The 144,179-nt window shown below is 34.1% G+C and overlaps 5 protein-coding genes and 1 non-coding gene across 12 annotated transcripts in view; 4 read left to right on the forward strand and 2 right to left on the reverse strand.

Moving 5' to 3' along the window:
* Nucleotides 1-7,382: 7,382 nt before the first annotated feature.
* LOC125074314 (homeobox protein Hox-C4) lies at nt 7,383-28,250 on the forward strand. Its single transcript, XM_047685609.1, has 4 exons — nt 7,383-7,899; nt 8,521-8,709; nt 26,832-26,989; nt 27,894-28,250. The coding sequence occupies exons 1-4, from the start codon at nt 7,383-7,385 to the stop codon at nt 28,248-28,250; spliced, it is 1,221 nt and encodes a 406-aa protein (XP_047541565.1).
* Nucleotides 19,379-19,497, forward strand: LOC125074456. Its single transcript, XR_007120104.1, has one exon. It is a non-coding gene; the product is annotated as a 5S ribosomal RNA (ribosomal RNA).
* A 16,267-nt stretch (nt 28,251-44,517) lies between the features above and the next one.
* Nucleotides 44,518-69,444, forward strand: LOC125074402 (ras-related protein Rab-31). The gene is made up of 6 exons (XM_047685730.1): nt 44,518-44,715; nt 61,075-61,202; nt 63,953-64,095; nt 64,498-64,642; nt 65,290-65,407; nt 66,435-69,444. Exons 1-6 carry the CDS (start codon nt 44,673-44,675, stop codon nt 66,536-66,538), a joined length of 681 nt encoding a protein of 226 aa, XP_047541686.1. The 5' UTR covers nt 44,518-44,672; the 3' UTR covers nt 66,539-69,444.
* A 3,555-nt stretch (nt 69,445-72,999) lies between these two features.
* Nucleotides 73,000-84,694, reverse strand: LOC125074383 (protein seele). Of its 2 annotated transcripts, none has more exons than XM_047685699.1 (7): nt 84,559-84,694; nt 83,068-83,135; nt 81,869-81,968; nt 78,887-79,041; nt 77,738-77,830; nt 77,077-77,172; nt 73,000-73,293 (listed from the first exon to the last, which is right to left on the reverse strand). In XM_047685699.1, the coding sequence occupies exons 1-7, from the start codon at nt 84,677-84,679 to the stop codon at nt 73,138-73,140; spliced, it is 789 nt and encodes a 262-aa protein (XP_047541655.1). In that variant the 5' UTR covers nt 84,680-84,694; the 3' UTR covers nt 73,000-73,137. The 2 variants fall into 2 exon arrangements, with proteins under 2 accessions (XP_047541655.1, XP_047541656.1); XM_047685700.1 differs by lacking the exon at nt 84,559-84,694 and adding an exon at nt 83,209-83,406.
* LOC125074382 (paired amphipathic helix protein Sin3b) lies at nt 83,996-119,109 on the forward strand. 6 transcript variants are annotated; one of them, XM_047685695.1, is made up of 31 exons: nt 83,996-84,176; nt 92,703-92,800; nt 100,317-100,380; nt 104,159-104,301; nt 104,476-104,684; nt 105,079-105,214; nt 105,473-105,648; nt 106,106-106,224; nt 107,160-107,251; nt 107,763-107,891; nt 107,971-108,093; nt 108,377-108,517; nt 108,680-108,770; nt 109,027-109,195; nt 109,539-109,693; nt 109,835-109,981; nt 110,697-110,794; nt 111,331-111,447; nt 111,552-111,728; nt 112,121-112,225; nt 112,447-112,645; nt 113,345-113,512; nt 115,021-115,112; nt 115,587-115,683; nt 116,550-116,662; nt 116,875-117,049; nt 117,305-117,486; nt 117,663-117,800; nt 117,904-118,008; nt 118,402-118,673; nt 118,784-119,109. In XM_047685695.1, exons 2-31 carry the CDS (start codon nt 92,732-92,734, stop codon nt 118,920-118,922), a joined length of 4,140 nt encoding a protein of 1,379 aa, XP_047541651.1. In that variant the 5' UTR covers nt 83,996-84,176; nt 92,703-92,731; the 3' UTR covers nt 118,923-119,109. The 6 variants fall into 6 exon arrangements, with proteins under 6 accessions (XP_047541651.1, XP_047541648.1, XP_047541652.1 ...); XM_047685692.1 differs by lacking the exon at nt 83,996-84,176 and adding an exon at nt 85,041-85,378; XM_047685696.1 differs by lacking the exon at nt 83,996-84,176 and adding an exon at nt 85,042-85,378 and having other exon boundaries at nt 111,552-111,725; nt 115,024-115,112.
* Nucleotides 119,110-126,325: 7,216 nt separating this feature from the next.
* Nucleotides 126,326-144,179, reverse strand: part of LOC125074182 (3-hydroxy-3-methylglutaryl-coenzyme A reductase) — a 22,997-nt gene continuing 5,143 nt past the window's right edge. The window contains exon 2 of the mRNA XM_047685427.1: nt 126,326-130,957. Coding sequence (XP_047541383.1) covers nt 128,418-130,925 — 2,508 coding nt within the window. The 5' untranslated portion in view covers nt 130,926-130,957 and the 3' untranslated portion in view covers nt 126,326-128,417. The remainder of the gene's footprint in view (nt 130,958-144,179) is intronic.

Raw genomic sequence — 144,179 nt, forward strand, 5'->3', positions numbered from 1 at the left:
TTTTATTTATATAATAATCATTACATTAAAGCCTTATGCATATACAAATTAAAAAAAAAAAATTGCTACAGTACATATCATAACATAAATAGAAAAGGAAAAAAAATTGATCCCTGAGGGACCCCAATCGGTGAAGCCATAAAATCACTTAAATTTTACATCGAACCACTCAATCCAATTGCTCAAGTACGAAATTAGAAGAATAAGTACAGCTAGAACTGTTTCAACGAATATTTTCGACTAAATGCTCATGTTAGACGCAATCGAAAGCCTTAGGAAAGTCAATAATTACTGATGTATCATGTACTTCCTCCCAGACCACGAATACTTAATAAATAATGCCATACCCATTTAGTTATATATAATATTTAGACACAGGATCGGCTGGAGTGTTTTTAGTAATATATAACAAATTTTGGAAGTTGCATTAGAAAAGGTTCTAATTAGTAACTACTAAGTTTCTCGCCGGTTTACTGGGTAGAATCTAGTTTCCGAATCTGTAGTAGCTTTACATTTAATTCAACCCAGTAATATTACGATTCAAAAGTGCTTTAAAGAGCCTACTTGAATAAATTATATTTTGATTTTGAAAAAAATACGATATTATATTCTAAAAATATATTTAATAAAGTAACAAAAATGCTAAGCAAAATCAGTTAAAAAAGTTAACAATGAAACATTTAATGAATTCATTCACATTACTATACCATAGACACGAGCAACACCTGTTACTATAATTCCAAAAATACCTCTTGAACAATTTAGAATTCGGTTCAGTCTTAAACACAACAAGCTCTCTGCTAGAAGTGTTCTCACGATCTGCTCTCTACTCAAAAAAAATAATTTAAGATCTTTCGTAATTCATCAGTAATGATCAAGACTTGACCACCATAACCCAAACGCGTGACTCCCGTATTTTTTGCAGCCTCACCGCTCTCAGTTAAGGCGGGTGGGTCGATTAAAATTAATATAATTCTTTACCAATCACATGACACATCAACAGTTATATATACTTATAATATATATAACAGTTAGAAGCACATTTAAATCGTCATCTTATGAGGATAAATTAAATGTAAATAACCCGGAATGTAGATTCCATCAACAAGAAGAGATTCTACTTACCCTTTACTCATAGAAAACTGCGTATAGTCCGCCGCGGTTTCGTACGTGTGCAATTTTGAATGTACGAATGCATACGCTTCTTAGGAAAATTATAGTTTTCAACAAACAAAGTTTACATCTTTAAAATGCAGTATCAGAGTTTATTTGTTGTATGTATATAATATAAAATTCAAAAAGTTGCCCAAAAATCGTCAAATTATCAGCGTCTACGTCGCGAATGAAGAAACCATTTCAAGTTAATCGGATCCTTAGTTTAGGAGATCTCTTGATTTATGTTACTGCTTCGCCCTTGTGGGCTTAACGTGTTGTTGTATATCCTGTGTAAACTTCTCTACTATAGTATCAGTCTTAGGCACAAAAAGCACCCGGATACAAGAACAGTCTATTCGATCGCCATCCAAAAGTAATAAATCCAAGATACCTTCTGGAGCGTCTCACCAATGGTTCAAAAAATTACCATCATCAACAAGGCGTTACCCCGGTTTATTTGCACTTTCTTCCTCAGTTAAGACGTCCTTTCTTTCTTAATAAACGGGCTCTCTAACTCAAAACGAACTTATATATATATATTTTTTTTTTATGTCATAAGGTGGCAAACGAGCAGGAGGCTCACCTGATGGAAAGTGACTACCACCGCCCATGGACATCTGCAACACCGGGGGGCTTGCAGGTGCGTTGCCGGCCTTTCAGGAAAGACTACGCTCTTTTCTTGAAGGTTCCCAAGTCGTATCGGTTCGAAAAAACCGCCGGCGAAAGCTGGTTCCACAGAGTGGTTGTGCGAGGCAGAAAATGTCTTAAAAATCGCGCTGTTGTGGATTTTCGGACAAATATATATATATATCTTAAGATCAAGTCTTATGATAAATTTATCATTCAAATCATTGCTTTTTGCCATTTCATTTGTATTCTTACTTGCTAGAAACCCACAATTTTAAATCAAAACCGCCCAAATCCGGATATTATTGCATAACAAACTATTAACTTCAACTCTTCGCTTTTAAAGAGTTCTACTAGATAGGAAAACGTGACAAAATTCGAGAAATTCGTCCTTTGTAAAACGACGCTGATTTGTTAAACTTTGATCTGTTTATACGCTTTATAATAAAATAAATCTTTATTCGTAAATAAAATCTTCAAGCGTTTTTGGGTCAACATTTTATTGGAAAAATTGAACTCTATTACGGTCCAGAGTGTAGATTCCATCGAGATTAACTGACAAGAAATTAAGTAGTTACTTTTTTATTTCAATCATATACAGGTAATAATTACATATATACACACACATTTATTTATGTATTTTATATGAATGCTCGTTTATTATATATATAATCTTGTGCAGGATGATATCCTTTAAAGATTCAAACCAAATCAAATGTAAAAGCATTACACTTACTTATTGATTGTGAAATTAAACACTACTTACTCTTCGGAAAAGAAAATACCCTGACCTGAAAGAAATACCTAGGAGGAGCATTTCATTTCCAAAGTGTCCTATAAACCATGAACCACTAATTGTTTAATAACCTTTTACATACGAGAATTCCTTTATATATTTTTTAAATTTGGCAACAACGACATTTTAACGGTATCTGGGATCCTGTTGTAAAACCGTATAAGTTGCCCCACAAAAGAATTACTGACTATGTAGTTGATATAACAAGTAATATTAGATTATCATATTTTTTTTAAGTTTCATATTCAAATCAAATTGTATTTTACTCAAGTAAACTTAAGAAGGAAGCGTTTTTGAATCGTCAATATTTTAACACTACCACCGTTTCGGTAAGCAGCCTCCAACGAGAAACGGCAAGAAACTCACATAGTTGCTCTTTTCAAATAAATAGATTTACAATGCTGATTTTCACAATTTGAGTTCAATCAGTCCTGTGATGGAAACGGAGCCTAAAGCCAAGCAGGTTTTTTTTCTAAAATGTAATTTTTTATTGAATAATAAGATTTATTGGTTAATTTACTATTAATAAACTTTTAAAATTTGTTAAATGCTAATTTGATTATATTTATCTTGTAATTTTGGTTTTTCTTAGTTGAATTGAAACACGTACATTTACCCTATGGAGTTTAAATTTGCACGGCGGTTTAGTTTCGATGACAATACATTATACTGATAAACATGATCTGACTCTATCCTAAGGATTGTCTCCAGGTGAGAGCCGAGATGGCCCAGTGGTTAGAACGCGTGCATCTTAACCGATGATTTCGGGTTGAAATCCAGGCAAGCACCACTGAATTTTCATGTGTTTAATTTGTGTTTATAATTCATCTCGTGCTCGGCGGTGAAGGAAAACATCGTGAGGAAACCTGCATGTGTCTAATTTCAACGAGATTCTGCCACATGTGTATTCCACCAAACCGCATTGGGGCAGCGTAGTCGAATATGCTCCAAACCTTCTCCCCAAAGGGAGAGGAGGCCTTAGCCCAGCAGTGGGAAATTTGCAGGCTGTTGATGTAAAAATAAATGACATCAGACAGTTACTGAAAATCTTTCGATAGAAAAACCCTCACCGCAGATCCTCGGGATCTGTGCCCTTATTGCCACTACACGAACGAGGCAGTCGAGTGAGATGAATACAAGTTCAATGAACCGAGTATTTTATCTCAAACTTATCCGGTTCTCGATGTCCACGTAAAAGACTAATGCACAATTATTTCCTTCAATAACCAATAAAAATTAAACAGTTAAAAGTTCTGGCTTAAAAATCCGACGCAAAAATAATAATTGTAAGCTCCGTCGAGAATTTTCAGTAGATACCAATAGTTCGGAAAGTTCGCGTGGGTTGTTAAGCGCGTTAAGCCGTTGTTACTGCGTTTCAACTGTCTTCAGTTACGTTCTCGTAAAAGAGTTCACGTATAATAATAATTTCTTCTACTGCTGTTTTTAAATCCACTATCTTCAAGGCGTTGGCACTGTTAGGAATATTAACAATTCCTGATCTCCAGTGCACCCCCAATCTCGAGAACTAAGATGTAAAATCCCTTGTTAAACTGGCTCAGTGGATAATTGCTGCTGACCGGAGTTAAGGTTACTATATGTATTCCAAATAACCATTCGTCGGATCGTGTTAAAACTTTGCACAATTGTAATTGTTTAAAATAAAATTAAGAATCACTGCGACACATTAAAAACACATATTATAAAGTATGTGAGTAAGTATTTTATGGAAAAAACTAATCTCTTGTAAATAGTATATAGTTTACTTGGTGGTAGTTTACTTTGTGCAAGCTCGTCTGGGTAGGTACCACCCACTCATCAGATATTCTACCGCCAAATAACAGTACATTGTATTGTTGTGTTCCGGTTAGTAGGGTGAGTGAGCCAGTTTAATCACAGGCACAAGGGACATAAAATCTTAGTTCCCAAAGTTGGTGTGGTGGTTGGTGATGTAAGGAATGGTTAATATTTCTTACAGCGCCTTTGTCTATCGGCGGTGGTGACCACTTACCACCAGGTGGCCCATATGCTCGTCCGCCAACCAATGCCATAAAAAAAAATGTTAAACAATGTAAAGAGCCGGTGCCGGAGCAAAAAACAGATCTAAATATTCGTGTCTTATGTCAAATTACTTTTTTGTCCCATTTGCTGTCGAAACACTTGGCCCTTGGAGTAATGGTGCAAAAATCTTCATCAAAAGTATAACACCTCGCCTTATTGCCTCCAATGGTGACAGGAGGGCTGGTTCGTTTTTAGCCCAGAGGATCGGAATTGCTAGCATTCTTGCCACCATTCCACGCATTTATACAGTAACTATTTTTAATTAATATTCGTATACATTTAAGCACTTAATGTTATCAATTCTTATGTTAATAAATTTATTTTACATTTAAATGTAAATAGTATTTTATATATCTTTTACTATAAAATAATTAACACTCACCACTAACACTTTACTTCAGTGGTTTTTCATTTTTATGTTTTCTGCAAGTCCCTTAAAATTCGGTGAAATAAATTAAAATTGAATCGAGTTCTCTACTTAATTTTACCCTAACATCCTACCTTTATTGAATATACAAAGGGGCAGGTCTACTAACTTATAAAGGTAACGATATGTTCCTGATTGCGATGAAGTGTGTATGTGTCATGTCATTTAAATAATGAATGATTAAAGACGGCCAATGGGATTAGTGGCCGAAATGTCAAAGTGGCTTAAATACCAATGATTGCGAGTTAAAAATAAGCAAGCACCAATTAATTTTCGTGTGCTTAATTTGTGTTTAGAGTTCATTTCGTGTTCTGTGGTAAAGGATAATATCGTTAGGAAACCGGCATGTGTTTTATTTCAAAGAAATTCTGCCGTAAATTAAACTTAAGCTTATATGAAAATTATAGTCGAAAAAGGCCCGAAAAACATTGTGAAGTTGTTAAAAATATAAACCATTCCAACCAACCATATGTATACAGCCAATATTAAAATCATAAAGTTTTTTTTTTTTTAATAGTATGATAAAGATCCAATTTTAATAACTCTGTACTCGAATAAAAATGGACTATCGTTGAGTATAACATTATGATATCGTATTATAACAATTTCCGTTAATACCAATAATATATATTTTAATTAAGTCACTATTGAAGCTGAAATCTGATAATAAGTCTATTATCGCCATATTAATATAATGAATTATCTGTTACGTTTCGCGGCATGCGTCGCGCACGCGCACAGATAAAAAATATTTGCTGAAAGCTTCAGTTGAAATAGAATAAAGTATTATTTATCTGTGATTTAATTTACGTATTAAACGTGCACTTTAGAACTATATATACATATAATATAAAATTAAATGAGGTTATTTTTTTTTATTTCATTTTATGGTCGTAGGTCTACAAAACAAAATGACAAACAAAAAATACGTAATACATTTCGCTTATTGTTAAGTTTAAATTAACGTCTAGACAGCGACAGTTGCTGAGCTTACAATTTAATTTATATTTAGGTTAACAAACAATTGAAACAGTTTTTTTTTTAATATATATAATAAATATAAAGAGTTTTATGAATACACATTGAAGAGTTCCATTATATTTACGGTTGGAGTTTCTCTCGTTGGTTGTTTTTAAGTCTGAGCTTATTGTTTCGGTGGTAAAGTTTTGACTTTAATTGCAATATAAGTATGTTCCATTATCAAATCAACTGATTGTAATATTTCATTATTCGAATTCAATATGTTTGCCAACTTTGAATTCGACACAATTATTAGAATTTGATTTAGGTAAATTAGTAAGTGGTCACCAGCGCCCATAGACAGTAGCGCTGTAAGAAATATTAATCATCCATCGCCAATGCGCCACCAACCAACTGAAAGTTATGATATTATGTCCCTGGTGCCTGTAGTTACACTGGCTCACTCGAGAAACCGGAACACAACAATACTGAGTACTGTTTGGCGATAGAATATCTGATCAGTGGGTGGTACCTAACCAAACGGGCTTGCACAAAGCCCTACCCAGTAAATGTTATTTAAAAGGGATGTTACTGGTATTTACATATTTTTAACTCATCGCCCACAAAATACCGTCTCAGTTTATTAGATAGAGTGTCGTACTACAAAACTAAAACAAACGATTCAATATTATTATCTCGGTGTGCGTAACTGCTACGCTTGACACTCGCCAAACGTCAAACGTTACTAGTGTTTGTGGTCATCTGTTGGATATTTTTATCGATATTTTCTCAGCTTTGACAGTCTATCAGATATATAAATAATCAAATGTTACCGTCAAACAAAGCGTCAATCAAGACATATCCGCCATCTTGAATGTGATGGCGTCACATAGTCTATGAAACCGGATATTACCTTATTAAACCTCTACAATTAGTAATTGATAGTGAAAGCACAAAATACTAGTAACTGTAACTGTTCGAAAAAGATGCCAAGCGAGTTTACTCTTGTCAAATAGACGGATTAAATTTTTATAAAAGTAACTGAAAATTAATCTAATCGTAAATCTATCTTTTCTAATAATATAAATGCGAGAGTAACTTTGTCTATCTGTTGCTCATTCACTGCCAAACCACTGAATCGAAGCAAGCTTGGACTCCAAGGAAAGACATAAGACTTTGTTTGACTAACACCTGGCGACCATCTTTAAAACGCGAGTAAGGCCGCGGCCGATAACTAGTTTTTAATAAATATGTAAAGTGAAACATGACCTTGTTAAGACTTTATCACAAATATGAACAAATTCTTATATAAAATATAATTCCAGGTTGATCATGTAACCGGATTAAAACACCGCAGAGATGTCCACAATACTGTCCCAAGCGATGTACCGACGAGACAGCGACAGCCCAGACAAACCTCTCGAAATCGACCAGGAATCGAATCCAGACCCGAGCCGCTCAAATAGTCCAAAAAACATGAAATTCTACAAACAGCTAGACGAAGATAAAACACTCTTGAACCATGGAAAGAAATCTTTCTGCATCGACGCGCTACTATCAAAACATATGGAACCAGATCAGACTATACAAGAGAGAATGGCGCAGCAAAAATATTTGGCGTTAATACAAAACAAGTCCTACATTACAAGATATCAAAATGACAATTACGACACCCAAATTGAACAGAACACGATCAGCAAATGTCAGAACCGGCCGCCGAGTCAGAACTTTGGACCGGAAAGCCCTAGGTCAGGTCAGAGCAGTCCTAGAAGCGGTTCCCCTGGGTCAGATGATGGGAACAGATCAGAGAGTTACAGCCCTCCTATTTCTCCAGGTGTGGAAGGAGGGAACGAGGAATATGATAGCTATAGACCAGGTACGTTTTTGTAATCATTTAACGGTAAATATCGTTGTGAGATTTGGACTGGTCATATTTTAAGCTCTCCGTTTATATTTATCAGAAATAGTTTCAATCCTAGGTTTTATCCGTGTAGATGTTTGTTACATAGTTTTGCCATTTGCAATTTCATTGGTCTGGAGTTTCTTTGCACAACATTGGTTGGCGCAATTGGACCTTATGTTAAGAGGTCACAAACAGCTGACATAAGCGCCGCAAGAAATATTAAACATTCCTTACACCACCAATGTGCCACTACACTGGTGTATTTGGATTTACAAACTAAGTTACATTTAGACAATTTTTATGAAGTTTTATATGAATCCAATGATATGCTTTTTTATACAATTAGGAGTAGACCCTACATCGACTATTAAAAGTTACTGGGTTGTGTGTCAAGGAAATTATTATCAGCAGCTAAGAATTTTAAAATTGACAGCATTAGTGATAATTGGGTAGGTAGGTACTAACCTACCCAGACAGGCTTGTACAAAACCAACTCAATAAGGAGTTTTTAGTAACCCCCAACGAACACACAAATTACGTACGCAAAGTCCACCAAAATCAAATCTCCAGAAATAAACCTCATCCTCGTTCCAGGTATCATACCAAAACCTGGTCTACTCCAACCGCCGATCCAAGCGCCGCTCTTCAACTACCCACCCCCAGGATTGAGCCTACCGCAGGCCTCTGCGTTCCATCACCCCGGCGACCGAGTGTTACACCAGATGCAGCTCGAATGGCTGGCTAGAACTGGGATGTTCTACCACCGAATACCGGAATTGGGAGGTAAATATTTTGAATTATATTTTTTAACACGAGAAGTCTGAACCGTGTCATTAAATTCATAGTAAGTTGAATATACTCATAAGTAACATGTCTTCTTTCATGATAAGTTAGATATACTTTAATTATACTATGTTTTGGATGGCGTGCCTTTCCTAGAATTAAAATCACGTCTGTATAACTGATATTAGTTTTTACTATTATTGGAATTAAGTTATTTTATACGGCTTACAGTAGAGCGAACTGGTAGAATTTATCACGTAAGTAAAAAGCCTCATGCGCCCTAGGGAACCTTTCCCTATCTATCTCTTTCTTATACAATTTATTTAAACATTATTTCTTGTTATTATTATAATTCACATGCCTTTTTTATATCGTATCCATGAAAACCGGTGTACACACTACTCGACCACGGAGATCGCCACTCGACGTCGACTCGGATATCGTCATTTGTACAAAACCTATTGAACTGGCTTATTAATTACACTAACTCTTAATTGTTATTTATAAAGAAACAACTATGAATTACTTTATTTAGTCATGAGAAGTATGGAACAAATTATAGTATAATTAAATAATTAATTTCTTAACTTATATTATTTAATTTTATTAAAAGAGATTAATTCCTTGTTAGTATTTTCGTTAGAACCGACATTTCGAACTGTAGTTTATATTTTTACTATATTGTGCACCATAAAGAGAAAAAAAATACAGAACAAGGATATATCCTAAATATAAGAAGCAAATTTTAGCGACTTTAGCGTTCCATAGCGATCTCTTCCAGGCAACCAACGAAGGTGATAACTCATAGTATATGAGATATGTATTCAAGTACCTATATATTAAATAAAATGTCTACTTAAGTTAGCAAAAGTATTTATTAAATATAAAAGCATTATACTTTCTTATTAATTGTCAAACATGTCAAACATACCACAGATTCGTAAATAAACTTGGACTAAACGAAATTCACTGGGTTATTTTTAACTAAATTGACAATAACTATTTATTTTAAAAAAACGATCTCAAACTGAACGGAATTATACATTAGGCACACATACTAAGTGATAAGTCATTTACGAATAGCAAACCTTAGATCATTCATTCATTCAAAAGTCATTCATTCATCTGTTACTATTTATACACACATGCAAATATGCGCTTAAACACACTTTCAGTCCACGATCGGGCAACCCCAGAGGTGTTATTTACTCAACACCCTGTATTTACACACCACACATGTCCACGTCAACGTGTACCGAACTGTATAAAAGAGGGTCGTGTATTTGACGTACATTTTAATCTACAAACAAAGATTAGTCAAGATTCATGAAATAAATTATTTTATTAATATTTAAACGTAGCCGCGTTAAGTTGAACTGATTATCTCGTTCTGCCACGATAGATTTCGCATTCGAAAGAAGAGCACAGCACTGTTTTTTTAAGCACTCTTAAAGATCATTGTCAGGTGAAACTGTTATTAGTTGTATCGTGTTATTAAAAAAATCCAAATTCAAATTGACTGTTCGTGAGACGTATATAATAGACGTAGATAAGAGTAGAAATAGCAACAAAAAAAATTAGATTTGTTTATTATTAACGAGGTCTTATATCTTAAAATATCTATACCAACAAATGATTTAAAGGCAATTGCAGTTCACTGCTCAGGGAATTTTCTAGAGTTTTTTACTAATTACGGAGATTTCTACTAATTTGTAACGGTGACAATAATTCTAATCCGATCCGACTTCGAGTAAAATAGAAATGATTACGCTTCGATTCGACTGCTATAAAGTGACACTAGTTGTTAACAGAATTGCCTTCCAGTACGGACTACTTAGGTTAGTTCTCAATTTAAAGAAATTGTTGAGTTAATTTCATATCTCACTTGAAAATATTGACAAATGACTTACGATGACGCCATTTTGTTTCGTGTATCCTGATACATTTTACAATGATTATTGTTATAATCGAATATAATTTTTTTACGTTTCACCCACGTGTTCCGAGATGAATTTCGAGTTCCTTTTTAAAGAAAAGCACTATGTCTTATGAACGAACGAGTATACTAAACACAGCCACCGTTTTGGTTTATTAAAATCAGTATATAAAAAAGACGATTTGTTATATTATATCTGAGTTAGATGAATTTACTGAAAATAACTTTGTAATTTAATTTGTACACCGAAAATAGTAACAAATGTTTTTTCTTATTATGTTCTCGGTGTAACATAGACTTCTAATGGTAATTTACACACTAAATAAGTACAATCTTGGAATATTGTGTGTGCATCGAGCATTTTTTTGAACGTCATTTTATTGAATGAACTTAAAAAATGCTACAATCTTAAAGATAACATTATTTTATTTGATTCATTTATTAGATATTAAATGTATTATTTATTAAATTTTACAGTTATAAACACAGAAAATGTAACTCTTACTGTCTAAGTTTCTTAACTGTTTATTCGTATATAAAATAGTGTCTTAAATTATAATAATTGCTAACTGCTTATAATCAGGTTTATTTTATTATAAACTGGCAATTCTACGTCGGTTTTAATCTATTTTTACTATTATTATAAATACAAAACTAACTCTGTCTCTCTGTGTGTGTCACGGTCAAACTCTGACCTAAAGTTGATCGAAGTAAACTTGAACTCCAAGGAAGAAAATAGTCGAGAGCGAAACCAGGGCCGACAACTAGTCACCCATACGAGCGATAATGTAAAACCTTCTTAGTGTATCAAATAGAAGAAAATTATATCCTTACTTATATTTATATGTAACTCAATAAAAAATAATATTTACACTTTCTTGAAATACTTTGTAAAACAAAATGTCTACCGACGGCATTTCTTACAAGAGATTCGAATCCAATGACATTATTGTCGAAATAGTAATTAAAAAAAAAATAACATTTGTATAAATACAATATTTATTCGTCATAACAACCTGTTGGTACCGTTTTTTAATATTTTAACACCCACCCCTTTAAGGGTGTAAAAGTAATACAAAAATGACCCCATTAAGGGACAACCGAAAAACCTGTTACAGATCTATTAAGTAATAGAGCTAATAAGAACATGTGCGGACGATTAGCACTTAAACACCCCAATAAATTACACCCCCTCGCGAACGAATAAAATTATACCCCCAATAAATAAGTTTGTAACAATGTGGGGACAATAATGTCGAACGTTGAAATCAAGCGACCTGCTACGGAAATGGACTTTACAAATTATATTTTGTGACATACAAAATAGTTTATTTATATTAATTTTCGACCTTGGTTTCATAACTAACGTGAAATTAAAAAAAAAGTATTGACAAGTCTTGTTTGAATCTTAGGGATTTCGTTTTTAAACCAATAAGTGCTTACAAATCATACCAACTGTGTGGAATGTTGGCAAGAATGCTAGCAGCAGTTACTCGACACACGCGTGTACCTATCACAAGATGACGCTTGCTGTCATATCGGTTACCTTTTTTTAGTGATAGATTATTTAATTTTATTTGATCTTGCTTCTAATTATTTAATGATATTTACTTAGATTATTTAAATGTCTAGTTAGAGTGTCGCACTAGGAACGAACTAAAACATGAACATTCTTTTTTATCATAGTGTGATTGACAGCTACGTTTCACTCTCGCCAAACGTCTTTCTGCTTTACCAGTGCGCGTGTAATTAGTGGCAAAAAGTTCGCTACTTTTTTTTTCGACGTGATCGCAGCTTTTACAGCCTATTAGGATATAAAATTATGTAAACATCTAGAAGGTAAACAAATATCAATAGACAATACCTTTTTTTGCTTCGTTATTTTTTGAATGAATAAATTTTTATTTTTATCATTTGAGTTCCAAGCTGTCATGTAATGTTGAAAAATATTATTTTAAGTAGTTTTACTCTGGGAAATATTTCTGATAAGATAAAATTGAGATAAATCAATCTTCTCTGTGTTATTTTTTTCTATATCACAATATATGTAGTCAATAACCTCAAAGATGAAGCAGATAGATGATTCATTTTGAATATTTCATTCATTTCCACAGATTAATAATGAATTGATTTCAAATATAAATAAGAAAGAAATATTTAAAATTATTTAATGTACTTACTCATATTATTATTTACAAAATAATCATATCAGACTCGGATATTTAAAATAAAACCGATTCTACCATAACTTTCAGTATATAAAATTAAAACTATTTAATTAGAACGCAACCTTTAGTCGATGGTAGGGCTTAATGCAACCCCGCCTGGGTAGGTACCCAATCATCATTTAATATATTCGACCGCAAATCACCAATAATATTGATGTGTTCAGGTTTAAAATGTTAGTAAGCCAATATAACCACAGGCACAAGATCATAACATAACAGTTCCCAAGTTTTACCGGGTGGCCTATTTGGCAATCGTCCTGCCGATTTTAAATAAAGAAAGAGATAATAAAAAAAAAAAATAATATTAATACTCTTTTAATGACGTATAATTGGTCTGTAAAACGAATTCGTTCCATCTGGTACATTACACTGATCACGTATCAACGTTTCATTTATCTTTTATAGATAAACTTTAAGCTACAAATTAGATAAAGATGATCTCAGCCACGTTCGGGAAAATAATAATATGATCGATTATGTTTCTATTTACACGGTGTTGACAGATTCAATCGTGGTAATCTTATTTTTCGTAATAAATAGAGCATTCCGAATGACAGCTTCCACAGATTAATCTCAATAAATCATACACAGCCTAATTTGAAATAGGTCATATGTCATATTTCAATTAAATTGTATAAACACTTTGTTTTATTGGTGATGAATTAAAAAAATACATTAATAAATAAAATCATATTATTCAATACAAGATTATGTCGATGATACAAAAGCGTGGAGCTAAAACTTCTTGACTTCCAGACAGGATGTATTATATACATAATATAAATTTGTATTTTAAATGGTGGAAAAGAGTAACTACTGAGTTTCTTGTCGGTTCTTCTCGGTGGAAACTAACATTCCGAACCGTTGGTAGCTTCACTTAATATAGTTTGTAAAATGACAATTTAAGAGTGCTTCTAAAGTATATTTTGATATTGAATTTGGCTGGGATACTATGATTTAACTACATGCACGAGGGACATAACATCTTAGTTCCCAAGGTTGGTGGCGCTCAAATAGAATGGTTAATATTTCTTAAAGTGTCCATGTCTATGGGCGGTGATGATCTTATCACCAGAATGCCCATTTGCCCGTTCAGATAGACATTGTTAATTAATAAAATAAAACTAACTATTCTTTTAATTTCATTATTCAAAATTGGACCTTGAATTGAAAAAGTGTAATTACTTTTTTTCAAGTTATTTTGTCATTAATATCTTCCGGATCTAACATATAACTTCTTCATACACCCCTTCAATTGCAAGTGGAGAGGCTGATACCCTCTAAAAAGCAGGAATACCTTCTTTCACGAAGCGCACTCTAAATAAAAGTGTGATACATAACCGAACCTCGTAAACACATGAGTCCCGACGGAACTCAATCTCGGTAAATCAGTGATAAGCACTATCAGACCTAGTCACCTCCTTTGTTTTTACAATACTATATTATTTTGTATACAGAAAATATAATACATAATATATATTTATATGATAAGATGTTTTTTTTATGTTTTTTTTAATTTACTATCATTGGAATGGTCTTGACCTGAATTTGTGCCTTTTCAAGATTTTATATGGTACCCAGTGATAGATGATTTACTTTTCACAATATACTCACCGACAAGTGTTACCAGTCTTCTGAATGATTTAAATAAATAAATAAATCTAATTGCGCAATAAATAATAACCATATAAAAAAGTCCCTCTCCATATAATTATAGCTTGTCATTCCAAAGTGCACTGTTTAACCTAATCGATGGATTTAACGCGAGCCCATCTGTCCCCAACTAAATAATGCGTTTAACTTATTTGCGTATAAATGTCATATCTGCATTTATTACGATTGACAGCGGATTGTTTTTTTATTTTGCTTGCGATTCGGGAAATGATGTTATATTATACAGCCTAGTTATTCGAAATTTATTTTTCAAACGTGATGAGTTTTTCAAGGTAATATTTAAATGCACGTTTTTATTATTAAATTAATGTACGGTTGTCAATTATCAAAATAACTATTTTCAACTCAACAAAAATATATTTATAATGTTTAATAATTATTGGTTTTATTTTTAAATAATATTTTTTGTCCTAAAATCGTTAAATACGAATTGTTATAAAATTGTTTTTTTTTTTTTAATTGTACCTTAGTCAAAGGACTATAAGTTTATGTTCTATGAATATTGTTTTTCAAATAATGTGTCGTTTATATGTCAGTAGTGTCCTGAGGCATTGATGGGTTCGGTTGGAGGGTTCCGATTATTGCTGGTCCATATGTTACACCTGTTCGGATATTGCTGGGGTGGTGGAACGCTTGTCAAACGATTTGCGAATATAAAGAACTAAAAAAAAATATATATAGCGAAATTATTCTTATAGAAAAAAAATATTAGTCACAGGACACATTGATTTGGCGGAGTTTTAATACTAATAATAGAATAGAATAATATAGAGTTTAAATTGATGGTAAGGGGTTACCATAACCAGTAGACATTGCCACTGTTAAATATATTAACTAATCATATTTAAGATAACTATATAACCAGATAACTTCTTCGTTTCTTAAGATAATAAAAATTTCAGCGTCCGTTTTACAAACAAGTTTGAACACAATTTCTCATATTTAAATTTTTCTGAAAGCTATTATTTTAATCAGTAATAAGATTTATTGAACAATTTAGAATTATTATTTATATTAAATTGTAAATTAGTTATATTTACCAGTATTTTATTACATGTACTTGTATATCACCGAAGAATCTATAACGCGAGATTGTAAACTGTCGGAAGAATGTGATCGGTGATTCAACTACAAGAAAACGTATATATTTTCCATAGTTTATCATCTATCAGTTAGATTAGGTTAGAGTTTATAATTTAACTTCGGTAGATAGTAATCTACCGAAAAGTAATGCGTTAAATTGTAAGGCAGTTTTACGGTTCACAATCTTTTGAAAGTTTACAATTTCACGAGATAGATTGTAATCTAACGGTTATTCTAATTATACGCATAATCGTCTTTACCCTAGTACCAGAGCATGTGCCCAGGGCCCCCATCCGAAGAACCAACAATTTCCGACATGTGCTAACATTGACTGCTAGGAAGAAACAACTGACATATTTATCAAAAAAGGCTATTGACGATAGTCGATGTTACAAGTAGAAAGAATTGCTCTCCTTGATAGACATAGGTAGATATACTATAAAATAACCATAAGATTGTCCAACTAATCAGATTCCTACGAATTTACGAAAATTACCGCACCGTTTGTTTGAAACTATACTCAAGGTCTGGCTATAAGCAAATCATTTGTACATGGTAGTAAATATCTATCAAAAGGACCCCAAATTCATGGGTGCCCAAGGGCCCCGACATACCTTGAGACTGTGATTATACGGTGACACATATATCTTTGCCGAATAGTATAAACAAAAATATAACCCAGTTGCGGTCGAAGTTTAATCGGAATCAATTATTCAAGTCGACCTTTACGTGCATTTTGGAAAACCGGTTACAAATAGAACCGGGATCAGATTATAAATAACTCGAATTCATCACCGACTTTAAAATTTACTAATTATATAATTATTGACCAATCCATGGACACTGAAAGGCTTTTCAATTTAATTATTCGTGTAATAAAATAATTAGTAGGTACATTAAAAGGTTCTCGAAATTAGATTTGATGATTAGCGAAACGAAATTTCGTTCCGCAAACGTTGAGTGACTTGTTTATGAACGAGTGAACCGCGTCTCCACAAACATACGACGTGGCAGCGAAGTAGGTATATATTTAAACCGAATGTCGTTCGTTCAATTCAAAATCTAGATCTGTGTGTGTGACGTCACGTCCAAGGCTGTCAATACGAAAATAATAATTGAAAATGGGGGGGAGTCGTGGAACACTTGGTCGGAACTGTTATATCGGCCCTCTTCAATCAGTTAAAAAAAAGAAATGGAATAGAATTAAACAGTTTTACATTACATTTACATTAGCAGCCTGTAAATTTCCCACTGCTGGGCTAAGGCCTCCTCTCCCTTCGGGGAGAAGGTATGGAGCATATTCCACCACGCTGCTCCAATGCGGATTTGTGATGACATTAGACACATGCAGGTTTCCTCACGATGTTTTCCTTCACCGCCGAGCACGAGATGAATTATAAACACAAATTAAGCACATGAAAGTTCAGTGGTGTTTGCCTGGATTTGAACCTGAAATCATCGGTTAAGATGCACGCGTTCTAACCACTGGGCCATATCGGCACATTATTATTAAAATAAGGTATATAATGATCTTTAGGCAGCCGTCGCGGATGTAAGTTGGAATGGAACTGAACTGACGCTGAGCCCTACTTCTGTTTCTCCTGCCTATACTGCTGACATTGCAGCTGTAAGCCAGTTACTCAGCGTTACCACTTTCTAAGTAGGGGTATAACAGAACGAAGCTGCTTTTGCTATATGTCATATATCAAATAACATACAAAATGAAAAAAAAATCATCGCTTGTGCTTATTAAATGTTAAAAAATATTTATGTCGTGTTAAACCGTAGACCATAGAAAGAGGGGGTGCTTTTTCCCATACGTAAAGATCTCTGCTATTTCACCTTACCGTAAGTCGCGTTAAAGAACTTCATTGCAAAAAGTAGTACCAATAATAATAGTTCAGTATATATACGTGTAATGTATTAGTAAATTCGTTGATAAACGATTTGAACAAAACGTGATAAGTGGGCCGTCGTAATATATATAGCAAAGAAGTACATGCGTCACTGTCTACTGAGTTTCTTATTTATTTATTTATTTATACTTTATTGTACACCACAAGATACAGATTAAAATATGTTACAAGAAAAAATTAGATATTATTGTAGAGTCGGGCGGCCTTATGGCTAAGTAGCCATTTCTTCCAGACAACCCAAGCCGTTTCTTGCCGGTTCTTCTCGGTAGAATCTACATACCGAACCGGTGGTAGCTTCACTTAATATAGTTTGATAAATAATGATTCAAATGTGCTTGTAAAAAAAACTACTTGAATAAAGTAGTATATTTTTAATTGATTCGATTCAATTTGACACTCCTATACGAGGACGCACGGCATATAATTTTAGCTAACTCTCGAATCACGAAAAAAAGATGCTACACGTAAAACAAAACACGATCACAAGAATATATCAACATTAGTAATAAAATAAATAGAATATGTACGTACATATATCGCTTGAATTTCAAAGGTAAACATCGTGAGAAACGACATGCGTGAGATTGAATTAACCTAACCTAACCTTACAAATAAACTTTTAGCATCATAAGAAGAATAGTATTTCACTAATGAGCGGAATTAAAGTCTGTATTTTACTTTTTTTTAATCTTTATTAAAACGACAAACAAACAGACACAAATAATCACATCATCACTCCATAATACAAGCATAAATAAACACACACAAAACGCCCCACACATTTAACTATAGTAATTAAATTAAACAAAAATTCCGCTAAAACTGCGACCGTCCCTAAAGGCCCTTAAGCCAATTACTAGGCAGCAATTTATTCGCACAAACAAAGGGGCTCTTGACAAATTAGATCCGAGCTCAGGGTTGTGACGTGTCGATGAATATTATCGATAAACGTTTTATTTAATTTGAATAATTTAAAACTTAAAACAATTTAAATTTGAAAATAACTTACATATCGCGTACATTATTATTTTACTGTCAAATTGCTGCTGGCATGTACGCCGTGAATCCTACTTTGGCTTGTTCTGATGGGTACATTTCATTTGGCTGTGCCAGAGGTTGATATGTGGTAGCTCTTTTCAACTCTACCGAAAAACCCACTATATTCGATATATTTAAAATTCGGTACAAAACTACAGAATCAAATTTTAGAGACATAAAAGTATAATATATTTTTTTTAATTTGGAATAATAACTAGAACTCATCACAATAATTACAAAATAGAAAATGATATATCGATTTGAATACGACATTAATTTTAAAATGAACAAACTAAATATTAACTATCGATATCAAGTCCAACACTATTCAAAGTAAGTTGTTCGAAAAAGGGTCGATTTTCAGTGGATTTTCAGTAAAGAATCTATTTATACAGGCGTCGGCAGTCGTTACAGATAACATATCACCTAAGTTTAACATCCCTACTTCGTAAAGTAATACGTTAAAACTTAAACAAAAAAAACTCTTAAAGAACTTTGCTCTACCTACATACATAAATGTTCTTTTAACTTGGTAGGGCTTTGTGTTACATCTGGGTAGTTAATACTTAGTATTTTTTACTACGGTTTGAAGGGTGAGTGAGATCGCATATGATAGACAAGGACGCGACATCTTATTTCCCAAGGTTGGTGAGACATTGGTGAGTTATAACTAATTCTTACAAGATTAAATATTTCTTACAGCGAAAATATCTGATTGATAATCAGTTAAAATAAGGTAAATTTAAGTATTAATGCTATTCAGAAAATAGAATATGATTTTTGATTATACTGTTGCCAACGTCCATACCATGTTGAATACACCGGTTCTCGTCCGATCACCGAAGTTAAGCAACATCGGGCGCGTTCAGTACTTGGATGGGTGACCGCCTGGGAACACCGCGTGTCGTTGGCCTTTTTACTTATCAATTTTATTGTTTTATGTATTCCTATTTTTTGGCTGTTGTAACTCCATACGCTAAGAAAGTAACATCTTAGTTCACAGGTTAAGTGACTCATTAACGATATAAGTTATGATTAATTATATTTAATTGCAATTTAAAAAAAAATCAATTTAGATTAATCATTATGACCATTTCACTATTTGCCAACATTTATGGTTAATGCTGAACTCCTTTCCTTGGGGTACCTAAGTGCTCGTAGGAGTTTACTTGAATTTCATACATTTTAATTAAACTTTATTTGGCTGTGAATGAATTTGAATTTCGAATTTGAGTGACGTTTCGAAAGTGTTTTATCGTAAAAATGTTTTTATTTAAAAAATAACTATTATTTTAAATGTAGTAATATTATTCAAACGAAGGCTATAATTACACTAAATCTTGATCGAAATATATACATATTTATTTTTACATTATTCTTACAATACTAAATGACATAGAAGGTAAAGAATTTTTTTTTTTTTTAGTTTTTATTGCAAGTGATTTTTACAATCAGCCAAATAATCACTAAACCGAAATATGAAAACATAGCACTAATAAAAATCAAAAATTATAATACCACCCCCAAAATTAATCCACTCACCCGTGAAATTAGCGAAACCATCCCCTATCTAATAAAATTACTACAAGCAGTATGTCTGTCGTCCTTAACAACAATACAAATTATTATAGACCTTATATTTATAAATATAAAAGCTAATATCGTAACAAATTATTTTGTAAAGTGATTATTTCTATGGGGGAGCAAATGAGGGATAATTTATATGTATTTATTGTTCGCTAATTTGTTTGTTTGTAAATGTATTGATCTTATAAAGGGTCGTTTAATTTTGAACATTTAAAAGCTAAGGGTAGCAATTTAATTTCAAACTAACTAATTTTCCTTAGCATTAGCAGCCCGTAAATGTCCCACTGCTGGGATAAAGGCCTCCTCTCCCTTTGAGGAGAAGGTTTGGAGCATATTCCACCACGCTGCTCCAATGCGGGTTGGCGGAATACACATGTGGCAGAATTTCGTTGAAATTAGACACATGCAGGTTACCTCACGATGTTTTCCTTCACCGCCGAGCACGAGATGAATTATAAACACAAATTAAGCACATGAAAATTCAGTGGTGCCTGCCTGGGTTTGAACCCGAAATCATCGGTTAAGATGCACGCGTTCTAACCACTGGGCCATCTCGGCTCATCCTTTTCCTTAACCGTTCACTAAACAATATTGTTTAAAAATACATTAAAATATGTCGCAAAGTGACATACATGTACCACATATTTAAAAAAAAAAAACATTCAATAAGATTCAAATTACATGGATGTTAAAGTCGTTGATATTATATTATTCACGTAATTACAAGCACTAATTTTAACTAATTAATAAATAACTGATTATTTCGATAGCGTAACATTTTATTAAATACTAGAGCTGTTCTAGAAGAACAAAGAATAAACTCGAAACTGACCACAGATCACGAACGAGAAATGTTAGAATATGACATATGACATTAACTACAATAATGACATTTAAATGTCACACGTATCAAAATAGCGTATCATAAATGCTATTTGACTGGTTTTCAAAATGCATTTTATATTATTTAGTAGAGGTTAAGGTACAAGTTAATTATTCTAGTACATTTTTCTGAAAAATATCAAAAAACGAAAACGCCACTTTGACAAAATGGCGCTGCAATGGGCGTTTTTTTGTTAAATGGTTTGAATTTATTCCGATTCAACAGTGACCGAACTGTAACTGGATCGTTGTGTTAATAGAATAGGTAAACGGCTGAACGGCAACCGATTATGTTTGGCAATATAATTGAGGCCCAGCTTTAAAGCCTTCATGTGATCCTCTGTATTGTGTTCACATCTTAATCCTTAAGAATTTTACGTCAAAAATATATCTTAATTTTGAATATTGGTTAATATTGGAGGGGAGAAGGGTACACGCCTCTTTGAATCAACGCCGACCGGATGAAATTACGTTATCAATTTCAATCAACTGATAACAGATGCTATAGAAATATGACATTTATTATTTAGAACTTTAAATCGATATTCCCATGTAGTTATTATGTAATATTTCTTTATTCAATTCTAAGAAATTTCAAGGATTGTGTATTTTATATTCAGTAGCCCTCAATCAGTATCTGTAATGTATGTTTGTGTGTTATCGAAAATCTCAAGAATTATTAATGTAAATTTATTAACATAAGAATTGTGCTAAAATATGAATTAAAAATAATTACTGTATAAATCTTGACCGCGTGGAATGGTGGCAAGAATGCTAGCAGCATTTCCCCGTTGAATCGCAATTCCGATCCTCTGGGCTGAAAACGAACCAGCCGTCCAGTCACCAGTGGAGGCAATAAGACGAGGTGTTATACGTTTGATATGTAAATTGGTCAGTGGATAATGAATACGACGAGTAACGCCACTTGCAAAATACCGTTTCAATAAATATATATATTTATGTACCTAATAGGTAGGCGGAGGGGCATATGAGCCTGACGTTTAATGGCTCTGCCTATAAACATTAGCGCTATTAGAAATACTAACCATTCCTCACATCACCAATTCGCCATCAACCCTGGGAACTAAGATGATATGTCCCTTGCGCCTGTAATCTCTTACCCTTCAAACCGGAACACAACAATAATAGTATTTGACGGTAGAAAACTTGATTAGTGTGTGGTATATACCAGAAAGCCCTAATGAATCCAGATGAATGATTTCATCAATGACATTATAAAGAATAGAATAATGTTGCCATATACAAAAAAAACACGTCAATTATTTGTACCGTTACTTATAACACATAAACCAATAATTAAGTCTTTACAGAATAAAAAGTAAAGAAAATTACATAACATAGTATTTATTATACGTATTAAATTTGAATTCAGACAAAGGAACAAATTATACGTACCTAAATAATATATGATGGCAACAAAAAGACATTTTGCTACGAGAAAATCAAATCACGCTGATTGGACGTTTCGCTCAACGGAGCAAGTTAATAATATTATTGCCAGTCAACCTTGAAATATAATAAACTAGCGATCTGATGCCACTTCGTAATGTTTCTATAAAGGCGGGTACACACTTGGAGCGTTACAGTTCCTATAGTCTATTCCAATGGCAGGAGTACCTAAATAAACCCAAAACCATTTTTTTTTATATTCATGTAGAATCGTGAAAGCACTTTTGAATCGTCATGTTACAATGTTTAAATTAATGTAAATCTAACAATTTGGAAAGTAGATTTTATGGAGAACTCAGTTACTGATTTCAACCATTTTAATTACAGTGTATGTCAATTAAATACAATTAAATATAAATATATGTCCTGCTTAGAAGATAACAAATACTAAGTCCACGCTTATTTATCATTAATATATTATTTTTACCTACGTAAGTTGCCTGGAATTGTTATGACATCATCGGTTGAGATATAAATAATTTAAAATTGTATGGTATATGAATTTAAAAAAAAAAGTCTGTGAAATTGTTATCTTTCGAAGTTAAATTAAAGTAATTAATAATAATAGTAATAGTTACGTGGATGTTGTATTAGAAATATTCATATGATATAAGTCTTCTGTTGTGTGTATGAAGCCAAACTATCCCTACCTCCTACACTATTATCTAACAACTAACCCCTACTAACGGATGCACTGTTTTCGATTTTTTTTAGTGCTTCGTTGAGTTTTTCTATAGTATAGGACCATATACCATGTTGTCTTAGACAAGTCGGGGCCACCTGATGGTATATGGTCACAACCACCCACATAAATTAACTCAGTAAGAAATATAAGCTAAGAAGTCCCTTGTGCCTGTATTTACACTGGCTCACTCACCCTTCAAACCAGAACATAACAATAGTTAGTATTTGTCTCTGGATGGCTTATATTACCCGGTAGTTGCTCCGTTCGGGACGGACATCTAGTAACTATAGACTTATCAAGAACTATTTAAAGTGTATAACAGAGGTACGCTGTTATTAAATCGCATACAATATATAAATCTAAGGTTTATTTATTGTTACTCCTTCTGCCATTGAAATGGACTAAATACTACTTAAGTTAAGTGCTATGTCTAAGCTAAGCGCTAGGTAAGGCATAATCCATAGGCACCGATGTATTTTGAATGACAAACAGTTACAGTCGTGACTTTACAAGGGGTGCGTTTAAAGTAGATATCAAAGCCTAACGGTTAATCCCTATCCCCATTTTTGATATTGGGTATTGCGTAGGATTTGCTTACGTGAGCTTACGTTTAGGCTAAGGCATCATAAAGCTGGAGCCATCAACCTCCTCCATGTTGCCAGCTTAAAATATTTTTAATAATAAAAATAATAATATTATTTCTGTTACTTCAATTAATATTTTACTCCTATAACAACAGTTACAATTAAGGTATTGTAGAAAAACTCTTCAATTTTGATGATAAACAATCCTTGTTTTTTTTTTTTTTAATGATAATTATTACTAAGCCAAAGTTCATTCAGCCAACATCGTCGGACATTTTGCAATACGTAACTATACGTTGTCTATTGATTTATTTAAAGAAAAATATTAAATAACAAACACTATTATCAAGAATGACAATTTAGAAGTATTTTTGTATTCAATTTTAAAATCATGGCGGTCTCACAGATTAAACATTCGAAAGATATTTAAAAGTAAATTAAACATGGCGTACAAAAATAAACAGAGAATCGTGCTTAAGGGTCGGTATGATGCATTGGTTACCTATTTAAATTATTGACAGTACGTGACCGCGCCGTGACTTAATGGGTGTTTAAAATGTACTGTTTATATCCACAAAGGACAAGTTTGAGATAATATATCGAACTAGGTGCCCGTCCCGACTTCGTACGGGTAACATTCATACAGTGTCCTCCATTAGAACCCCACTTAAAGTTGAAAATTTCCAAACTTTATTTATAAATATTACGTTTTAAAATAAAACTATATTCAAAATTTCAGTTTTCTAGACGGACTAGTTTTAGCTATGCCTTGGTTGTCATTGAGTACAATTTTTTTTTTATGTCATAGTTAGGTGAAGGTGCATATATATAAGTATATAATGGTAAGTGACCACCACTCACAGACATTGTCGCTTTAAGAAATTGCTTACAACGCCAATGCACTTCAACCTACAACGAAGATGTTAAGTCCCTTATGCCTGTAGTTTATAAGTATAGATTTAAACATATGCTGACAACACGGATGAAAGGACGAAACTATATGAAATAATAATCGTTTTTCGTTCAACGTTCAATATTTACTTACACCTAGCAATATCAATTGAATACAAATAAAACAAATTTATCACATACGCCGCTAATCCTATAGAAATGATAATTATCAATTAGTGTAACAGGATTGGTTCTATATGCGACATTTGGCACTGTTTGCGCGCCGATAACGACGACTGACGCATCTGTCAACCTGACAAGCGCGGGAGAAGTTACGTCAAAAATGGGTTCTTTATAGTATACACGGCAACTTTATTTAATAATTCGATTTTTTTTCTGTTTAAATTTATAAGCCTGAATTCTTTATTGATAATATAAGAAATAAAGTATTAATTATATTTAGAAGTGAATATTGCTTTAATATACATTTATATATATTAGACGATAAATATTGCGATTGCTTAGTATATTCATTATTCAATAAAAAGACGGTGTCGATCTAACTATAAACCTTAAAACTTAAACGCGCGACATAAGAAAACATTTACGACGCGTCATAAATAAACATCGCCATAAAGGTTAATATTGTGATTACAGAAAATAAGGACTGACGACTCAAATTTGACTTTCACGTTATGAAATGACAACTGACATAAAGCCACCGACATCGATAACTATTTACTACCCACTAGTGAAGTTCTCAGCTTCTGGCACGAGCTACTTTGTGTTTACCATGAAATTTTTAATGTCACGCACAATGAACACTCACAAACGTACCAAATGCGGACACAGGGCCAGAGATTAATAAACAAACACAGCTGTCAACACAAAGATCATCAAACTTCCACGAGTCCAAGAAGTTAAACAAAATTATACACAAATAAGAATTGAATAGGTTGCGGGATAATTTTATTCGAAAGACCGTTAGTTTTAATAAGCCAGGCAATTAATAACCAAATTGTAGTAACTGTCAAAAATTTTGAACGGCTTTTAAAAAAACACTTACTTATGTGTATTAATGAAGTGGCCTAAGGATTACGTATTGTTAAACCCGTGATATTATAAATTGTATTTACATTTTTTGTTTATTACAATGTAACGCAATTCTGATTCTTGAAGGGATAAATTAACCAGTCCTCCTCTCACTAGTGGACTAAAATGTTGTATTTATATATGATTTAGAATATTCCAAATATTAAAAAAAAATAAATAAACACATTGAATGAAGTAAATAGGAAAAATAAAAGGATAAAACAATCTTATATAAAATATACTTTTGTTTTCCTTTAAAAGAAATAAAATTGGCTATTTGTAACCAGAAAGTGAAGATAAATAAAAGATTGTGAAATATTATTTGTTCCACATGAGCGATAATTTTTTTATCTCATCATATATATATATGAAATCAATATGTTTAAATGTTAAAGAAATGTAGCTCATTCATAATATATAAACTTAATCTATATACCTTATATTTATGTATGTTTTTGGCGTCAAATCGTCTGATTCAATATACTTATCATTCGAAATTAACATTAGGCAATGTAGGTGTAACAATTAGAGAGATAATCAAAGATCAACAGTTTTTATCGACAATAATTAAAACACTTTCGTTATCATTCCAACTAGAATTCTCGCTAATTTGTATTTATCAACACTGATTGTGTTTCTACAATTGATAGGCATATGTTAATATCGATAAACTTAATTGTTTTATTTCATTTAAAATAGTAGAGAATCTATACTAAAATTATAAAGAGGTGTTATTTATTTGTGTGTATGTATTCATTTGGTAATCTCCTGAACTATGAGTTCTATGAGTATAATATCTTCGACAAGTAGAAAGCTACATTATTACCAGGAGCTAAAGGGTATATATTTATACTTATGTTATCTCGTTTCGATTACGATCTGAATAAATGCTGGAAGTATAAATGAGAGCAAATAAAGTCTTAAGAACTGGGAAAAAATTGACAAAATATTCACTAATCACCTTAAATAAACTTTTATAATTTTATAAAGCTACATCATAAGCCGTTAATTACAGCACCACAATGCATCATATTAACCGCATATCTTTCTTAACAGGAGCACCTCACGCTCTCCTCGGCAAGACAAGGCGTCCACGGACAGCCTTCACCTCGCAGCAGCTCCTGGAACTTGAGAAGCAATTTCGTATGAACAAATACTTGTCAAGACCAAAACGATTTGAAGTCGCTACCAGCCTGATGCTCACCGAGACTCAGGTACTTTAGCATACTAATCATGATGCTGTCCTTCATAATCTATATTATAGCTTTAATAGCTTCCTCAGATCATTCTTTCTACTATTCATAACAGTGCGTACACTGATGTCATTGTATATGATCACCACACCACACAAGAGATATATAAGAAATACTCATCATTCCAATCAACAGTATGCAGTAAATCATGGAAAATAAGATGTTTTGTATCTTGTACCTCTAATTACACTAGCTCACTCATACATATATATATATATACAACGAATAAACTATGACTTTATATTATGATACATAATATTTAAATGTTGCTAAATAAATAAGTTCAAAAACCTGAAAACGGAACTAAAAGGCTTTTACAACCAATCGAAGGATAGTTAATGTCATAGGTAGAATATCAGTTTAAATTGAATTGCGAATCTTTTTATGGCACTCAAAAGCCGACATCAAAAACAACCCTATTTTGACATTTACGAAATGGTGCGAGGCGGCTGTCAACTTGAACGATGCCCGGATTTGAGCTTACAAATGCTCTGAACAAGATTATGGGGGCGGTGAAACGTACGCCATAAACGTTATTGCTTGGGGCGTTTTATGTGGGTTTAAAGATTAATCTCTGCGCCCATGTCAGGTTATGATATATTATTGTTGTTCTTGAATGTGTAGAAAGTTTGGATTAAAAAATCGTGTTAAAAAAACTGTTTTTGTAAATTTTTATTCAGAGTAAAATATATATATATTAAATATCCTGTATATTCATTTGTTATTTAACAAGAGTTTTTTTGTGATAGCATTATACTTTTTCATTAATTGTAAAAATTGCAGGCTCACGATTCCTAACATCTTAGAAATTAAAAGACGAATGTTTTAAAAATAAAAAGTAAATTAGTTTTTTACTTGTCAACAGGTAAAAATATGGTTCCAAAACCGAAGAATGAAGTGGAAGCGTTCAAAAAAGGCACAACAGGACACTAAAAGTAAGGAACCGCACGTCAGCCACCCAAACGACGACAAAAACAAACAGAAAGATCTTCCCTCGTCCGAACACGAAAAACAACCTTCACAACAAATGGCCGCCGATTTGACATCTGTCAAACCGCCCCCGATGTTAGACAGGGACAGAATCATCGCTCTGGAGCGAGAGAGAGCTATGGCGGCAGCAAACTTCAATTCTAATTTGGAAAACAATAGACGTGGGTTGGTCGTTATGAACCAAGATGGCGGCAGGCCCGGTATGGACATGTTTAGGCCGTATGTAGTATGAAAATAAATAACTTTTTGTTTCTTTATCAAATTAGGTTTTTTACTTAGTAAAGATACTGAGATAGCTTAATAATTGTCCTGTTTAATTTAGGCTGTCCGTTTATAAAAGTTAATCTAGTCTTTACAAACATTTAACGTAAGTATTACTTTATGTTTTATACACTTGTAAGTAAAAGTACTTAAAGTTTGTTTTCTTTTTCAATTTTATTTAATGTTTTTTTTTATTTAATCACGTATTACATTTAACAATATTTAATTAAATAATATATGTACCTCTATTTCTTTAACATGTAAACTTGTTTAAAATAGAACGAGAAGTAACATAAATTCGTAAATCTTATCGATATAGAACGTTTTTTTTAAACAGTACATCTATTCTGTAAGACTAAAGTGGATGCTCACAGTAGAACACGATTATTATAACATTTAATTCAGCTTTCAAAATTTCACAAGTGAGACACGAGAGTTCTTACAGAGTAATACTGCTAAAACGTAATAGAAAATCTTGACTACAGATCTTAATAATAATATTATTTATATAATAATTTAAATAAATTTTATTTTGAAGCAGTTTTAAATTGTAAAAAATGTTTAGTCTCTAATTTTAAAACTGCAATTCATAATAAAATAAACAGGTTTATTTAAAACCTAAGGCTGTTTACATAAACCACCGCAAAGAAGTCGCGCGGTCCGTCGCGGTGTAACAATTCGTTATGTATATGAAAACGCATGAAAAAATACACCGCAAAGGCATTAAAACACAGCATAATTTGCGGCTACGTATGTAAACAGACTTACTTTGAAACATTTTCACTGGTAATTATTCAGATGTAAACTGCTTTTTCATAAATATAATTTTTATTTATATATAAACAGTCTAGCATCATAAAGAACCTAAAATTACAAAATGGCGTTACTGATGAAACAACAAATTTAGTTTTTGTAAAAAAATAATTATGACATGCATTTATAATATTTTTAAATAGAATTTGTACAAGGTCTTAAGTTTTAAATTAAACAGATTAAAAATAAATATTTAAGCTGTATTATATTAATATTAAAAAAAAAACAGTCAACTAATTGTAAATTATTATTTTGCGATTAAATTTTGAGTTTATGGTTTCAAATCTTTGATTATTATATTAAGATAGTGTTGCACTACAAAAGAACTAAAACGAACGAGATAACTTAAATATCTTGATATGCTTGACAGCTACGATTGACACTCGTAAAAACGTCATACTTCTTGACTAGTGACTTGGCGCCAATATTTTTGACACGTTCACAACTTTGACAATCTATTTAAAAGTATAAATAATCAAAGGTTCAAATATTATTTAACTATGACAAGTATGTATATCTATTCATAAATCTAGACGAAAACTATGTTAACTACCTAAACATTAAGTACATAATTTGAACTGATACAGGCCAAAAATAATATAATATAATAAGTATAAATGTAATTTAATAAATAAAAATTATATATTAATAAGTAAACAATATAAGATTTTGTAAAAAAAAATAATAATATTGACATCTTTATTCAGTATTAAAATTAGTTTTAAAAATAATTTTATATACGAATCATCAAAAAAGGTTTAATTGTTTAACTTTTTTTTTATTCACACAACCCACCGATGATTTCAGTCAAACCGCTTAAAAAGTATTTATTATTAGACATAGATAATAAATATTGTAAATATTAGTTATAATATTTTTTTGTTTCGTCCTACAATTGGTCAAAGGTATAAATTAAAAAACCATATTATATTAATAAATAATAATAATAATACTATAACGAATATTTGTAAAATATAAATAAAATAAATTAAGCGAGTGTATTTTATAATATGCTTCGTATGTAAAGAAAATATTGAATATATAGTGAATATGTTTAATTTGTTGTTTTTTTTTTAAATTTAAACCATCATTAACAGCCAATTGAGATCCACTGTAACACGTACATATATACGTACGTAGATATTTCGTTCGTTCGGGTTTGAAGGGTGAGTGAGCTAGTGTAACTACAGGCATAAGGGACATAAGATCTTAGTTCCCAAGGTTGATCACCAATGTCTAGAGACGGTGGTGACCACTTAACATACGGTGGCCCATATGCCGGTCCTTCTACATATAAAAAAAAAAACGTAAATTTACCAAACGTCCTGGGGAAATTCATTAATGTCATTAATGATATAAGAACGCTACTATTTTTAACGTTAAAACTACGATAATAGTTTCTTTCGGGATTTCTGTTGAGTCAAATCTTCTTTTATATCGTCAAAGACAATTTTTTGAAGCTCATCACAAATAACTCAGTCGTTATTGTAACCTTGTTGTTCGCAATCCTTTTTTTTCCAGGCCAAACCCGGCCAACTTAACTTAAAGTTTCAAACGAACAGTGCTAGAGTAATTTTCGTAAATTCTTAGGAATCTGATTGGTTGTTCAATCTTATTTACATACTTAGCATAACTATTTGAACTGAAGAGTCGTTCTAAATAGCTTTACTAGCTTACTTAGCTTACTTAGCTGACTTAATGCGTTCTCTGCCAGACCACCTCAAAACGTACTCGTTAATTTTAAGTATATGTATAAAAAATAATAGCACACCAACCACATATAAGTATATGTATGTACTAACGACCCGCCCCGGCTTCGCACGAGTGCAATGCTGATACTTAATATACTACAGAATGTCTTACAACGTTCACAGTTTCTCAGTCATTAAACAATACAAACCGCTATGTCCCTGCGTTTTAAATCTGTAATATCTTAGAAAATATTCATTTAAATTACATGCTGTAATGGACCATATTGATCTATATTAAATTCACAATATATTTAAGGCACTTAATAAGATAAGGATTAATGCTCTATTGCTTAAAATCGCTTCGAAAATAAGCCATTATTTTTCGTAAAAAGTAAAGAAAAAAAAATGTTTATTTTGGGTTATCCCTAAGAGAAAGGATATTGACCATCGCGGACTTTAATTTGACTTTTTTTAAGGGGTACAATATTGTATTACATTATTTTGGTCTATCTCGTAGAGTTTAGATAACGTTTACAATAAAAAAAAGCGCAAAAAATGTGTTAATTTACAACATCACTTTAGAAACCTCTAAAATTATCAGTGTTTCTCTATAATACTGAGCATGTATTATACATATAAACCTTCCTCTTGAATCAATCTATCGATTAAAACAAACCGCAACAAAATCCGTTGTTTAATTTTAAAGATCTAAGCATACACAGGGACAGACAGCGGTAAGCGACTTTGTTTTATACTATGTAATGATATACATATGACTTGTACATAGTATTTCCCAAGTAAAATAGAATAAAAGCCTAATAAATAACATTTGACAGCAAATTGACGCGATATCATTGGTCGAGAGTTCGAAATTAACGTTAATTGACGTTTTATTAATTATTAATTGACGTTTAAAACGTCATTTATTCGAATTAATGACGTTTTAAAATGTCAACGAATCTATTATCAGAAATTTGGAAGTTAAACTGGATATAAGTGATTAAGTGCAATGGTGTTGTATTATAAGTAAAGATATATTAATCATAAACTCTTAGTAGTGTAAAATATAGCTGAGTTATAAGCGAATCGCATGGAATACGTAAATCTATTTATGGTTTGTTATCTGTATTCCTTCCTCGATTGAAATAGGTATTATAAATAATTTGATTTATAATAAATTAATATTGATTGTAGTTATAATATTAATAGTATAATAATTGTTATTGAATACCTACGAATAGATATATATTATGGAGATCTCTTGAGATATATTAGAATCTCTGAAATACAATTACTTATATCGTTAGACACAAAGGACGTTAAGGAATTAATTGATGGAAAAAGAAAAAGATACACTAATACAAAATATAAATTAGAACAAACTATATAATTATGTATTTAATTTTTAGCTGAAATAGATCGGTGGACTGGTGAATGGGCCACTTGATGGCCCATAGACAATTTTAAACTCCAGTTAATTTATACTAATATTATAACAGCGGGAGTGACTCTGCTTGTCTGTCTCTCTGTTTGTTTCAAGGTCAAACCTCAACTCCAAGGAAGGAGAAAGGTTAGTATTTATAACTAAAACCTGTCAATCTACCCCTATAATACCGCAGGCGACAACTAGCTGAATATATAAAAAGAAATTTACACTATAAATATTAACGATCCTAACACCGCCAATGCTTTAAACCTAAGATATTTTTTAAAGAACATTACGATATCAAGTATTCCTATTTGACGGTTACATATGATGTGATGGTCACCCAGGCTTGCATAGAACCCGAGTGAATACAATAAACTACAATAGTCGGAAGAAATATGTCCAATTAGTACAGAGTATATTTAAACATAAATATAATCACTGATCCTCAAACCGTCGGCAAGCGATCGCTTACAAGAGAAAATTAAGGGTGGGAGCTACCGGCGGATTGTAGGGTGTACATGAAAAAGTTACTTAAACAAAAAAAATAAAAATTATTAATGTTTAATCAAATCAAATCGAATCTAAATATACTTTATTCAAGTAGGCTTTTACAAGCACTTTTGAATCGTCATTTAACAAGCTATTTAAAGTAAAGTTACCACCGGTTCGGAATGTAGATTCTACCGAGAAGAACCGACAAGAAATTCAGTAGTTACTCTTTTTCAACGTCTAAAAATACAGTCATGTTAGTTAAATACAATTATGTGTATGTTATGTCTCCTGCCTGGAAGTCAACAAGCATTAACTCGACGCTTTTTCATCATCAATATAATCTTGTATCGAATAATATGCCTTCTTTACTAATGAATTTTTTTAAAATGTCTGCAGAATTTGTTTATTGAATATTTCATGCCATTTGATAATAACTCAGCTATAATTTGCACTACTAAGAGTTTATGATTGATATATCTTTATTTATAACACAACACTTTTGCACTTAACTATTTATTTTCGCTTTAATTTTATTTCCAAAATTCCGATAACAGTTTCGTCTCTGTTCAATAAGTCATTTTTTCGCAAATCCATAGTGAATATCATAGATTAATCAAGCTCTCGACCAATCATATCGCGTCAATTTGCTGTCAAATGTTGTTTATTTGGCTTCTTTACTGTTATGGTTGGAAGAGTATATGTATGTAAGAGAAACTATTGATCCATTCAAGGAAATGCCTAGCTACTTTACTGGCTGTTTAAAAGCAGCCAAGCTACGGGGCTGACAGGAACGACATACATATTTCGTTCATAAATAGAGTCGTATACTTAGACTCTCTTTAGTTTTTTTTTAAATAGTTGAAAAACAAATATAATTGTTGTACCCCTTCCAAAATTAGTTTTACAACCAGTCCTTTGCCCAAAGGTTGCCTGGAAGAGATCGCTGTTTTAGCGATAAGGCCGCCTGTTGCATTCATGCAACATTTAATGTGAATCCTTAGGTACAATGTAAAAAAGTGCAATAAAGCATATATAAGTAAAAAATACATAAACAACGACTCTATTATCTCTATAATTCTATGTGATCTTGTTCAGTCGAACCTCTGGCGTGTATGTGACTGTTCACACAAGCAACACATCCCGTAATTCCAAATTTGTTATAATCAACGTAATTCAAATGTTACAAAAATATCTCATTCAAAATGTGTATTTTAAAAAAAGTTTATGCGCCATCTTTATTAGTGATATTTCGACATCAAAACAAAAAGAAACAGCTTCGATATAGGTGGTTGCGTGATGCCAAATATTTGTCATTAAACCAAATAATTATGTTCTAACCTAACCAGTTTTATTTCCCGAAGAGTCTATTTGGTATCAACGGTGAATTTATTGTCTGATATCATTCATACCGGTCGAATGGCGCCGTTTAGTAAATTGTCTCGGCAATTAGTTTAAAAGGCAAATCGAACTAGTTGCTATGATGTATAAATGAAGAATATTAAAGATTTATGCCAAATAGGCTTTACGAAGACTCTTTCATGAAGGTGATCAACATTCCTTCTGCGTTTGGGTTGTAAAATGATCTTCCATTGTTACGGAATGTTGTTAAAGCTTGTAGTAAATAGATTCCGTCCTCCGTTTCTATAAAATATATACACGTACCTATTATATTTTGACGCCGAAAACAAAGGGTTGGTGGTGCATTGGCGATGAAAGGAATGGTTAATATTATTTAAAGCGCCATTGTCTATGGGCGGTGGTGACCACTTACCAACAGGTGTCCCATATGGTCGTCAGCCAACCTATGCCATAAAAATCCATAGACAATACAATGACAACATTAATAAGTATACTTATTCATTCATAGACACATACTCTAGCGCTGTTCCTTTCTTAATTTACACAACAAATAGTCCACAGATTATCAAACTTATGTCAACCCTACACGTTCGCGTATAAATTACGTAGAAAAACTTCTCCGTTCAACATTCGCGGCGCGTCCGCGAGTCTGATCTCCTGTCTCGCTCTGCATTTTGTTACTTGCGGGGCGGTATTCATAGCATGGTTATCAAAATAATATTTTCATATCTTATAATTTGTAATAAGCGGTGTTACATGAAATTTATTATGACGTATATATATATCCGTGAGCCCTAATATATATAAGTGACAGTTTTTTGACCTGGTAGGCCATTTTGTATTAATAAATTTGAAATTCATCGCTGAACACAAGCTTGAAATCTCAGAATGTTGTGTACGACATTGACTTTGATCAAAATTATAACATTTATAGCATACATGTATGAAAATGGCGTATATATCTCATCATCATTTCATCTCTCAGCCGACGTCCAATGCTGGACATAGGCCTCAACGCCAAAGATCGCCACAACGACGGCGGCGGCCAGCGGCTTCCTGCGACCTCCACCAGGTCTTCAGGCTACCTTGTGGGGGCCTACTCTCGGTGTGTCTTCCGGTCCGTGGTCGACACTCGTGGCGTATATAAAAACTCTATATTGTGATAGTGATTTCATACTGAATCGCACTGCTGAACAGGATTTTGTGTTGATTTACTTATTTTTTTTATACATCTCATTATTCGATTCCAACGCGTGTCTCCGAAGAAGTACTTACTCTGTTGAAGAGCCGAATGAATATAATTTGGTACCTGTATATTATATGTGATTAGACCTCGTATAACCACTAGCACATAAATCTACTTTTTGATGTACAAATAATTGGTTCTATAAAATCACCCTGGCTTCCATTCAACAGCCATTTCTCTAAAAGTATCTAAATAAGCAACGGCGGATATGATCTTCACATACTACGCCACAAATCAATATTATTCGTATTTTTGAAAGACATAAATCGTAGCCTTGTCTATAGATACTGCTATGGGCGGGGCTGGTGATTGATGCCCTTTGTTTAAACAACACGCTACGTTGAGACGCTCCGACTTACAGAACACGACGCCGATTATAAATTTATAATAATATTTTATTTCGTATTCATGATTTTTTTTTTTATTTTACTTGATTACTTTAGTTCACGATCTTATTGTCATCATCCTTATAATTTGTATTGTATTTTTTTACCATTTAATAATAATTTTCGGTGTATAATTCTACATTATTTAATTAGGTAAAATGTAGATAATGAGTTTAATTGAATTACTCATTGTTTTTGTAATAAAAATTTGGGGGTAGATGACACCTCGCAGTACCTTTATAACTGTTAAGTGTAGACGAGCGATATTGTTTTATAATAAATAGTATGTGTCTAAAATAACGTTATAGTATATAACTGTAAGGAAATCATAAAAAAATAAAAGTACAAATTTACGTTTAAGCTAGATACAATTTCCTCAATTAAAAAAAAAGAAATGTCAAAGTCAAAAAGCGCGGGAACAACATGGCAGACGGGCTTTCGTTACAAAATCAAATATCAAATATTGATATTCTCGAATCTGTATTCTGTTTGAGGTGCCGGATACTATTTGCAATTTCGCGTTTCGATTTTCATCCGACAATGTTATTCTTGTGAATAAACTATTTGCATATAAAATTGACACGGCTCTAGTTGTCGCCGAACATCATAGAGTTGGGAAGTTATTTTATTCTTATTTTAGTATCGGTTAAGAGAAAAAATAATATGACAAAAACATTTAAATTTTCGAATATATATATTTTTTTTATATTCTATAATCAAAATATTTTACGACTGTTATACAAATACCTAGTTATTTCGAAAGATTATTAAAAATATAATTATCTTTTATTTTGAAAACATTATTTATCTATGTATTTCACATTTCGTGAAAAAAATATATACATAATGTTTATTTGCCCCAATTTGTTAAAGAATACCGGCCGTAAAATAAAAACACAAAACACGGGCACAATTTAAAAAGTATAAAAGCGTAATTTAAAAAGCGAACGCCATCCACGTCCGTTGGCACAGCAGAAGGCGGGAAGACGGCCGTTGATTGGTGCAAATTGAATTTGGAAGCGCGGGGAGGGGGAGGGTATTGTCGTGTTGGCGATCGCTGGCTGATTGCTCGTTTGCGGTACGACGATATTGTATGGATGTGACTGTATTTTAAATTTGTACTTTATTTCGAAACTACATGAAAATTAACTTGTCGTCTACAAATACATTAATACAATAAACTTTCATACAAGGATATGACATTAATTTAGCATTTAATAAATTTAAAATGTATATTTCATTGTAACAAAATAAAAAGTAACTTTTCCTCATGCCCTTATCCCAATTTAAATTCAATTAATTTGAATAAAAAAAAACAATTAAGTCCCTTTGTCTAATCAATAATCGATTTAATTGTTTTAAAGTTAGATAAAATCGTCTGGTAACCTTTAAAATAGGTTACAATAAAGTCACGTTACGACTTTTTAGGATTAAGAGTATTGTAAAAAGTATATTAACCGCCTGTAATTATCCCACTGAAGGGCTAGAACTGATTTTCCTCTGACTCAGTTTCCTAACAAGCTTCCTATAAGAATTCATAGAGAGACATATTTCTATTTTGGGAAAAAAAAAATCGGCTCATAATTATAACTAAGTATATTTATTATTATTTAATTAATATTAAATAAAGAGGTAATAATTGTTTGTTTTTGTATATAGTGGAATCTTATAATCTCCGGAACTAACAATCCAATTCTCAACGATGGAAAACTACGTTATCCTTGAGGTAGGTATAAATTATGTGTCACCCGTGCGAAACCAGGGCGGATCGCTATAGTCTATTATGTATTATGTAATGATAAAGTTATTTACTATAGAAATTAATTCATAACTTTATTCGACTAGGACTTTATTTGTATTTTTGTATCGTAAACAAGTCTTCTGCTGACTAAAGATCTGATAACCATATATAAAACTTTTAAAGGTATTCCTTTAAACAACACTGGTAAAATATATTTATTAAACTAAACTAAAACCACTCACTTTATAATGCTAGAAAAATAATTTGCATTATACTAACACACCACACCACACATATTTTTTTTTCTTCAGAAATACTGTCTTATTTGACGGCGTTTAAATTTTGTTACGTGTTATTTATACAATTTTTATTTTCAATACAAATAAATGAACAAGAATGTTTAAAGTGACTAAATCCCTTTACCAAACCAGTTAATTAGAAGTCATATCAATAGTAACGCTCCAAACACCAGAAACAAAATAAATAATAATTTTCCCGCCATATCCATATTATTCTTGTGAAGTGTTGCCAGTTCACATGATTGTCCGTTTGACGAGGTAGCAACACCACATTGTTCAACGGCTCAAACAATGCCCGAATCAACTTTCCTTGAATACTAAGACGATTATTCCACCCTCGTGGAAATACATAGCTTGTTTAGTGTTTTACATTATCTGTGGACGAGCACAGACTAAATAATATAAGGTTTCTGTATCTGTATTCGGTTATTATATAAAACAGTGTTTGTTTGGGTATTTGCATTTTAAACTATTGTATAATTTATATTGAATTAAATAGTAAACATTATTTAATTTTAAGATAACATTTTAAGTATAGGCATTTAAAGTTATGTAATAAATGCTTAAAGTTCATTTTATTTTATAAATAGTGCCTTAGTTAGAGCTCGATGTGGCGACGGCCCAGGTCGTTTAATTTGAGGGGACGCCAAGGTCTAGAGTCGCCTGCCTTCCGTTCTGCATACCCTCAAAAAACTGTGTACGAAAAAGAAGACTGTTCTGGAACCAATCAGGCCCTAGTCTTTGGTTGAATATAAAGGGCGCCCAATGCAGTTAAAGCCAGCCTTGGAAACAAGTATGTCTTAGATAATAATCAAAAAGGCGTGTCATTAGTATACTTTGAGTTACAAAATGATTATATAATATTTTATGGTACATTATCAATTTCGAGCCGAGATGGCCCAGTGGAGAGCCGAGATGGCCCAGTGGTTAGAACGCGTGCATCTTAACCGATGATTTCGGGTTCAAACCCAGGCAGGCACCACTGAAATTTCATGTGCTTAATTTGTGTTTATAATTCATCTCGTGCTCGGCGGTGAAGGAAAACATCCTGAGGAAACCTGCATGTGTCTAATTTCAACGAAATTCAGCCACATGTGTATTCCGCCAACCCGCATTGGAGCAGCGTGGTGGAAAATGCTCCAAACCTTCTCCTCAAAGGGAGAGGAGGCCTTTATCCCAGCAGTGGGACATTTACGGGCTGCTTATGTATGTATGTATCAATTTCAGTACATACTATATAAATTTTACGACTGGTCTTAGTGTTTAAGTATTTGCACATAATGAGTACCATATAAATGATAATAATAACCCGAGACCATTTATTTTTCCTTAGCGTAAGCATTGGTGGAACATGGCAATTGGTTTGTGTACAAAGGCACAAATATAACATATTAGTTAATACGATCATAAATAAGTATTTATATATTTTTGTGAAACTGTTTCTTGCCGATTGAACTCAATGAAACCTTCCAATATTAGCTTTAAATTTAATACAACACTGTAAGATAACGATTCAAAGGTGTTTATAATTTTTTGTTTACCTTTACTTTCCCCCACATAAGGCAGGTGGTATGTGGCAGTCACTTGTGCCGAGTGCGCCGGAATGCCCACTAAAAAACCAGCGGTATCAACTTCGTCATCGCTTGTGCATGCCACCGTGACGCCCTAACGGTTGCTATATTCCATAGGGGGAGATTGAGTAAAGGAAACCTCCCTAGCTCCCTGCGAAGCTGATGGTGGGAGGTCCCTTCTTCTTCGGCGAAGCGGATCGCGTCGTGGCCTCTATCTGTTCCATGACAATTCCTTCCTCTTACTCCCGAGCATGGCATCTATCACGCTCAGCATCGAGAGGTCTACGCCAAATATCGCAGGCCAATATGGGCCTCAGCGCCAGTGACATTCATTTCGGCTGGTGGCCAGTACACATTGGCGTGCTTGTAAAAGCCTACTTAAATTTGATTTAAATTAATTTGACAATTATTGTTGATGTAAAGATGGCTAAATTATAGCCTATATCTACTTGTAATATATATTTTTCTTGTGTAATTGATGAAATACCTTAATTACTTTCTAAGTAATAAATATTCACCTACTTTTATTCAATATCTATAATTGATTCAATATTCTATAGCGTTTCTCTAAATTAATATGCCATAAAACATAATACTATGAAATCAATAACAGTTAGTTGTCTAAACACGTTTTTAAACCACATGTGCCGTGGAACCGAGTGCTCCTGCTGCCTCAGTCTGTCAGTCAGTCAATTCAAGTCAAATTCAAAACAATTTATAAATAATTTGATTAATATTCTAAATATACAATACAAGGAAAAGAGGAATCATCAAAAGACGCATCGAAGATTTGTTTCTCTAGAACATTCCAGAAAGTCTCTTTTTTTAATATCGAACAATCATCTATAGTAACCAACCACAAGGACAAAAGCAAAACAACATTTAACATCCATATGACGCGATATCATTGGTCGAGAGCTTGGATAACCATGGATTTTCGAAAAGAAATTCGTTTTGAAACTCGATGAATCTGTTATCTAAGTCTATGTTTTGGGGATAAAATTAAAGAAGATAATATAAATAATTAGGTACAGTAGTGTTATATTATAAATAAATACATATTAATCAAGAAGTGTTCGTAGTGTACAATATAGCTGAGCTTAGCATTAGCAATGCGCATGAAATACGTTAATCTAAGGTGTGTTAGTGTTACTTGAGTAAAAACGGCTAAATAGAGAAATCAAAAGCAAAACATACTTTATTCGAGTAGGCTTTAACAAATACTTTTGAATCGTCAATTAACAAACTATTTAAAGTAAAGCTACCACCGGTTCGGAATGTAGATTCTACCGAGAAGAACCAGCAAGTAAATCAGTAGTTACTCTATTTCATGTTAGTTAAATATAATTATATATGTATGTTATGTCTCCTGCCTGGATGTCAACAAGCATCAACTCCACGCTTTTTTATCACCAATATAATCTTGTATCGAATAATATGCCTTCTTTACCAATGTATTTTTTACAAATGACTTGAATCTATGAAACGGCAAAGTTAAAAATGTCTGCGGAATTTTATTATAGAAGCGGATACCTTGAAGATATATATAAAAGTAATTTAATGAATTGCGAGGAAAAAAAACACGTCTGCCGATTTTTGCTAATTTTATTACCATTTAAGGAATACATTTCAAAGAACGTAAAAACTCCATAAATACTGACGTCAGTGGCTTCCAATCTGTTGTAATGTAATTCGGAATTAAATCACACTAACGCCACCTATTAGCAAACTATTGAATTATTCAAAACTCGTCGTATAGATGGCGCTGGAAATTTATTGCCGCCTTTATTGTTACTGCCTTTTCACAGGCTTTTATCTAAATTACACAATTTTGTACCTTTAACGTATTCGATGGGATTACATTTCGTGTAATTTGCTTAATGTATCATAAAGTTGGCTGAGGGAGCTGAGTGGACAAATTATTTATTATTTCTATTGATTGATACTTATTTGCTGTAAGTATTTATATTTAAAGAAAGAGTCGTAAATAATTATTGGTTTCTTGTGTTGGGTTAGGTTTTTTTTATGTATTATCTGTATTATTGAGAATAAAACAGCTTTAAAAAATAATTCAGTTTTCAGACAAAAGAATGACAGGACTGTAAGGAGGCACACCTTTGCCAAATAAACACGGAAATATTATTTTATGACTTATGTCTCTGATTCACTATTCGAAAAGCGAAGCAATATACATAATAGGTACGTTAATTGCCGATATAATAAGTAGGGAGTAAAATATTATTTGAATTTCACTAAATTCGTACCACCAACTGATTTAACTAACCAACTATCAAGTATTTGAAAGAATAAATTAAAAGTGTATACGTTTTTTTTAAATTAAATAGAGATACCTGTTAATTATTAAAGTCATGTAAACGCGTCTATTCAAATAAAAAATAAAAAAAAAACAAATCCACAGTCCGTGTAAGTGAAGAATAAATCTATCGAATGAAATCAGGATGATGCCCAAATGGTTAATTTACGGTGAACAGCCATTTCCAGTCAGTAACTACGATATATGTTTAGCACAATTGCTTTTTTATGTAAACGAGACACATTAATTCAAACGTGTGCGTGTGTGAATGTACAAATGTGTGTATTAGTGAATGTTAAGAATTGCTTGTAGATGTTGTTACCACGTTTATTTATATAGAGCAGATTTAAAATAAAATCAATTTCACTTTATTCCGTCTTTCAGCTTGGCCATTTTATATTTATTTAAAAATAAATATAAAAAACATACACACATTGACATTAAATGATGTTTATGACTGAAAGTCGATCTTAAACCTATACCATTATAATTGAATACCAGTTAATTGTAATCAAATCAAAAACGTTTCATTATTGAAGCATTTTTATGTAGCTTATAAAAGAGTAAGTTCGTATTCGATGATTTCCATTCACTTCGACTTTGTGCTTCTTACGAATATCTGTATGTGTCTCATCAACGGCCATGTCTATTACCAACCCACTTATATTCTACTTATATCAACGCCCGAGCAAAGCTACTAAGTCTATTTTGAAATTTGACACTTAATAACTTTATTTCATAAAATGTCGTACATTAAGAATGGATTATTGGTCATTATAACTTAAGGGCGAAACGAAATCGATAATTTTATATAAGAGTCTCTGTTCTATGAATTTCGATTAATTGAATTTTCAATCCCTTTTTTTCTCAAACGAAATCAGGATATTGTATTATATAAATGGTTTTAAATACAGATAAAATATTTTCTACAGCTCCTTGTCATTCCTTGAAATTTAATCTGTATAATGTTTTCCGATTTGCAACTTGACTTGCGGCTGGGTAGCTTTACATTAACCATTTTCTATTCACGAAAAAATAAAAACGAAAACCAGTCTTATGCCAATGATGATAAAGATTTAAATAGAAGAGTCCGCCATTTTGTAAATCTGAATCCTCAAATATTGTAATGGCGCCCAAAATCCCCGCCAAAGCGAGCAAAAATCGGCCATTTGGATTACTTTTTTGCTGTTTATCGTATTGATCTAAAGTAAAGTAAAGTATCGGTTGCCCTCTTAATCTCCTTTTTTAAGCTTTATTGAGATTTATTAAAATTAAAATTGAGAACGTACCTTGTTTATTTTTCCATATTTCCGTTTCAGATATTATACGTGGGATTTTACTTGGTGGTAGGGCTTTGTCCGTGCAAGCCCGTCTGGGGAAGTACCACCCACACAACGGGTATTCTAGCGCCAAGCAGCAATATCTAGTTTGGTTGTGTTTTGGTTTGGAGGATAAGTGAATAGGGAGGACAAGAATAAGAGAGGGAACATAATACATATCTTAGCTCCCAAGGTTGGTGGCGCATTGGCAATGTAAGGATTGCTTAATGTGAATGTGAGCTAATGTCTATGGACGGTGGTGACCACTTAGAATCAGGTGCCACATTTGACTGACCACCTAGAACAAGTGGGACTTTACTATAAATAAAAATTAAATGTATTAAAATTTCATCATTTTATAAAAGTCGACCATAAGTTAACAATAATTGTTTCACTCGAAATCCGCCAATTTTTTTTCTACGTCCTCTAAGAAATCAGGACATTGTTATTTAAAAAAAAAATATATATATATAAAGGAAGTCACTATATTATATTTATAGCTAAAACAAACATTGCTAAGGCGTGATTAAATAAATTACATGCCAAGCGAAAAGATAAAAATATATTTTTTTTAATTATGTTATGTACCTAGCTTAGAATATATTCGGAATCCGATCAACACATAATATACATAGCCGTCTGAGAATTATAAGCTTAATTACCCAGCAATTCTAATTCTTAATATTAATTATAAAACAGTAAACGTTCTAATACAATAAAGAAATTAATAACAGATTATACTGAAAAGGCCATAAAATTAACGATCTATTTTATACTCTGTCCGTTCCATAAAATCTTCAATATTTATGGTTAGATCACAATCGTTTATGGCAATTTTTATCGTGATTGGCGATTAATGTTTTGAAATTATGGTGCTTTAATGACATGTAATAAAACGTGAAGAATATAATTATTATGAAGTAATTATTATATATTTAGCCAATATAGGTATTAGACACTAATTATTTATTAACTAGTAATCACTATTAATTATTACTTTCTTGGAAATATATTAAATATCTAAATCGTATTGGCAGATAAGCTGAAATTACTAAAATAAATATTTACAGTTTTATTTATGTTTAAAATTGTTTTTAATCACATACCAAATCGATTAAAATATAAATTATATTTTCTTGCTAAGATTTATTTATAAATATTATTTCAAATATAAAATCAACACGTGTGAGAATTCGAATCCAATTTAAAGAATATATTTCGAGAAGAGTTTATTAGGCATAATATAATACATATATAGAATTAAATAATCGCTATTGCAATTCTATTTTCTATTAGGCACTCAAAAAGACACCAAATCGTCCTAAATATTTGCCATCTAGTAGCGATCGATGAAGTACTTTAAGATTCTGTTAAGTACGTGGACAAACGGCACTACATTTTTTAACGTAATGCAGTTACATACCTCTAGGTGGCGGTGTTCAACTGACAGTTGACGCTTGAATATAACTCGACTAAATTGAAGAAGTCTACTCCGTCTGCTCGTCATATTAAATGTCATTCTATGAAGTATGAGTGCCTAAATTAAATTCAGTCGGCTTATCAGACGTGTTTCTCATGTCAGAAAGTATGGACGTCAATATGCTTTAAAAATAGTTGATTAAGAGTTCAATTGTTATTCTTTGTTGTTATCAATGAAATATAATGGAACAATGTAATTTTTAATAAACGGTGATAATTTTTGTAGTGTTTTAGTATAGTGTTATTGTTTCAAAATGAAAGTTGTTGAAGCGAAAATCGTCGTTTTGGGCTCGCAAGGTAAAGAATATATTCTTGTTTATTACGATATCGAACATGAGGAGTTGAAATGAAAGGAATTTATTCTAATAGACGATGTATTATATCGTAATGTTACGAAATAGTAACGTAACGCTTGAAGAAAATTAAAACAAACCTATTTTTATTAGCTAGTTTTTTTAATGAAAATATTTATGTTTACGTTTTGTTATGGATTTTTTATAGAATTTTAAAATTATATGTAACATTAGTTTTTATGTAATTAACATTACAGGTATGATAAATTTTCAAAATAAGTTTTAAGTTTACCAGAAACAAATTTGTAAACTGTTTAGTTTCTTATCTCTTATTTTAAAAATAAAATAATTTGATTATCTATATAAATTCATGAAATCAAATTTTCCATCATATCTCGTTCATTTAAATTTATGACTAATAACAGTTCACTTTAGTCAGTTTTATTAATAGATTAATTAAATGCTAATAAAGTCTGACATACATTACATTAGACAAAAGAATATTTAAGAATATGAAGGCTCTATGTCAAAGATTGTGTGCACACATCAATAAAAAAAAAAATTTAATGTTGAGGGCTGTCTCAGTAAATACAACATTTATTTAACCATTATCTACCTTAGGTTTTAATATGGCAAAATAAAAAAAAAATGAGGATTGTAATCTATAAATTTAGATCTTTAATAACCAACATGCATAAAAAAATTTAAAAGATGCCTAAATAATTATAAACATGTTAACTACATACGCAGCAGATTTAGGATCCCCTCTATTTTGAACTCAATTCAACAATGAAAGTTTTAAAAGATCATTTAATATATCATTAATTTATTATTGCTTAATCACATTTCTTATAATATTCTAAGAATACTTATATAATTAGACACTTTTAAATAAAACAAATCAGATTAATGCCTTTAATTATATTTCAATTAAGTAATTGTTGTACTATAGTACAATAATAACAATAACTTAAATATTAAATAGTGTTGTTTGGAGGAAGCAGTCTTAGACAAAGTGTTACCATAAAGTAAAATATGTTTTTTTTTTATTATTTCAGTAATAACAATGTACTTTAAAAAAATAAATAACTTGTTAAGCATAATACTAGGCTACTGACAGCCTTTCCGTCTCATGTCTTTGCAAGACATTAAATCGTAAGACAGAAATATATATATATATAAATAAATGGGTTTTACTGCTGTATATTTTTATATATATGATTTTTTTTTATGTGTTTATAACTGAACTACTCCCTGTTTTTGATGAAACTAATTGTGTCCCGCAGCTCACGTTTTAGGGTAGGTCATCAGGTGTAAGGCATAAAAATTAGCCTTCCTTGGGGTTCAAGCTTGCTTAATACCAAATTTCTCAAATATGTTTAAGTGATTTGGCGATAAAGAGCAATAGACAGAGATGCACTCAAATTTATAATATTATAGTATAGATGTTTTGTGGGTATTTGATTGATACCCTGGAGGGTTGAAATTGAACCCGTTGACACTGGTATTTTGAAGTAAATAATATTGTCATTTCAGCTGAATGAAATCATTCAGTGTAGTGTATTGTTTCTGACTAACAGGCCATTTTAATCACACGGAATTACTCACCAAAGATATTATTGATTGATGTAGTTATGTCCCTCAACAAAGGCTACTTTTTTAAATTCACCCCTTGAGGGAGTAAATTAGGGGGTGACTGTTTGTTTGGTAAAGTTTAATAATTTTGTGCGGATAAAGCCGCAGGGTTCAGCTAGTTCTGTATTTTTTTTAAAGCTGGCAATGAATTAAATAAACTAGATATTTATCTATTTCTATTTTTTGACTGTGTTATCTTTTTTATAAATAAAAGTTAATTCATGTTTGTCCTCTACGTTTCTAAACTATTCGTCAAATAATGGTGTCAATTTGAATAGGTGTTCTGCATTTGACAGCCAAAAAAAAAACAAAATATATTAAATATGTTTGTCTTATAGAATAAGCTTTTTATTTAAACTCTTATTTGATCTGCGTAATGAGGTATTTTGAGACAGTATTATAAAGAGTGATTATGTTTTTCTGTGAGAAAAGTCTCTGTCCAAAGCATGCCTGCTGATCCCAAGGTTCTAGCCCCAAAACACTTATTTGGGACTGTAAGATTTTTTACGCTCTACTGTTGAGAACTTGTTAATAGCATTCCAAAGTTTGGAAAGCGCGTGAACACGTTCTGTGCAAAGGCAGCATAACGCGTGGGCGACGTTCGTCTTCGACGTATTTAATGTTTGCGTATACACTTCGGCACCAGAGAATGGGGGTATTCTTGCTTGGCTTGTTGGTCAAGCCGGGTACAGGTGAACTTCAGCACCGTATCCTGCGCAGTTAATTCTCCGTCGAGAATCTCCACCGTGACCGAAATCGTTAAAGCTGACATCATCAAATAACCATAGTTATGACTATTTTTAAGCTGAATATTACTTATTAAAACGACTACTTCTGCCATATTGAACTATTTTCTTTAAATCGGCTATACTAATATTATTTAACCAGCCACTCGTCAGATATTCTACCGCCAAACTGTAGTACTCAGTATTGTTGTGTTCCGCTTCGAAGGGTAAGTGAGCCAATAGAAATACAGGCACAAGGGACGTAACATCGTAGTTCCCAGGGTTGGTGGCACATTGGCGATATAAGGAATGTTTAGTTCTTACAGCGCCCTCGTCTATGGTGACAACTTACCATCAGTTGGTCCGTTTGCTCTTCCTCCACCACATACCATAAAAAGGGATAAAATTTGCACAAGTAGCATTAGCATTAGCAGCCCGTAAATGTCCCACTGCTGGGATAAAGGCCTCCTCTCCCTTTGAGGAGAAGGTTTGGAGCATATTCCACCACGCTGCTCCAATGCGGGTTGGCGGAATACACATGTGGCAGAAAATCGTTGAAATTAGACACATGCAGGTTTCCTCACGATGTTTTCCTTCACCGCCGAGCACGAGATGAATTATAAACACAAATTAAGCACATGAAATTTCATTGGTGCCTGCCTGGGTTTGAACGCGAAATCATCGATTAAGATGCACGCGTTCTAACCACTGGGCCATCTCGGCTCGCACAAGTAGAAAGCTACATTATTTCTAAGTGGGTATAAATAGTTATATCATCTATATTAGTCGAGCTAACAGTTTTAGTTAAAAGTTGGAAAGACATACCTGTTAAAAAAAAAAATCTCTAGATTTCAATTTATTTGCAACAAAAATATCGCTCTCTGGGAATTGAGTGACAGGACTGGCTGTAACGATAAGGCTTATGATCAATGAGCGATACGTTCAGGAACCAAAATGTACAGATTTTTTTTTTATAGTGTACGGGCAATTGATCAAATGTTAACCGCCCATAGACATTGGCTCAGTGCGAATTATGAAATTTTTCTTACATCGCTATATACGTAAGATGTTGTCTCTTTACACAGGCTCACGCACTAATCAAACCGGAACAAATCTTTGGTGGTAGAATATGCACCATTATACCCAAACGTCCTCTATTGAACATCTATATATCAGAACATATGACATTTCTTTATTAACCTGTCGGGAATTAAAAAAAATAACTTGAAATTCACGAAAATACTATAATAACGGATGATTGCGTTATAAAATAAACGTCTTAACCCGTTCCTAATTTAAGCTTTGTAGACTAAGTTGAGTGTGCATTGAGTCAGTCATAAATGATTCTGTTAAATATCTGTGTATTAAAATTTGGCAGAATTTAATACGACCTTTGCAGGTTTGTCTAAAAATAATATATATATCCGTGATTACTTAAGTACTACTATGGTCTGAAGAATATCGTATTACACAACGCCTGAGCGATCTCTGATAGACTAGATGCAGTGTTGCACGCTCTAATTAATTTCATATTTCATTTGTACTTTATGTCGTCATTAGAAAGAATATAACATATCAAAATAAATTAATATAAAAACCATTTAAAAGGCATTTCAATCAACAATCTTTTATAGCGTACTGTGTACAAAAAATCGTGTTTGGGCTGTTGAGCGTTGAGGAGTTCCGTCGCCTGGAGACTGCAGCGAATCCATCGTATATAATCAGGTCATACTTGGCATAATACGTATTTTAATGGAACTTTTTTTTCCGCTAGAGAAGCGCTTTTATGCCTTTCCACCAGTACCCAATCGGTTAAAACCAGCTCAACCCACTTCATCTTTTCGGCGACGTCACAGAATTGTTTGCGTACGTTGCGTGCGATGCCACTTTGACTCCTCGACGGGCAAACCTTCAATACTTAGCAGGGAAACCCGGGTACCCGGAACCCAATTGTCCTAGCGATACTCACGACGGGGCCGTTGTCTTTGAAATTGAACCAAAATTTCAAATTATTTCATAAAACTTTCAACGACGCCCCCCCCCTCCACACTGTCAATTGTGGGGGAAATAAGTGTTTAAATAGGAATATGAATTTGTATTCTAACAAGATAAAACCTATTAAATTAGTTATTTCGTAATAAACATCGCTGCAATAATTTATTTATAATTTCTGATCTTTCTGTTACATCTTACAATCTTAAAGCGTTATGTTAATGCTATTTTAAGTGATAAGTAGGATTAACAGAAATTATAATATACTAGCTGGTGCCCGCGACTCCGTTCGCGTGATTTTAAGCCTTAAAAGTGGGAGTATTACATGGTTGATATATCTGTGTATATTTAAGTATGTCGTGGCATTGTAGTTCCCAATAAGTATTTGTCTAACTTATATAGTTAAGTACATTGCACGATATTACACGTAGATTAAAGCATAGATTTTTTTTGCTGTTGCGAACACGCGACAGAGCCGCATAAAGCCGTGTGCACTGGACTCGCTTAAAAGTAAACGAAATTTTTTTTGGAATCAGAAGGAACCGGGGCATAAACATTTCCGAGATTCGCGGTACAAATTAACGAATTCTCATCAGCAAAATCTGTCTTAATTATAAATTAATATTAATCATTCAATATCTGAACTTAACATTGTTCAGTATTTTTTAAAATTAGTGTAATAGTTTAGTTTAATTAAAGTAATTATAAAATCTGTAGAAAATGTATTTGGCGCAAGAATACAATCTACGTGACGTTGCAATGTTACAGTGTCCAGCAATGTCCCGTGTTTCGCCTGGCTTGGTCGGTGATAAAGGCCCGATAGTGACTGAACGCCATTTGTCACCGAGTCATGTAGGCAACGTGCCTCTCAATATGTTACGCCAATTGGTGACGTAACATCACTCCCGAAATAAGACAGCTACCAATCGCCACAACTTCCTCGGGCAACAATTCTATAAACGCTGACTATTGTGTCCAAAAAATGTTCTGCGGCATTTGTGTCGAGGACATTGTTGTTGTTGAGCGCATGTTGCTCTATTTGTGCCCTAGTGTGTCCGAGGCTTTATACTATATCAGTTAGGTTATAACATAACAAAATTAATCTTTTTAGTATTTTATTAACAGCCTGTAAATTTTCCATTGCTGGGCTAAGGCCTCCTCTCCCTTTGAGGAGAAGGTTTTTGGAGCAGCTCCAATGCGGGTTAGTGAATACACATGTGGTAGAATTTCGTTGAAATTAGACACATGCAAGAGTACGAGATTATAAACACAAGTTAAGCACATGAAAATTCAGTGGTGCTTGCCTGGATTTGAACTTTTTTTAAAGTGGTTTTCACACATTTCCGAAAAAAAATCGGTTGCATACGAATTTTACGGAGTCATTAACACATGTCCGTGCCAAAAATGCCAGACTGTCAGTGTGCTGGAGCATGCTCTGATAGTACTTTTTTACTTTTATCAACGAGGAAGACATTATACTGATATGTGTGAACACGTCACGAATGGCATCCTGACAGGGAAATTGAAACGAAGAACTCGGAACTCGGATAGCCTTGATCCGGAAATTTGTGAACAGCGCTTGAGACAGTCTAAAGCAAATTACCCTGGTCTCCAAGCGGATGGCGTATTGGCGGAATGCCCAATTAATCTTATCTGCAGCACATACATGAAATGCTCAAAAAATATGATATTTTTTAGTAATTTCTTCTTATATAAGCTACTAGTTGTTCCCGTCTTCGCTCGCGTTTTAGAAGTTAGTCGCCAGGTCTTAGGTATAAGAAGTAACCTGTAGCCTATTCCAATGGATACTTCCATTACGTAACAAAGACAAATCTTAGATTTACATGTTTATGCGATTTGCTAATAACTCGGCTGTATTGTGCACTACTAAGAGTTTAAGATTAATAATACAACACTATTGCACTTAACTACTTATGTCCTCTTTAATTTTACTTCCAAAATTCCGATAAAAATATCGTCGACGTTCAAACCATAATAAATATCAGAGATTGATCAAGCTATCGACCAATGATATCGCGTTAATTTACCGTAAAATTTTGTTTATTCGGCTTTTCTCCTCTTGAGATAAGAATAGAGAATTTGTCCTTAATTGGGTTTCAAGATGAACAAACCAACTTTCATCAAAATTGCAGTGATATAGTAACAGACAGACTTACTTCCGCATTTATAATATTAGTACAGATATTCGCGTTTTTTTTATAGATACAGGTTGTTGATATTATCGTGTGACTATTTTAAGATAATATCATAAATGTTTTTTACATAACAACAAGTCGAAGCATAATAATAACTTGATAAAAACCGTGACCCCGGCTCGTGTAACGAAACATGCATTATATCTTATGAATAAGTTTTATTATAAAAACGTTTTTGTGATTTAATATAAAATTCAGAAGAAAACTATGAGGCTGTTCGTATTTGGGTTGTTGCGAGTAATTAAAAAAAAACCTAGCAATTTTTTGGTTTCATGGTCCGCCTAGCGATGTAAAAAAAAGTCGCAGGATCGATCCTGACCTCTTAGGCTATTGTAGTCACCCCTAATACAAGTGATAAGCTTAAAAGGAGGGGTAAATATTAAGGGTAGTATTCTTTTTTCTTTTAAATGATACGCACTTTGCTCGGTGGTATGGCTTTAAGCAAGCCCGCCTGGTTAGGAATCCACTCATCAGATATTCTTTCACGAATATGTGAAGGTTAATTTATTTAGAGATTATTAGAATATTCTGATTGTTTATTGATTGGAGAAGTGTCGTATTTGAGGCCTATGGAATGGTTTAATAAATTAGTTATAGAAATAATGTCGTTCTGACCGATTTCAGCTACGGTGACAAATATCAAGGAAGACCAGTTGACGAAGGACTCGATATATTACAGGTGCCCTCTCTAACTCTCTATTCCCTCGTAATCCGATGGCGGCAAATCGTACTCGACCGGAAAGAGTTCAGGCGCAGGATATTTGCGTGCTACCTGGGAGTATACAAACTTTTTAACTCGGTGCTGTTACTTTTATCGGCCCGATCTGGGGTTTGAATTCGGATCCTCGAGATCCGTGACCTTCTTATCTAGCCACTAGACCAGCGAGGCAGTGAATTATATATGTATACACTTTGAAAAGCATTTTTTGAATCGTTTTTTTTTTTAATTTTGTTTCGTTTTTTGTTGGTGCACAGACTATACAGTAAAGTTATATTAATGATGCTTAATCATGTTCCGGTGTGACGGGCAAGTGAGTCAGTGCTATTATTTTTATAATAATTGTTTAATTATAATTATGAATGGCTGCCGCGTTGGTCCGGTGGCTGAATAATTAGGGTTTAGATTGCGTAGTACTGGGTTCAAAGTCCGAGTGAAATAAAAGGTTACAGAATTCTGCAGTCGACTAATAGATGTTTGTTTGTTAACAGTATTAATGTCTTAAGTATTAAATGATTAACATTGATCAATATGATAAAATCAGTGATAAGCATTGTATGTACACGAGACTTAAGGATAAGCTTATTACGCCAAGTTTCCGACTCCGCAAAGTCAATAAATCCTTCTTGGGGCAAGGTATCCGTTTCTATAGTAATATTCCGCTGATATCTTTAACTTTGCCGATTCATAAATTCAAATCATTTGTAAAAAAAATACATTAATAAAAAAAACATATTACACAATACAAGATTATACAGATGATAAAAGACCGTGGAGCTAATACTTGTTGACTTCCAGGCAGGATATATTATATACATATATAATAGTATTTAACTAACGTAACTTTGAATTTTAAACATTGGAAAAGAGTACTGGGTTTATTGGCGGTTCCTCTAGAATCTACATTCCTAACCAGCGGTAGCTTCACTTGATATACTTCTGTAAAATGACGATTCAAAAGTGCTTGTAAAAAAGCGTTTTTTTAGCATTAGCAGCCTGTAAATTTTCCCACTGCTGGGCTAAAGGCCTCCTCTCCCTTTGAGGAGAAGGTTTGGAGCATATTCCACCACGCTGCTCCAATGCGGATTGGCGTAATACACATGTGGCAGAATTTCGTTGAAATTAGACACATGCAGGTTTCCTTACGATGTTTTCCTTCACCGCCGAGCACGAGATAAATTGTAAACAAAAATTAAGCACATGAAAATTCAGTGGTGCCTGCCTGTGTTTGAACCCGAAATCATCAGTTAAGATGCACGCGTTCTAACAACAGGGCCATCTCGGCTCTTAAAAAAAAAAGGCGTACTTTAATGAAATATATTTTGATTTCTCAAACCTTTTTATGCATAAATTGTTTTTTTGCAAGATATGCTAGCCAGTCTGTCATGAATTTCCAGAGATATTCTCAAGACGTTTATCCTTTCTTATCAGTACAGTAGCCGTGTTATCAAATGTAATACACGCGAGATAAATCCAGTAATCCTCGTGTTTTCATTGTCATTGATAAAATTATCATACGTGTTCGCGCGAAATATACATAGAGGGTTTTTTTCATTACCGTCTTTAACATGAGGCACGTGCCCAGGGCCCTCTCCTGAGAAGGTCCCGAAGAACCAACAATTTACCAAATTAAACAAAAAAATATCTACCAAAAGGGTCCCAAATTCATGGGTGCCCAAGGGCCCCAGCATAGCTTGAGACTTGCTAGTGCTTTGGCCTTTGAGGGATATGTAGGATCTCTTAATGAAGTCTTATAGATTCGAACGTTCGACGAAAGGCAAATGGTTGTTTGAGGTAGAGAATTTGGCACATATTATAATTTATGTTTATATACTAAATATAGAATTCCTTGGTGGTAGCGCTTTGTAAGCCCGTCTGGGTACTTACTCAATAGATATTCTACCGCTAAATATATATGTGTGTGTGTGTGTGTTAATACGAACCGTACTGACTTTCAAGGTCACCTGGATGTACTTAAGGCTCTATTGCTACTATGACGTGGTGTTTATGATGCATACTGATCTATTCAAATGCTATAAACTCGATTATGTATCTTTAATCTATTTTTTATTATGTATATATATACATAATAAAAAAAAATATATTTAATACCAGTGTAATCACAGGCACAAGGGACATAACGTCGTAGGTGATCTAAGGAATGGTTAATATTTCTTACAGCGCCTTTGGCTATGGGCGGTGGTGACCACCTACCATCAGGTGGCCCATATGCTCGCCCGCCAACCGATGCCATTAAAAAAAACCTATATATAAATGCCAGCGCAATGGTGTCGAACGCTTTTTTTATCAATTAGTGATTGTTTAGAAAATATATTCGGTACTAACCATGCCCGCAACTTCGTGCGCGTTTGAAGTTATTAAAAAAGCGTGACTTTATTATTAATTTACATATAATTCTAAAATAAAAGTAGCCTAAGTTACTCCTTTTTACATCGGCTATCTGCCACTGAAAGTCCCGTCAAAATCGGTCCAGCCGTTCCAGAGATTAGCCGGAACAAACAGACAGACAGACAGACAAAAATTGTAAAAAATGTTATTTAGGTATATGTACCGTGTATACATACATATGCATTTAGTAAAACGCGGTTATTTTAATATTACAAACAGACATTCCAATTTTATTATGTGTATAGATAACAATGAAATAGTCAGGAGGCGATCGTTTCATTCCCAAGGTGTGCTGTCAACCGTGAACTCACTTATTGTATATATAAATAAATTTTATTGGTATATAACATAGTATTGGTATTTCGCGTACATAATACCTTTTGCCCACAAGCGCTTCTTTAGGATTTTTTTTGGCAACGGAGACATTTTGAACGCTTTCTGGGATCCTATTGTAAAACCGTATTGCCCTACGAGCCGAGAGCCGAGATGGCCCAGTGGTTAGAACGCGTGCATCTTAACCGATGATTTCGGGTTCAAACCCAGACAGGCACCACTGAATTTTCATGTGCTTAATTTGTGTTTATAATTCATCTCGTGCTCGGCGGTGAAGGAAAACATCGTGAGGAAACCTGCATGTGTCTAATTTCAACGAAATTCTGCCACATGTGTATTCCGCCAACCCGCATTGGAGCAGCGTGGTGGAATATGCTCCAAACCTTCTCCTCAAAGGGAGAGGAGGCCTTTATCCCAGCAGTGGGACATTTACGGGCTGCTAATGCTAATGCTTGCCCTACTAAAGACTTACTGGCTCCTATTTAAGTCCTAATTACTCCTCCGAGTTAATAGATACTAGCTGTCCGTCCCGACTTCTTATATGCAGGTACAATGTTTTTTTGCTACACAACCTAGGTTAGGTTGTGGCGCAAAAAAAAAAAAAACAAAAAGCCAGGGACCAACGTAATAACACAAAAGCATTTATCGTTATCGGTTGAGCCGTTTAGGGGGTTAGGGATATATAAAAGTACAAAAGAATTATATATACAGAGCTATCATTAGATTATTATTATTATCTTTGAAAGTCCATATTGACCTTCATTAAATGCACAATGTATTTAATTTGATAGGAATAAATGCTGTATTGCTTAAAATCGCTTCGTAAATAAGCCATTATTTTTTGTAAAAAGTAAAGGTTAATAAATGTTTATTGTGGGTTATCCCTAAGAGTTAGGGAATAGACCATCGCGAACTTTGTTTTGACTTTTTTTAAGGGGTAAGATATTGTAGTACATTATTTTGAACTATCTCGTAGAATTCAGACAGCGTTTACAATTAAAAAAAGGCAAAGAAATGTGTTAATTTACAACATTATCAGTGTTTTTTTTTTTTTTTTTTTTATTGCCCGAGAGGGCAAATAACTCTGCTCCACCTGATGGTAAGTGGTAGTAGAGTCCAAACGCGACGACGGCTAGTGCAGTTGGGAAAGGTGATCTGCTCTAGCCGCCCCCGCCTTGCCGGCCCGCAAGATGCCTCTTCACGCCTCGCTTGAAGGAACCCAGGTCATAAGAGGAGGGGAATACGTGCGCTGGTAAAGAATTCCATGTTTTGGAAGTGCGACAAAGAAAAGAGTTGCCAAATTTCTTGGTACGCGATGGAATTGATGTCACAGTTAGGCGGTGACATCGAGAACCAGCACGCGTGGACTTGTGAAGGAAAGGGGAAGCAGGAATAAGGGAGAATAGTTCCTCTGAGCACTCGCCGTGACACATTCGATAGAAAGCGCTGAGTGCCGCTATCTCTCGACGCAATTGTAAAGGCTCGAGGGTGTTGGTGACCTTTACATCGCCAATAATGCGAACCGCACGTCGCTGCAACCGATCCAAAGCCTCCAGTAGGTACTTAGCGGAGCCATCCCAGAGGTGCGAGCAATATTCAACGCAGGACCGTACCTGTGTTTTATACAGCAGGAGCAGTTGAGCAGGCGTGAAAAAACGCCGCACCTTGTTCAGGACTCCGAGTTTACGTGAGGCTGTTTTAATAACAGCCTCGATGTGATCCTTTGGATTGAGGTCGCACCGAACGTCGATTCCCAGTATGGCGACTTTGCTATGTATCTCCAGCGTGGTGCCACAGAGGGAAGGAGGAGGGGAAAATGGTGACTTTTTCGCTGTGAGAGCGCACACCTGTGTTTTCTTGGCGTTAAACTCAACAAGATTGTCAGAGCCCCATTTGGCGATGAGTCCTAACGTCCTATCGAGCTCAACAACAAGATCCCTCCGTCTCTCCTCAGTTTCCGCCCGTCCAGCCGCTGCGCGTCCGTGGTATCCCCCGTGCACTGTACTGTCATCCGCATAGCAATGTATGTTCCCGAGAGAGAGCATATCATTGATATGCAGAAAAAAGAGCGTGGGGGATATCACAGACCCCTGGGGGACTCCAGCATTCACTACATGGGATTTTGAAGCGCAACCATCAACTAGAACGCGAAGGCTGCGCTTGTGTAGGAAGCTAGCAATCCAGGTGCAGAGCTGTACCGGCAGACCGTATGCCGGCAGCTTGGAGAGAAGACTTCTGTGCCAGACTCTGTCGAAAGCCTTGGAGATATCGAGGCTGACGGCCAACGACTCTCCACGCTTATCGATAGCTTCACCCCAGAGGTGTGTTACGTACGCTAGAAGATCACCTGTGGACCGTTTTGGTCGAAACCCGTACTGACGATCATTAATTAGACAGTGATCTTCTAGGTAATGGATCAGTTGGTTGTTTAAGATCCGTTCCATCACCTTACAAAGAACTGAGGTGATAGCTATTGGCCGATAATTTGCCGGGTCAGATCGATCCCCTTTTTTGGGAACCGCTTGCACATTAGCTTCTCTCCAAGAATCCGGCACACATCCTGTAGAAAGAGACAGCTGGAACAGGCGCGTTAACACAGGAGACAGCTCCGCTGCACACTTCATCAGCACTATGGCTGGTATTCCATCGGGACCGCTAGCTTTCCGCACATCAAGTGATTGTAGCTCTGCACGTACATCACGTTGCCTGATTTTGATGTCAGGCATCATGTAGCCACATGAAGGAATTGTTGGTGGCAGCGCACTACAATCATTGATTACGGAATTATCCGCAAAGAGTTTTGCCAGAAGATCAGCTTTCTCCTGCGGACTGTGAGCTAGCGATCCGTCCGGATACCTGAGCGGTGGCAGCGAAGGTTGACAGAAATTGCTTTGCACAGATTTGGTCAGACGCCAGAAGCTACGGGAGCCTCTAGGATGTGAAATAAGGTCATGGCCAAACCGCGCAATGCGCTGTGCATCCGCTCTTGTGTATGCCTTCCTACAAGACTTGGAAGTTTTATTGTAGGTTGCTTTCAGTGAGTCAATGTTAGATGCCCCACTAACGCAGCCATTGATCCACGCGCGATATGCCGCCTGCTTAGAAGACACAGCATCGGAACATTCGCGAGTGAACCAACGGTTACGCGTACCCTTACTGGCGAGGTCTGAGTTAGGAATGTAGTATTCCATCCCCAACAGGATCTCACCAGCAATAGCAGCGGCGCTAGCTGTCGGGTCATTCTCACTGAAGCAACGCTCCTTCCAAGGGACTGACGCATAGTAATCGCGCAAACCGTCCCAATCTGCCGACTTATAGTGCCAAATGCGACGTTTGCTTACCGTTGGTGGCGGCAGCTTGGCCTGTGGCACTTTGGTAGATATCAGGCAGTGATCCGAAGAACCAAGTGGAGCCCGAACCTCAACCTGATATTCCACCGGGTGGCTAGTCAGCAGAAGGTCCAGTAGGGAAGGCGCTTGCCCGTCAATGTCTGGGATCCTGGTGGGCTGATCAACCAACTGGGTCAAGTCATGCGTGAGAGCGAAAGCATGGGCAGTCCTTCCCGCATGGTCAGTTTTGGAGGACTTCAACCATGATTCATGGTGAGCGTTAAAGTCCCCCAAAAACACCAGTTCCGCGTTAGGAAACTGCTCTTGCGCAGCATCTGCCACCCGACTAAGATGGTCAAATAGTCGGCTTGTCTCCAAGTCACCATTGTGGGATCTGTAGAGGCACACGTAGACCCGACTCTGACGAACCAAGTCCACACGTACCACTAACAGGGAGAAGGAAGGGTCCTCCAAGCAGCGCAGACGGTGACAACAAACATCCGTCCTGACGAACAAGCATACTCCGGCTTTCGCTTTGAAGGATTCTTCAAGCATGTAGCCGGGATAATTAAGGTAGCTGGTATCGACAGGACGGAGTATTTGAGTCTCCGTCAGAAACAACATTGCTGGCCGTGCTGTCTCGAGATGGTGGTGGACAGCATTGAGGTTAGCGTGGAGTCCACGGATGTTAACGAACTCAACCTCAAACAGCGTGGGAATGGTGGGGGTGTGCACCGCTGTACGACCGTCATTTCTTTTATGCACTGTCATGGATAGGGGGAAAAAAGAGGAAGAGACGTGAAGCGAGCGATGCGTTGCCACGATAAGGACGGTCAAAGTGTGGAGCTGTGTTTCCCCAATAAGTTGCCAGAAGAGAAAATAAACCGACCCGCCGGGCGGAAGGGCCCCCGAACCCTCCCGGTAGTGGCCGCCGGGACCCCACCGTCCGGTCACCAACCGGCACGACGGTCCACACCGGGATTATGCGTGGCCTGGTGGGGCAGCCTCGCGAGCTGGTTAGGAACGCTTGGGCCCCTGTACTCTGCCACGGGCGGCCAGCGGAACAACCGTTTCTACGGGTCTCCCTGACCGGCGGGTCAATATACTTTCCTCCAGCATTGGTTCAACAGCAACATCCACCGGACCAACACTTATCGCGACAATGCGCGCTCGGGCACTGGCTGTACGCCGGCTGATCTCGAAACGCGGCTGCAAGCAGCCACTTCACGAGTGTTTCACCATGCGTACGGTGGTAACAAGCCAGGCGGATGATTGACATCCTACCACCAGATGAGCAGATGGTCGCTCAGATGTCCCTTAGTCGCCTCTTACGACACCCATGGGAGAGAGAGGGGCAGTGAATTGTATTCTTACTCCGTCACTGCACGGATCAAAGTGTTTCTCTACTATATTGTGCATGTATTATACATATAAACCTTTCTCTTGAATCAATCTATCTATTAAAAAAAAAACCGCATAAAAATCCGTTGTGTAATTTTAAAGATCTAAGCATATACAGACACAGACAGACAGCGGTAAGCGACTTTGTTTTATAGAATGTAGTGATATAAATTACGATTAAAGCCTACTAATAATGAACTATAACCTTACTATGTCTGTTAAGGGACGCCTGATTAAAACCGGTCGTGCTAGGCTAGAACATTTTTCTATCATAAGGACGGTTACATAATATTAAGTCGATAATGTTCAGTAACTAGTCTTGATGTGGTTCGCAGTTTCATCTATTTGACTAAGTTACCTAACCTAACCTTAGAGCACAGTACACACTGTCCGTGAAATCAATCTATATAAATACATATAATAAAATAACCGTTTTTACTAAATGCATATATATTTGTACAAGGTAATACCAAAATAACTAATAAATTTTTGTCTGTCTGTTTGTTCCGGCTTAATCTCTGGAACGGCTGGACCGATTTTGACGGGACTTTCACTGGCAGATAGCTGATGTGATGAGGAGTTACTTAGGCTTTTTTTGTTAAATTCAAACACGCATGAAGTCGCGGGCACAGCTAGTGAGTAAATAACATTGAAATAATTAGACACATCTACACGACAGAGTTAAATTTTTAAATTATTTAATTAAAATGTAATTAACATCGCGTCTCATTTGTGATTCAGAAATTCCGTTACTCCAAACCGGAGCATTACACTTATTTAAACAAATAATAATGACTATTTTTAAATTGTGAAATCCTTGAATTGTCTTATATGCATACTACAAAGAAAAGCTGTTCGAAGTTAAAACTGTGTCACGTTGACACTCTTGAATAGTGGACGTGACTAATGGAATTTGAAACAAAACAGACACTTAAGAACTGATAAGTATTTTTTTCATTCATTTTAACTTAAATATTTTTGAGTTTATTTCTGTTGAAATGTAATCAATATGAAATTTATATAAAACACATAAGTTATGTCAGATAACTAGACGTGTTACTTCTTCAAGTGATTCCAAAACTAACATTCCAAATTTAAAGTAATTCAAACAAAACATAAACCAAACAGATCAGAGTTGACATCCAAAGAGTATGTATAACATGAGATTACTTATAAATACCCCCTTAATCTCAGATATACATCGTAACATCATAAGTAGAGATAACACAAAAATTTTAAAAAATATATAAACAAACAAACCACCAATCGTAAAAAAAACAATAACACACTCTCTCATCAAAAACCAAAACAAAAAACCAGAAAAATACAAGAAAATTTAGCCGAGACGATCGCGCAGATGTGGCTGAATAGTTTTTATCTTTGTCTGCTTGTCTTTGAGAGTAAATTATAATATAATAGTAACAACCAATATCCATTAAACAAAAAAAAAATGAAGGTATTAAGATTGAAATCAAATCGTTGCTCAATAACATCACCCGTCAGCTCCTCGCGTTCGCTTAAACGAGTTGAGTTCAATTGACCGGAACTCAGTGCACAAAAGTCCGAATATTTTGAGTAATGTATATTCTTATTGTTTTTTTCTAGGCGTCGGCAAAACAAGTCTCGTGGTACGTTACATAGGCAAGATGTTCTCCAAGCACATATCACCCACCATCGGAGCCTCCTTCTTCACGTGCAACATCAATTTGGACGATGCTAGAATTAAACTTCAGGTGAGTTACGAGGAATTTCGGAGAAATTTTGTATTTAACGCAATGTCACCTAAGTCCTGAAACTGATCCAGTTCGATACAACAATAACAGCCTGCAAATTTACCCACTGCTGCGCTAAGGCATTCTCTCCCTTTGAGGAGAAGGTTTGGAGCATATTTCACCACGCTTGGTGGATACACACGTGGCAGAGTTTCGTAGAAACTAGACACATGCAGGTTTTCTCGCCTTCACCGCCGAGCACGAGATGAATTATAAACACAAATTAAGCACATGAAAATTCAGTGGTGCCTGCCTGGGTTTGAACACACTGGGCCATCTCGGCTCCTGATTCCATGCTGAAAACACTGAACCAAATCTAATTATATAACAAAATTGGAGTGCTTGTTTGTAATATTAAAATAACCGCTTTTTACTAAATGCATATTATGTATACCAAAATAACATTTATTACAATTTTTGTCTGTATGTCTGTTTGTTCCGGCTAATCTCTGGAACGGCTGGACCGATTTTGACGAGACTTTCACTGTTAGATAATTGATGTAATAAGGAGTAAATTAAGCTACTTTTATAAGCAAGCAGTCCTCGCGCTGCCGATACGTCAGATTCCTCCCACCAACGGCTTAATATAACAAAGGTTGCCTTATACAGAATGAATAAGTTCTAGTAAAATCTGCGAACTTAACACTAACATACATATACTTGGTGGTAGGGCTTCGTGCAAGCCCGTCTGGGTAGGTACCACCCACACATCAGATATTCTACCGCCAAATAACAGTACACTGTATTGTTGTGTTCCGGTTAGAAGGGTGTGTGAGCCAGTGTAATCACAGGCACAAGGGACATAACATCTTAGTTCCCAAGGTTGGTGGCGCATAGGTGATGTAAGGAATGGTTAATATTTCTTACAGCGCCTTTGTCTGTGAGCGGTGGTGACCACTTACCATAGGGTGGCCCAAAAAAAAAATTCGTTAAATTCAAACGCGCACGAAGTCGCGGGCACGGCTAGTATTACATAATAATGTCTTGATAATCTCTCCAAGAACTACACTCCTAGTAACAATTTACACCGACTGGACTGCCTTCATTCCGACTAGAAAACGTCACTAATATTGCAGTTTTTCCGTTAGAATAGCTGATGATTCGAAGTTGCCTCAGATTTTGCAAGGCCGATGGAGTACACAAGACATTATGGTTAAGCAACAAAAGCGAATACAAAATTAAAATCACCCGTTAATCTATACTAATATTATGCTTCGATGACCTCCGTGGTCGAGTAGTGTGTACACCGGTTTCAATGGGTACGCCACTCCGAGGTCCCGGGTTCGATTCCCGGCCGAGTCGATGTAGAAAAAGTTCATTAGTTTCCTATGTTGCCTTAGGTCTGGGTGTTTGTGGTAACGTCGTTACTTCTGATTTTCCATAACACAAGTGCTTTAGCTACTTACATTGGGCTGTGTACTTAATGAGGGCTTATTATTTCGAAATTAAAAGATAATAATTGTATGAAGTAAATACTTTTAAAATGCTCAGGGTACTATATATATATAGCGTACAGAAGTGAAATAGATTTAAAAAAAAAATGTCAATAATTTAAATTATTTAAAACAATTTACTAATAAACCAATAATAGTTGTAACTTCAAATTTATCTTAACATAAATAAATCACCGCATCATACGTAATGAAGTAAACTACTTACTCAGTTAAGTTTATAAATCCAAATAAAAAAATATTAAAATTGTTTCTTTTATATAATATTATTAAGAGTATCTAATGTTGCACTATTTATACCTGCTACATAACACTGTCTCTTACAGCTGTGGGTTGGCTGGAAGAAATTTCTTTTAGAAATAAGCCCGCCATTGTGAACAATAATTTAAATAAATAAATAAATAAAAATAATTTCATGAGTAAATTACTATGTAAAATTTCTCAGTGCAATAAAGAGTATTATATATATAAAACACAACGAACATCTTAACAACTTACAAGTCGCGCCAATATCGACCTTACCGTCCGCGCCATAAAACAAAAATCAATGGCGGTTTAATTCTGATTCGCGCGCTTTTTTTTTATTTGTTTTAAACAGTTGTATAGACAAAGGAATCTCCTAAATATATATATTTATTATACTTTCGAGTACGATATATCTCAGATAGACACGTACAATACAGCGAACGTTCAGAAAATTAAGTTTTATTCATAACCGGTCAGGGGAATCCCATCCTAGGTTATACCGAGGGGGATTTCCCGTCATTTTGTAAACATATGGCAAAAAAATATTATTATTATAAAGTGATAGCATTTTCGACGTACTAACAAATGTATAATTATTACGCACATTAATGACACTTCGTATTCGCTTTTGTTTGTTAGATATAAAGTTCCACACGCTCATCAATCTTAGGAAGTTATCATCTGCCATCACCAATACAAGAGCCGAGGTATAAGGCCTAGTCGTACAAACGCGTGCATCTTAACCGATGATTACCGGATCAAACCCAAGCAAGATTACATTTTCATGTGCTTCACTAGTGTTTATAATTCAACTCATGCTCTGTGATGGAAAACATGGCGAGGAATCCTGCATGTGTTTAATTTCAATTAAATTGCGTATTGGAGCAGTATGCTGGAATTAGCTCCAAAACCTTCCATTCAAAGTTAGAGGAGAGGCCTTAGCCTTTACTTTAATTAATTTTGAGCTATTTAAAATATTAAAAAAAATCAACATTGTTATCAAACGTTTTAAAGGTATGGGACACAGCCGGCCAAGAGAGGTTCCGGTCCATGGCTCCGATGTACTATAGGAACGCAAATGCAGCTCTACTGGTCTACGACATCACCAGCGCGAACAGCTTCGCCTCCATCAAGGGCTGGGTCAAGGAATTGCAGAGGTTAGACTTTTTATTCAAATAATATAGGTAGTCCGGTAAATAAACCAGCCGTTTGTAAATAGTTACCACCGCATACATTGACACTGTAAGAAATATTAACAATTTTAACATCAAGAAAGAGCAACTATGCGAGTTTCTTGCCGTTTCTCGCTGGAGGCTGCTTTCCGAAACGGCGGTAGTGTTCAAACATCGACGATTTAAAAACGCTTCGTTGTGAAGTTTACTTCAATAAAATTGATTTGATTTGATTTGAAAAACAATTTTAATTGAGGAAGGCATAACGCTTTCTCCTTACGTGGTTATTTCTGCCAGTTTTCGCGTAAAATAACTTCCTTCCAAAATAACTTTGAGAGGAAGGAATACCTTTGCCATATATTTGTCCAATATTGTTCCTCATTCCAGTAACGTACCAGATCCAATGATACTCTCCCTGGTGGGTAACAAGTGTGACCTGGAGTCTTGTCGCGCGGTTACGCAAAGCGAGGCGTCCCAGTACGCGGCGTCCATCGGGGCTGCTTACTGCGAGACTTCGGCGCTGCACGACCAGGTATCAAAGCACTGCAGAAATATATTATTACACCATACTGACTCCACAAAGTTAAAGGTATCACTCTTGGTGATACCAAGAAAGTTTCTATGTAAAAAACCCTTAAAGAATTTCAACGTTTTCATTATTTTATGGTTTCAAATGTCATGTTCATTATTTTATGTCAAATTTATGGTTGTGTCGTAACTAGATTTTATAATATATTAGTTGTCTCTTACGGCTCAGCTCCCGTTTAAGGGTTGGGCATAAAAAGTAGTAACTATCTTCTTTGTCTTTCGCTGGAGTTCAAGCTTGCTTTAGACCAAATTTTATCAAATTCGCTTTAGTGTTGGGAGAGCAACAGACAGACAGAGCTACTTTCTCATTTATAATATTAATATAAACATCTATACTTAATATTATAAATAGGTAATATTGGTTTGTTTGTATATTTGTATGTTACGAAGCTCGTATCGAATCGTTACTGAAACAACCTGATTTCCGAAACCGTAACCAAATTTTATTTTTGGATAGTCTTATATACTACTGTTATATACTGTTATATACTGTTATATACTGTTATATACTGTTATATACTGTTATATACTTAAAAGAGCAGCAAAAAATGTTTTTAAGATTGGAAAGATAAGAATGGCTGATTGTTCCAGGGCATAGACCAAGTGTTCCTGAACACGGCGACGGAACTCCTCAAGCTGTCCTCGTCGAGCCTCGTCGCTTCCCTGCGCTCCTACGATTCCACGGAATATGATGAGAAGTTACCAATCGGTTCGTATATGTTTTATACTTAACAGACACAGATTTTTTGTTTAAAATAGGCAGGCAGACTCACGCAGGGACCACCTGGTGGTGGTCAAACCAATAAACATTGACGCCATAATGAACCATCCCCTATATCGAAAATGCGTTACCAACCTCCAATGGAACCTATTCATCACACATACTACCACGAAACAGAAGTATTTAATACTAGTTACAGCACGCGGCTTCGTCCGTGAATTGTCCTCCTCTATTGATTAAAGGCAACCTATGTGCTATTCCAGACTGTTTATCTAAATCTATGCCAAATTTAATTCATATCCGTTCAGCAGTTCTGGCGTGATTGATCAACAAACATACATCCATTCAAACTTGAATATTTACAATATTGGTAACATCGTCGATTACTTATAACTCGTACGAATTAACTGTGCACCTCGCTCTGTGACGTCATTAGAACGATACCGCTTGCAAAAAGAAATGAGAATTATATAAAAAATATATAAATTATAATTTTTTTTTTATGTTGATAAAGGGTCGTTTTTATGATAAGGCGTCATAATACTAGGTCATTTTACTCACGAAGTTTTCCAATTAAATAGATACATATGGACCGATATGATATGAGCGCTTACGGCGAATGCGGGGCGCCGCGCGGGGTAGCGGGAGAGGGGTCGCACTCCAGAGAAGTGCACAGTTGATTCGTACGAGTTGTAACTACAAATTTACACTTTAATTTTACTTCCAAAATTCCGATAACAGTTACAAATCGCAAATCCACAGTGAATATCATAGATTAATCAAGCTCTCGACCAACGATATCGCGTCAATTTGCTGTCAAATGCTGTTTATATGACTTTTCTCCTCTTATGGTTGTAATAGCGAATATTTAGACAGCGCGATTCAGAAAAGTTACATATTCAATCAGCGCCATCTATCGCTACCGATTTGTAACATATGCCATTAAACCAAGCTTGGTCGCGCCTTCGAAATGTTGTAGTTGGTTAATTATTACAATTAATAATAATACTTTCAGGTATTCCATCAGAAGAGAAAGCGACCCATACTGGCAAAATAGAACTGCCAGCGTGGAGCAGTGAAGTCAAACTAGGAGAGACTCAGAAGAATATGTGTTGCTAGCACGGACAGACTCGTATATATTATATATATATATAATATTACATCTCAGAGCACATACATTGTAAGTTCTTAAATTATAGAATTGATCATGTTTCTGTAATAATGGTTACAACAACTCGCATTGGAGTGTGGTGGTATATCCTCTAAAACTGTCTCCCTTATAGCTAATACTTTTTTGGAAATGCTATAACAACTTCGGTATTTCTAACATTTTTATAAACACTTATTAAACACATCTAGGGGATGATTTTTCAAATATTTCACATAGTGTGAAAAACCTACCAATAATACTGCGTAGTGTGGCAGTCAATCAGAACTCCTCGTTAGATTTTTTCTAACTTTTGTTTTTTTTTATTTCATTACACCACGCTGAAATTAATAATTATTTTGTTTTTATTACATCTATATTAATATTACTAGAAGTGATTTTTTTTTGTTTGTAGGAAATAATCTCTAATGATGTCAATTCTTAAAATGTTTTCACTGTTAGAAAACTTAATTATTCCTGAGTGCTAGAGTGTATAAATTATATTTATATCAAAACATTTTCTTAATTAATAAATATCCGTGCGAAGCCGGGCCGGATCTCTAGTTAAGAATAAACGAAAATACGTTACACTAGTAACACTAACAGACTGCATAAAATTTGAGGAAAAATAAAATTGTTGTCTTTGTTACTAATGCCACTGACAAAACTGTAAACCGGTTAAAAGTAGTTTTAACTGCAAATAATATGAAGAGTCACACATTTATGTTGACTCTAGATGTCTTTGGTTAATTTCAAGTTAAATAAATGTAAAATTAAAATATTCCCTGTTCATGTAGGCTCATAAAAGCACATGAATTAAACGTAAAGCTAGAACCGGTTCTGAAAGTAGATTGTGCTAAAAACTCGTTATTAATTAATATTTTCCATAGTTTTTATTTATATATATCTAAAAATATATTCATAATAATTTGGACTGTAACAAACATAATAAAATTAATAGTTTTACATTTTGATATTTAAAAAAAATATCTTGCCTTATTAATAATAAATATTTTTATACATATCTAAAAATAATCTAGTTAATATTAAATTTTAAACACTGTTTATAGATATAACCAACACAATAGTACATTTCGTACTTAACAAACCTGACATATTTTTTACAATATGGCAGCTAACGTCAGCCATATTGACATATTTTAATTTTATAGCATATAATCATTTTGTGTACAATACTAAACTAAATTAAATACACTTTACATATAGTAACACAGAATTTATTATAAACATGTATGTACAATATTATTAAAAACTTTTATATCAGGGACGTTCCGATTCAGTTTTGTAGTAAATGTTGCCATTACCAACAATGGTAATTGTATTTTTGTTTAATCTAATAACCTGTTATACTCTTGTATGTATTAACTGTTTACATTCCTTCGGATAAAATTATCTTGCATAAATAATATGACTTTATAATTATAAAAACTAGTATATGAAAAATTATCTCGAAATAATTAACCTTTATATATTATATATGTTGATTGTATAAAACATACTTTACTAAAATATAAATTAACTCTAACAATAATAGTATTATTATGAAATACTTAAATAAAATTAAATATTAATGAATCTGCTTAATGAAAAATAGTTTTATTGTAATTACAGTTTTAATTTTTTGGTTTCTTTCGAAGTATTCTCGCAGCCTTAGTTATATTTTATGCTCGCATGTTTTTGTAACAGGCAACATTTCTTTTCATAATAAATTAAATGCCTTCTACACATTTTCATTGTTATGTTGATTCTAGTTTATGTCAGCATAGATAATGTAAAAATTGTGAATTTTTAAAGCGTGTAAAAAATAACTTAGTATTTGTATGATCTATGTTTGTGTCTGATATATGTATATTTTATGTTCTTAAAGGCGTTTTATCTTCTGGTATGAGTTTTATGTATATAGGTTTAGTCGTTTCACTTAGGTTAGTTTCATTGTAACAAAATCGTCTGCTCATTTAATAATAAATATAAATATTTAATTTGATAAATAAATCATTTTAAAATGTTAAAAAATCCTTAAACCAACAATGAATATGACATATTTTATTACTGTTAGATAGGGAATATAGTAATTGTTATATGAAATTAATAACAGATAAGGGAATTATGACGTTATTACTAACGTCTGTGGTCTGTCTGTGATTGACAAATTTAAAGAGCGAGCAGGATAGCTATATTTTTTCCAACTCCCCATGTAATCCTCTCTCGACTAAACTCGTTTATTATTTTTAATAAGTTTAGGAACTTGATGGAAAAGTTATGTTTACATTTAACAGTGATAAAGCTTGACATATCTGACATATAATCTTTGTCATAATAACATGTGGGTGTGTTTTAATATTCACATATAAGGTTAATATGGTATATTAGCCTTATATGTGAATATTAAGATATATAAATGATAACTCATTTGATTAAAATAGTTTTTATATATGTATATGTCAATTAAATACAATTGATTTTATATAAAGCGTATATATGATGTTTAGTTATAATTTAATCTAATACGGCGTTACCTATAAAATTGTTTGGGGGGGGGTGATTAAACAATTCTGTCCTCTTCCTTTGTATGATGATAGAAAGGGACAACTAATTTAACAAGAAGATGTTAATAGGTCGCATATTATTATTTAGTTATTTGAAGTACTTTGATATTAAATTTAAAGTACACTCGGTCACAATAAATCGATTTTTTTTTTCACAACTATATCTTGTATAAGTTTTGATACGTTCGATGTATCGAATTTATTTTATTTTAGGATTTACGTGACCTTATTATGAATACGTACACTCGTATTTTTACACAGTTTATTGTATATCATGTGATACTAAGAAATTAAATGTATTTTTTCAATTATATCATTGTTTTATTGCTATTTAAGTTTTTTTATAAGTACGTAGGTTTATATTTATGGACAAATATACACCGAAAAGTCTCAGTTACAGCAAACTATTCGGGCGTATGCTAAATAACTTTTACTTGGTGGTAGGGCTTTGTGCATACCCGTCTGGGTAGGTACCACCCACTCGTCAGATATTCTACCGCCAAACAGCAATATTTAGTATTATTTTGTTCCGGTTTGAAGGGTAAGTGAGCCAGTATAACTACAGGCGCAAGGGACGTAACATCTTAGTTCCCAAGGTTGGTGGTGCATAGGTGATGTAAGGCATGGTTAATATTTCTTACAGCGCCTTTGTCTATGGGTGGTGGTGACCACTTACCATCAGGTGGCCCATTTGCTTAATGTTTGAGAATATGTGGCATGAATGTTTAAGAACATTTTAGGTCATAGATGACCAACATATAAACGTTCCTTTATATATATACAAGTTGGAGCCCGTGGCTTCGCTTTTTCGGTGTTGTTCGTCAAGTGTTACGAATAAAAAAGTATGGTATGTCCGTCCTTGGGGTTCAAGTTGCCTGCATACCCATCGAATTCGGTTCAGTGTTTTGACTATGAAAGAGTAACAGAGTTAAGATTACGAATATACATATAATAGCCTATTGTATATATGTATGCTTATATACAATATATACACATATATAAATTGTTCAATAGACAATACAATAGCAAAACTGCTTGATTAATATGTATCTGTACTGGAAGAACTTTAATTTTGTGTTTCGATTTTTAACATTATTTTTATCCTGGGTTCAATAATCTCCAAGGTATTCCCATCTTTATGACAATCGTATTCGACATTGTCATTGTTTCCAGGGACCTAAAACGTTACCCGTAACGGAATTCATAACGATATAATATCGTTATAATGGTACCGTTACAACCCACATAAATAATAACGTTATTATTAACATTAACAATATTTTAGAAACGTCTAATTATTATACCCCGTTCAAGTTAGCTTGATCTTTTTGACAGACGGGCTAGTGATGAGAAACAGAAAATATAACATATATAACAGTCGATGGAACGATGGAATGCGTAATTCCAATTAGAATTCAAATTTTTTTAACTTATTTTTCTAAAAAGTATTATAGCAGCTAAAGAGACCCTAACCACTAGCTAAAGAGACCCCAACCACTAGCTAAAGAGACCCCAACCACTAGCTAAAGAGACCCCAACCCCTAGCTAAAAAGACCCCAACCACTAGCTAAAGAGACCCCAACCACTAGCTAAAGAGACCCCAACCACTAGCTAAAGAGACCCCAACCACTAGCTAAAGAGACCCCAACCAAAAGGACCCCCGTTCCTAACAATAACTTAACAATGATCTTTAATAAGGATTTTTGTAATCGATATTTGTACCAGTTATTGCCTGTTATTCGCGTCCCTACCGTCCGACCGATGTAACATTGTACAAGCGTCAATTATTTTCAGTGTTTCTGTTTAAATTTTACTTTGAAGCAATGAAAATTCTTAAAAAAATTCTGATAACGTTTGAATCGTTAGGGAATTTTGTGATGTTTTTTTTTAAATAATTTACAATTTTTAAAATCATTAAATTAAGAAAATATGTATGTATATATATGTTCGTCATTGCAAAGTTATGTCGATCAGAAAAAATGACATCCGTCAAAAAGATCAAGCTATCTTGAACCGGGTATATTTTACAAATGTAAAGAGACGTAATTATGACGTTATACACACGCTAATAATAATAAAACTTTGCGTAATTATATTATGTTTTATATAATTTATAAAATAACGTTATTACACAATTGGAAAGATAACGTTACTTTTCGGGTATTTAAGTGCCTGATAGTTCGAATTAAAGAAACATGAAAATATTCGCATACAATTAAACATTTTTTTATTCGTATAGTTGATATTACAAACAAAATCTATATTCCCAGAATTGTTTTCTAATCAAATAATTGACATCTATTAACTAAAATAAAAACTCAAAATATATTTAAAAACGTTTAATAAAATAACATCACATTTTCACAACGCACCTGCTTAAAAACTTTCAAGCAATCACTTCGAACAGTACCAATGGCTTATCAATACGATATATTACGCGCGATCCGGCTGGACGACAAACTTGGCAATCAGGACTTAATAAAAAAAGTACCCTTACTTAAAATTTATAGGTTAAAGGCAGCTGTAAAGATAGATGAACAATAATGACCTTGAATTTTCACGATATAATTATATCAATGATTGTATCGTTGTAATCATTGATGTCGACTGAGGTTTAATTTTATAATTATTGAATTTATTTTAAATTTATACATGAATTATCAAAAAAAATAATGCTTTTTAAAAGATATTTAGGGGAATTTGGAAATTATGTACAAGTTGGCATCACTGTTTGAAGTACATATGATAGTAATTGGCACGGAATGTCTAAGATTAGTTTATGTCTACTGTATCAGCCATTGGAATAATATTCTATATTAACAATCCAGTCTAAGATTTACATTTTATTGTCATAATCTTACCGTGAAACATATCCATACATAAAATAACACAAATATGTATGTGTGCAATTCAGACGCAGTGGAAGTGAAACTTAATAATTGAATTAATTTTTGTTTCACTCGAATTTTAAATCCCAACGATTCTAAAGAAATTACATTTCAACAATTACAGGTTTCAAGAAAGCGTGAAACTGTTAAGCCTTTGTAACTAAAACTTAAGAAAAAAAACACAACACTTCCAATTGACATAATCAGAACATCAAGCGAATAATCTCAATATAAGAACTGACCAAAGAAAATCTTCCAACAAATTAATCTGCACAAATTTTACAATAAAATATATATAAGTAAAAAAAAACGTCATACATGAATCATATCATTCAAATAATAAAAAAATAAGATGTATAAACACCTCACACACTCCTCAAACTTTATGAAAAACTGTAATATACATCACAACAATAGTTTAAATCATATTTATGGCAATACGACACTATATATATCAAAACTCGGGTATGATTCTGGGAAAATAACTCAAAATTCCATATATAAGGCACATTTTCTTATAGAATACAAGTTAAATCAACTTAGAGTACTCGAGCTTGACATGATACAACATAAATCATAATAACACACGATCAAAATCAATAATAACAATATATAGGAAGACGCTGACAAATAGAAACATGAAAATAAACAATCATTTAGATATTAACACTCGTGGACCACACACCTACAGACCTCTGAAAGTGTTACTATTAATTAATTTAAAATATTCCGCCTCTATATGATATATATATATATATATCTCTAAACATTTAATTTTATATTCATTTATTAATTACCTTTACAAAATAAATATATAAGTAATACTTTATTTTGTGTACATATAATATATACTAAAAAATCAGCTCAAACGTTTAACTTTCGAGTCTAAAATAAAAATTATAAATAATGATTATCTGTGGTATCACTCAATTAATAAATATAATAAATAATACATTTAATACATTCATTGCCATATTTAAATTAATTGCAACAAAAAATATATATAAGAACAAATAGAAAAGTATTTGGACTATTATTATTAATAAAACCATGACATAATATTAAACCTAAATATACACATACTCCAACGCACAAATAGTTTAAAACATATTAAATCTACAATTCAACCTTGGCCGGAGACGGTTCCTGGGTGTCCTCCTCAGCGGGAACATCTTCAACGTCGTCTGCGTCGTCGTAGTCTTCATCGTCTGGTTCCTGTTGCATCTGCTGTTGGGGCATACCACCAAAGCCATATGGATCTGGTCCGTGTACCTGAGAAAAATTATGTATTAAGTTTAAAATATGTTTTAACTATTAGGTATAAAAAAGTAGCTAATGTTTTTCCCAGAAATTGTGACGTACATTCTATTAACACTAGGAACAAGAATAAACTTGTTACTCCAAGTACCCGATTACACAGGGTTAGTAACTCTTTTTTGGGGCAATGTATACGTTTTTACAACAGGATCCCAGAAAACGTTCAAAATTATTTAATTATAAAATTCAAAAGAGTCGTTAAAGAGCGTTTGTGTGCTAAAGGATATTACAACACTAATGACTTTTTAGTTGACTGCACACCTTGGGAATGAAATGATCGCCTCCAGGCTGTTTCAAACAACTAAAATATACTTATCATTGTACCTACATGGAAAATGGTTAAAAAAAATAAAAAAAATATATCCCGCTGAGTTTCTTTCGCCGGTTCTTCTCAGGTCCGAGGTGCTAAATTCCGAACCGGTGATAGATTTTTGACAATCAATAAGCAAGTGTAAACACTTCTATATTGAATAAAGATTTTTGACTTTGACTTTGACTTTGACTTAGAGTTCAAGCTTAATCTAAACTAAATTTCATCAAATTCGGTTCAGTCGTTTGACCGTTAGAGCGACAGAGTTACTTTCGCATTTACAATATTAGTATCTAGATAAGCTTCACTCTAACCTAACCGAAACATCATGAGATATCGAAATTTTTGACGTTTTATTTTAAGTCAAATCACCGTTCACGATATTTCGGCAGTTTACAATCTCGCGAGATAGATTATAATCAAACGGTATTTACAATTTTACGGTGATATATATATGTAAATGTGTGTAAGCGTATACATTCATTCATTCATTCATTCAGATACTCATTCGACACTTTTCCCTTCACCAGTTAAGCACTAATGTCATGTAAATTCAAGGTCAAATTTGTTTATTTACTTATTCATACGGAATAAATTATACGCTTCTAACTCTTCCCGAGTTTTTCACAAATTTCAAACTAAGCTGGTATTACAGATATAAAGTTTTAATTAATAAATTATGTCATAGTAAAACAGGTAAATTGGCCACCTGTTGGTAAGTCGTTGGAATTAGGGGGGGGAGGGGTATGTGGTCAACTGGGGCAATAGGGCCTCCAATAAACTAAGGCCCTGGGGCCTCCACGTGAGAGGAGCCCCATCAACAAATTATAGCACCAGTCAATATATAATTATAATAATGTTACTAGTTCATTGTTTTAAAAGTTACCGATACAAGTAAATAGATTATAACTTACTGACAGAAATTAAAATATTCAAATTAATTAATAATATAATTATTAGGGCCCCCACTCCATTGCCTGGGCCTTCAGACCTTTAAAACTGACTCTATCACAACCAATGCGTCACCGACCTTGGGAGATAAGATGTCACGTTCAAACGGGAACACATCGGGCCCTACCACCAAGTGAACAAGCCAAAATCAGTTACCCTTACTTTTAGCAATAGAAACAATAATCTATTGCTTATTATTTTAAACAAGCTGTACCAAAAAAGTTATTGTTGTTGCTTTATTTACTCCTTAATACATCAGCTACCAGTGAAAGTCCCATCAAAATCGGTCCAGCCGTTCCAGAGTTTAGCAGGAACAAAAAGACAGATAGACAAGAATTAAAAAAATATGCATTTAGTAAAAAGCGGTTATTTTAATATTACAGACGCTCCAATTTTGTTATATGTACGGATATAGATAACAAAATATACCTTTTAGCGTCATACTATTGTTACTAGTAACGTTAAACGTATGCCGTTTAAGCACGAGCGAAACGTTTATTGTTCTAATATACCAAATGGCATAATGCCGTTTACATATTATACAAAAATGTACTTTGAGGGTTTTAGAAAAAACTATTAAACAACAATAAAATTAAATTAAATTGAATGTATAGTCTGTTCGACATTTGACAGCAAATTGACGCGATATCATTGGTCGAGTTTGGCTCCATGAGTCTATGGCATTCACTATGGATTTGCGAAAAAATTACGTTTTGAACGTCGACGAAGCAGTTATCGGCTCTTTAGGGGTATAATTGAAGTGGATATGGTGTGGTATGGATATGGAGGAGTAGTTCAGCGAAAAAAATTTATATTATAAATAAAGATATGTTGGTGGCGGAACGTCAAATCCTAATCGACTTGTGCGTATTCGCATACGATGATGGGTAGCACTGGGGTGGTTGACAGCTGACGGTTGCCAAGGGTTGTTATTTGGAAGGACACGTATAGCCCACCTACGTTCGACTGAGCCGCGTTTCCGAAAAATATACGACGGACGAAGATCGCCCACATTCTCCGACGTCCCCTTCGTTAGATATATATTAATCACGAACTGTCTGTAGTGTTAAATATAGCAGAGCTATTAGAACTTGAAATATATAAATCTAAGGTTTGTTTATCTTTTGTCCTTTTTCCATTGGAATTGACCATGTATGGAAGAACAGCAAGAATAGCAATGTAAAACTTGTTTATTGGTCTTTATTTCTAGTGGTTGGTTACAGTATACATATATATACTTTTCATCTATACCAAATAAATATTTACCTTAGATGAAAATAATCCATGTAATTGGCATATTTCTCTGCTATGTTACACACTGCAGACAGTTTTATTTACATAAAACTCTCCTTATAGTACAAAACCCATCCCCATTTTACCCCCTCGAGGAGAGAATTTAAAAACCCGATAATTTCACTTAAATTGACTCAGCGATTTTAGCGTGAGACGTAACAAACATAGTTACGTTCGCAATTATAAAATTAGTATATACACTGTTTTTATGGTAAAATACTGGGTCTCAAAAAAAAAATTAAAATTTCTAAATTTTAAATGTAATTATCAGTAATATTAAATCGACGTTTAAAACAATATATAATTTTTTAATTGTCATTGTAATCCTATGTAGCTTAATTAAGCCATTGACATACCTCACATATACAAACATACTTGATAAAAACATCACGTATAACGTGTGACGTTAACCAACGTCTATCAACGTTGACCGAACGTCAATACCGTTAGCAACGATCACCATCAATGTTATTATATATATTTATACTTTTAATATATTTCGCTCAAACGGACTGATATTAGCAATCAGCAGTCAGCAGCAAAATTAAGTAATTTATACTGACTATTGGTGTAATTAAGAGTACCGTTTGAAGAAAAATGAGACGTGTAATATGAATGGAATAGAGGAATAATATAATTTATTTTAATTGCGCATACACATACACACTCACACACACATGCATTCATTATATCATAGTACATATAATAAAGACAATTTCTTTACCGAATTAGTTCGACATATTTTTGTATTGTATTCTTTTTTTTCTCTCTCTCTTTCTTTGTACTCTCTTAATATATTTAAACATAAATAAATGTAAACACTGATTGGCAAGTCATAGTCATTGTCATATCCCCTAAGTAACGGGTTCTCCTAGTTTAGGGGTACAGGGCCTCTTTGATGTATGTAATTTGATGTATTAACAATAAATAATAAATATAAATACATTTATTGTTAATTTGCTTTGATTTGATTTGATTTGATTTGATATTGCGTTTACGTTCGCAATAAGTATATTTTTTTATATTAAATTTTTCCCCTGATCTTTTATTTATAATATCCAAAACCAACCTTTGTCAAGAGACCTCTTGGAGAAGTGTATCTAGATTTATCTAAACTTTTTTTTAAGGATATCTCTCTCGAATTCCTCTACGCTATGTGTCTGAGTATAACTCGAGGATCTCACCTTAACATACTCCGCTTCCATCTCCGGTGTCCAGGTGGTGTCCTCCTCGGTCGGCAACATCCATTCCTCGCAGTACTTGGCGTGATTGAAGCAGATCTGGAATTTGAAAACATTTTCTAAAACTTGGGCACTTATCAACATGGACATAAAGATAACAATAGATTGGACGTTTTCAGGTCACTTTTGTAAGAGATTGTGAGCCGAATATTCATCAGTTACTCGAACAAAATATACTGTATTGTTTGGTCTCTATCATCTATAATATAATCTGTAGAAAAAACCCTATATAAACATTACTGATATTTGACAGAATACTTGTCAAAAATGCAAGTTTTCAAAAATGTCTACATTTCAGTATTAATTGAACGCTGTTCTTATAAAAATCACCAATCACAACTACCTCTAATAAAGAATGTATCTGCTTAAACATGTCTCACAGTAAGATTTATCTTTTTGAGGAAAAGACGTCGAATTAAACACCAAAATTATACTTCTTTTGTGCTCGTTTGGCATTCTTAAAGGGGATTGAATATAGGTCCGAGGCGTCATCACACACACACATATCGGACACGTGCCTAAACAGTACTAACACACACGTCTACACATTACATTTCCCACGCAATCATGGAGACATCATAAGAGAGAGACAGCGTATACACACCTCTCGCTCGGCGTCCGGCATGACGTCATCCTCGGGCCTGTTCTTGTACAGATCGGTAATTTCATCTTCGTTATCTTCAAACATTCTTTCACACTGGAAACATAGAATTAAAATCATATAGCAAAATAAATATTCTGATTAATATAAGAAGCACGGCATTGTTAACTGTTTAGCTTTCACTGGTCGAAAGCTCAGTTATTCCAGAGTGCATCATCATATAATTTTCTTGGGAAGCCGAAACCAGACCGGTTTCTTTTTTTATCTGTGCGACAATGACGTAAAACTACTGAACGTGTGTATGAGACTACGACCAATCAACGCGAAACAGTGCGTATAGTCTATATAGTCTATACCAATCACTAGAGGATAAAAGTACCTGTCACTAAAAACCAAATAAACAACATTTGACATCGAATCGACGCGATATCATTGGTCGAGAGCTTGAATTATCTATGATTTTCATTATGGAGTTTCGAAAAAATGCCGTTTTGAATTTCGACGAAGATATTATCGGAACTTGTGGTCAAGCTAAAGTGGATTTGAGAAGTTTAGTGGAACACTGTTGTAGTATAAATAGAGATATATTAGTCAAGAACTGTTTGTAGTGCATACGCAAATCTAAGGTTTGTTTATCTTTAATCTTTCCTCGATTGAGATAGCCTAAAGATGATTATATTTATAGCTATTAAGTTTTTGAATTCCGTTGATCCTCCTCCTTTTAACCACGCCCACTCCCCCTTTTTATTATAACAAAGCGAGAGGGTAACGTCTAGCATTATTATAAACACGTCAGTGAATTTGTTTGTTCGAATTTTAATTTACAATAATATATTATTTTAAAAAATGTTGACTTCTTTCCTTAATTAAATTATATAATCCATTTAAAATGTATAATGTAAACGCCTGTAGTGGTGTATCACACTGTATATTAATTTGTTTCCTAATTTTACTCAATAATTTGTGTATATGCCGATGGTGTTTCGAATATGTATAAATAATAAAAAAAAAACACTTCTTAACCGATCGTCATTTTCGTCAAACAAGTTAGCAGGGGTACTAAAAAAAACAAAGCCCCCCCCCCACTCACACTGGGGCGACTATTAAAGCACATTATGATTTTGATAATCTAAAAATCTTTATTATACTTACGTAGTACTCAAGACTCTTGTTCAGATCATCGTCCGTCACGAACTTGGTCTTCGAGAACTCAGGGTTCATGCCACCGCCCGGCATGACGAGCTGCATAATCGCAAGCTTCCCGGTCGACTTGTAGTACACACGTACGTAGTCATCCATTTTCTTGCCTAGAAAATTAATGCGAGAAAAAATGTTTAATTTTCCATCGGAGCGAGACGCCTACCTAATTATAATTCTAAAACAATTTTTTTTTATTTATATGTACTTATATTTTATTAATAATTACATTATTAAAACTTAAATTTGTTTAAAACATATGTATTTTCGTTATAGAGATTTATAATTCGAAATAAGAAAATTTTTAATTTATTTAAGGACTTGTCCGACTGAAAACGAGACTGTATGGTCACTTTACGAACGTTTCAAAAAGTATATTCACATAAGAACTATTTAAATTCTGAACTTATATAAGTTACTAGCTAGTTACCTGAAATTAATAATTAATTAACTCCGTTCAATCGAAAAGAAAAAAAAGAATTTTATTTGTGTTTTTTTTTTTATTTGTGTTAATTTCTTATTTTATGAAATATCTTATTGGTTTTATTAATCATATAATAGTTAAAAAATTATTACTTCTTATCTCCAATTATTGCTTATATATATTTTATATTTTTAATACATATTGTGCACGGTGAGACTACCTGTATGTTGTAGAACTTTTGCCTAGATAACTCTGAAATGTATATAATTTTTATTTTGATATATTAATATATTTAATATACAAATATTGTATCTATTGTTGGTTGTCCTAATGAACCTATACACAAACAGTCACCTTACATTTTACCCCTTCAAGGGGTGAATTAAAAAAAAAACTGTTTAAAAAAGTGGTAAAAGACAGAATTAGAATCGCATTTATAATATTAATATAGATAGTTATTGTTTTTGAGTATTTTTGTAATCTTACTAGATGTGCCCGCGACGTTGCGCGCTTTTAAATTTAACAAAAAAAAATTATTGTACAGTTCGTTCATTTTTTACCATTACTTATTTATTTTTTAATGGGCTGTTTTTGTGATATTAAGTCGTTGGTGGGAGGTACGCGACGTGACGGCGGTATCATACGCGAGGTTTGCGCGCGGTTCTGGACAGTATTTGGACATTGCAGCTTGACTATTATTATATTTAAAAGTAGCCTAATTTACACCTTATTACATCAGTTATCTGCCAGTGAAAGTCACGTCAAAATCGGTCCAGTCATTCCATAGATTAGCAGGAACAAACAGACAGACGAAAATTGTAAAAAATGTTTGTTTTTTTTTTGGTATATGAACTGTATGCATTTAATAAAAAACGTTTATTTTAATATAACGAACAGACTCTCCAATATTTAAAATCGAAGGTATATAATACTAGAAACTAACATCCAAATATGATATAGTTATCACTGGATTAACAAGTATAATATATCTTATCATGCTATCATTAGTAATCCATTGAAACCTAAGAATATTTATATTATTGACTCGGAAAATTTGGTTCCATAAATAGAGATTCCCGGGTAGAGGTCTGGGATATATTCTGTTAAGTTAAAAAGTTCACCAAACATCTTTAGTGGGGGGGGGGGATTTAGAATATTAATGTACCTCCAAATTGAAGATAAATTCTACATATGTTCTAATAAAATCCAGATTTTGTAATTAACGCTTAAAGCGTAATAAACGCTTCGATCAAAATTCATCATCTTGCCTAGTACTTGAAAAAATATATATATCCAAAACAAATCGTGTAGGCTTCACTCGTTAAATACATCGAAAGTTGTATATTTAGATACGAGTGTCGCACTACGAAAGAAATAAGACAGACGAGCCACCTTTATTATCTTGGTGTGCGACAGCTGCGCCTGACTTTTTCTAAACATCATACTACTTTACTAGTGTGCGTACATGGAGGCCAACTGTTGACCGCAATTTTTTTCGACGCGTTCTCAGCTTAGACAATCTATCTAGCCATAAAAAGTTACAAACATCAATTTGTATATTCGTTGATAATGTTATGAGTTGTCGATAAATTCGAGTATGTTTCGTCAGAACATAATGTGTACTGCAAATGAAACAACACCGATACGAAACATTTATCCGATGTCGTCTTATTTTGTAAACAAACTATGTAACACTGAACATACAATTGCTGAGCTCGAGGTTTTATAATTATGCATTACAAGCTACCCCCTACTAACTTCAAATATGTAAAATACATGCAGTGTCACCAGATGGACATTTAAGCTTAAGTTGAAAACTCTCAAATTCCTTTCTTAATAGATACATATCAATGTTCCAAATTTCTGAGTCAATATCTGACTATCCTGACTGATACGATTAAGATTATTTCAATTCGCAAACAATTGAATCAATTATAACAATCATCAAACATCTATACTAATATTATAAATTCGAAGGAAACTTGCTCTTTTACGATCAAACCATTGAACAAATTTTATGAAATTTGTTCAAAGCTAGATGGCTTGAAAAAGAAAAGATATATATATGCCTGACAACCAACTCCTAAAACGGGAGCAAAGCTGCGGGTTTACCAATGATGTTAAAGATAAATATTGTTTAAGAGAAGATTAATTTGCAATCATCAATCAATCAAGCATGCAAAGATCAAATTGCATTAAATTGAATGAGAGAAATAAATATTTAACCTGTTTAAATAACCTTGACACACCCCCGCCACAGATATCTGTTATATATATAGGTTGAAAATGGGAATATCCCACTCATTTAAGAACACATGGTCACATTATTTACGACCTATTGTCGTAAACTTGAACATCTAATTTTTATCTCGGCTTTGATTAGAATTAGAAAATAACTTTCATAGAGAATGTTTTAACATTAAGCCATTTGTGAAAACAATTCATTTTTATTATATTGCGCTATAAATCAAATATATAAAAGTTTTCAATGCAATAAATATTTCACCACTTACAAATTTCATCGATCACTTCAGAAATGTACACAGCTGAACGATGAGCCGGCACCTTCTGTTGCATCGTGTTACCTTCTGCATCCATTCTGAAATTACCGACCTGTAAGAAAAAACAACATTATTAAACTATAAATTAAAACCGAAACAAAACTAAACCAATTACTTATATTTAGTGGTAAAATAAATGATGAGTGTCTTCTAACTTTGTTTATTAATTAATTTAAACATTCCCTACATAGTATAAAACAAAGTCACTTCTGTACCTTTAGATCCTTTAAACTATACAATGGATATCTTTGTAGGTCAATAATAGAGTGATCCAAAACTTTAAATGTATAATACATATATATAATATATAATATAGAAAAGCCGAGAAGTTCCTACTATCTATTTTTTTTTTTTTACTTTACAGTCAGAAAAAACCATAATTTTTCATTTGATGTTTGTTATCAATCTAAAAATTATATATAGACCCTTATTACGTGCATTATTGTGTGAAGCAAGACGGTTTTGTGGCTAAATATATAGAATATAAGAATTAATTTAACTGAAAAAGGTGTCATATTCTTGAATTATTTTAATGTTAACCAGTAACAAATGTTTAAATCAGAGATGCTACCATAATAGAGATACCATTACAGAGATGTTTTAAAGTACTATAATGTGTGTAAAGTTTTATAATGTGGCAGCTAAACTCTATAGATATGACGGTGACTATCATCTAACTATAAGAACATTGATTTTGTGCTTATATCGCTTGAAATTAATACACAGCACTGTGCGCATATGATTGAATGGCAGCATAAAAAATAACAGCTAAATAGTACATTCATAGTCAAAATTAATATGATCTTCACTTGAGTAGGCTTTTACACCAAGTGCAGGTACAAAAATCAAGTAGATACTTTTATTAAAAAAAAATTTAAACATTTATTCAAATTGTATAATCTTCGAAGCTACTGCTGCTTTTTTCTGACTTAATTTTAAATAAACTGACAAAGAGCTCAACTAAAGTGAACTTAAACTTTATAAAAATTAAATAAAAAAAAGCAGTCCCGCAAACACGTGAAGGGAAGTAAGTTAGGGTTTATTATAAAAGTACTAAGACTTTATATTTTAAGTTCAATGTATAAGCTCCTGTTAATAGAAAAATAAAAATAGTATTCAGAAACAAGGAAAATATTTAATTAAATACTTACTTCAACCTTTTTCCATTTATCTACGCCCTTAATGACCACATTAAGCTCTTCGAAGGTCTTCTGACACACTGTAATTAAATATATCACTTATAAAATTAGTTTTAAATAAGGAAAATAAATGTAAACACGAGGTAAACAAACCTAAACATCTTAAATTTTGTGGATCTATTCTCGCTGACACCACAACGAATAAAACAGCAAAACTTAAAATAGCAGCGTTTAACCGCATTTTAAAAAGTTTCTACTAAAACGATGTGCAATTTCAATGAAAATCTCGGAAAAATGACTTTAAAATTCGTAGGACGTGTTACAAAGTTTATCAATATCCTTCAAATACACGAACTCAACGCTGATTGGTAATTACAAATAAGATGGATGACAGATGACAAAACGATTATTAAAAATTAGTTTTGTTAAAAATTTGATAGGTAATTTTGTAAATTAAGTACTTATAGGCTTTAAAATTTATACGAAATCATAATAGGTGCAAAATTAAATACGTACAAAAGTATTTTATCGTAAGAAAAGAATTGAAATTAATAAAAAAGTTGAATCATTATTGTTAAAAAGAAAACAATAATATAATGTATATGTTTATATTGTATAAATTGGCAACACTATTATCACTTTAGATTTTGTAGCACACTCAGAAAATAAGTATGATAGTTGAATGCTTCGGCTTTCAATCAAAATGTGAACGGATGTCAAAACAAAAACTAAAATTTACATATCGCTTGTGTTAGTGACACCTCGATAGTAAATATGTCTAAAAATGAAATATAAAATTATTTTGAGCTATTTTATATATTTTAAAACATTCATTCAGACATCATAATAAAAAAGAATTTGTCCTTTCTTGCTCCCTCGCTCACCCATTCTCCGGTTTTCCGCCCGCCGCCCTCCACCATCAACCGACCCAAACTAAACCAACAGTTCGCATTCGGTCTCTATGCGCGTAGGACGTTTGCTCAACGTAATGTATATTTTTTTTGTGCATATCAAATCTTCTCAAAATCTCAAAATACCATAATCTACTTGTTTATTTCGCTGAGAAGTGACAATCCCGTGATTATAACGAAGAAAGAAGTCCGTTTCAAGTAAAAATAAAGGTAAGTGCCCAGTTGACAGACTGCGTCTTATCCTATTTGATGCTTATTAATTAGGTTTTTGATTGATACAAATTGCTTCTTTTGCCGAATTCAACACCCTTGTAGTCAGAAAGCAATATTTAAGTACCATATTGTATATACGATGTGTCCACACCTGTGCTCTCCCATACGTTGCAAGTTTTACAACGTAACATCAAACACGATTAATTAATGCTGCTTAATTTCTTTATATATTCGAGTTAGAATCGAGAGTATTGTCTAAAGAATTAGTTAATTTCATAATGATATACCGCGCGCTCTCTACGACGACTTGGCAACGCGACGTTCGGTTAATTGTGAAAAAAAATGCAATCATCGTAAACAAGCAAGTGCTGAATCCTACCGGCGTTTCCCTTTGTTTTCCGTGTGAAATCGGCCCTTTGTCCTTCGTCGGGGAGCGCTGGGTGCGCCGGGTATAGGAATTTCGACTCTAGAAAAGTGCCATAATACATGATGATATACATTCATCGCTCGGGCCGCGCTCTGCCGTTCCCCGCGTCGTTTCTACGGCGCTGTGTTCGTGTGTACTTACATCGAGTACGTCAGTGTAGTTGTGCGGTAGTTTGTTTATAGTATAGGCTCTACAAAAATGGTCCCTATGTTTAGCGCTGTAAGGCTTATTATAGTATATAGGTCGGCGTCCTCGTCGGTGTTTGTCTATCGATCTCTGCGGTGGCCAATGGCACATGTCCTGCGCGGCCGTGCCTCGCCCCGCTCCGGTGAAAGCCGGCGCGATGTATCACGCTCGCTATATTATATTATGTACTATCTTATCATCTTAGACGCTGTTACGTCGCTCGCTTTGTCCGCCAGCGGCCGACTAGATTTCATATTTATACATGGTATAGGCACCGCGAAGTGGGTGATAGTCATGAATGTTTTGTCGACCATCGGCCGCTCTGTTTGCGGACTCGCCGAGCGTCACGGTAGAGCGGTGCGGGGGGAGCGAGCCCGAAATAGAAGCGCGGTTTGGAAATGAGCGACGTGGCAACACCGCGACACGGTGCGCTCAGTGTCGGTTCAAAATGGCGCCTGTGCGTGATCGATACCGTGGTATCCTCGTTAAAATGTCCGTATTTGTGATGTATCTGGTTGTTGGTCGGCCCGAATGGTGCCCTGTGACCGCGGGGCGTGCGCCCCGCAAGCCAGTGTCCGACCTCAATGTACGTATCTTCAACCATATTGCGCCGACACTTAGCTAGCTATGGATATGCCTAGCGATCTACAATCTCGATGATCTAGACACATACGTCGCATGCATGTCCATATCTGCTCTCGAGTTATCAGCAGCTTAAATGTTAACATGTTAAATGAAATCTCGGATGCGTTTAGCGAATTTTTTCAGAGGTTACGTAACCACGTGATTACAATTTTTTCAAAGTTTTTAACCTTTTTGTTTTAACATTTAATTCATAACGACTAGAAGTGGTATTCCAAATAAAGAGCAAAAATCAAAAACAAGAGTAAAATAAACCGCTTATAATAGCTGAGTTGCATCTGATAATTCTAAACAAGATGGCGGCCGTAATTGTAAATTTAAGACGCAATAGCGGGCGCGGAATGCTGGCAACGTCGCACTTTTCAATCCCCAGTCACTTGTATAAACGATAAGAAATTTCAAGGCTAACCGTTTCGTATCCTACGTTCATAACAATGGATAAAATTAATGCGTGATAAATGAATTGAATACTCGTAAATTTTAATAATATCGTTTTCGGAGCTGTAATTATATTTTTTCATAGTGGTTATTAGTTATAGTAGTTAACTTTACTCACACAAACGTATTTATTTACTTTATAATTATGTGCTCGCATACTTGCGTAGTATCCTAACATGTATTTATAGGTCACGCACACTACGTATATTATTGCTTTTACAAATATGTAGATTTTAAATGATGTCATGTAATTTTATGTTTAGCCTAATTTTTAAGGTTAAACACAAAAGTATACATAACATACGTTAGGAGATATTATATTTTCAAAAATTTAACATTAGCCATCCGCGGCTTTTTGACCGTTTGTTTTGGTATGGGGCAGGTGTTGGGTACATTTTTCCTGATTAAAAAGTAACCTATGTGCTATTCCAGACTTTTATCTATCTTTGTGCCTAATTTCATTCCGATCCATTCTGTCGTGATTGAGTAACATTCATCCATCCAAACTTTCGCATTTAGTAAAATTACCTTTAAAATACATTTATGGTAAAACGTATTTAAGATTTATTGTCATAAGGAGTGGTCTTATTTTTTTATGAAAAATTCCAGAATTTTTATTTAGTGCATAGCACTTTTTAATTTTTGCTTTAAACTTAGTTATATAACTTTGGCGTAATTTATTTAAATTTTTAATTGATATTCATATCATTTAAACAATCAACAACAACGTTATAAATAAATAAACTAAACACTAAATTAAATAACATCACTTTCAAAGTAATAACTGAAATCTTATTATATTATCATTTAAATAAAAAAATATATTATTGTATTGCCGGGAAAGATATATATTACATAATTTATATCTATAGGTACTTAGATTTAATTTATTTAAATACTAAAATATCGAAACACTGCTAATTGGAAATCATTTGCTCTTGTAGACCTACCCTAATATAAAATGGAAATCATTGGGCCGATCCTGATTTAAAAAGTATAACATCATCTATAATTTTCAATACCACACATTACAAAATGACTATTTATTTTTCATATTAGCCTAACTGCCGAAAAGTTCGGTTTAAAAATTATACTATCTTATAATAACTAGTTAAAAAATGTAATTTAAAAAAAAAACTAATATAATTTCAACATCTAAAATATTACTCCAATCGCTTCTGAATAAAATTCATCAAAGCATACAATTTCAAATGTCTGGTGTAACAGTAGCATAACACTTGTTTTTTTTTTATCAATCGTTCTTCTAACAGGCGTGGACTTTCATTAAACTTCCAATTCTTGGAAGTATTGTGTCATGTATAAAAAAAAAACTTACATTTAAGCTGTATTCGCTACACAATACGATAAATAGAATCGTTTTCATTTCGTAATTTAACGTATGATAATTTTGCCATAATTCCGTTAGTTTTAATAAATAAAAAAGTTAATTATAATAACATCTTTCTGGGCTCGACTGTTCTGTTGTTGAAAAATAAACTTAAGTATATCAAATATTCAACAAGTTACCTTAAATTTAGATTTATAGGGATATATACCATAAAAAAAAAAAAAATAAAAACTAGTTAGTTTCTTAGAAATTGAGAACATTCGTAACCTCTGATACATTTGGTAAGAAATTCTTCGATGTATTATTATCTGTGGCCTTCTTTTTTTAAATGCTTCATTTAACTTTCATTCGACAGTAACTACTGTTTAACAAAAATGTCCGCAGTAAATTAACACAGTCTTATTCAAATTACTAGCAACTCACCCCACCTTCGCAAGGATGCAATTTTTTATCAAAGAAAATAATAAATATAATTTATACCCTATAGCACTCAGAAAGAATGTAGCTTTCACTAGTGTCATTTTTTTTAGAGTTGTACGATTCGTTCCGGTGATTGCCAAAAACATTAAAAAAAAAAAACAACAATTTAACCTCTTTATTATATTCTCATTCCGCGATAATCTCTCGGTTCAGTTAAAAATAATGGTAATCTTTCAAATTAGCTTGGGATACAGCTAAAATTAACTCCTCGATGTTAAAGAAAACGAAAATAACGTTATTCTAAACTAAATTATATACAAATCCAACTACTAGTACATAATCAAACAGGGGTAGCGAATTTAATAGCACATATTTTCTTGATGTCATGCACTCTAAAATTATAACTAAGTCGAAAGACTATAATAGTTTTACATCAGTATCCTTCCATTATAAAGTATCTAAATTAATAATTATGATAATTAAAATTTCTTTAACGGTAAAATTTATGTTACAAGTACGTATTAACGGTTTGTAGATGATCAAATCGTTGAGTTAAGGAAAAATGCTGGGCCCAAGTTGATATACTAAATAAAAGTGGATAGACATCTTCTGAGCCTTCTAAATGACCTCAGTGCTTACTAGGGTAAACTAACGTAATTATATATGAAAAAAATCAGCTCTTTTTAAATTTGGAAAAGTATGAATGAAGAGATTGTTAGCGCGGGTAACCAAATTGTAACCCATAACTAATGTTTTTTTATTTTTTTTTATTTATAAAAGTCCGCTACACCCTGCCATCGATAGAACTGACCTATCTTCTCTATTATTGAGTCGTGCTATAATTAGATACATAATATAATCCCTTCCCTTAATCTTGCTTTTAAGTATATATTTTGTATGGTTTTTTTTTTATTATTATAATCATTAAGCATTCATTGTATTTTAATAAAGAAATTGAAAAATGTATTATATTATCAAATAAAATTCTACTTTAAGTATTTGTTTGGTTTTTCCTTGTCCTTATTTTAATTCAAACGTGTTATTAATGGCGTTAACTAAGTGCTATTGTAAATCGATCGAGGTTATCGCAACCTTTTTCAAGGTATTATTTTTTCATTTAAGTAAACAGACCATACGTACGACTTCATTAGAAAACATTCTTGTATTATGTATTTATTAAATGTTAAGATATTTTTATTTGAATATATCATCATCTAAATTAGTTTTTTAAACGTTTCTCGTAAGCATATAATTGACTATTTGGTGGCTATACAATCGCTTCTTATATTCCTTCCACGACTCGTGTAATCATTTCACTTCGCGTTGTCATAGAAACATCGTCCAAATAAGCGCCACATTAATTATAAAACTTATTTTAATCGTAGATAAGATTGTCGTAAAATAATGGACGCCAAAAATTAGGACAATACAAAGCTGTTTACTTGATCTCTGATGAATATAAACATTTGGCGGGAAATGGATATGGCGGCGCTCATTCGCGCTCTCGATCGCAACTGTCTGTTGTATAATTTTAGAGAAAGGAGATTTGTTTTGGTCCACCACCTTCGTGGAGATTCGTTGGTCGTGGCATTTCATATCGCGGCACGTCCGTTTCGCTCGCTATTATTTGATGCGACGTTGCCATACTTCTTTGGGGCTTCGGCTCGATCGCTCGGTCGACCGCAGGCTGGTGGACGGAGAAGGTGCCGGGCTACAGTCAGTCGGCCGCGCAGCTCGGTGCGCGACGTTCGTGCGCGGAGGGTCTTGTTTTCGTCCCTTCATACCCCGGTGCTCAATAAACGTGAGTGCGAGCGAGACGGCATATCCCAGAGAGAGGAAACGGTGAAAGAGTGAGACGACACTATGGCAGTGTCGCAACCTCGCCCACCTGACCGTGTTGACGCCGCGCTCGAAAAAGTTGCGCCGTTGCGCTATTTGAAGGCGCACGAATGTGCTCGCTCCGAGCGTACCGTGACGCGTTATTATCATAAGCCCTTGTCTTAAAAGAGGTTTCTGAATTATTTGAGGTGAAATCAATTGAAAATCGAAGAATTCAACGTTATCTCACAAGGTTTCCAGCGGTATGTAACCCATATGTGATTTTATTAAAAAATAACTGGTCGAGTTAGTTCGTTATCTCTAGTGCTTAGATAAGTAGATGTTCGCATCTCGATTTCTACGTTGCTTAAATTTTACCCCGCAATAGAAATTCTTGATTAACAGCGCCTTTTTATTCTTGGTATTTATTCGCCATTTTCTACGTCGGTGACGAATACCACCGCGCCGTCCTCGTTACTTTCGGCCCACGGTAAACCGGACTTTACCGCTCTATTCTGAAAGTCGATTACACTTAAAGTTAAAAACTACATCCGAGTCTCAGCAATGATTCATTGTAGAAATAATAATAAAATTTTCTTACGCGACTTGTATCGTCAAAGATACGACTCGACTTAAATTCTGTTTTAGAACGTTTTGTGTCACTAAAAAGGCGGGATTGCTCTTCGAAATGTCATGAAGTTGTTTTCCACTTTTGTTGGCGAGTTGTAAGTTACGCGTTAGGATTTTGCATCGTCGTTGTATGTAATTGTGCATATTGTCAGTGTTATCGATTTGTGTACGTTTTCCGCTATAAATAAGTGGTGTGAGTTTGTGTCATCGCCTCCGCGGCGGGACCGGTTTTTGTCTAAACCTGTGTGTGTGCTGTGAACGAGCTGTTTGGAATTTCAAAATGGTAGCGTTTTGAGTGCACGAGCCTTGTTATATTTCGATATCCGTTGCGTAATTAATTCGTTAGCTTAACTTTTGTGTACGATGATTTGACAAAGTAATGTTTTAACTTTAAAATCCTTTATTTAGTTCGACCCACGCATTAGACCGTGCTACGACGTCATCGCGTGGAATAGTCGATAAATATATTTGTTTTTGTACATATAGCGTCCATGCGATATGTTATTCTGTTACGTAATCGGAGATATATCTTTGAACTCGTGTTATTTAAGCATAAGCCAGGTGAAGCGTTTTTTTTTTTTGTAACGTATTCTAAAAACCTTATTACGTCGTACATTGAAATCATCGGATTTCGATGTTTCATCATTTTTTTTCTCAGAAGTGTTTCCGGTCAATAGACCACGTGTTTAATGTTAAAATGTGTTCATTTTTTAACCTTATCGTACGGAATTGTATTACATGTGCGTTAGCTAAAAATACTACGTAATAAGACACGATTGAAACATATTGAACATTATTAACAAAATATCTACAATATAATTTCAGTAAATTCTTATCGATTATTATTTTTAAGTTATTTATGTGGAAAAATTGATTGCAAATACATGTAAAATGACATGATCATTAATTAATTTGTAGTTATATATCGAAAAAGAATAATTACTTAAATAATTTGTAGGAACAAATTGATGTCCCCCTATCCCGTCGCTTACTTACACTAAGAATGACGACTGCGTACAAGGGGACAAAGTGAACTTAGCATTGGAAGCGTCACAGCCTTCCATGGGTTGTGGCGTGCCGAAAATGTTAATACATTCGTAAATACTAATTGTGATTACATTTAATTTAAATATTTAGTATACTTAGGTACAATATTGTTACAATTTGTGTGCAAAATATCAGCTAGATCGGAATATGTGAGTTTTATTACTTGCAAGATTGGACCATGTGCATTTGATATCAGCTATTAAGGTTAAATAAAAGTCATTAATAATCTTAAATTATTATTACACAATATAGTTAAAACATATGCACATGTTCACTATGAAAAAGCAAACATGCTTCTACTTCCTGCTACTTGTCTATGAATATTAATAAATTATCTTAAAACATGTGTTACCTGTCTGAGCATTTTTGTAAAATACTTGAACAAAATCAATTATAATAAAAGCACTTTTAAATTAAACGTAAAGCTACGACTTATTCAGAATATAGATTCTATCGATGGAACTACCAAGACATACAGCTGATTATCGTCTAACATTAAATACATTTAAACTATGATATAAAATATTGAATTCTGTATGAAAATAAATGAGTACAGATTACATTATTATCTACAATTTTATTAAAACTAAGATTTAAATAAATTGCTTGTTGTTGTATTGTTGTACAATAGGTGTGCAGTCTGATGAAATAAGGTTTAAATTTTTTGCTCAACACGGAAAAGAAACCTTTGTCTATCAATAGTAGTATTAAACTTATTTAATCTTGTATAATATCTATATCGTCGAAATAAAATAGAGAAACATCATAAATGTATTATTACATTTGATTTATATTTATGAATCAATTTTGTGATAATAAAAGATTACAAAGGTATTTTATAGCAAGGTTAGCCAGTAACAAATGATTTAAAACTACAGGAAAATTGTCTAGAAATTGTATTTTCAATGTTGAAATAATTATGATCAAAATGACTATGAATTAGTCACAAGAACATTAATTAACACTTGATATATATGACAATATTCTAAATTTAGAGGGTGAAACTGTAAAGTAAACCTTATATAATAATATTATATATTTAACCTTTGAACTGTATTTTCTGGTATAAGTATTATGTAAATTGTTTGTTTAACTAGAATTTTAAGTTCGGCATAAACACACATCTAATTTATTAGAACAGATTATTAAAAGTATTAACATAATAAAAGTTGAACTGTAAACTGGTTTCAGCGTAACTGCATGAATTATATTACATAAAATATTAGAAAGAAACTTGGGTAACAATATATATACAGCTTAAAATATATTTATGTTAATAAAACTGAAGTTACATGGAAGCTTATATCAAATAAATAGAAGGCAATATTTTTTTTGACAAAGTTACTAAACTTGCAATACTTAGTATTTGGTTTCCGGTTTGAAGTATAAGTGAGCCAATCTAACGGCACAACGGACATAACATCTTAGTTTCCAAAGTTGATAGAGCACTACCAATATCAGGAATGGTTATATCTTATTATTCTAAAGATGAGCGATAAAAAAAATCTGTGTGATTTATAATTGTCTGTCGAAGCTGTTATTCAATAATATTATTGTATCATTCCAGGTGACCGGGTGATGGCCACTTGAGCCAAGATGATGAAGCGAACCGGTCCCCGTCTGGGGCCTGACGAGCCCTCACCCATACCGCAGTCTGCTGCTCAGGTAACTATTGTTATTATATACATTTAGATATAAAACTACTACTAGGTTATACTGTGTATACCAACAAATTGTCATGGAGATCTCTCGAAAGGTATAAAGGGAGTTACAATAAAGTGTATAGTATATCTTGATTTGAATAATATAGAATTATTACAAGACAAATGCTAAAAGTAATCTTAAATTAATATACCAATGAGACTTATATGGAGCCAAATGTAGATACAAATAAACTTATCAATACCTTGGCCAGCTTTGAGGTATTGTAAATTACATCAAGCTTATAAGTAAATAACTACGTGTCTTCGGGGGGTTTCGATGGAGTTGAGCTTGGTTTTTATGGCCTAATTTGTACTTATAACTTAGTTTACTTTACAAATCTCTTATACCTTTTTTAATATGAAATGAAGTATATTTAATTCACATTATATTCAATGTTTTCCTTGCAATTAAAATTAATTCTCTTCAATTTTATCTGTAAAATAATTTGTTAAAAACGTTTTGATCTTCTTCGATGAAATGGTTATTTAATTTATTTGAAGTGTGTACGTCAATAGCCGAGGTCAGAATCGAACTTGCGACTTTCACGTCATTATATACCGTTAAGTCATTAAATATTTATATAAATTACATTAATTTATCGCCTTATTATATGATTCTAATTATATAATGCGAGGCTAGCAATTATTATAATTACCTGATTATATTGCGTTTAAAAGAATATGTTTGTTTTCTTAATGAACTCGCTATGAACAGACTAACAGATGCTCAATAGCCAATATTACCAGACTAAACTTTAGGAATAAATTAATTTGGATTATAATTATGATTGTAATAAACCTAAAAGACTAATAAATGTAAGCATTAATTGGGAAGATATAGCCTACTCTGAGATACGGGATCTCCGAGGGGTATAAAATATATACGCAACAAAACTTAACGACTAGCTACCCCTGCAGACTTCGTACGGGTTATATTCTTACAGAAACAAAATGATAACGTAAATAAAAATGAAAGTCTTTGTATGGGACGAATTAAATTAAAGTGGATATAAATGTTGCCCGAAGATCTAACCTGTGGCACGAATATCTGAATCTTGAGAGAAGGGTACAAGTTCAAATCCGGGCGAGAACAAATTAAAATTTCATGTGCTTATCTTGTCCTAACTTTCTCCTCAGAGGTAGAAGAGGCCTTAGATCTAAGCACTTATCCTAAATATAAAATCGGTTTGCAAAAAATCATCTCAGACTTGAGAAGAGTCGAGGTAAGAAACTCCACGTCCATCTCGGATCAATATGGTCTTTGCTCCGCTATGAAACATAAACAGACGAGTAAAATACTCAAGACAATAATATCAAACATCAACAAAGAACTTTTACGTAAATATAATTGACATGCAATAATTTTCCTTATTTCAATTAAAATTATATTTACATTTGCGTGCAATTGGGTGCATCGACTTCGGCCACAATGAAAAGGAAGCTTGCGTTATTCTTTAATCGATACATGATTACAGTGTAACTCATCATGACTATTGGTAAAGTGAATAATTAGAAATCCTCTGTCAAATATGAAAACCTTGAATTTATAATTGTTTGAATTATTATTTATATTATTAAAATGTCTCAAGTGGAGAGCCCCGGCTGTGGATAAATCAAGTCAAATCAAAATATATTTTTTACAAGCACTTTTGAATCGTCATTTAACAAACTATATTAAGTGAAGCTACCACCGTTTCGGAACGTAGATTCTACCGATAAGAACCGGCAAGAAACTCAGTATTGTGTATTCTGTTTTGAAGAGAGAGTTTTGACAGGCACCGGAGACATTCTTAAAGTTGCTAAGCTTGATGGCAGATTTAAGGGGTGGTTGATATTTCGTACATTGTCGATGTATGATGATGACCAGTTACCGTCAGATGGCGCCTTAGACGGATCCATGTAGTCTATTTGACGTGGGTAGTTTTAAAATTTTTTTGTTTCGTAAACGTAATAGCCCTCCTCTGTTCTGTCCTGAAGTAAGCTTGGACCTTTTGCAATTGGCGATATAACTATTATAAAAAATAGTGCCAAATTTAATCGGGCGTTCTTCATAAGCCCCGCCCATACGTCCGGTTATAATATACAACACTCCTTTTATTAAAGTAATATATAAATACTCGAGAATAGATTGTATTAAAAATAATAATAAGAAATGTATTTTTGGCACTGAGTCTCACAACGGATACATCATGTAAAATATTAACGATTTATTAAAACACAAATCAAATTCGTTTCATGCTTTAGGCGTTGAAAGCATAACAGACAGACAAGAGTTACTTTCTCTTTCATCGTATTATTTAATAGATGATAATGCTCGAATTTCGATCACTGGCCGGAACACTTGTAATAATTTAGTTTGACACAGCCTGGTTGCACCGAAAGTTAACGGATGCGAGTACACTGATATATAATTAGTTTTGCAATTATTCAATATCAGTTGGTAAACACGAGGTTATCAACAGTTATCAGTTGAATGTAAGCAACGGTGGAGACAGCTATTTATACTAAACTAGCGATCCGCTCCGGCTTCGCTCGTGTGCAATTTATTGATAAAGAACATGATATAAACGTTAATGATGTACTTTTCGACCAGTGAAAACATTTTTAGAATTGGATCAATAGTTCCGGAGATTAACAAATACAATAAATACTGTACAGTACTACTATTATACTGTATTTTTTAATACATATATGTTATATACATTAAAATATACGCAAAAATTTTACCTCCATAATATTAGTATAGAATTATAGATCAGTTTATACTGGTCGTATCAGTGCGTTTTCTGATTTGAAAAAGTGCTCCTAAAGTCTATTCGAATGGCAGGACGAGCTAAGATATAAACAACTACGACCTTGAATTGACGTGACTTTATTGGTCGAGATCTTTGTATGTTTGCCCTTCAATATTTACGTTCTATGCTAAACCTACCATATAATTTGCTAGTAATCGTTGTGTACATTTAAAGTTGATACACATTGAATAATTATTTTATGTATACAAGGTCAGATCCATACATAGAAAGGTATGTTATCTGTACTTATATTATAAATTCGAAAGTAACTGTCTGTTTCGTGATATGAAGCAAGTTTGATCCCCGGGGACCGAGATAAGTAATCTTCTTGACCTTTGAGGGGAGTAATTTTGATGAAGGGGTTGTAAACTTGGCGAAGATGTGGCTTCAGCGAGTTCAATATATAAATATAATGAGATAAAACATGTGTGTATATAAAGTTAATTGTAAATTGAAGTAATCGGCGAAGAATAATAAATATTTTGTTTTAATCTATTCGGCCAAATGGTAGATTTACGCACTTGATACTTTGCATTGACGATTCAAAAGTGCTCGACTCCGCAAGTAAAGTGTATCTTAATAATATCTTAATTTTTGATAGTCAAAGTATCCGAACTAATATTACAATTGAATCAACCGATCATTAAAAAATCATACTTGAGAATAGATTGTATTAAAAATAATAATAAAAAATGTATTTTTGTGTATGTAAAGAAACTATGTATGTGTATAACGCTTTCGCAGCGAAACCACTTAACCGAAATTGATGAAATTTGATATGAAGCGAGTTTGAATACCGAGGATACTTTTTTTACCTAACGCCTTATGATCATCCTTAAAACGCGAGCGACGCCCGGGTGGCAAGTAGTTTTACTTAACCGCTGTCTGGGGTACAGAGAATGTGAAAATATTTACCGGCTACGTATGCCAACCAGCCGGTAACTAGTAAAAAAAAAAAAAAAAATGTAGTTCAATGAAAAATATAAACGAAATATTGACATTAATTTATTAATATAATAATAATAACAATGTAATTTCTTGTTTACATATCAAAATAATTTGTTTATGACCGTAATCAAATTGATATAAAAAGCCCTAACATCAAGGACGAATCGGTGACGATTGTGTACGGAAAGCTTTTTTTAACTGCAGTTATAAATATAGAGTCTGAATCACTTGGCACAAAACTAGGTATTGTAAAATACACCTGGTTAAATTGCGAAGTCGATAGAGCCGTAACAGCGCAGTGGAAAGAACGTGTAGGTGTTAACTGGATGTAGCGGGTTCGATCTGAAGTTAAGCAGTTTGTTAAGCGTTGATCTTTCCTTTGAATTAATGAAATTGTCGTGCTATGATGTTATATATGTAAATGGATTATAATCATTTTCAAAAATTGAATGACTTTTTCAGAAATCCCTTTTGAGATCCTCTCGACAGTTTTTTTTTTAAATTATCAATAAAACAAAACTGTCGAGGGTAGTTTTATAATTTATATTGAATATAACTCTGTTACATCATTCAGGAGCGCTCGCGAACGCCTACTTGAATAAAGTACATTTCGATCTTGACTATATAAGACGTTGCACGCGTCTTTGGTCGCGTTTTACGGGCTAGTCGTCAATAGTTAAATATAAAATGTATCCCATGTCCGGGTTCAACTATGCTTCATACCAAACTTTACAAATTTCGGTTAAGTGATTTGTCCGTGAAAACGTAACTGGAGAGTTACTTTCGCATTTATAATATTAGTATTGATTAATAGGAGGTCTTGCCCAACAGTGGACATATACAGGCTGTAAGAATTCGAAAATATGATATAAAAATCCTCTTATAATTAATATTCTACATTGAATACGTAATTTCGGAACGTAAATATTTTTGTTATTATCAAGAATACGACCCGGCGTTTTGTAAATTGACATACAATAATAGTTTATTTACGATACGCGTTGAAAAACACTCCGCCCCTGTAGTGTATTGATTTATAGCCTAAAAGCTTCGGTGCACTATAGACCTCTCGCTCGTATACGCAACCTATCTCGTTCTAGTTAATTCGACATTAAAGCCTAGCCTTGTAATAAAGGCTAGTTCTGTTAAAATGACTTACATAATCAACTAATTGATTCTATGATTAATTAATATTATGAAAATGTGTGAACGCAAACTTTATTGAACGATTTTTTTATTAGTTGAAGAAAAGGCGGACTTATGTTTAGGTATTTCAGTATTCAATTCGTTATTGTGACTAGCGATCCGCTCCGGTTTCGCGCGGGTGTATTTTATTAATTAAAGAAAACGCTAGATATAATTTTAACTCTATTGCGCTCGGGAATAATGTAACTTTCTACCAACAATATTTTTTAGAATTGACCTATTCGTTATAGAGATTACACAATAACAACAGACAAATTTTAACTTTTAATATTAGTACAGACTTGTAATTTTTTTAGATGGTTTAGAGCTTATTTATTATTTACTAAAACAAAATCATTATTGAAGTAAATAGTTCTGTCATTATTTTGCTTACATAATGTATAGGTAACGTTTGATTGGATTATTGGTTGTTTAGATGTGCACCAAGAAGTATCGAGATAAAAATACAACCCTTTTACGTTACGGATAATATTCATTATTCCTTGAAAATTAAATACCAACTTCACATTTTTAATCTTGGATAAAAAAATGTCTTAGTCAATACTTTTTTTGAGTGGCAAAGTTAAAAAATACCTACACAATTAGTTGTCACAAAACCATCAAAGTTTTTTTTTTTTAAATTAAAGTATAAAGTATTTTTATTTCATGTTTAATTTAAATGTTTAATCATTAATATCATTCAATAATTGGATTAATTTGGTCATTAGATAAAGGACGTCAAAACATTTCGTACTAATTACGGCGGCATTTTTAATGTTTTAATTGTATTTTATGTTAGTATATCTCCTTAACGGTGCTGACAAGCTAATCTATGTTGGTACTAGCCCCTCATCATCAGTAGAATACAATTAATTAGTGCTTTTATGAGCTTTTTTGAATAAAGAATATTTTGATTTTGTCCGTCCGTTTGACTGACTGGTTGGACTGGTCCCCCTATCCCGTCGCTTACTTACAATAAGAATGACGACTGCGTACAAGGGGACAAAGTGAACTTAGCATTGGAAGCGTCACAGCCTTCCATGGGTTGTGGCGTGCCGAAAATGTTAATACATTTTTTTTTAACTTCTATTCATAGTTTCGATAACACATTTTGTTAAGCAATCCGTAAGATAATTCACTCAGTATATTTGTATTATTAAATGAGAAAATTTAAGGTTTTATCATGTTATTATATATAGTATAAGGAAATACGTTTTATAGTTTCATCCGTTTTAAATTGAGACTTGTGACAAGCGTGATTTTCATGTTTTTGTATATAAGTTTTGTATGATTTTCAATTGTATTGATTTTTTTTTTGTATCGTAAGTCATTGGTTCCGTGGGAACTATCCCCTAGGCCGTGCTGCTGAAAAGTTAGTTTTTCTGGTGGAAAAGTTATTTGTAGTAATCTGGAGGTAGGAAGTGTGTACTTGTACCTGGTACCAATCAGCCAGTGTAACTACACACACAAGGGACATACCAACTTAGTTCCCAAAGTTGGTAGGTAGGTAGATGAACTAAGAAACGGTTAAAATTTCTAAGGATACCAATTGCTATGGTATCCGCCAGTCAGTCTACGTATATTTTATTTAAAAAAAATCGAATTCACCTATCATAAATCGTTTATAAGAAATGAACGACGACTTAATTGTGGAAACTCATCCAGCCGTTCATTTTATCGATTCATTTAGCATTAGTAATTTGCCATAAATCGAGGTCGCCATTAATATATAATGTTGACGATATTGATTATTGCACGAATTGAATCGATGGAGTATTCTAGAATAAAAAAAAATGTTCATACATTTACAGTGACCCATTAAGAAATTAAAAGCTTATTAAAAAGGGTGCTTATTTCTGACCTATAACGCACCCCCGTACAGCCGCGGACGGAATTAATAATAATAATAATAAATATTGGACAACATCACATACATTACTCTGATGCCAATGTAAGTAGCTAAAGCACTCGTGTTATGGAAAATCAGAAGTAACGACGGTACCACAAACACCAAGACCCAAGACAACATAGAAAACTAATGATCTTTTTCTACATCGGACTCGGCCGGGAATCGGATTGGCGTACCCATGAAAATCGGTGTACACACCACTCGACCACGGAGGTCGTCAAATTAATTATATAATAAATATATATAATTCTGTACATGATGATAGTATGTTCACGTGTACTAGTCTATATACGTTTGTGATATCGGTGGCTCTAGCTGTTATCATGCAACGACAACGTTTTCGTTTTTATTGTTGATTTCGATAATATTGATAATGATTGCGTGAATGAATATGTGTTTATTTAAATTTAATTTTGGTTTTGTCAAGTCATTAAATATGTGCGTTTCTTGCTTCGAAACAACCATTGGTTGAGGATGTTTGGTAACTAAGATAAGAGTGGTGTACCTTTTTCATACCCAAATTTTATCAAATTTGAACCAGTGAACAGCTGACAGACAGAGGGACGAAATGAGCTACATTCTCATTTATAATATTAGTACAGATGATATACAGATAACTATATGATTATGTTTTGTTGCAGATTCAGCAAGCGGGTGCCAGCAACATGCATACGTTGGCCCAATCGGCTCAACCGCAATTATTAGGTAAGTTAAATTTAATTAATATATGTTCAGATTAAAAAAAAGGCAGATGGAGCGCACGGAATATTATAGTTAAGCAATAAAAGCGAATCAGTAACGTAAAGCGCATACAAATTCCCGGTAGTGTGTGTAGTAATTAATTTGTTAATACGTCAATAAAATTACTAATTAAAATGACAGCACTTTTGTCGTATTACTATGGTATTTTAACTAAATTCGGCACAACGAGGTGAGAGATTGGACCTCCGAGAATCATATGCTGTACAAAACGCGACAGCTTAGCGCTTAAAACAGATTTATACCCACTAGTGAGGTTTAGTGGGGTGTGCTGGCCTATTCTTGTGAAAGCCAAAAAAATATATCACGAAGACGTGTCGCACAGCCTTTTGTTTTCTTAATCTGGCCATATATGATACAGTTGCCAAGTGCTCGGTCTTCCTCTTTCGTATGTTAAATTACAGATGACGAAAAGAGATGGGTGTGTTTTAACTCGAACTGACTATAAAGTTTATATATTGGTAGGGTCGTTAGGAGGAGACAAGTGATGAAACACATGCGATGTGCTTTGACAGACTGTCGGTGGTGATACACGCATGCTGCCTTCCTTCTGATGTCTCCGATATTTGCGTCAGTAGACTTATGTTTACGGCAGTATAATTTAAAAATAAAATCGTGTAATTGTTAAACGTCGCTTTGATTATCAAGTACACCAATGCTTTGTATATCTATGTTTCGGCTTCAACCTTATTGATACAAGGACTGTTTAATATTTTTTACACTGCCTGTAGGAGGTGGTTATCACTTAACATCAGGTAGGCCATTTGCCAGTCTACTAACAATAAATTTAAAATTAAATATACTGATTATACAAAAAATTGATTTAAAGTTGATAAAACACGTAGTTTTCGCCCGCAGCCTTGTTCGCGTTTTAGGGGTGGGTTGTTGTGAGGTGTTAGACGTAAAGAGTAACCGTTCTTCATTGGGGTTCAAGCTTCCTTAAAGCAAAATTTTATCAAATTCGGTTCAGTCATTTAGAACGGAAAGAGACAAAGACAGTTATAATTACTCTCGCACTCATAATATAGATTATATCACATACATGATCAAGTTTAAAGTATTTAAAAAAAACAAGTACGTAACGGAAGGGCGGTGTATGTTGTTCCCACATCCGGTCTACTTTTTACACGGTTGCGAAAATGTTTAACTATATTTATAACATTCATATAATTCATAGCACGAAAATGTTATTAAATCTAGAGCCCTAATAGCACAGTAGATAATAGCACTTCTATTTAACTGAAGATTATACGTTCGAATTTGGATAGGCACAATTTGATTAAAATTAAAATCGTGGTGGGTGTAGAACAATCGAATATTTAAAACATCGTGGAATAAGTCCACATACGTTCTCAATAGTGGGACAATTATAGGATATTAATCTAAGAAACAACACAATATTTATGATAAAAATATGTTTGCTAAATGGGTACATGATAATTTATCCACTTTAATTTTACTTCCGAAGATGAGACAATAATTTCACCGATATTTGAAAAGCAATTTTTACACGATAACGAATATCATAGAAATATTGTAGATATCGATTAATTAATTCATTTGAATTCAATGTTCATTTATCAATAATCCTGCCATTGTAATTTGCATAGTCGACACAGAAATTATTTACATTTTATTATATACTAGCTGTGCCCGCGACTTCGTGCGCGTTGTTTGAATTTAAGTTATTTGGATATTGTAGCGTGATTTTATTTTTATTCTATATATAATTCTAAAACCTAAGTTACTAACCTTATTACATCCGCTATCTGCCAGTGAAAATCGCGTCGAAATCGGTCCAATCGTTCCAGAGATTAGCCGGAACAAACAGACAAAAATTGTAAAAAATGTTATTTTGGTATATGTGCCGTGTATACATACATATGCATTTAGTAAAACGCGGTTATTTTAATATTAAAAACAGACAATCCAATTTTATTATATTTATAGATGTCGTGTAAAAATAATTGTTACGAAATTGTAAGTCAACAGCGTGTGGGCGGGTTAGGTCGCGAGATGCAATCTCCCGCGTTACCTTAGGTCAGGTACGACGATAGCGTACAATGTAATCGTTGCAACCGAATGTAAACAACTTCGTTTTATAATTTATAACTTTGAAATTAGAAGCGAAATCGGGTATGGTAGTTAGTAAAATGTTCTTTTATATAAGCTTTCTTTCAATTTCTGCTGTGCATGTGTGGGTACGTTAGAAATAAGTTGGCCACCTTTCGTGCTGTTAGTAATACAATCTGTAATACTTATTTTTATTCGATTTAGTTATTGAATTTAGTAAACGTTTTAGTCAATTGTTTATATAGTGTTACAACGTTGTAACAATTTTTGGTATGGTAACATTGGTAATTTCGGAAACGTAGCCCAAACGAGTGTTGTCAAAGGTTCTCAATATGCCTGTATACCTGAATACGCAGCGTTATACTTATAAAAAGATTTATTCTGACTCTTAAAGTTTGCGTACCTAATCAGACGAAAATGACTTTTAACTCTTTTTAAATAAGCCTAAATTGACTGTAAGCTTGGGCGTGAGTTATCTGTGTTAAATACTCACGAAAAGTCAAATGATAATCATTTAGCCGGAAACGATTGTAAAAAAACAAACGTGCCCAGCCGAAATTGTTCACTTGGCAACCCTGCACACGCGGCGTATACATGCTACCGGTCGTCGCGCGTCCGTTCGATAAACTGCGTGAACGTGCGACACTACGCATTTATTAATCTGCGCCGCCGACGCGCGAAGTAGCGCGCACGCTCACGCACGTACGCGTTTCTTGCGACCCTTTCGATACGCCTTTTGATACTTTCGAGGACTAATCTTATATACTAATGTGAAATTTAGATTGATAGATGTTTGTTACTCAATCACAGCTAAACGGATCTCAATAGATAGATTATAGTCTGGAATAGCATATAGGTTACGTTTATCTGTAACCTGCAATTACCTCCCCACCACCAACGCGGGCGACGCTGCGCAAAACGAGTATTTAAACTAGTATTTAAAACATGTAAACAATGTACTGATAATGCGTTGATAATAAAAAATCCTCATCTTACTTCACGCATACGTAATTATTTACCTCTTCATCCATCTCTCATGACATTTATCAAATAGGTAAATGGAATCACGGATTTGGAACTGTCAAATTTGTATATTTTGACATTGACATTTGATGTTACGTTCAATCTTTGATACTACAGTGATACATCAATAGAATAAAATATATTACATAACTGACCGTCATAAACTAGAAAGAACATTTATCTTATTAAAGATATTGTGTGGGATATATTCTGAAGATGACATTTTATATAATACTTATGTGTCAGTGTTATAAATAAATAGTTCTAAGTATTTATAGTTTATTTTATACAAGAAAACTCATCTTTCAAGAAAGATTGTGATATCAATTTATATTTACTTATTTTATTAAATTTTCATTACATTTCAATCACGGGCAGGTGAGCAACCTGGAAATATATAATAGATTTGACATATATTGCTTGATATTACTTTAACTGTACCACGGTAGTGGGTTAACTAACGGTGTTAGATATCGTCGAAAAAAATATTTTGTGACGTGACTTTGGTATGTAATTTTAGTTCGTATTACTCTCCGTAAGTAAGGCGTATAGAATAATTAGTTTTCAATGTGTGTATTTGAAGTAATTGTCAACGGATAGATGTTAAATTACCGTGGTTTGACCCCAGGAGCGACAGCGATGCTGTCAGTGAGTGGGGGCTTCAGTCGCGGCCCGGCGCGCGCCAACGCCCCCGCCGTCATCAACTACCTGAAGCCCAACACGGTGCAATACGCGCCGAAGCAGCCGCCTCAAGTGCCGCCGAGGCTTAAGGTGTTTATTAATTTTCATAAGCGACGCGGCTTATCTTTATGGTGTTTGTGACTATAAAGACAGGCCGTTAGTTATTAAACTATCTAGAAAAGTATCATAGTTTGTTCAAGAAAGTATTAATATTACATAAACAAAAAGACAAAACATGTCTAACCACCATTTGTTTATCCGTAGCTGGTTCAGCAACCAGCCCCGCTACCCATCGCTGGACGCCAGTCGCCCGGTCTTGCGGCGCCGCTGGCAGCTCAGCCGGCGGGACAGTTCCAGCGACTGAAAGTCGAAGATGCACTTACGTATCTCGACCAAGTCAAATACAAATTCAACACTCAGCCCCAGGTGTACAATGACTTCCTGGACATCATGAAGGAGTTCAAGAGTCAGACGTGAGTTTTATGCGCGATATTGGATTTAATTAGTAATTATATTTGAGTAGGATAGGATACCTATTGACAGTAATCAAATATATATTTTAGTCTCTAAAGAACATGTCAGAATAGTTACATTAGTTATTATAATATGCTAATTTATACAAGAAACTCTACCTTGTCAATGAGTCTACATACAAGGGTCATACCCTCCTTTATATAGGGGATAAGTTACTAATATTATTACATGTAATTATTAAAAATATACAAATAAGTTTTTATATAGAATGATGAAAACAATTACCGTTTGAAACAGATGAAAAGTATTATTGGCTGCTTTTTTTTTAATCACTGATCTCAATTACAATACAACTAAATTGTAAGCAAACTCTTAACACCATTGAACATGTAGTGTTGGTTGCAGAATCGATACACCCGGCGTCATTACCCGGGTGTCGAACTTGTTCAAAGGTCACCCGGAGCTGATTGTCGGATTCAATACCTTTCTGCCGCCGGGATATAAGATCGAAGTCCAGAGTAATGGACAGGTAAGATTTTTATATTTATAAACAATTTAAATTGAAAATTAATGAATATACATACATATATACTGCAATTAACACTATTGACTTCTGTGATTCTTTCACAGAAGCGCCTGTAAGCATATAAAACTAACAACATACAAACAGACAAATACCCTTCAGTTTAATATAAATAACTTTAACATGCAATGTTTGTAAAACTATAGTTGTCGCAGTTAATATTTGTGTTCACTAGGCCCGATGTAACCGATTAACTTTTCCTAGGTATCAGTGTCCATGCCATCTCCCACCGGAGCGGGCTGCGGGCCCGTGGGCGTGAGTGGAGTGGGCGGCGTGGGCGTGGGCGCCGTGAGCGGCGGCGGCGGCGGCGGCGGCGTGCTGCTGGGCGTGCACCACGCGCCGCCGCAGTCGCAGCTCGTGCACCTGCTGCCAGTGCCTCAGTCAGTATCTATCTATCATATATACATTAAAGGACTATTAGATCTTTTCTTTCCTTCCTATAAATAAATAAGAAACTTCATTTCATTTTCTAATAATTTCCTTGAAAACTCCGAGATGATTGCTTAGTAATACTAGTGCAACCCAGGATCTACACTTGACCATCACAGTTTTTCTAATTAACCAATTTAAATAAAATACTTCATATTCAAGTTTGTTATACACTATTAATTGAAATTGAAAAGTACCTGTTTCAAATCTAGATTCTTCAAGGAAGAACAGACTAGGAACTAAGTAGTTACTCCCTCATAAGAATGATCATGATGAAATTAATTACCGATTGACAGCAATGATAAAAACTTGCGGCTGCTCTTTTTGAGTTCTGACATTTATTCATTAAATAAAATTATTATATAAACTATTAGAACAGTGTACTGAAAGGATAATTTTAATTCGTAGGTCAGTCAATACAGCAATAGTTCACAACTTGTCGGTGAACGCAACGCCGGCGAACACCCTGCATCATATCTCCCAAGCCCATCAGCAGATTGAAGCCGCAGCTATACATCATCCACCAGGTAATAAAAATAAATCTATACGTAATTAATCTGTGGAGTAAACTGTGTATTCCTTTATGAAGATTATGTAGAAATTTGGAAAAGTTGAATTTTATATGGAGGAGAGCAGAAAGCTAATTTTAAGCAATATGTAGGAACTGATTTATCGTCTAGGTGGGTGATAATGGTGTTTTTGAGGACCAGTTTGAAGAATGTGTATGCCAGTGTAAATGCTGGGCTAACATCTTAGTTCCCAAATACAGGAATGGTTAATATTTCTTGCAACGCCATGTTTACAGGCCATGGTTTGACCACTTACTAACACATGGCCTATCACAGGAAACATTAGACTTTTTTGTTTTGTTGATTACTTTAAACTAATGTATCTTCGTGTTAAAATCATAATATATAAGTAAAACTATCAATAAATATGGCAAACTATACTATAACTATGTACGCAAGTATCTACCGCGTGTATGAAACAAACATGTATGATCTAAATTTAATACGGGCGATACCTCAGGACGCAGCTAGTATATAAATAAATGCAATGGACTAAATATATGTATAGATCAATTGACTCACGAAGGCGCGCCCCTCGGAGTTAAATTATTATCGGCGTGCATTAGTAATGAGCAGCGCTCGTGCTTATAAGATGTCTTAGTGTGTGTGACGACTACGAGTAAACATCGCAAAAAAATATAAATTACATTACACTATTTACATTTATTTTAACGAAACATATTAATTTAACGGAGTAGTTACAAATTTCAAATGTATATAAAGAGTATTTACGAAGATACATTGTATAATGATATGTAGATTATGGCTACTGTTCTAAAAATAAGCAAAACAAGCAATAAGCAATTACACAATAAAGAAACAATGTTGTTTATATTTGAATTCCAAAGAGATATATGTTAGCCTGTAGGTGTAAAGTGTGTGTGTGTGCGCAGGCTCGGCGCCCAGCAGCGCGGCGCACGCGGGCGCGGCGGCGGGGCAGCCCGTGGAGTTCAACCACGCCATCGAGTACGTCAACAAGATCAAGGTGAGACAACCGACACTCAACACTACACGTTGGATTGATCAGTGTCGTACTTGATAATACATTTATTTATTCTTACATCGTTACTTGCTCGCTGGACAGTTTCTCGCATTAAGATTAGTCTTAGAGTTTATTACATGTCGCTCCAGAGCTACAGATAAATTATTAACATTAGTTCAGTTATTCGAGCTCGAAGCTTCCACGAAATGTAAAACGCCTTTATTTGTTAGAATATATTGTAATTGCTCTACACCATCTGATACAGTGTATAAATAATTAATTAGTGTAATTATTGGACAAATCACTGTCTTTAGACGATGCATGCGTGATCGCACTGCTAATTATATCGTGGCGGAAATCCTTAATTAGATAGAACGGAAGTTTTTAATGACAACAAGAAGTCGTGTCATTCATTTCATGCATTCATAACATTTAATCACTAATCTCTACAGTTAAAACAGTGTATATCAAATGTAGTATCTTATGTCACTAATATGATTATTTTTGTTGGCAGTCCCGTTTCTCCAGACAGCCAGACAAGTACAAGCGTTTCCTGGAGATCCTTCACGCTTACCAACGAGGTCATAGGGACGTTAAGGAGCCTCAGGCGAAGCAACAGACTGAACAGGAAGTCTATTCGCAGGTAATAATAAATTTAACTTAAAAATGTATTACCTACTAATAATTTAAAATGTTTACTCAACAAAGTATGTCTTCAACAGGTGGCAAAATTGTTTGAGAATCAAGATGATCTATTGGCTGAGTTTGGTCAGTTTTTACCAGATGCAAAGGCGGTAACCAAACCCGCACACATTCCGCCGCATTCGAGATCACCACCGCCACAGGTTTGTTGTACTATTTTAATGATATTCATCATGGGATAATATCGGATAATTAGGAAGAAAAATGTATAAAACTGTCTAAATGATATCTGATTAATTCCAGGATAGGGCCTTCTGTATATTAAAAGATACTTGTGATCATACTATGTCTTATTTTGAGTATTTTCTAGAGAAAACATATATGATCAAGTTGTTATAAAATAAGTTTTACAACATATAAGCAACAAGTAGTAACACACATAAAATAATGATTGCCTGCTACTTATAATAGTATATGTGTGTGCAGGCACTGGTGGCCCCGCGCGAGGAGGAGCGCTACGCGGCGGCGTCCCCCCCGCCGCACGCGCCGCACCCCCCGCACCCCACGCATGCGCCGCACGCCGTGCACGCGCCGCACGCACCGCACACGCAGCTACACCACGCGCCGGTAATACTTTGATAAAGCCTAGTACATATGTGATGTTGGGATGTGAATTTATCGTAGTTTTATTTAGCATCGAGCAACCCCACTGGTGTCACTTTATAGTATTTAAATAATAAATACTTTGATGATGGAACGAGTTATTAAACTTAAATTTGTATATAACAGCCACTCCCAAAGCACACGAGCGCACCCGTCGCCCCTCCACAGCATCACCATCTCAAGAGGTCGCCTAGCTTCGGATCCTCTACTCAGATCGGTGAGTTAAATACTTAAATTTGCTGATAAGGATGTACATTTCGAGAAGTCGATAGAAATGAGAATCTGTTTACTGTCCAATGGGTTTAAAATAAACGCCGGTGAACGAGTCCAGGTTATACGTTTACGGCGTCAATCAATCTCCCTTGTATCGACTTGCACGAGTGGCCGGCTTACCGTTGCATTGCCTTCCAAATCAGATGGCTATACGGTGCCATCGGAGCCAGTCCGCGTCAGTAATGTGCCGTGTGCCGCAGCGGGCGGGGCTCCGCCGGCGAAGAAGGCGCGCGCGGGCGGCGCGTCGCCGGCTCTGCGCGACGTGTCGCTGGCCGACGCCGCCAAGCTGGCCACCGCGCACGACTACGGGTTCTTCGACCGCGCGCGCAAGGCGCTGCGCTCGCAGCACGTCTACGAGAACTTCCTCAGGTACTAATACTGCTTTATTTATTGTTACATAAATAGGCAAACTTCAACTTCGCAAACAATAGTCGTTTTTTAATAATTGATATTAACTATTTTTTAATCAATTGTGTTCAGTGATCACTGTTGAACGGTGAGTGAGTGAGTGAGTGAGTGAGTGAGTGAGTGAGTGAACTCCAACTTGCTAATGTGGCTGGAAAACATAAACTTGGTTTTGTTTTGTTTTTTTTTAGCTATATAGAAATATAATAAAATATGTTTTAGCCATTTGCTTGTTAGGTGAATGGACAATCTAAGAAATCAAACTAATGCATGTTATCAAATAATTAATTTATATTTTAATAAACAGATGCCTTCTACTCTTCACCAATGAGATCATCTCATCATCTGAGCTCCTCTGCGTCACCGAGCCTTTCCTCTACCGTCACCCGGAACTAAAGAAATGGCTACAAGATTTCGTGGGTCCGGTCTCACCACCGCACACACCTACTACTACTCATACTGGTATGTTAACTAACAAAATTATTAACTGTTACAATGTGGCATAAAACTAGTCAATATATATTTTGGTCTATAAAATAAAGTATTTCTATATGTAGTAGCAGATGCCCAATATATTTTATATAATATTCAATATATTGCCAGGCTACAACAACTTCAGTAGCACAAGCAGCTTACTTAGCTGTGAGCGATCCAGGCTCGGGTCGGAGACGAAGCGACATGAACCCCTCGGGGCATATGGTGCCCAGTTGAGGCACGAGAGGCCTCAAGGAGACGCTGCTATGGATATAGGTGAGATAAAGCCCCTACTATTTTAATATAACATGATCTTTATTAAACGTAAACTTGAGGCTAAATTGGTTCATAGATAATTTCCTAAAATAATTCTTAATTAATTTTATATAATAATTATTCATGGAATGCTATATTTATTAACGTAATTCTAAATCCATCATGTCTATACAAAAGAGAATGTTTAGAATAGGTTGAGTTACGTAAATTTCTGCCTGTCTGTGTCTGAAGTTTGCAGATTAAAGGAAATATATAAATAATATAATTACAATATAGAATTTTGTTAGTTATACTTCCCAGTTTTGATCCTTATTGGCAACATTATAGTTTAATAACTAATAATTCAGTTTTTTCTTCAATATTCAAGATTTTGATTACTGCCTAGTATTTTTATCTTTATATAGATTTCATGCAATCCCATGATGCAGTTTCAGTTTTTACCAAAATCGATCCCGAAACTTTTCAGAGTATTTTTTTAGTTTCATTGCTTAAAGACAAATGATGAAACACATGCGATGTGCTTTGACAGACTGTCGGTGGTGATACACGCATGCTGCCTTCCTTCTGATGTCTATTTATATAAAATATCTTCAAAAATAATATAATTGAAACCCTTTTAATAGTGCCGTCATTGTTATATATGTTTAAATTTGAAATAAATTATACTGTTTAGAATATTCTTTATTGAGTATGAATATATATATTTTTTTAACAGATCTGTCGACGTGTAAGAGGTTAGGCACGTCGTACTGTGCGTTACCACGCGAAGCGGCTGCGAGGCGGTGCTCTGGACGAACGCCGCTTTGCAAAGAGGTAAGAATAATATAGAATCATAATCATCGTAAAGTCACTTGTTAATCTTGAAATGAAGTAACTGTCGATTTCTTGATTGACTCTTTAAAATACTGTATATATTTACACCGTACGAGTTTGCAATACAACCGCAAACTCGTGTAAAACCAATGACTAGACAAATTAATAATTTAAAATATGGAATATCAAAGCAAGTGATCTTCATGACTTTATGACGACCTCCGTGGTCGAGTAGTGTGTACACCGGTTTTCATGGGTACGCCACTCTGAGGTCCCGGGTGCGATTCCCGGCCGAGTCGATGTAGAAAAAAGTTCATTAGTTTTCTATGTTGTCTTGGGTCTGGGTGTCTGTGGTACCGTCGTTACTTCTGATTTCCATAACACAAGTGCTTTAGCTACTTATATTGGGATCAGAGTAATGTATGTGATGTTGTCCAATATTTATTATTATTTATTATTATTATTATTTATTCAAGGCACAACAGTTATTTGATGATTATAAATGTTAAATATAATAAATATGTGTTTTGTTTTAGGTTCTCAACGATACGTGGGTGTCCTTTCCGACGTGGAGTGAGGATTCGACTTTCGTTACATCGAGGAAAACTCAGTTCGAAGAGTACATTTATCGCTGTGAAGATGAGCGATTCGAGGTCTATATTATATTACTCAATTTGTTTATTTATGCATATGTGAAATATATTAAAGATTTATCGAGAGGTACAAGTTCGTTTCCTTAAACCTTCGTCGCTTGCAGCTGGACGTGGTGATCGAGACTAACGCGGCCACCATCCGCGTGTTGGAGGGCGTCCAAAAGAAGCTGTCGCGAATGACCAGCGAGGACGCCGCCAAGTACCGCCTTGACGACAGCCTGGGGGGGCACTCGCCCACAATACACCAGCGCGCGCTGCGCCGCATCTACGGCGACAAGGTGGTACGGCACCGCACGCTCTACGCATGCGCGCACACACACCACACATACATACACAGAAACACATGCACACACAGTAATCATGACAGTAGTATTATACAAGATATCAAATCAGTATACAGTACAGTAATATATAAATTTGACATATATACAACAAGCATGCTGTAGATTATTGAAAGGTGTATTTTTTATTTAATATATTATATCGTTTTTATCTATTATATATTTTTTATTTTGGTGCAATGGATAATTTTTGTAGTTAGAAAAGCTAGTTTATTATTTTCAAGTAGATTTTAGTTTAATTTGCTATTTATTTTAATATGCTGTAGTATTCGAGCTATATATATGTAATACTTGTTTAAAATGTCAAATATTCAAATATTAAATTGTTGCAGGCGGTGGACATTATCGCGGGATTAAAAAAGAATCCTGTTGTTGCCGTACCTGTCGTACTGAGGCGGCTCAAAGCTAAGGAGGAGGAGTGGAGGGAAGCTCAAAAGGTAAGATAATTAAAAATAAAGCCTTACACTAGTGTAAAGAACTCGCTCATGTTTGGTCATCTTCTTTTGTATATATTCTATTACATGTTTTTGCGCAAATTTCTTGCGAGTTTTCGCTGGAAAAGTAATATGATCTAAGTCCAAATTTTTTTTATATGCTGTTTTCTATATGCGGTAGTCGACATTAGTGTCTCGTAAATGTAACGAGTATCTTGTCGCAGGGCTTCAATAAACAATGGCGAGAGCAGAACGAGAAGTACTACTTGAAGTCGCTGGACCACCAGGGCATCAACTTCAAACAGAACGACTTGAAGGCGCTGCGCTCAAAGTGCCTGTTCAACGAGGTGGAGAGCGCCTACGCCGCGCGCCGGCCCGGCCCGCACCTCGTGGCCGACTACGGCCTGCGCACGCGCCACGAAGGTGACGAGCCGCCCCCTCCGCCACACACATACACACACACACGAGACAAATGATGAATCACATGCGATGTGCTTTGACAGACTGTCGGTGGTGATACACGCATGCTGCCTTCCTTCTGATGTCTCCTACACAATGATAGTTTTTTTTTTAACTCTAGCCTATTACAATCGAAGTTGGAATGTAGATAAACCCACCTTAGATTTACTACTTATATCCACTTCTATTTTAATTCCAAAGTTCTGATAACAGCATCAGCTAGCAAATCCATATTGAATATCATATGTACATTATTTAAGTTCTTGACTAACTATATCGCGTACATTGGATCATAATTTATACAGTAAAAGAAAAAGTAATAGTTTTTAGTTTATCTAATGCTTTTTGCTAAAAAATATTTCAAAGAAAATTTACAGGAGACTTGAATTATCATATCCGCTCGTAGCAGTGTGAATGTCGTATTCTCGATTCTTACACCTAAGGCTTTTGTCATCCTCTCTCTGAACACAAGTTTTACGTATAGTTTAGGAATACATATTTGTATTAATTTCAGGAAAGTAGGTAAATATGAAGCCTTCCATTTATTTACATAAAATTTTAACGCCCCAGTTGAAATAAATAGTCAATTGATAGGTACATAACATTTAATACTATTATTGATTGTATCCGTTTATCTACAACAAGGATTATTTATTTAAACAGCGATCAAAATAGTTCGTGACGCAGCTGAACTGTTGATCCACCACGCGAGGAGACAGACAGGCATACAGAAGGCCGAAAAGCGAAGAATCAAACAGCTGCTCAGGCATTTTCTTCCTGATCTGTTCGCACATCCTCGGCAACCCTTGTCTGATGATGAGAGAGATGAAGGTATGTTTATATATTTTATATAAATACTATTGGAGGGCAGGTAGGTATTAGGTACTCTATGAACTTGACTTTTGCAAAACTTCGTACTGAGATTAGGTAATTAAAACGTGAAAGCGTTTTAATTACGTAGCGTAAACAAACTCACTTTCGTATTTATAATATTACTTAGAATTTATATTCCAAAACGTTTGCATTAAGGTTACAAATATTCTCTTAGCGCGATGATATGCATTTGTTACTAAAATTAAAAGATGCATCATTTTGTATATTTATTTACGATAATCAAATTGAATTCACAAAATTAAAGCTTGATAATATTATTAGAATAATGAATACACATTAATACAGAAATGTTTACGTTTTTATGACTCGGTTGCGTTTTTTATTGAAGTCTTGAGTTAACCGGTTTTTTGACGAAGACAAAAACGAAACCAGACTAGTCGATCGCATAAAAGTTAGCAATAAATCACCGTCTGATAGTTTTTTGCAAACGTTATAATGTTTTTCAAATGGAAAGAACTAAAGCAACCACAAGATTATTACTCAAAATAATATAATTACAAAGTAGATTTTTGTATACTTTTTGTTATTCATAATTTTAGATTACGAAAAATTCAATGGTTACTTTAGATTCGAGGTAAAATATTATCATTTAATTTATTATATACAAGAGCGCGAAATATACGCTTGTCGACTCAATGGTTTATATGTAAAGCGGGCGAAACTGGAAAGCGCCGCTACTACAAGAATAATTAATAATAAATACCAAAAACTTTGAAACTCTATTGGCAGTGTAGAAACAGTGTAGGCGGTACTTTATAGTCTTCCAGTTGTTATTACAAAAAAAGTTTATATATAAGTATAGATAAATATATCAACATATAGACAAATGATGAAACACATGCGATGTGCTTTGACAGACTGTCGGTGGTGATACACGCATGCTGCCTTCCTTCTGATGTCTATTTAATAATAATTATTATTATCAAAATCACAAAGTGGCTTTGTGCAATCCCTTCTGGGTAGGTACAACCCACTCATTAGATATTCTACCGCTAAACAACAGTACTCGGTATTGTTGTGTTCCCGTTTGAAGGATGACTGAGCCAGTGTAACCACAGGAACAAGGGACATAACATCTTAGTTCCCAAAGTTGGTGGCGTTTTGGCGATGTAAGCAATGGTTAACATATCATACAGCGCCATAGTCATAGGCGGTGGTGACTACTTACCCTGTGGCCCATATGCTCGTCCGCCAACCTATGCCATAAGAATACATAACACCATTTCTTACATTGCCAATATGCTACCAATCTAATTAACTCGTTCTTAACACTAGTATATTAATTCAAAATCGAGATTCGAACTTGCAAAGTGAAATTAATTGAAGCATCATTGAATTTAGCTTTCACTACTTACCATCTGAAGTTAAAATTTAGGGAGTAATTTTGATATCTCAAAGAGATAGTTGAATTTGAGTAGATTGATAGCATTTTGAAATTGTTCTAGAAGAAAAAGAAGAGCCAAATAGTCCAGACAGCCCAAGTGCAGATCAGGCTGCTGATGATAAAGGAGGGAGCGTCAAACAAGAGAAACAAGAGGTAAGCTACCTTTTTTTTTTTCAGTTGCAAAAGGTTATTTGTCACATCTAAAATTTAATAAGCGTTTAAGTGAAATTAAACATGAGTGACGGTTTTTCATTGGCCCTAATTGTCATTATCACGTCATTCACAACCAATCAGATAGGACGATAAAAAGTGCGATTATAATACATTTTATACTAATAAAAATAATACTATATTTTTTTTAGTATTGACCATTTTTATTGCTCTTTTTTTATTCGGCGTCCACGATGACTCTTTCAGAAAAACTTTTCTTGATATACCATTACAGATAATTCATGAATAAAATTTAACAATTACTTTGTTTAGAATGGCTTGTTTTCATGGAATCTATATTCCGTATTAATAATGGTAGTATTGCATTTAATATTGCTAAATGACAAATTTAAAGGGCATTTAATTTAGTGTAATCGTTTTCATAATAGTGGTTCTTAATTTGTTGTTATTTCACAGTCGTCGGAGTCCGATAATGCGTCTGACAAAAGCAGTCGGAACAACAAGAACGACAAAGAGAATAAACCTAAAAACAACAACACAGCTGACAGTAAAGGTATGTGTTCCTATATTGATATTTTATAGTCGTAGGTTAGGTTACGGAAAGTAAAATAAAAATTACAGATAAGATATACCAAAGACACTGAGAACATATCTGTGGAGTTGAAAAATAAGTGTTGAGCTCTGTGCAGGTCGACCTGGGTGGGCGTCGCCCATTTAACCAAGAGTCATGATGTAATTGGGTACATTATTAGCAATTCAGATGAAATAATAAATTACGACGAGACAAGTGATGAAACACATGCGATGTGCTTTGACAGACTGTCGGTGGTGATACACGCATGCTGCCTTCCTTCTGATGTCTATCCAAAATATTTAATATTTATAAATATAATCATATTAAATATTTATAAACATCTTAAGTATTAAGTGATTATTATATTGTACCTACATGGAAAATGGTTAAAAAAAATAAAAAAATATATCCCGCTGAGTTTCTTTCGCCGGTTCTTCTCAGGTCCGAGGTGCTAAATTCCGAACCGGTGGTAGATTTTTGACAATCAATAAGCAAGTGTAAACACTTCTATATTGAATAAAGATTTTTGATTTTGATTTTTTTGATTTTGATTAATATTAAAAAATAATTTGTGGTAAATAAAACAGTACACTAATGTAAATATGAACTTTGAAATTAGTTTAATTGAAGAAAAATAGATTTATAAAAAACAAGTTGTCGCCCGCGGCTTAGCCTTCTTTTTAAGGGTTGGCCGTCAGGTGTAAAAAAGTAGTAGGAAAGTTCAAGTATATTTTAGTAACTTGTTAAAATCACATGTATTTAATTTTATCTCGGTTCTGGGTTATAGATTAAATAATATTTATGGCTGAAAGATTTATTATTAATAATTGTAAATATTAATACAGATAGCACAAACTCCATTAAACGCAGCAGTAGCAACGAAGATTCTGTCAACATGAAGATTGAGGTCAAAAGTGAGCAGGATATTGAAGATGATTACAGAGATCATCCATCTAATGTAAGTTTTTGTTTAAAATTTGTAAAAAAGAAATTGTTTTTATAAATCAGTTAAAATGTATATAGCATACACAGTGTTGTTATTCAATTAAACAATGCTAAGCTCAAATTAATCACTTTACGACAATCAGTTTCGTGTCAAATATTTTTGAATATTCGTTGCGACTACAGTTGGTATGCGTGAACGTAGACTAATGTATCTCCCCGTTCCAGGAGGCGCGCTTCGTGTGCACGTCGTCGTGGTACCTGTTCCTGCGCCTGCACGGCATCCTGTGCCAGCGGCTGGGCGCGGCGCGGCGGGCGGCGCTGGCGCTGGCGCAGGCCGAAACCTCCCGCGCCGCCGCGCGCCCCCCCAGCGTGGCCGCCGCGCTGCGCCTCAAGCCCTCCAGTGAGTAACCTTACTAGTTCTAACAGATCCGGTGCGTGGGCCAAGCTTCGACTGAATTCACAAAATACACATAAAACTTATCACGCAATTAGTAAAGACAAATGTTAAAAAATTAATAGCAGTTATAAATTTAAATTTATAGCTTATAAGATTTATGTATGGCAGTATATTGATTTGCTTATTAAAATAAATTTTAAATTTATTGAGATAAAAATTTTGAGTAACATAGAAATAATGTATTTAACATTACAACAGATCTACCAGTGGAAGCTTCGTCGCCAGCGGAATACTACAATGCGCTCCTCGAGCTGGTGAAGGGCGTGCTGGACGGGAACGTGGACGCGAATGCGTACGAAGACGCCGCGAGGGAGATGCTCGGCATCAAGGCCTATCCCGCCTACACGCTCGACAAGTTGGTGTCTACGGCTGTTCGACAGGTAGGTCACTCGTAATATAGTAAATTGGTTAAAACTAAAAAAATACACTCTAAATACGAACGAATATTGAGCTATGCGTTTTGCAAATTTATATACTATTTGTTGTATGCTCTTTGAATGTCGTATATCCACATCGAATCCTTAGCCTTATGTATAACTATATGTGGTCCCCGCAGCTGCAGCACTGCGTGTCGGAGAGCTGGTCGTCGCGCGCGGCGGAGCTGGCTGCGCGTGGCATGCGCGGCTCGGCGGCCTACGTGCGGCGCGCGCTGCGGGCGCTGCGCGCGCACCACACCGCCTTCCTCGTTAGAGTGGTGAGTGGCGCTCTGTTTTAACACAAACTAATGTCTCTCCAGATTTAGATTTGAATACAGATTTAGAAATGTTATTTTACATTAAACTAATATTATTTTTTAGTATGGCGGGGACGACTGTAAAGTGACGTTTGAGTTACTGGAGGCTGCGGGCGAGGGTCACGCTTCGCCCCACCACGATTCCTCTAGACTGTCGCCCACTAACCAGGTAATTTAATTCAATTTTAGATCTTACTTTTATTGTACTTTGAAATAACACTGGAAAGAGAACCATCTTTTTAAATAGTTGTAATAAAAATATATTTGCTAAAAGCTACATTTATCTAGAAATCAGTATCCTTTAACTTGGGCTTGGGAATGCCTGCCACGCCTGCATATTCTGAGATGTCCCGAATTCGTATCTCGGGCTCGGTCAATAAATTTCATTCGGATTTTTGGCAAAGGTATCTCTCTACAATAATTCAGGAAGTTGGCAGTCTTATTAATTAATTATAACGACATATCTCGGTGCACACCTAAAGCCGGTCGGTTCCCTTCGGCCCAAAGAGTGCACGCGTAGTTGTAGTTACTTTGTGAGAATTGAACCGTCGTCCTCCCGCAGTCGCGCAGCCGCGAGACGAACGGCGAGGCGGTGTCGCGACTGGCGGCGTGGTCGCTGTACGCCGAGAGCTACGCGCGGCCGGACGCGGGCGGCGCGGGCGCGGCGGCGGCGCGCAACAAGCCCGTGTTCCTGCGCCGCAACGCGCGCCGCGCCGGCGCCGCGCCCGCGCCGCACACCGCCAGCGCCGCCGCCGACTGCGCGCCCGCCGTGCGCCGCCGCAAGCCGCCGCGCCTGCACGACCACTCCGAGTGCACGCTCGCCAACACCATCCGGTCAGTCTTCCACACTCGTATCATAGCGATACTTGAAGTGAAATAAACGGAGAATATTAATAATTACGATTGAATTAGCAATAACGACGACGTGAACAATTCCTCCGCAGGTTGGTGGCGTGTCGACCGCAACAGCTGTACCGCGCGGGATGCCTGGCGCTGGCGCGCGCGTCGCACGCTCGCCTGTCGGCGGCGCGGCGGGCTCGGTTCCGCGCCTGGCTCGCACGCCGCTCGCTCGCCAACACTTAGCCAGCCCGCGCCTCGCGCGAGAAGGCGACCCGCGCGCGCGACTGTCGATACTGAGGCGTCCCGGACGTCCGTGCGAAACGAGAATGACATTATTGAAGTAGACAAACTTTTAAATCTACGATAAAACGCTGTCAATTTTTACTGAATCGTTTTTCTTCTGTGATGAAAGGTTTTTCATCTGATTCACTTACAAGCTTACTGTCTGACCGACTTTCCCTAATTATGATAAGAAATCTCAATTAAATCGCGTTCTTTTACTGAATTGAAATGAAATTGTATCTCCGATACGATGTTTATTTTTATTTGTCAATTGAACAAAAATGTAAGTAAACGACAGTCGCGGCGCTACGGACGCGGCCTGAATCTAAATTAGATATTTATTGAAGCGCTCTGTTCGTCCGAAACAAGATATATTTTGTTATGCATTCGATGTAACGTTTATTATTTTGTTAATGTTGATTCTATTTTGTAAAACAATATAGGTTTTTTTTGTTTATATACAATATGTTGACTAACTGAAGATAACACTGATTCAAGAGTAATAATAAACTTCGATTGATGAAATTTCTTAAATTTTTATCACCTCACTTTGTTTTTAACTGTAGATCGTGGGTTCAAATACCTTTACACTTGCTTCGCTTATAATATCATTGTATTATTCATGATAGAATATTATGAAAATCTTTCGTTAGTTAACGTATAACGATAAACCAAAACATTTTATAGGTATATTGTAAAAATTAATTACTTTAAATTAAACAATATTGTTTAAGTTAATTTGCAATGCAAATTCATTCGTCATTATGATTATAATTCGCTATTATTTCGTATTTAATGTAAATATATTGAATAAAAAAGTTTTATTTATGTAATAATAACCAAAAGCAGTATTTAACGGATGGACAGAGTGTCAATGGAATCGGTCCACTGAAGGAATACAGGGTAACCCAATAACTGTATTAACTCGAAAAAAAATAAAAGATATAAATGTATGCTAAAGCATCGCTCAAAGTTTTTTTGGACCGATTTCATAATCTCGCGCCTAGGTCCCGTTTTAGTGACCTAGGATGCCTAGGGTATAGTTTTGACCCTGACTACATGATTAATGCTTTTCAGAGCACCTGTAAATAAAACTCTGAAATAATTAGTCCAGTAGTGTGTAAAGATCTCTTTTAAAAAGTACAGTCTGTAAATATTTTGACAGTGATTTTAGAGTTTAATTGTTGAAGAACCAATCTTGTTAATTCATATAAAATGACTTGTCGAAAGGAATAAATATTATTATATTTATAATATTAATGCATTTTTAATTCTAACCTCGTATTTTAATCCATAATAAATAATCCATGTATATAATGGCAACAAAATAAATCCTCTTGTGTCTTCCTGGCTAAATTACTAAACATATATTGATGCTTTGAAGTTAGTTACTGTTGCTCTTTTGATGGTCGATAAATCATAATTTAAAAAGGTGCGATGCCGGCCCTTATGAAATATGTAGGCCCTTTTCTTTAAGGTTTCCAAGTCGTATTGGTTCGGAAGAAACGCCGGCGAAAGTGGAGAATTTTCTCAAATGTTACAGATACGACTAGTATTTAATATCACTATAAGAACCCGAATTAATTACACATAGAAATAAACAAATAATTAAGGCCATACGTAACTTTAGCCTATTCCAATGAAAGTAGGAAAAAAGATAAACAAACCTGCTAATAACTCAGCTATGTTGTGCACTAATAAGAGTTTATGATTAATATATCTTTATTTATAATACAACACTAATACACTTAACCTCTTATTTCCACTTTAAATTTTTATACTTCCAAAATTCTGATAAGTTTATGTATAGTTTTGTCGACATTAAAAACGCCATTTTTTTGCATATCCATAGTGAAAATCATAGATTAATCAAGCTCTCGGACCATGATATGTCAATTTGCTGTTAAATATTGTTGTCAAATACCTATATTATATTATTTGGCTTTTTTCTTGTTATGGTTGGAACTCGGAATAGAGTATATAGTGGTACCCTGATAATATTATGTCTACAGTATCTTAACAGCTGATAAAAAAATTAAATGATTAAAATTATTCGTAATACGTATTTTATTTGTACCTTCTATTCCAATAATATTTTTTTCACATCGTACTGAATTTTCCGAGATCGAGACATCTGTCCCTACGTATTCAATTTTTTTCATTTCTAGGGATGAAGTCATGTTGACCCATAGTATAAGTCGGGTTTTATTAATTTCTATTTGCCAGTTTCCGCTTGAACGATTCATAACATCACAACATATGTGTGCTTGACGCAATAAAAAATGGTCATATTTTCTACACATATAATAAAATTGGAGTGTCTGTTTGTAATATTAAAATAACCCATATTTACTAAATGCAAATGTATGTATACACGGTACATATACCAAAATAACATTTTTTACAATTTTTGTCGATCTGTCTGTATCTCCGGGCTAATCTCTGGAACAGCTGAACCGACTTTCACTGGCAGATAGCCGATGTAATAAGGTGTAACTTAGGCTACTTTTATTTTAGTATTATATATAGAATAAAAATAAAATCACGCTACAATATCCAAATAACTTAAATTCAAACAACGCGCACGAATTCGCGGGCACAGCTAGTATATAATATATTTCTTGTACAAATAACTGAGTATATATGTAAAGTAAATATTAGTGCGCCGTTGTTTTAATAACTTAAACAAACGTCTTTTTGACAATAAGGCAAAAGTTACTCTTTGAGATTAAAAACTTATCGCTGTTTAATGCGAACTAAAACATAGATACAATACATACTAAGTTTTTATTTGAATGTTTTGAGTAATTGACAAAGCAGCTTAGATTCATTCGGCGTGAGTTTCAAGTTTATAATAAAATTCGCGCAAACAGTATTAGATCAGATGTGTGGATTAAGCTCTAAGCTTTATTCATAAAAGATAATTGTATTTGTTTTTTTAAAGTAAAAATATCTATGATTTGTCAAAATATAGTCAACATTTGACTATCATTTATAATAGTTAAAAGGTATAAAAAATGGTGCGCTTAGACATCCCACGTGTAGTAGGGTAATTAATTTTATATGATGCAGTGTCTTTTATTAAATCATAAATAACATTATAAAAATGTTAAAAGCTTAAACATATAATTAAATTCCTCTTACAATAAACACTAATAATAAAAATTATTAAATTATTTTGCATAAAAAACGTTAAAAATTATCCGAAATAAATAATGTTTTAATTCGTTTTCGTCATTATAATTTAAGAAATATTAACATACAAATGAGAGTATGTTATTTTGCTAGCAGTACTATCTGCGTGTTAAATCAAAATAACACATACTTCGTAGCTTAGGGTACTTATTATGTACGATATTGGAGCAAGTTTTTTATCTATTTACCCCTAAGAAAAAAAAATAAAAAAGTGGTAGAACTACAATCGTAGTCGTTTAACGTGGAATGCTTCATTCGAATATATATTATCGAAGATATTTTTCTAAGGAATATCATCTTTGAAACTAAATTATAATCTTATTTAAATTTATATATAAAATGTTTCAAGTTAGATAGGTATTTTAATAGTAAATTATTTGATTTTTGATGGCTAAATAAAACACCGTTTTCATAAAATATACATTTAATCAGCAGAGCCCCTAACATCCATCTACATAGTAATTCCTACGTATTAGGTATGTCAAATTAAACTAGTTTGCTAGGAATTTTATTTTGGAAGACAGATATTTAGCTTACATATAACTTAGGGCTAAAAATTAGCTCTATACTTCCGGGAAACATCTCCAATCATTCACACTTATTATAATAAAATACAGTATGAGAAAAACTAATTAGGTTTTTTTAAACACAATACTATATTTAAAATTGAAACTTTAATTAAGTACATACGTTTGGGCTTTTTAAATTATTCCAATATAATATTATTAACATTTAGCTCTAAACATTCTCTAAACTACGTAACAATTAAAAAACATTGCAAAATATGCAGATATATTTTTCTTTTTACAAATGATTACAATTCTTCTTGTCAAACAGTGTCAGTTTACATTTTATTAAAGCGTCGGCAATTATATTGAACGCTATGCTAAGCCGATAAGGCAAGCTTCAATTAATATATTATTACACGTTTTAATTACTAATACTAATATACAATCCAATTTAGTACAACTTGCACAACATTACAACTATAAAGGCTTTTTATTCTTAACATATTATACAAATTATTTTTTAACGGGTTTATTATTGTTATAGTTATTACACTGACACACATTATACAAAAATCTAATTTTGACAAATGACAATCTTTTTCAAACACCAAGTGACATTTAAAAGAGCGCCAAAATTTTTTTTTTTCTTAATGAAATAGTGTAACCGTTTTATTCATTTTTATTGACTAGCGTAAATGTCAAATTTATTAGTTAAATAAATATAAACCCATTCCATTTAAATATATTTTTAACTAAGAATATGAGTCAGGCACAAGATGTGTGAATTATATTTTCAATAATTTTAAGGAAAAGTAATAATTTAACCTTATAATTGTACTTAATATAAAACGTATTGCAATTATGTAACTTACATATCTCAAAGTCGTAAATTGATACTGTTAAAGTGACGATAGACCAACAGCTGATAGTGATAACGCATGATGACTTAACCTTTAAATTCATGTAAAATATAAATTTCGAATTACTTTTAATAACACAAGTAAAACAGAAAATTATATACTTTGATTTTGAATATCGTGCATTTTGAGAAAAATTAAACTCAAAAAAACAGTTTGCAATTTATAATTGATATTTTAAGTGTATGTTACAACAAAAAGTAATTAAAAATATATTAGGGCGATGACAGTCCTTGTCTTATCGTTAACTCATGCTTTCTTGGTGACCAGGTCGAAACTAAAACTTTCTTTTACCTATGAACAAGTCTTGTACCATATAAATTAAAAAAAAATCCGAGTTTCCGTTTGGGTAATCAAGCTGTATTTTTTTATTGATTTATAAGAATTATTAAAAATAATCATAGTAGGACGATTTATTAGCGAGATATTATTTCAATATCGATACGGCGCTAAACATTATATATAAATCGCCCAAGATTCCACAAATGTATAAATTAGATTATAACATAAATATATTTAATTATTATGAGGGACTAAGGCCAATTTTTCAATATTACCTTTAAGTTTTAACAAACTTACTTTCTAGTACCTATTTTTATGATTTAGGTCAGTTATTATAATTGAAATAGATTTCCGAAAAAAAAAAACATTTTTTAAAAATATAGATTGCACATTTTAAGTAATTTTCCCGTATATATCACCATATCATAGCTTTTAATAAAATGGGTTTCCCGAAGGAGCCCTAATTGATTTAAGCACGGAATATCATTTTATTTTTAGTCTGTATGACGCAGCGCACTTATTGTGTATTCCGCGCAAATTGAATTATGACGCGTAAGATGAAACTGACTGCTGTTTTAAGAACATGGCGTATAACAAAGCGGTGCATTTATTAAAATAATAATGTATGTTTGTTTATCATGCAGAACATCTGATTTCAATTTAATATTTCAGGTGAATTTTATTGTGATGACGAATTTATAATCCACCGAATAGGTTATAATGTACATAACCGGTTAACTAAGTTATTTACAGCTTTTTAGTTATAAATTATATTTTAGTCCTGCTGTGTTCTTTGGAGCTCGCTTTATACCTCGTGGTTAGTGAAATGTTACCTGGTGGACTTTATGGAATATATATATTATCATTTACTTTACCACTATCACTATATAAATAACATCAAAACATACTGTTGTGTGTACGTAAGCCAGTTTAACTTGCTAACGCATAAACATCTTAGTTTCCAACGTTTGGGACGTATTGGCCACGTAAGCTATGGTGAATATTTCTGAACCAATATTTATTAACTGACTATTTAATATCAGTTGACATATTTGTCCGTCTTTCTCATTTAAAGGACTTATCAAAATAGTATTATATTTTGATAAGTCCTTTAAATGAGGTAATTATTGTCAATATTAGAATATTTTTCTGATATTTTACGATTATGTTCTGTAGAACCAGTGAGGTGGCCCAGTGGTTAGAACGCGTGCATCTTAGCCGATGATTTCAGGTTCAAACCCAGGCAAGCACCACTGAATTTTCATGTGCTTAATTTGTGTTTATAATTCATCTCATGCTCGGCGGTGAAGGAAAACATCGTGAGTAATGTGGTGAATTTGCTCCTAACCTTCTCAAAAGATAGTGGCCTTTGCCCAGCAGTGGGAAATTTTCATGCTGTTAATGTAAAAATGTATCAAAATGGCGTATCAACTTAGTCGATTGTCAATAATTCACGAGTGAGATACGAAATGTTTCTTACAGAGTAGCTGTTAAAAAGGATGTGTAATCAAAAGTATATTTAGTGAAAACATTTATGCACACAACGTATGCCTGACCCATAATTTTATTGATTCATAAAATCTAGTATAAATAAAACAACAAAAACTTACAATTTAATCTTAAATTAATTCAGTCAGTTACATAATGAGGTCACAATGGACATCATCATGTGTTTTGTGTAAGTGCAGAATAATTTCATGGTCGTTCTGTTAGATAATTAAATACGAAAATGAATTCCAAGGTCATATTACAGCAATGTCATTTACGCTTTATGCTGTGCAATAAATCATATAGTTTTCAATAATCATAGCATGTTGTCTGAGCCCGTTTCATACATTTTCATAATGTATTAGTCGTTAAAACATAACTGTACATTTTATTTTCTAGTTCTCTTCAGAACAGTATTAGTCATAAATATACTTTATTCAAATTAGCTTGTAGACATAATGATGTAATTAATTTAATATTAGACAATAATTGTTATTTAGGTTAGGTTAGCAGTTTAAATAAACCACATCGTCATAAAAAAATAAAACAGCATGGGATAGAAGATTTGTTCGTAAACATTTTCAAAAAAGTAACTACTTGGAATATTTGAATCCCAAACAAATACTCCGGATTCAAACTTAAGAATAGCACTTCTGAATTTTTATGTGCTTAATTTTGTTTTCATAATTCATCTCGTGCCTGGCAATCCAGGAAATAATAAATCTACACGTAACAGATAAAAATTTAGGTTTCCTTATGGTGTTGTGTGGAACTATCAACTTGCATTGAAGAAGCGTGGTCCAATAAGCTCCAAGAGGTCTTATTGAAACTTCTCTGTTCTTATTAATAGTATACACATTCCAAATCAGTAGGATATATATATATAATCTTGTAAAATATAGATTAAAAAGTGCTTGTAACAGCTAACTTGAAAAAAGTATATTCTCGTTTCGACGTAATTTTTTTTTAGGTATTGTACGCGCAAGTCCCAAGAATTGGTGATGTAAATTTTGTGCAAATCTTGAACTGTGACTAAGCATATAGATTCATTTTTGGCACGTATGTGCTAATAATGGTTACTTAAATATTATTTACTGTAGAAATTTCTCTCTGTCTCGTTGTTATGATTTAATTTTAATATATCTTACACTAGCTTCCCTGCCCGGTTTCACTCGAGTACGATAAGGGTATAGTACTTTTAGATTCAAGTTGAAATTCTCGACTTTTCTCTATTATAACCTTCCTCTTGAATCTCTCTGTTCGCAGTTGAACCCGCTTTAAGATCCGTTGCGTAGCTTAAAATATCTAAACATACAGACGTGAGGAAGCGACTTGGTTTTATACTATGTAGAGATAGTCTTTACTAATTATGAAGATTATAGGAAAATTCGTTTGTTTTAATCGATAAACTTTGAAACTACTGAACCGATTTTGATAATACTTTCATTTTATTTCGTAACAATGGGATATCTGTCTAAATGTTATTTGTAATGTCAAGTATGCGTGTATTACACGAATTTGTCGCCCGTGAAGCCTCGTTCAGCTATTTTTTAATAACTGTGTGATATTTTTGAATAAAATCTTCATTATAAAATTGAATGGCGATTCTGATGATAAATCTCAAGCGAATTAAGTTTAAGGTTATTTTTACGTTTGCTTAACGTTCACAAAATGAGACCCAAGGCTCATATGACGACATATCGCTTGTTAAGTTAACACGCTAGCTCAAATCGTCACGAACTCATTAACAGCCAGTGAGTTTTAATTTTCTTTTAATGATTTAAAATATACGTCTTTCTTGGTTGTTGTTTTAACCCGTCTGCTTAGGTACGATTATATATTCTACCATCAAGTGTCAATAAATAGTATAGGTTTTTTAAAGATAATTTGGACAGTGTCAATGACATGAGGCATCTTAAATCCCAAAATTTTTGGAGCATTGATGATCTATGGGTTTAAAACTTGTAAGTGCCAATGTGCAGCGAATGTACTAAACGGGTAAATACACCAGCTATTTATAGTTTTATGTCTATAGATAAAATGTATTTATGTAATAAATATAAGTATTACTTGTTTAGGACATAAAGTGTTTTGCTTTTGCAAAGATGAAATAGAGGAGTAACTTTTCCTCCAATTCGGAAATATTGAGCGTATTAACTGGCAATAAATTCAATAATGATGATGGAGTTTCGATTGTATTGATTGTAACTTTAAACAGAAATTACAATCTACTTTATTTGAAGATTAAACAAATCTCCGTCGTGAACTGCGTTAATTTTATAAACACGACCTGTGAAATCTTTTATATTTATGAATTCAATTCAGTTTACTTTTGATTGAATGAATAATCTTCATAAGTGTCACATGAAGGTCGTAACTATATTCAACAACCCCGTCAATATCCTTGACATTTTCAAATCAATATTACTTTTTGTAATACAAGATCATTTATATTCTTCGCATGTTATTTATGTAAACATTGTCTATAATGTAAACATTACGAAACTGTTTGCACACGAATGTACATTTTAATATCTTATACAATAATGCGTACAGTTGTTATAACTAGTTAAATAAACTTTATTTAAAAAGTAACTTCCAATTTCACAGCAAGTTTCATCCTTGTATTCAGATTTTAAACATGCATTTGACTTTATCATACCTCGTTTATAATAATTTACGATACTTTATTAAACTCATTTATACTTACAATAATATATTGATTTCGTAACGAAGTTATAAATAGGAAGAAGTTTTATTTACAGAGTTTATGTTTATATCACCGGGGTTTCCACAGGGAAGAGTTCTGAGTCCGTAATTTTATTTTAGCCTCGTGCACACTGGATGTTATATTATTTTATGATATTCATTGTAATACGACACATATTTTAATAAATTAACACACATTATGAACTATTAGTTCGATAATCCAAGTAATCGTTGTAAAGAAGGCAGTGTACGGTTTTTGGTAATTTTCCGATATTAGTAATTACTAAATCATTTACCTCATTCTCGATGAAAGCTATTCTCCTCTATCTTCAATATCTTGGTGTACGTAACCACTGTTATAACTTCGGTACCTTTAAAGTCATATCATTAGCCACGTTTGCAACATTCGCTGTTGATCTGTTGTGACGCATATGTGATTTAACTAAGTCGGAATTGACTAGGGCAGCCATCAAGCTTAATTCTCCAGCCAAAACGGTAGCGCATATGAGAGAAGCTAATCTGGCTGAATTCTCAGCAGGACGTACACCAGCTCCTTTAACGCCGAGAATTTGTAAGCACGCTCCTTGTCCCGTCAAAACCGTACCACCACCAACTGTACCGACTTCCAGCGACGGCATAGTACATGTTATGTAGAGATCATCTCTATTTTCACCACAGACTTCCATATTGGTTGAACAGTTGCTGCTAGTTACGTTTTGAGCCGGATCTTGTCCTGTTGCTATAAAGATGGCCGTCACCATATTCGCTGCGTGGGCATTATTCCCACCAATGGAGCCCGCTAACGCCGATCCAGAGAGATTTTTTATTTTGTTGCATCGAGTCATTGTTTTAGCATCAGTTTTAAATATATTTTTTAAGTTTTCAGCTGAGATTGTAGTTTCGCAAACAACTCTTTTGCCTCTACCTTTAACCCAGTTAATAGAGGCTGCTTTCTTATCAGAACAATAGTTACCAGAAAGACTGATCACTTCCATATCAGGGAAGAAGTTTTTGAGTAACTTCAGTGCATTTTCCGCACCCTTGGATACCATATTCATACCCATAGCATCACCAGTAGTGGCTCTGAATCTTAAATACAGGGTTGCTCCATCAACACCTACGTGAACTTCTTGAAGACGAGCAAATCTTGACGTCGAGTCAAATGCTTCTTTTATTATCGCGTAGTTATCTTTATTATCCAACCATTGACGGCATTCATGTGCACGTACGACGTTGGGCAGTTTCACAGCCGGCGCTCTCGTCATACCGACATCTTCAACAACACTAGTGACACCTCTTGTACCAATGGCTTTTGCACCTCTGTTGGTGGACGCAACTAAAGCGCCCTCAGTTGTAGCCATTGGGATCATATACGCTTTACCGTCGACAACTAACGGACCAGCGTATCCAACCGGGATACCGACGTATCCTATAACGTTTTCGCAGCAAGCATTCAAAACTTTACTGTAATCATAATTTAGGTACGGCAGTTGTTTTATGCCTGCTTCTGTTTGGAATCTCGAGGATATAACTCTCCTTCGTAATCTGACGCCTCGTAGAGGATCGTTTAACACATTTTCAAGTCTATGTAAAGGTATATGAGACTGTTCAACGAGCATTACAACCTCTTCGTCGCTAAGAGAAGTACAGACTCCTTCTGACCGATATATCTCTAAGCATTCAGCCATTGGGCGCTTTTTAGAATTAAGCCTAGCGGCTGAAGAGCTAGGCGACAGTAGGGGCCATTCCGATTCTTCACAATTGAGCAAGTCATCTGTTTGTGTATGCATGTCAGACTTGACATCTTCACCAACCGAAAATTTCGGTTTAGTGTTGCGTTTTACAACTTCTTTAACCGTTAAATCATTCATATCAATAATCCAATTCTTTTGTTCCTCAAAAAAGATGAATTTGATAATTAAGGCGCATAGCAAGGTCGCTATAACTATGTAGTCGGCGCTCACCGAAAACCATTTGACATAGGAGTGGAATAGAACATTCTCGTGAGATCCAGACTTAAAATCGTTAGTCAAAGATCCTTCTATCATTCCGTTCTCTCTAGTCCAGGGCCACCTGCTAGTTAAGTGGACACAAAGTAGCCCAGCAGCCATTATCATTTTAACTCTTTGCACAACTGGGTTCGGTTTTAAATCAGTTTCAGAAAACGGACCGTCTGTTCCCATTTCTTTTCTCCCAGAAGCGAAATCTGCTACCAGTGATAAACAAGCTGGATAAAATGTAACAAACACCAAATAGTCTACTAATAACGCCAAGCAGGCGAATGTACACATATGTTCCAATCTAGGGACGCCAGATAAACCACCAACACCGACGAGGAGGACCGCTAGAAGTGTATCTAACGTCGCTGTCGGCCCGAGTAGTGAAAGAGCTTTCCCTACCCTCTTGCCTTGATCTTCACCGGCACTCCAACCGGCTTTCGCCATTCTCGCTCCTCTGGCAACATCAGCGACCAGTAAAAATAAAAACGGGGCATCTTTTATACTGGCTAGTTCACTCCAGAACAAACTAGCAAGGGCTGATGTGAAAATAAAACTTGCAAAGGTTGAGAAAACACCAGCAATGATGAGAAGGTATTTTGAAGCAATTTTCTGGAGATTTGAAACTTGGTAATAGGCGTAGAGCAGAGCCGCACAACGTACGAAGGTCATAATGACAGCATCAGCTGCTTGGTACTCCGCTTCAAGTCCAGGACAAGCTCTAGCCCAGCCTGCGCATCGTTCGGCTCGAGTTCCTGTGCCATGTCGTTCCACACTAGCAGCACAGGCCAATAGAGCCAAAGTGGCTACGATTACCTCCCATTGATGTCTGGCGCAAAATTCGCCATGAGCACCCCACACCTTCATTATAGCTGATTAAGCTGCCACACAGCTGATACCTGTAAAGAAAACCTTGGGTTAGATATCGTGTCTTAATATTCAACCATTTTGTAAGATTTTGTAATATTTTAAATTTTTATGGGTGCCAAAAGGTCATAAGTCGTAACCTATTTTATTTTATCTAACTTTTTATTGTAAAAATATGATTTCATGGTCATTATCAGATTTTTTAAATAACAATCAAAAATATTTTATCTTCTTTTATATAAATAAGAATAAATGTTTTTTTATATAAGCGTGCTTAACCATTTATCCAAATGTGATGAATTTGGATTGGCGAGTTGTTGACTACGTTGGTATACTAGACGGCTTCTAACCAAAAAAAAAACCAATAGCATTTCTTGTATCGTTCGTTCAATAAACCTTCATTAATATAAAAATCCCTTCTAAAAACGTTCATTATTCTAACTGTGCAACGCCAAGACGGGTCGCTAGTACTAGATAAATAAATACGAACGTCATACGTAAATTACAGAGAAAGTTTCCGCTTAGTGAAATTCAAAATAGCCTGGATCGTATTTCGTACAAAAAAGTTGCAAAAAATATTATATATTTTTAAACAATATCGAATCTTCTATTTTTGATGTGAAACTCTCATTAAAACTTCGACTTTATATAGATTTAGATGCTAATTAAACATGACATATATTTTATCTATATTATCTTTTACGTTAATGAAGTTTTAACTCTTCAATGCAAGAAGCCCTTGTAATTGAGTATATCTCTCAAGGCCCTCACTAAGACAATGCAGAAGTTGAGTTAAATACTGGAGTTCAGTTCACTATGAATACAGGTAGTCTACGTATACATTTATCGGAATTTAGATCGAAACTGGTCCATTGAAGGTCAGATTAGTGTCCCTTCCTGTATCCGTCCTCAGATGCCCTCATATTTTACCGTTTGATCATATACACATATAACACATAAACAGCCTGTAAATTTTCCACTGCTGGGCCTCCTCTCCCTTTGAGGAGAAGGTATGGAGCATTTTCCACCACGCTGCTCCAGTGCGGGTTGGTGGAATTCACATGTGGTAGAATTTCGTTGAAATTAGACACATGTCGGTTTCTTCACGAATTTCGTTGAAATTAGACACATGCCGGTTTCTTCACGAATTTCGTTGAAATTAGACACACGCCGGTTTCTTTACGATGTTTTCCTTCACCGCCGAGCACGAGATGAATTATAAACACAAATTAAGCACATGAAAAATGGTGCCTGCCTGGGTTTAAATTCGAAATCATTGGTTAAGAAGCACGCGTTCTAACTACTGTGCCATCTCGGATCATATATGTGTAAGTTATTTTAGACGATATAGAAAAATTCTAAATTGCTATAAGGACTTCATTCAATCCAATTGACGAAATGTAAATTCGGAATTCTTAAACCATTTTGAGGCATGATGGAGGCCATTATCAAAATATAATTTATCCAAGTCAGCGCTTTACATGGCAAACTCTTGTATTGTATTGAATTATTGCTATCGATAATATGAATTAAGTATCAATATTGAAACGTAGACAATATTTGATGTCCCCGCCAGCACTTAGAGCATTGTGTTAATATTTATCCACGGTCTGAACAAAGGTCTATTGGTTTAAGCAAATTTATGATGTCTTTTTCCATCCTTGGAGCAAAGTCTGAAGATATTTTTAGAAAAATCAGCTTTTGTTGAGATATTTTCTCCACAAACGTGGTTGTTATTTGCAATAATGAGAAATAAATGGACTAATGTCGGATACAAGCTTTCAATTATAGTTATGTTTCTCTCTGTGTTTCGAAAATAAATTTTATCTTTTTACTTTTGTAAAGCAGGCGGGAAAATGAACTCCTTTATGGGAAGTTATCATCGCAATTTATCACCAACCATGGGATTAAAGATATAAATATTTTCTATAAACAAGATATAAACTGGCTCCCTCACACTTGGAAATGTAAAATCAGAGTAGAATAAATGGTCATATAGATAAATATAAAAACGCCTACCCCGAAATATATATATTTTTACAAATGATTTGAATCTATGAAACGGCAAAGTTAAAAATGTCTGCGGAATTTTATTAGTAGATTTTTCAGTTAGGCATTACAAAAAAGATCTCCTTTATCGTTAGAGTAGAAAGATTATATTGCATTGTTAGCGGCGACCACAAGTGTAAACAATTCGAGCTCGATCGGTCGTGAGAATCTTGTTGAAATTTCATTTGCAAGATTTGACATAGACCTGCTAATCGGTGAAATAAAATGTCATATACTACTATTTTTCTTATCAAATTCTATACTTACTTTATCAAACAAAAGTTTATTTTATATCTATATATGTTACATTCAAAATATAATAAAAAATTTCGCAAGCAAATCTCTTCGCCCTTTGGAGACTCATTTTAAAAACTTTAGCATCATTCAAGCTGTTATCCTTGACCAAGTATTTACTAGTTTGACGTTCTTGTTACCTCTTGCTAAGAATTGTATATTGAAATGCACTTAGCGTGTTAATCTCCGCCTTTAGGGCGTTTACTAAATATAATTTCTCGAAGTCGCTTTTTAAAATAATGATATTGAAGTTGATTCTTAAGATACATTCATTCGTATACTAATGATGATTAAAAACAAGCGAATGGCTTTAATTATTTAATACGAATATGATTTACGAATAACAGATTCCACAAAGGTATATACCGAATCAAAAGGAATTTATAATTTAACCAATCGTAATTAATTGTGTCAATTATAATTAGTTAAATTAGCTTTATTTATTAGCTTTATTATTATTATCTGCTATTTTGTGATGAAGAATGTATCTCCTATAAACTACATACAAAATATACATTAACAGCCTGTAAATTTCCCACTGCTGGGCTAAGGCTTCCTCTCCCTTTGAGGAGAAGGTTTGGACAGCGCTAATAATTGGCGGTGGTAATCACTTATCCACCAGGTAGACCATTTGTTCAAGTACATATATACGATGACATTCTTTTTATCTTGAAATTTTGCGTCTGCGGAGAATCAGTGGGTCAATAATTCTAATTCAGATGTGTCATAATTATTGATACGACATTTATATGTAAATACGGATTACGCATAACTAATAAATAAAACATTTCAACCAATTCAAACGATAGCGAATGCGTGAGACTGTTTTAATTAAAGTATTTATGTTCCAATTATTTCAAACTTATTGATCAACAACATAAATAGACAACAGAAAAAAATAAATGTAAGTAAGAGTGACTTTATGAGTCATTGAATAAGTCCCACGGCTGGGCTTCCAGGATTAGATATACCATGCCATCTCGGTGGTAGAGCTTTGTGCAAGCTCATCTGGGCTAGTAGCACCCACACATCATATATTCTACCGCTTAACAGAATTGCATAGTATCGTATTGTTTCGGTTTGGAGGGTGAGTGAACCAGTGTAATTACAGGCACAGGGGACATAACATCTTAGTTTCCAAAGGTTGGCTGCGCTTTGGAATGTTTAATATTTCTAACAGCGCCAGTGTCTATGTGCGGTGGTGACCACTTATCATCAGTTGGCCCATTTGCCCGTCTGCCTAACTTACTTATTAAAAAAATGGAGTTCCAGTGCGAGTTGATAGTCACATGAAACAGAATCCAAGCCAATACATGTGCCCTCAGGATGTTTTCCTTCAAATATGACATTAAACACAAATTAGGCACATGGTATCTGACCGCATTTCACCCAGCCACGATCGGTGGGGATCCACTTGTTCCATTTAATACTTTCTCGGCTTATTTAATATATAAGTGGGATCAATGAACACGCAATAAGGGTCCAGATGTCGAAATAAAAACAGCTAGTGCCAAATTTAGGATTATACAAAATCATCACTGGATTCTGTTAATGCCGAAAAATATGGACTTTAGAACAAGATGGAGTTATTTCTAACTGTATCGATAAAATTTGATAATACAGGATTAAAATAAGAGGACTATTTCATAAAATATGGAAGATTTAGATATAAGTTCACATGGTTGGAAGCATTGGAAGCATTTCCAAATAAATCCAAATAAAAACTAATTACAAAGTTGATAGTATGTTTGTTTGTTACGCTTTCAGATCTACTGATCGGATCATTTTGAAATTTAAACTTATAAGTTTTCAAGGGTACTGAAAATGACATATTCACAATCAGACGAAAACTTTTAATTGATAATTATCACTGCTGAATTGATTTTCTGTCATTTTGGAAACTTAAGATGTAAATATGTTTGAATTCGATTATTAGGGCCCCAATTCAATAAATTAACTCATTTTAACTAACTCAGTTTATACTCAATCGAATCGAAACAATCGCTGAGCCATTTTTTAGTCCATCCATCGGTTTATCTAGTGTCGTTTCATTTAAAGTTGGACCGGAATATAATCAAGATCAAATCGATATTGATATAAGTAGAATTGGGCTTCAATTACGATTAAACTGAGGTTAATTTAATTGAGGAATAATCGTTAGATCTGAATGGACACATATCATTACCGTTTTAAGTTAGAATTGGCCCCAGGCGATAAATCTCCACGTCAAGGTTCCAATGTAAATATTAAAGTTATAACAACAATAAAACATTTCATAACTATATAACCGTTATGCATTTTTATGTTCTGAAATTGAAATAATGGTTTCCACGTGTTTTTTTTACTTCAACCTTCGAAAACTCCTTACATATAAAGTTCTTTATATAAAACACGGTCTAATAAAAAGGTTATATAGCTTGTTCTAATAATTATGTAACGAATTTCACATTAGTCAGATGTACTTAAAAAAAATCACATAATAGAGGTAAAAACACTTTCAGAAAGATCACACGACGTTGTTGATGGTCTTTCCGTTTAGTCGCCCGTTTCATTGAGGAATTAATAGCATCGAAGAAACAATGCAGATATATTCCATGCGATTTGCTAATAGCTGAGCTATATTGTTCTTCATTAACAGTTCTTCATTAATATATTTTTATTTATAAAACAACACTATTACACTTAAATACTTAAATCCATTTTAAATTTACTTCCAAAGTTGCGACAGCAGCTTCATCAAAATTCAAAATATGAAATTTCGCAAATCCATAATAAAGATCATGGATAACTTTGTTGTTTGATAACTCATATTGTTTTTTGGCTTTTGTCGTCTTGTAGTTGGAATACACTGTACGAAAAATTTCTCGTCGGTTTGTCTCATACCGATAGTTTTCACGTGATTGACGCGAAAAAAACGATGATATATACATATATATCGCGTTTTGTATAGCTCATAAGTAGGGATTTTATAAAAATGTGCTTATATTAAGATACGTTGACAGCCCTGTAAAGTGAAATCACATTGTTATGGTTGTTTTATCGAAACCTGTTTATCGGTGACGAGAACTGCATTAATCTCTAAAATCTTCCTACCTTATCACGTTGATATAAAGTTCAAAATTGTCTGACACAAAATTAATAATATTTCAAGGTAAAGATCATTGTACTGGGATATTTAACGAAAGTATAAATTCTTTTGAGCCGTGATGGCCCAGTGATCACGTCATTCTTTATCGAAGATTGCGGGTTCAATCCTATGGTACTGTGGTAGCAAGGGTAAGCACATAACACAATTTTCCCAGAGGCCTTGCAGAATGATTCCACTGTGTGGATAAAAAAGACGCTTCGAACTTTTTGCACAATATTTGACGACGCTTTTACCCAGTAGTGGAACAATGACAAAATGTTAAATTAACAGACATATCTTGATGCGAAGGCGGATCTAAGATTAAGGTTAATATCATACTAAATTCGGAATCATGGTATGGGTTATATGTATATATGATTCCGTAACAAAATTGCCATAAAAATATGTAAATTTGCAGTTACAACACCAAATAGTTTGGCCTATGGTGACAATTTTCACAATTTATGCTAAAATTATAAATGCGAAAGAAAAGGCTAATTCGCTGAACCGAATTCGATGAAATTTTGTATACAGCAAGTTTTTTTTTATGATATCGGTAGGCTGACGAGCAAATAGGCCACCTGACGGTAAGTGGTCACCATAGACAATGGCGTTGTAAGAAATATTAACCATTTCTTACATCACCAATGCCCCACCAACTTGGGAACTAAGATGTTATATCCCTTGTGCCCGTAGTTATACTGGCTCACTCACCCTTCAAACCGGAACACAACAATACTGAGTGCTACTGTTTGGCAGTAGAATATCTGATGAGTCGGTGGTACCTTCCCAGACGGGCTTGCACAAAGCCCTACCACCAACTTTGCTTGGACAAGGAAGGACATAAGTTACGTTTTTATTTCTAATATTTGACGACCAACCCCTAAAACGCGTAAACCTGTAAACCAAACAATCGAAAAACTGAAACAAATACTTCAACCAGTAAATATGATCTTGACTTATACAGTACCTATTTTTATTTCACATCAAATAGTTCTTATATTCTTAAGTGTCTTTATATTTACAAACACTCTAATAATAGAAAAAAAAAAGAGTACTGTTATTATCTATATAAGTAAGTCTACGATATATCTTGTACATATAATTACATTTATCGAACGGAGTTATCAATAATTCTAATTATTTCGGATCAACAGTTTACACGGGTCTTCTTAACGCGGTTGTGAACCAGATAATAGTCAGTGAAATACAAATAAAGTACCAGGAAAATGTTATATCTTTTACTAAAAATATAGTCAAAAATTTTAACAAAGTAGACTTGATCTCGAAGCCAGGTCTCGACATCAACAGCTCCATGCGCACAGACCAACTTACATAAACAATACAACATCTAGAGATATTTTTTGCAACAAGTCTGTTATTAAATGATTCCAACAGACATATCAAGTGAATCAATTAGATTTCGATTTAGGTCGTTGCTATCGGGAAATGAAATCTGGGGTCTTACACTACACCTTGCACGCGATATAAAAATACTAGCTGAACCGTTTTACATAAATCGTGAACTGAAATGTCGACACATCAATCGCGAATTTTAGCCGGGACTCAAACATTTTCACACTAAATTTCCTCTACATTGGCTCAGCGGTTTAATCGTGAAGAGGTAACAGACAGAGTTACTTTCGCATTTATAATATGTATTAGTATAGATGCGTTTGAAGTAAATTCTTATTTCTTGTTGGTTCTTCTCGGTAGAATCTACATTCCGAACCGGTGGTAACTTTACTTTAAATAGCTTGTTAAATGACGATTCAAAAGTGCTTGTAAAAGCCTACTTGAATAAAGTATATTTTAATTTTGATCATCGTCGATGTTTGAGACATTTAAGCGATACGGGACAATTAACCAAACCAGATCGTTCGTTTCTGCTGTTATTTTACTGAAAACCACACAATACACGTAGTATAGTCTTAGTGATACCTTAGTTTCAAACTTACACAGGCTCAATACCCTCAATCATTTTTATGGCAATGAGTAAAAGTTATAATGACCTCATCATTTACAGAGTGTATACTTTATTTTTAGCGTATTCCAGTCTAATAATCAAAAAGACAATAGGCAGGGGGGTTCTTACTGCTTTGGTAGGGACCTGCACGGAATAGCCAGGCAGGAGGTGACACCCTCCTGCCATTAGTGTGTTGTGCTTTCAGACACGGCGCGACTTTGACACAATGTGCCTCATGAGGGCCCCAGCGCTTTTCTCTGGTGACCATAATCGGCGAAAACCTCTCGCTGCCGAGCGTCATAAAGTCATGCTCGAAAGTGACAGATGCCAGAAGATGGCCTCCTTTTACGAAAACATCATGTTTCTCCAACCAAATAAAAAAAAAATGCGGCTCTTACAAACAAATTGCCGCTACTCTACTAAAACAACGATCCGGTTGCGGTTCTGTCGAAGTTGAATCGAAACAGAATTGGTAACGTATCTTCGCCGCTATAAATCAGTAGAATAAATCCTTATCTCCGATTCAACTGAGATTTATATTAGTAAAGTCGAAGTTGTATCGAAATAGAAACCAGGAATCAAGAACATATATAAATTAGTACGATTGGTTCCATACAAAATTTTCCTTAATCAACGTGTACCTGACGCGTACCGATCTTCGGCTCTGTAATTATAAGGAAACTCGTACCTTTGTGACTTATCTTTTAGACTATGTAAATTGACACGAGCTGTTCGCAGTAGCGTCAGGCACAATTTGTTATTCAAATGAATCATTTTTTATTATGTATACGCTTGTATTCTTATCACATAGCCGTTCAGCGCTGTCGGGTTTTCCTCACAATAAAATCCAGTTTTAAGTATAGCCATATTTTTATGTATTGCATTTAAATAAGCGCCGTTAGTAACTAATATTATGTAATGAAAATAAAACCGCTTTGTTATTGTTTTGTTTAGAAAACAATTAGGTTAATTACAAACATTAATCTAATTCAAAATGTAAACACAATAATTATTAAAATGTTTTATCTTTGACGTATGACATGTAATTTTGCAAACAGATGATGGGATCTAGACGATGTGAATTCGACAATTGTCGAAGCGATTTTGAGCTTTGCATTCGTCCAAATAAATCCTGTCAATTGGTTGAAAGTAATCGATCGAAAACGTCAATTGACAATCGCCAATGGTTGGTCGAGTGTAGAGTCGAGTACATACGTCATTTCCTTATATTTTGATAAAATCGTCGCTTTGGGACATTGCCTAGTTTATTTGGGTATAATCCTAGATATTCGTTGGGTACTTCATCAACGTCACATAAGATGAAGACAGAAAAGAGATTAATCGGAGCGATGAACTTTGAAGACTGATAGCAGTATCAATTTCTTTGTTAATCCTTTGTTAATAATTATTATCCTCACCATTTAAACTTTTAAAAGTATAGTAAAGTAAAGACTTGATAATATCTCACTGCTGGCCCTGATCTCCTGTCCAATTTGAGAAGGTGATAAACCTATCACGATGCTCCAATACGGATTGTCGAATGAGAATCTACAACGTGCAAATTTCCTCTCGATGTTTACTTTCACCACCGACCACGAGATGAAGACAATTAAACACATAAATATGTAGTAATGCTTGCCGCGAGATTTATCTCAAAATCATCGTTTAAGATTCACATATTGTAACCACTGAAACATCTCGGCTCTTATAAAGACTTTAAACGGATGTTTAATTAAACACTGATTTCATTCTGTTGCCATTGCTTGGACATTAGACACAAAATACGAGATTTTTTTTTGTTTTTGTTTTGTAAATAGTCAATACCGGTCACAGACTTAATTAACTTTAACGTCGCTAATGCGACACACTTGGTAACTAAGATCTTATGGCTCTTGTATCTGTAGTTACACTGGCTCACACACCCCAAACAGTCACACAACAACACTAATTATTACTATTTGTCGGTAGAAAATTATAAAGGCGGTGGTACCCAAACCTACCAGTAAGTAATATTGATTTCAAAGTTTACCTAATAAGCTCTACAATTTAAAATTAAAAATCAACAAATAAATTAATTATTCTTTATTGAAATCGTATTTATAAAAAGACAAATCGTTGCCAACGTGACGAAGCCCTTACACAGGCACGTGTAATTTCATTTTCAACATTTACTTAATAATTCATTACAAAATATTAAGTACATAATATGTTGTATATTTTGCGACGGAGTAATATATACATAGTTTATTTACATACATTAATCAACTGTGGAGATATTCTATGAGGACGAACTCGGATCGCATCGAACATCGTGAAATCCCAAGTGATATGACTCTGCTATCGATATTTTCAAAATGAGTTACCACGTATAGATCTATTTAATCACGAAAGGGCACAGCACACCTAGACGCTAATTTATAGGCGTGACGCTCGTGCTAATAAGAGGTCTTAAGTGTGCGTGAGATGACTAATGTAACAAAGATAGCAAAGAAATGAACAAATTAGATTTTATTTGTAACACGCCAATAATTTGACCTAGGGGCACTCCTCCCTAAGTGAAAAGATCTTTAGTCAATAGCCAATCGTAGTCAAGAACGAGATGAATTATAAACATAAATAAACGCATAGAAATTCAATGCTTACTTGGCTTTGAACCAGCAGAACTTAGTAACGTAGACGTTTAAGATTCGCATATTTTCATCACTTAACTAACGTTATAACAGACATCATTTCAAAAGTGAACGAAGTTAGTTCTTACAAAATAGCACTGCAATGAGAGCCGTTTCATTAGAATGTTATGCAAATTTAAAAAAAAAAACGATTTAAAAAATGATTTGAATTTATTCATACATATAATTTCGTACAAAAGAAATTGGAACGGAACCTTTTTGATATGTAACATCTTTCCACTCGCTTTCCTGCAATCAGTCAAACTTCTTGAAATGGGACGGAAGTCTGTAACAGGAAGCCTTCGAAACGCGCGCTATTTCATTAGACCAATGAGCGCGCGTTGCTTGCGTTGGCTGTCAGATGGTATTTAATCCATTATCCGAGAGGATATAATGTTAATGTTGCTTATTGCCAAAATGAACTGTCAGATATTTCAAAGTCATTGGCGACTACTGTTAGTGGTCATTAGGGCTCATAAACATTTCTACTGTAAAATATATTAATCAATCCTCATATCACCATCAACCTTGGGAACTAAGATGTTATGTCCTGTGTTGTTACTATACCATGTTACAATACTGTTTGACGGTACAATATAATATCATGAGTGGGTGGTACCTACTTAGACTAACCTTATAACCAAGTGAAACTTTACACTATCAATTTGAAACTATACTGAAGCCAACGCTAATAAAATCATTAAATACACTCCTACTTTTAAAAGTCGGTAAGAATTATTGCGTGGAGATTTATTGCTATTACTTTAAGTCGACCAGCGAAAAGATTGCTTGCGCGATACATTCAAATATTTGTAAACATTACTATATCAAACAAAAAGTTCAAAAATTAGTCAGTTAAGTCAGAATTTCATCCAAATCCGTGAAGACATTGTTTCGTTTGAATAACGAACATACAAATGATTATTTTTAATATATTTTTTAACATTTCTTACGGACTGTTCCAATTATGACATTTGCTCAGGACATATTACAGTTGTGAAGTGCACTCTCTTTATCTTTACCTACCCACAAAATCTGTATCCAATCAAACCCACATTGGAGCAAAGTGGTGGAATATGCTCCAAACCTTCTCCTTAAAAGGAGAGGAGGCCATAGCCCAGCAGTGGGAAATTTACAGGCTGCTAATGTAAAATCTGTATCAGATAAGAGAGTTAAGGGCTAATGCACAGAATCAGGATTAAGTGTAGGAAAGGGGACTCATATTCCAAATTCTGGACTACTGAGATTTTTTCGACGGAAAAATCAGATTAATCTTTTTATTGGACTCGGGAATTGAAATCATGACCGCGGGATCCAAATGTTAGTTTAACGTAAGCTATTAAGGTTGTCAATTACAGTCAGTATTCCTATTAAATATGTCGGGACTTTCCGTGATTTCAAGATGCTGGATACGTTGAGTCATTCACTGTAATATCACGAGTTATTCCGTAGCGAACAAATTAGATATACTCGACGCAGATCTCGATGATATTATTGACATGCGACATGAACTATGTATATGCTAATTACGGATATATTATATATCAATGTGATTTTGTTAAATTATGTAAGTTTTGGCGTTGGCGTTTCTAATTAAATAAATATACATTGATTTTATTTATATATAAATATTTTTTCTTATTTATCATTACGTTTTTTTTTTGGTTACAGCAACCGAAGCGCGTTAGGGTTACCAATTTAAAAAAAAATGTTCGAAACGTGCAAATTAATAATGATTAGTAATTAGTTAAATAACGATTCGAAAGTGTTTGTAGTAGCCTACTTGAATAAAGTATATTTTGATTTTGATCGAATTGAATCCGCCACTGGGCGACCACTAGTAATTATTGTCACATTTAAAGAACACATACTTCCACTTGGTGGTAGTTTGTGCTAGTCTATCTGGGTAGGTACTAGATACCGTCAAACTGAACTAGTTTAAAGTGTGTGTAACTACAGGCACAAGGAACTTAACATATAAAATGTTAGATCCCAAGGTTGGTGGCGGATTGGCGATGTATTGCGACCACTTACCATCAAGCGGATCATATGCCCAAAACATATATTAAAAAAAAAAATTGTAAGTCAGTTTGACATTTCACGAGTCACAAGCGATGTACAGCATAACACTTCTGATTATCTCGAAATAGGTGTCCCTCCGAGCTAAAATAACGAACTCCTACACGTGTGAACTCACACGTGCCAAATATAAATACATACACAACATCAAGTTAAATTTGTTCATTGTATTTAAGAAAATTGGCCGTGTAATCGTTTTTGGACATCTTTGATCTGACATTGTGTGATGGAAGAGTCATTCTTCAATTTCAAATTTACATTATAACGAACTGGCTTCCACACACGAGTCCAGGAGTGAGGTCAGGTGTTAAGTACCCTTCGTGATTTTTCAGTACACCTGACAATACTCAGTAATGTCTGGGAAAGAACCATAAATTGAACACGTATTCTACAAAATAGCCTTATGTAGTATTGTGTTCCAGTTTAAAGGGCGAGCCCGTTTAATTACAGACACAAGAGATATGACAATCTTCGTTTTCAAGGTTTGTGTTGCATTCACGGTGTAAGAGATAGGGTTAGTATTAATATTTCTTACAGCGCTAATGTATATGGGCAGCTATGATCACCTACATTAGATGGCCCAAGGGCCTTTCCCATATATTTTATAAAATATCCACATTTGGCTAATCTTAGAGATTTTGCTGTTTATTTTCGGTTAAGGCGAACCTCCTTATAACGGAACGTTCTGGAATCTAAAATAATGTGATGGATTTCCAATTAACGTAATTTAGTAGTAGATATAGTATAGACTCGCAAATGCAATGTTTTTTATCTTGACCGAAACAGGTCTAGCATGAGTCCGACATATTATATATAAATCTTTTTTTTTAATGATGAATAATAGCAATTCCCCAAATTAATTAAGAAATTACTAATATTCCCAAATACCCCTCCTTTTAAGCTTATCCCTTTTGTTAGGAGTGACTACAATAGCCCAAGGGGTCAGGATCGATCCTGCGACTTTTTACATCGCTAGGAGGCCCTTAAAACATTGCGCTTTTGATGCTTAATCATCATCATTTTTGAAAATCATTACTAATCAGTATGAATTCAGCGCTTTTTCCATCTGT

This window comes from Vanessa atalanta, chromosome 27 (assembly GCF_905147765.1).
Source record: "Vanessa atalanta chromosome 27, ilVanAtal1.2, whole genome shotgun sequence".
Classification (NCBI taxonomy): Eukaryota; Metazoa; Arthropoda; class Insecta; order Lepidoptera; family Nymphalidae; genus Vanessa; species Vanessa atalanta.

What these genes read in the sequence shown, in the direction of transcription:
- LOC125074314 (XM_047685609.1), top strand. Translation starts at nt 7,383, where the DNA reads ATGTCCACAATACTGTCCCAAGCGATGTACCGACGAGACAGCGACAGC. An exon ending in ATATGATAGCTATAGACCAG is followed by an intron (nt 7,900 to 8,520) that starts GTACGTTTTTGT and finishes TCCTCGTTCCAG; the next exon opens with GTATCATACCAAAACCTGGT. An exon ending in TGATGCTCACCGAGACTCAG is followed by an intron (nt 26,990 to 27,893) that starts GTACTTTAGCAT and finishes ACTTGTCAACAG; the next exon opens with GTAAAAATATGGTTCCAAAA.
- LOC125074402 (XM_047685730.1), top strand. Translation starts at nt 44,673, where the DNA reads ATGAAAGTTGTTGAAGCGAAAATCGTCGTTTTGGGCTCGCAAG. An exon ending in CGTCGTTTTGGGCTCGCAAG is followed by an intron (nt 44,716 to 61,074) that starts GTAAAGAATATA and finishes GTTTTTTTCTAG; the next exon opens with GCGTCGGCAAAACAAGTCTC. An exon ending in TGGGTCAAGGAATTGCAGAG is followed by an intron (nt 64,096 to 64,497) that starts GTTAGACTTTTT and finishes TCCTCATTCCAG; the next exon opens with TAACGTACCAGATCCAATGA.
- LOC125074383 (XM_047685699.1), bottom strand. Translation starts at nt 84,679, where the DNA reads ATGTATATCATCATGTATTATGGCACTTTTCTAGAGTCGAAATTCCTA. An exon ending in ACAAGAGTCTTGAGTACTAC is followed by an intron (nt 77,831 to 78,886) that starts GTAAGTATAATA and finishes CTATGTTTCCAG; the next exon opens with TGTGAAAGAATGTTTGAAGA. An exon ending in TGGAAGCGGAGTATGTTAAG is followed by an intron (nt 73,294 to 77,076) that starts GTGAGATCCTCG and finishes AATTTTTCTCAG; the next exon opens with GTACACGGACCAGATCCATA.
- LOC125074382 (XM_047685695.1), top strand. Translation starts at nt 92,732, where the DNA reads ATGATGAAGCGAACCGGTCCCCGTCTGGGGCCTGACGAGCCCTCACCC. An exon ending in CACCTGCTGCCAGTGCCTCA is followed by an intron (nt 105,649 to 106,105) that starts GTCAGTATCTAT and finishes TTTAATTCGTAG; the next exon opens with GTCAGTCAATACAGCAATAG. An exon ending in AGCTATACATCATCCACCAG is followed by an intron (nt 106,225 to 107,159) that starts GTAATAAAAATA and finishes GTGTGTGCGCAG; the next exon opens with GCTCGGCGCCCAGCAGCGCG.